Here is a 144,179-nt window from a genome sequence, read left to right as displayed (position 1 = left end):
ATCCGTTTGCAGTGCCCATGAACTCGACTGTGTCACGTAGTACCATTCAGGCTTTGTCATCTATTTTTTGCTTGGAAGGTTTGCCTGAAGTGTTGGATACAGACAACGGCCACAATTTACAGTTCAGGACTTCAAACAGTTTTGTACAGCCAATGGCACCACGCACCTTACTAATGCTCCGTTTTATCCTCAGTCGAACGGAAAGTTTAGCGATTTGTCCGTATGTTCAAGGAACAAATGAACAAACTACGTGCCTCCGCTCCTGTTGCTGCACCCCCCGCAGCGCGAGGCTCTTCCCACATTCCGCAAGTATCCCTTTGAGCTTAATGATTCTATTCTTTTCAGAGATTTCCGTCGCACCAGGCGCTGGGAGAGATGGGTTGCTGCGCCGCCATCAGAACCAGATTCGTGCTTGTCAGTTGCGAGATTCTTCCGCAGATTATCCCTTCAAGTCGTGGATTCCAGTACTGCCGTGGCATTGGGCAGTTGGCACCAGTAATAATTTATCCCCAGATTCGCATCCTATCAGGGTCTTACAGTAGACACAGCCGCTCCCGGGTCTGTCTTCGGCACCGCCTGTGGAACCTGTGGAGCTACACCCATCACCTTTGCCGCCGAAGCAGCTCGGCTGCTGAACCCAGTGCCGTCGGCGATCCCATCGTCATCATTGCCGTCTCCGTTATTCATCAGACCAGCTCAGGAAGAGGGTGGGCGCCTTTCTGGGGGTTTTCCGACTGATTTTCCTGTCGAAGTGCAGCGGGCTCAGCATTGGTCCCGTCTCCTCATCTGGCTTAGGTTGCAGCCCCCCCCCCCCCCCCCCCCGTTGTCGTAATATGTCTCCCTACACGACAACCAACAAAGCGTCATTTGAGGGGTGGGGGGTGGGGGTGAGTAATGTGCAGTCCTAAAGTATCGACAGCACACTGATCAGCACAGTGCGTGAAACAGCATCAAGAAGGCACTGACCCACATACCAAAGGAACAAAGGAACGAGTGGGCAACCTCACACATCCAGGAAGACAGAGTTCAGAGCTGTCGATGCTGTCTTAATCAGCCATCAATCGCTGGTCGGGCCCAGATCAGTCGCAGTCTTTCAGAGCATAAGTACCCAGTAACGAGAAGAAGATACATAGCCTGCGTTCTGTGAATAGTAACAATGGCTAAGTACTCGCAAGGACGAGACACAGGAAGCCACTTTGTAAAGAGAAGTTATGTTAATTTTCTTTTTAGAAATAAAGTGTCCTTCTAATCTTAAAGTGTTACATACAGGTCATTTTGGATTCCTGCATGGGCCATCGCATATTCTTTCCTTCCTTGTTCGCATATTCTCTCCTTCCTTGTTTGTGTCGGTGCTGACTCCCACAGTAGCTGACACAACAAGAGGCAACGTCCATAGAAGACACTGTCGCCGAGATTGTCATTACTGCCTTCATTAACAACTGGGTGGCATGCTTCGACTGTTCCAGTCACGTCACAATGGACAGCGACCGCCAGTTTGACTGTGCACTACTCACACAAGTCGCCGACTGCGTGGTGTGCAGTTATACAGAACACCACCCGGCATCTCACGGCATAGTCCAGTGACTCCACTGAACGCCGAAAGCCTCCCTAAATTGCCACAATGACGCCTGTACAAAAGCACTCCTGCTCGAACTACTCACCTGCGAGTAACACCAAACGGAGATATCGGCGCTTCACCTGCCTACCTTGTCTATGGACAATCCCTCATTCTCTATGGTGATTTTATGGCGGAGGTACCACCACTGCATGGCACATCGACCCCTCCACTGGTAGAACGTCAGCACACCATATGGCCTGCCTTCAAACGCACACACTGCGCAGCATGGCACTGGCAAAGCATTCATACATGCCATTCTACAGTGGTGTACACATCATGCTATGCACGGACATGGTACAGCTACCTCTTCAGCTGCCCTATTTGGGGCCACACCATGTGATCACCTGTGGCGAGAGAACGCCCAACATCAGGTGCAACAGCAAGCAGAAGAAGGCGTCAATCGACCGAGTCAAGCTGGCTTACATCTTGTCCGCTCCTTCCACCGTTCACTTCTTTGATCCAAAGACAGACTTATCAATGGATAACGCTTCCCCGACCTACGGTCAGACAGTGCCTGCATTCGTGAACGCCAGTGACGCACACATGCGACCAGCTGTCAAAGCACCACCACAGGCACCGCAGCTCCAACCCACCTTCTGCACCCAGCCAGCAGAGCTGCCCAGGACAAGCCCACCACAGGCATTTGGACCGCTTCCACAACAGCCACTTGTGAATTACGTCACGCGCTGTGGCCATATCAAATTCCTGTCCTGTGTCATAACAACAGCCCAGCCGTCACCTGCTGTAGACACCCTGTTTCTAGTGACTCGTGTCAACAACACAACGTCTCCAGTCGAGCTCTGGAAACCATCTCCCGCGTAACTGGCTGCTTGTCTGTCACGGCTCCTGGGTTGGACTCGCCTGTGCTGCGTCGGACATTGAGGCCGGATTAACTTCTGTGCTGGATTTCTGTGTCCTTTCCCGTTGAGCTCCGGACATTACTCTCCATGTTGCTGGGCTCATCTGTCACAGTTCCTGAAACAGCGTTCACGCAATGATATCGTACTCGCGCGAGTACAGAAACTTCAGATCTCCGCGCCTCTGCTGGGCCAAGGCATCAAACCCGAATTGAATCACATGCCGTGCTCCCACGACCGAGTATATCAGTGAACTTTGAACAGTGCTACATGTAAATGTTTCATTTGGCTACTTTTTATTATCAATGTTTTTTGGAGGCGACATCAGCTGCTGTCAATCGCCAGCTGTGTGCAGACATACCCACTGTGTACTCACTTGGACCCGCGCGCTGAAGTCACGTACCACCCCCTACTCACTGTTGACTGGCCTGCTGCCATCGCGCTCAAGCTGATGCCACAAAGAAGTGCGGCACACCCAAACATTCTGTCACACAAGCCAGCCACAGGCTGGACGCCTGCACTTTCTAACAGCTTATGGATCAGAGCTGCTCATTGTCGGCCCAACTTAGCTGCGTCAGTTATTCGTCGGCATGCATTCTCATCCATAGGCCAAATTCTGGAAAAAATGTGCACGTGACTCGTATATATAGGAATGGTAAAAGAACAGACGCCCAGAATTACAGACCAATGTCCTTTACATAAGTTTGCTGCATGATTCTAGAATATTTTCTACATATAATAAGTAGATATAATAAGTATCCTAGAGACCGAAAAGATTATGTACAGGAATCAGCAGGGTTTAGAAAGCATTGCTCGTGTGAAACTCAGCTTACCCTTTCCTCACATGATATACTGCGAACTACAGAGGAAGGTTCCCAGATATGTGAGTGCCTCGAAGACTTCTTAAGTAACAGAAAGCAGTACGTTGTCCTCGACGGCAAGTGTTCATCAGAGACAAGGGTATCGTCAGGAGTGCCCCAGTGAAGCGTTATAGGACGGCTGTTATTGTCTATGTACAGTCGTGGACAAAACGAGCGAGACCCCTCGCCTTTTCTCTATGCTGATCCGCACAGCTTTAAAGTCTGCTACACAGCATAACAGGCAAGGCGACGAAGTGCTACCATCATACTATGCACAGGCGTGAAATTGAAAAACTATCCGAAATTTGTCAGACTGTTTTCAATCATATGTAAGACTAAATTAATGATGATTAGCGTGTTAATCACAACACCTGAATATAAGATATAAATGAAAGAAGAAACGCTAATTAGTATGAACTGTACTAATAAAAAGGAATTTCAGCTTATGGAGATAACATAACTGTTTTAGTAAGACAAAGTACCCCAGATCGTTACGAATTAGCAAAATATTATGCGCATTCGGCCGCGAAATGGTCTGTGTCAATGTTCAGACCAGTCATACTGGATTACCGTTGCTGACCACCATGAAAGTGTGCAAATTTAGCAATGCGTGAAGATTCATAACGAAATTCAGTTAAAAATCATTCAGTGCCACGCTTAAGTCAATTCAATTATTGACAGAAGCGGAAAAAGTAGGCAGTAACAAGTACGAAATTCTACAAGAGTTTCATATCGACATCCACAGGGCGCCGGTACAGAATAAAGGTAGCAATAAAAAGTATTGGGAGCGCGAGAATTTCTTAAAATTCCTTTACTGATAGTCAATCTGCCTCCATCGAGATTAGAACCGAAAACAAACCAGACATCCCTTTCAGTAGCAAACACCTTTCACTACGCTAGCAGAAAACCCAGGCAAACAGCCCTCTATTATTACCCCAGACATGAATAAGCCGGCAATTTCGCAATGAAAATGGCGAGATGATCTGCAGTTTCTGTTGCACAGAGCTTTCTGGACTCAAAAACATGAATTGTCTACCTTTATGTCACCGCTTATGTGACAACCATTCTGGATGTTTATCGAAATAACAAAAAAAATGTTATTAGCGAGTAAATTTAGTAGGATAATTCTGCACCACCCCAGGAAATAAACGGCGACGTAGCTACCAAACGTATTCTACAATGCTTCGAATTCTCCATTAGACGTGCCACAGCAAGAAAACGTTCATTAGACGAAGTGTTCCTTAAGGTAGGTAGCAATGGGAATGCTTGCACATCTAAAACGCGGTGGCGTTAACAGTGGGTTCTGAATTACCACGTGCATAGGCAAATGGATTTTATTTGCATTCCTGTAAATGTGATTTGGATCGAAAGCGTAGCTACGATTAATATGCTGATATATCGACTGCAACTGGAACATTTCGAATAAAGAGTAGGGGAAATTATTATGCGGCTCTCATCTTCAGTAACAACTATTTTCGTTGTTAGCATTTTGCCACGTAAATAGGTAAAACTGGAACCCTACTAGTCTCACTTTCTTCACCGTCTATCTGTCTACCCAACCCTTAAAACCCGTTTACCTCGAGTACGGGTGGACATAATAAGCGGAAATGCATCGCACTACCTGCGGTATAGGATCCCTTGGTGTTGTAAAAAAGTGAGCTATGTCAACGCAATCTAAGGATACGGCCATTTATGTAAAGAAAATTTACGCTAAAGATCATAAAATGGCTCTAAGAAGTATGCCACCAAACTGCTTAGGTCATCAGTCCCCTAGACCTAGAACTACTTCAACCCACCTAACCTAACACACATCCATGCCCGGGGAAGGATTCGAAATGACGGCGCAAGCAGCCGCGCGGTATGCGACATGACGCCGTTGAACACACGGCTAACCTGCGCCGGCAAGCTGTGAATATCATCTGGTGCTGCTAAAAAGTTATTCGCTTCTGGTAAATGATTTTCTGCGCAGTTCATTTAAGAAAGAATAACTAAAATATATTTGATGTTAGGGAAGTGGGAGGACGCCTAATTCATTTCCCCTTGTCTTTATTCGTGATGCTAGATTAGCAATCTGAGCGTACGTACTATCATCCATAACCACACAATTCATAGGCCCATATATGCGAATACAACACATTGGCGTATACTTGAGGTTTTTCGTTTCCCACGAAATGGTGGCAGACGATGCTGTGGCGTCTTCGAAGCGCGAGTTTCGCCAGTGCTAGCTATCTCAGCACATCAGCTGAGCGAACTTGCATAGTATGTTGGTAGCACTTCGTCGCCTTGCCTGTTATGCTGTGTAGCAGACTTTAAAGCTGTGCGGATGAGCATAACGAAAAGGCGAGGGGTCTCGCCCGTTTTGTCCACGACTGTACATAAATGACCTGTGGGACAGAGTGAGTAGCAATCTGCGGTTGTTTGCTGATGATGCTGCGGTGGGCGTGATAGCGTCGAAGATGAGTGACTGTAGGAAGACACAAGATGACTTAGACAAAATTTCTGGTTGGTTTGATAATGGCAGTTAGCTCTAACTACAGAAAAATGAAAGTTAATGCGAATGCATTAGTAGTGTTCTGTCTGAAAATGTCACAACGTTTAAGTATCTGGGAGTAAAATTGCAAAGCGATATGAAATGGAACTAGCTTCTAACGAGTGTGGTAGGGAAAGCGAATGGTCGACTTGGTTTGTTGGGAGAATTTTTAGGGAAGCTTGGTTCATCTGTAAATAAGGCTGTATACAAGACGCCAGTGTCAGGTCCGATTGAAGGATGATATCGAAGTAATTCAGAGGCGCGCTGCTAGATTCGTTACAGATAGGTTCGAGAAACACTCACGTGTTACGGATATGCTTTGCGAACCCAAATGGGAAAGCCAGGAGGGAAGGCAACGTTCATTTCGAGTATTGAGAAAATTTAGAGAATCGATATTTGAAGTTGACTGCAAACGATCTTACTGCTGTCAACGTACAGTGTCACGAAGACAAGATACGAGAAATCAGAGCTCGTACCGAGGCATGTAGACGGTCGTTTTTCCCTCGCTCTGTCTGGGAGTGGAACAGTAAAGGAGACAACTAGTATTGGTACAAGGTACCCTCCGCCGTTTGGTGGCTTGAGTAGTATGTATCTCAAAGTAAATGCAGCCTATTACTCACAATATCTCTACTGGCAAACAAAGTAGTCCGCAAACCAAACAACTTAAGTATATAATAAATCTTCACAATTTGATCATTGCATGTGATACAAAAAAAATAACACATTAAAAATAGCACCGAAATACATAAGTATCTATAACTATTAAAGCTACCGCTTCTGCAACAGAAAACAACCTAATTATCAAGCAAAGCAGCGAAGAAGTGGCCTCTTGGTCCTTACAGCTCAACTCTAAGCGTTTAACTGCGTCGTGTACCGATCTGACTGTGTCTCAAAAGGCAAACCAAAGGTTTGTATCGTAGGTCAGAGTCGACGTGTATACTGCCTGTTCAATAGTTTCTATGTGTCATGTCGGTGAGTGGTCTGGGGTAGGCAGTAGTAAGTGCAAGCTGCCTGCCACACTTGCCAACTCAACACATAGTATTTAACATTATGCCTTGTAGGCAAAACTACACCATAAAGCACACTGACAATGAAAAGTCGCTCACACTGCCCTGTGCACTTCTATGTGATGATCGATTACCCAAAATAAAAAAATGGTATCAAACCTCTACCACTGGGGAATGTCCCTAATAATGTCATCTGTTTTACAAGGCAAAAACAGTCACAGCAAGATCACTGTTTAGAAATCCAGAAATAGACTGATGAAATTTTTATTATTATCAGGTTACCTCATCAGTTAGCTGCAAGGAAGTAAAGATGACACTAAAACCATTCATATTCAATTAAAATATTTAATTACTCAGTGAAATTACAAATTGTTGGATACGAGATCAACATTAATAGAAGGACAAGTACGCAAGAATTAATGACATCAGTTAGCAGTATGGGACTATTCAGTGCTACTGATTGTCTTTATTGTGTCGAAGGCATCTGAATTTCATATGGAAGACTGCTGCAGGATAACTCAAACGACTAGTCTCAGCGGTTCAGAAATCCTACTAAACTGGGGAAGATTGATTCACAATTCCTGTAGTGATATCTCTCTACGGTAAATAAGGAAACGAAGTTCGTTGGTGAATAGTTATGCAAATTGCGATCTGCGCAGAGCGTAAAGAAGCGCAAAGGCTAAATGTGACACTTCCTCAAAATAACCTCACCGTAACAACGCCAAGCTACAGTTGGCTGCCTCTTGATCTCTGTGTACGCTCAACACATCGCCCCGCAGGCGCGAACAGCAAAAGCTACGTGTTTCAATTCAAGGTGTGTCGAACACCAAGTACAGTATCGAAGAGAGGCTAATGCATACAGGCTGAAAATTATAGAACTACGTGAAGAAACAAACGTAAATTAGTTACAAACTACGGCGTGCACACACTTTATTCGTCACGTAAACGTCATTACAGGTATACGGATTTATGTTATGACATGTTCAATACGCCTGCCATCATTGGCGATGATGTGGCGCAGACGATTAGTGAAATTCTGCATGACCCGCTGAAGTGTCGGAGCATCGATGCTGTCGGTGACCTCCTGAATGGCTGTTTTCGGCACAACAATGGTTCTGGGGTTAATGCTGTACACCCCGTCTTTAATATAGCCCCACAAAAAGGAGTCGCATGTGTTCAGATCCGGAGAATATGGCGGCCAATCGAGGACCATGCCAGTGGTTTCTGGGTGCCCCAGAGTCAGAATGTGGTCCCCAAAGTGCTCCTCTAGGACGTCAAACACTCTCCTGCTTCGCTGGGGTCGAGCTCCATCTTCTATGAACCACATCTTGCCGAAATCAGGGTCACTTTGGATAATGGAGATGAAGTCATGTTACAAAACCTTCACGTACCGTTCGGTCGTCACATTGCCATCAAGGAATATCGCACCGATTACTTCGTGGCTTGACATTACACACTACACAGTCACCCGTTGAGGGTGAAGAGACATCTCGACTGCGAAATCGAATTCTCAGTCACCCAAATGCGCCAATTTTCCTTTTTGACAGACCCATTCAACACTAGAAGGACCGAGGGGCCAAATTGGCCCCTTTTCGATCTTTTCACTTGTTTTCTGAGCAAATCTTAAGTTCGACGGACTTGATATTTTGTGACTTTTCATCAGTCATATGAAATATTAACCACCGCGTGTCCTATTTTTATTAGGTTGTGAAATATGAAGCTTACCACGTAGAAGGACGGCGGGGCCAATTTGGCCCCTCCAACATTTCTCTATATTTAGAGGATATTTCTTTGCAATACTGCGTATGAAATCACGTCAACTGTTGTTCCTTTGTTGTTCAAATATACGACAGCAATATCATTCAATCCAGCGCTGATTGTTGGTTAGTTGACGCAAGGATTTCAGTTATTGTCTGTTGAGACGGTATCTGAGAGTCGTCCCTGCAGTCATGAGCTACGAATGCAAGAAGCGGCTAACAGACGCTGAAATACTAGCGGAACTGAGAAAAATAGAAGATGAAAGTTCAGGTGAAGAATTTGAGTTTTCCTACAGCGATCAGGACAATGAAGAAAGTGTAGTAGTTCCAGTGTGTGCACAAGTTCTCCAAAGGATAAGTGTGTTTGAATTTTTTAATCTTCCTGAAGAACGTCTTTATGGGCTATTGGTTATTTTGAATTTCCCACCATTTTTAACACGGCTAAAACATAATCATGTGAGCTTCTTGCATATTTCAGATTTCCTTGCCATTTTAACTTGGACCGCATGGACTGTGATCTTAGAGGAGATATGAGGGATGACTGCAGTGCCATCATAAACATCATACTAGCGATGCAAATCGGAACTATGTTCTTGTATTTTTAATGTCCCACAATTTTTAACTTAGGGCAGTGTGCACTGTGTTGCTGTGGGAGACCATGACCTGATCTTCACGCCAGATAATCGAGATGTGCGACTTGGTGGCTCTGCACAGCCAGTTCCCCAGCACTCACTCTGACACAACATGTGACCTTACATTGCTCACAGCCCAGTGGTGAACTGTGCGACCACAGAAGGGAGCTTTCCCTGGTGTGTATTTATTCAAATAAATACATAAACACTTCTATCCTAGCCCATCGATGTAGTAGTTGTTTAATCATAGTGCAAGTGTACTTAAATTTAGGATAAGTCAGATCCAGACTGAGGATGACAATTATTTAAACTGTTATATCAGAGGGGTGGGAGGAAATTTTTCAAACAAGTGAACTGTAATGTCATAGGAAAGTAGAAAAGTAATGTTTTTTTTTTAAATTTTGTGCCATTTTAAACTTAGGATAAATGATCTGAAAACCATGTAGGCTGCCCTAATACCGCCAGGTCCACCATCTTGTATTTAAGTGACCTGAAAACCATGTAGACTGTTCCAATATGCCTTGGTTGGCATCCTGAATCTCCATTTTGGATTCTGACTTAATGCACGCTGCCCTGGTATACACAAGCCGCAATCTTGGACTCTGGATCATGCAGATAGTCCCAGTATACGCAGGTCAACATCTCGCATTCTGATGTCGTAGATCCTATGCCGGAATTACCAGGTCAGCAGCTATCTTGAATTCAGACATCACAGAGCCTCTGGCAGTACCCCAGATCAGCCATCTTGAATTCTGACACCATAGAGCCTGTCCCTGAAGTTGACACCAACAAGACAATGAATCATCTTGGATTTTTTTTCATTTCCTACCAATTTATACCTAGGACAGCAGCCCTACTTCCAAAAGTAATGCTATGGGGGTGTGGTGGTGGGGAACCTGTAACACAATTGAGTTATTTTGAATTTCCTGTCGTTTTATAGATAGGTCAATTGGCATAACTCAAAGGGGGAGAAATTAGGTAACAATGCATAAACTCATCAATGATGTCATAGGGGACTGGCGAAATCTGGCAAAAATGGAAACTGTCCTAGGGTGCTCCTTGTTATACTACTGACTAGCCTGAACTGACCTGCTTTCACAGGCTCTTGCTGTCTCAGTTTCACCTAGCCATGCGAAATAAATTGACTGCGGTATAACACTACATTTCTCCATAACCCAAACTGATCTTTCCCAATTCAGGTTTCACTAGTGTCTCCATTATTCTGTAAGCAATTCATGTAAACATTTTACAGCCATGAGTTATTTTACTGATGGTTCGGTTTTATTCACACCTAAGAGCATTTGCAATCTTTGCTATTGGAATTATTACATTATTTCTAAAGTCTGCGGGTATTTCGCCTGTCTCATATATTTACACACCAGGTGGAATAATTCTTTTGTCATGGCTGGTTCTGCCAAGGATCTGAATAAATCAGAGGGAATGTCATCTACTCCAGGGAGTTTTTCCCACTTAGATTTTTGAATGCTCTTTCAAATTCTTCTCGTAGTATAACATCTCCTAGCTCATCTTCACCTAGTTCCTCTTATAATAATATTCCCCTCAAGTTTGCTCGTCTTATATTGACACTCTTTACATATACCTTCCGCGTTCCAGCTTACCCTTCTTTGCTTAGTACTGACTTGCTATCTGAACTGATATTCATACAGCTGCTTCTCCAACAATCTCTCTAATTTTCCTACAGGCGGTGCATATATTTCCTCTAGTTATTCATGCTTCTACAGCCTTGCATTTATTCCCTAGCCATTCCTGCTTAGCCATTTTGCACTTTCTGTCAGTCTCATTCTTTAGACGTTTGTATTCGCTTTTGCATGCTTCATTTGCTGCATTTTTATATTTTATCCTTTCTTCAGTTAAATTCAGATCTCCTGTGTTATCCAGGGATTTATATTAGGCTTCGTCTTTTTACCCAGGTGATCTTCTACTGCTTTCCTTATTTCAGTTCTCAAAGTTACCCGTTAGTCTTCTGTTATATTCCTTCCACGTATTTCAGTCCAACTTTCCCTAATGCTCCGTTTGAAACTCTCAACAACCTCTGTTTCCTTCAAGTTATCCAAACTCCATCCCCTTAAATTCTTATTTTTCTGCAATTTATCCAGTTTTAATCAGCAATTCATAACCAATAAATGTCATAGGGGACTGGCGAAATCTGGCAAAAATGCAAGCTGTCCTAGGGTGCTCCTTGTTATACTACTGGTTAGCCTGAACTGACCTGCTTTCACAGGCTCTTGCTCTCTCAGTTTCACCTAGCCATGCGAAATAAATTAACTGCGATATAACACTACATTTCTACATTATGATCAGAGTCCACTTCGGCCCCTGGAAAAGTCTTACAGCTTAAAATCTAGTTCCGAAATCTCTGTCTCATCATTATGTGATCAATCTGAGACCTTCCAGTGTCCTCCGGTCTCTTCAAAGTACGCAGTCCTCTCTCATTATTCTTAAACCTAGTGTCAGCGATGATTAAATTACGCTCTGTGGAAACTTCTACTACGTGGCTTCCTCTTTCATTCCTTTCCCAAGTCCAAGTTCTTCTACTATTTTTTCTCTTCCTTTTCCTACTATCGAATTACAGTAACCCATCATAACTAAATTTTCGTCTCCCATAACTATATGAGTAATTTCCTTTGCCTCGTCATACATCCTTTTAGCCTCTTCATCATCTGCGGAGCTAGTTGTTATATCGACTTGTACAACTGTAGTGGTTTTCGGCTTTTGTGTCTATCTTGGCTATGATAATCCGTTCACTATACTGTTTATAGTAGCTTATACACATTGTTGCTGCTTTATTCATTATGAGGTCTAGTCCTGCATTACTCCGACTTCAGTTTCTGTTGATAATACAGTACTGACATGATCAGAAATCCTGTTCTTCCTGCCACTTCGCTAATTCCCATTACATCAAATTTCAACCTAATCATTTCCTATTTTTAAATTATCTAATCTGCCTGCCCAATTAAGGGATCCAACATTCCACGCTCCAGTCCATAGAATGCAGCTTTCTTGTTTTTCATGACGACAACCTCCTAAATAGTACCCGCCAAGAGATCCGAATAGTGGATTATTTTACCTTCCGATTATTGTACCTAAGAGGGTTCCGTCATTAGTTAACATACACTATAGTATATGCCCTTAGGGAAAAAAGTAACGGCTGTAGTTTCGCCTTTCTTTCAGTTGTAGGCTGTAGCAGCACAACAAAGACATGTCGGCTGATGTTACAAAGCCAAATAAGTCAGTCATCCGGACTGTTGTCCCTTCAACTACTAAAAAGGATGCTTGACTCGCTTCGACCTTCCACACACTATGGCTTTACCAAGCAAATTCAACCCGTGTTACAAACGCCACTCTGTAGAGGATTTGAGTTATGGAAAATGAATTCATTAGTCCTCGGTTCCTCTTTCATTCGTTAGTCTTGTAATTTAACTGCAAGTGTTCGCATAATGGTTTTGTAATCTCGATAAGTTTATAGAAATGTTGTCAGTAGCACATCTACTGATTTCCGTAACTGTTGTTATAAACTGTATGAAGGAGAGAAAGATTATATGAAATGACAAGGTACTTGGTTACAGCTGTAGAATAGCGTTAATAGAATATTTCGTCTGTACTTGAAGCAACGTAGACATGTTAGAACTGAAATACACAGTACTCATGTTCCGCAAAATACAGTATTTACTTTATAGTTAATTGTGATCCGGCTTTCTGCTTTCTTGACCACCCTCAGGCTAAATAGACAGTCTACACCACATCAACGAGAGTTTATAGCTGTACAAAGGTTGTTTTTCCAGAGATGCATTACCTTTAACGGCTATAGATCTCACACACAAAAAAAAGCACAAACATAATGAAATATACAGAGGTGCTAAGAATAAATAAATGTTTCTCACAGATTAAAAGTATGTAAATGTACTGCAGCATGTCCTTCAAAACTGTATGATAAGACGTAGCAAGGAATTTATTAATGAGATGGCCGTACGTTGGGTGCCACAGTGGAGAGAATTGAAAATTCCCATCTCTGACATGAGCTAACATGCAGATTAATAAGGAGCTCACCCCACGCTGGGAGCCAATAATTAAGTGATATCATTAATGAAATGAAATCAAACAGCATAAGGTTCTGAGATTAAGGGATTGGTGCACGAATGTAACAGATTAATTAGAGGATTAAAACATGAAGTGGTTGTTTTTATTACAGTATCTTTTACAGATAAGAATTACAAATCTCAGTGCCGATTCGACTGGGCGTCGACACGACTTTGTTTATAAGAGGTAGGAGGGGGCAATGAATCATCTCATCATTCTTCGTAGTTATTTGTCGTGTGGTGACGACGGCAGCAAGCGTTGGAATAGTAGGCGCTTCGCCTCGGAGCTATGCAGCGCGATTCGGCTGCCCTCACATGTGTGCCATGGCTTTGCAAGGAGGCACAGGACTGATCACGTTGACAGGTCGCCGTGGGTTTCGTGGCCGAAGCAGTGTTACCGCGGTGTCGGAAGGCGGATGTTAAGCGAGGAAACTGCAACGCTCAGTAGAGTGTTTCATTCCCAAGAACTGGATTGAAAGGATCCGTCCATTTAACATCGAACAGGAAAAGAATAAGCCACAAAGCGACGATGAACATTAGGATTGGAGTAAGGATAGATCCAAAGTCAGCAGACCAAGTAGGCGATGGGTGGAAGAGCCTCCATATCCTCTTACTTTCGCCCTGTCTCACTGGGCGTCCCTTCACTTCTGATCATTCGCCTTAGTTCACATCTCTTAGTTTTCATCTTCTCTTGGCAGACTACATTTGCAATGCTACCCAATGATTGATCGTCGTTTCTTGCCTAATCCTCTCAGCGCAGGAAAGGAATTTTCTGCTTTGCGTGGGCTGGAGTGTGACTAGGGAATTAACTTTTTTCTCATGTGTTCAGCGTCGAGGCTGTTCCCAGTGTTGGTCCTACATTATTCCAATGTTTTTTTCCGCATTTCTTGTTGTTATTGTTGTGGTCTTCAGTCCTGAGACTGGTTTGATGCAGGTCTCCATGCTACTCTATCCTGTGCAAGCTTCTTCATCTCCCAGTACTTACTGCAACCTACATCCTTCTGAATCTGGTTAGTGTATTCATCTCTTGGTCTCCCTCTACGATTTTTACCCTCCACGCTGCCCTCCAATACTAAATTGGTGATCCCTTGATGCCTCAGAATATGTCCTACCAACCGATCCCTTCTTCTAGTCAAGTTGTGCCACAAACTCCTCTTATCCCCAATTCTATTCAATACCTCCTCATTAGTTATGTGAGCTACCCATCTAATCTTCAGCATTCTTCTGTAGCACCACATTTCGAAAGCTTCTATTCTGTTCTTGTCCAAACTATTTATCGTCCATGTTTCACTTCCATACATGGCTACACTCCATACAAATACTTTCTGAAACGATTTCCTGACACTGCAACCTATACTCGATGTTAACAAACTTCTCTTCTTCAGAAACGGTTTCCTTGTCATTGCCAGTCTACATTTTATATCCTCTCTACTTGACCATCATCAGTTATTTTGCTCCCCAAATAGCAAAATTCCTCTACTACTTTAAGAGTGTCATTTCCTAATCTAATTCCCTCAGCATCACCCGACTTAGTTCGACTACATTCCATTATCCTCGTTTTGCTTTTGTTGATATTCATCTTATATCCTCCTTTCAAGACAATGTCCATTCCGTTCAACTGCTCTTCCAAGTCCTTTGCTGTCTCTGACAGAATTACAATGTCATCGGCGAACCTCAACGTTTTTATTTCTTCTCCATGGACTTTAATACCTACTCCGAATTTTTCTTTTGTTTCTTTTACTACTTGCCCAATATACAGATTGAATAACATCGGGGAGAGGCTACAACCCTGTCTCACTCCCTTCCCAACCGCTGCTTCCCTTTATGTCCCTCGACTCTTATAACTGCCATCTGGTTTCTGGATAAGTTGTAAATAGCCTGTCGCTCCCTGTATTTTACCCGTGCCACCTTTAGAAGTTGAAATAGAGTATTCCAATCAAAATTGTCAAAAAGTCTCTAAGTCTACAAATGCTAAAAACGTAGGTTTGCCTTTCCTTAATCTTCCTTCTAAGACAAGTCGTAAGGTTAGTATTGCCTCACGTGTTCCAACATTTCTACGGAATCCAAACTCATCTTCCCCGAGGTCGGCTTCTACCAGTTTTTCCATTCGTCTGTAAAGAATTCGCGTTAGTATTTTGCAGCTGTGACTTGTTAAACTGATAGTTCCGTAATTTTCACATCTGTCAACACCTGCTTTCTTTGGAATTGGAATTATTATGTTCTTCTTGAAGTCTGAGGATATTTCGCCTGTCTCATACATCTTGCTCACCAGATAGTAGAGTTTTGTCAGGACTGGCTCTCCCAAGGCTGTCAGTAGTGATAATGGAATGTTGTCTACTCCCGGGGCCTAGTTTCAACTTAGGTCTTTCAGTGCTCTGTCAAACTCTTCAGGCAGTATCTTATCTCCCATTTCATCTTCATCTACATCCTCTTCCATTTCGATAATATTGTCCTCAAGTACATCGCCCTCTATATACTCTTTCCACCTTTCTGCTTTCCCCTCTTTTCTTAGAACTGGGTTTCCATCTGAGCTCTTGATATTCATATAAGTGGCTCTCTTTTCTGCAAAGGTCTCTTTAATTTTCCTGTAGGCAGTATCTATCTTGCCCCTAGTGAGATAAGCCTCTACATCCTTACATTTGTCCTCTAGCCATCCCTGCTTAGCCATTTTGCACTTCCTGTCGATGTCATTTTTGAGACGTTTGTATTCCTTTTTGCCTGCTTCATTTAGTGCATTTTTATATTTTCTCCTTTCATCAATTAAATTCAATATTTCTTCTGTTACCCAAGAATTTCTACTAGCCCTCGTCTTTTTACCTACTTGATGCTCTACTGCCTTCACTTCTTCATCCCTCAGAGCTACCCATTCTTCTTCTACTGTATTTCTTTCCCCCATTCCTGTCAATTGTTCCCTTATGCTCTCCATGAAACTCTGTACAACCTCTGGTTCTTTTCTCCAAAGGTCTCTTTAATTTTCCTGTAGGCAGTATCTATCTTGCCCCTAGTGAGACAAGCCTCTACATCCTTACATTTGTCCTCTAGCCATCCCTGCTTAGCCATTTTGCACTTCCTGTCGATATCATTTTTGAGACGTTTGTATTCCTTTTTGCCTGTTTCATTTACTGCATTTTTATATTTTCTCCTTTCATCAATTAAATTTAATATTTCTTCTGTTACCCAAGAATTTCTACTAGCCCTCGTCTTTTTACTTACACGATCCTCTACTGCCTTCACTTCTTCATCCCTCAGAGCTACCCATTCTTCTTCTACTGTATTTCTTTCCCCCATTCCTGTCAATTGTTCCCTTATGCTCTCCCTGAAACTCTGTACAACCTCTGGTTCTTTCAGTTTATCCAGGTCCCATCTCCTTAAATTCCCACCTTTTTGCAGTTTCTTCAGTTTTAACCTACAGTTTATAACCAATAGATTGTGGTCAGACTCCACATCTGCCCCTGGAAATGTCTAACAATTTAAAACCTGGTTCCTAAATCTCTGTGCTACCATTATATAATCTATCTGATACCTTCTAGTATCTCCAGGATTCTTCCATGCATACAACCTTCTTTTATGATTCTTGAACCAAGTGTTAGCTATGATTAAGTTATGCTCTGTGCAAAATTCTACCAGACGGCTTCCTCTTTCATGTCTTACCCCCAATCCATTTTCACCTACTATGTTTCCTTCTCTCCCTTTTCCTACTCTCGAATTCCAGTCGTAGTTGCTGTGAAACCGGCCATACTAACCAGGTCTCTCTGCGTGAGGCCTGGTTAGTGTTATGTTTGCGCTTCGTCTAAGAATCTGCTGGCGTTCGCGATTTATAACCAATATTCTTACGTCCGGCAAACATTTTTTTTTTAAAATCAGGCTGACTTCTTTCGCGTTTCCACAGTGTGACACGCCTCACTGTGCGAATTCTTGACGCTGTTGTTTCTACGCTCTAGCTTAGTGCCTGCAGGGATCCACGAATTTTCAGCATGTTTCCCATTTTCCATCAGGACATTCGTAATATGTGTCCGTTCTTCACGCGAGCCGAGGACATCCACCAGCCAACGTGGTTACAGAATGCGTCCATGGCCGCGGAATTTTTTTTTTTTTACTCATTTTGTTCGTAATAGTTCGCTGCATTTGGTCTGGGCGGACGTCACAAGACATCCGTTCAAATTGATCGTTGATTCATTGACTCAGTTTTTTTTATTACAGAGAGCACGCAGCCCTCTGTCCGAACACGCTAAGCTACCGTGCCGGCGCTGAATCAGGTCCGACTTTCCCCCTGTCCTTGGCTGCTGGCGCCCGGAATCGGCCACGGTGGCCATTGGCAGATACAACGCTACTTATAATCCGTCTTGATTGCAAAAAATGTTTATTCATATGAGCGGTTTCGGTTCATGTAGAACCATCTTCAGATCTGAAACGACAATGATACTACTTTACTATTTCACAAATGCAAACCTTTTTCATCCTATCCAATCAACAACATGCTTTCGTAAATCCAACATTAAAATAGGGTTCCGAGCATATAACACGCTAAAATTGAAGCTTCGGCATAAAATAGGTAATAGTAGGAATAAATTTCACGATTCAGGTGTATATAAGATCAAATTTGATGACTGCTGTAAACAATACATAGGGCAGACTGGTAGGGACTTTGAAACCAGATTCAGGGAGCACACCTACTCTCAAAACAAAGCAGCGTTTGAGGTGCATATGGCTGCCTTAAAGCACTTAGTCACGAACATTGAACAAAACTTAGACATCCTACATAGAGCTCATAAGGGACGGTTTCTTAACATTTTGGAAGAAGTTGAAATATAACCCACAAGAAGAAAGATCCGGATTTAATCTTCAACGAGCAAAGCGAGATCAATTATAATCCCTATTTTAGTATTTACCTTGACAACTACAGATTTTAACTAAGTAATGTTATTGAGATGATCACTGTTGCATATAGAAGTCCAGCCCGAAGAATGAGAGATGGTGGACGGTGAATAAGCTGGAAGATGCGTGCAGCGCTTAACGTCGTTGACGGGGCCTTCTTGCACGGTCCTCGTACCCACGGCGATGGACATCAGACGGCTGAACGGCTCGCGGCACAACACCGAAATAGCGGGAACCACGGAAGCAGACCATGGAAGAAAACGAGTCTACACCAGCCCCATGGATATAGCATTCCCCCTCTGTACAAGAATTATAATTTTATTGCGTATTTTAATTTTGACAAGTACAGATTTTTAACCTTGACAACTACAGATTTTAACTAAGTAATGTTAGAAGTAAAAGTAAATTAGAAAAATCTACTTAAATACAGTATGTGCATATGTAATGTAACAAATGTACCAGACGCCACCTGTCGGTAATAGTTTTATAATTAGTATAAATGACGTGCATTCTTCCAACCAATTTAAAGTGACGCAGCATGTGAAGGTTGCTGTGTGTGGACGGGTTACTCCTGTAGCCGAAATTGCAGGTACGTTCTGGTGCATTTGATGTTGATCGGATAGGATGAAAAAGGTTTGCATTTGTGAAATAGTAAAGTAGTAAAGTAGTATCATTGTCGTTCCAGATATGAAGATGGTTCTAGATGAACCGAACCCGGTCATATGAATAAACATTTTTGCAATCAAGACGGATTATAAGTAACATTGTATAACCAGTGATTGCGGTATCCCGTCAGGCATTACGTCTGTTTTTGCAAAGCCATTGGCAGAAGTATCACGGTGTATACCACACACTGTGTACAAGTGAGTGCTAGCAGAGACCACTATGATATATGGACAAATTAACTGGTGAATGTGATGCCCCTCAATATATACTTTCTTTAATGTTTCTTGGTGTTAATAACATGAGCTTATTCTCAGGAAATATCAGCTTTCACTCAGTTAATACTAGGCAGGAATCCGACCTGCGTTTGGATCACACCTCCCTGACTCTTTTGTAGAAAGGTGTGCAGTATTTCGCTGCATCCATTTACAGTTATCTACCACGAGACTTTAAGAAATCTTAGGAATAATCCATGCACATTTAGGTGTAAGCTACAGAATTCTCTCATGACTCACTTTTTTTATTTTGTTGGGGCGTTCCCCGCAACAAATTAAACCACATTTAGTGTTATATTGTTGGTGTTAATATATACGAGTACCAGGCAGCTTGTCGTCTGCATAGAATTCGTGCTAATTTTATTTATTTTCATTAGCTTTTATGATGTTAATTTCGTATATTACCTCGTTCCTCGAGCATATAGATTTGCTCCCCAATTTAGTCTTTCGGAAATGGACGTAAAAATAAAAATAAAAACAGGAAAAAAGGAGAGGGCGTCGGGGGTAGAGGAGAGGACGGAATCAATGGAATGTGCGTGGGGAACAGTTATACTATTTACTATGAGCATAAAACGTTATGGTGAGAAAGTGTTAACTGACTGCTGATAATTCAGCAAGGAAGAATAGTGGAATCGTATTTGATTGTTAAGCATTAAATTACGATTTTGTGACTGGTATTAATTGACAGCCAGAATTTCAAGTAATGTTTGTTTTCTACCTTTATTTGGTCTATGGAAAACATAAGATTGTCATTCTTTCAAAGCATGTTCAGCAAAGGTGTAATCTTTCTTTTTTATTCTCCAAATCCTTTCGCGTTCAGTCAGTTTAGTGGTTACACACCTCCCTGATTCACATTTGTATAATTTGCCATCCAGATTGCAGGAAATCCAATAAATTCCAGTCTATTCTAAAGGTTGAATCTTGGCTTTACTGTTGAACAGAATGTGGGCAACAGTATTCCCAGCATAGAAAGCTGTATTCCCAGGATTTTACTTTGCTGGCAAGTACCTGGCAACCAAATTATCATACATAGCATGCGATTCATCAGATTGCCTGTGAATCACGAGCGACTAGTGATGGATCACGGGCTTGCCCACACTCGGGCGGTCTGTGGACAGATGACAGGTCGCTGCAACCGTTGCTTGTGTGAGGCGCCCCAAAGGAACAACAAAGGGGGGGGGGGGGGGGGAGGGCGTTGTTTGGGGAAGGAGACAAAACAGCGTGGTCATCGGTCTCATCGGATTAGGGAAGGACGGGGAAGGAAGTCGGCCGTCCCTTTCAAAGGAACCATCCCGGCATTTGCCTGGTGCGATTAAGGAAACTCACGGAAAACCTAAATCAGGATGGCCGGACGTGGGATTGAACCGTCGTCCTCCCGAATGCGAGTCCAGTGTGCTAACCACTGCGCCACCTCGCTCGGTCGAACGAAGACAAAACACCATCTCAGAGAAATAGGTACGAAGAGTTATCCAATCTTCTTCGGACAATGAAATATAAGACACGCGTTAAACGAAAATTTATAACTGTAAACGAATTTTTCAATTATGAAAGTATATACCTCCATTCCGTCTGAACGTATAGTTTAAGTTTGGTTTAGTCTGTACGAAAGTCCATGAGAAAGCACCGTGATTAGTGTTGAAAAGAGCTGTTAATATCATTTGTAGTGACGAAACTAAGAGGAAAACATCTGTAGCAGAATGCGATGTGTATAATTGTGGATTGTAGTTACATTCTTTTTAATCTTGCATTGAGAATCACTACAGAAAGGTGCGTTTTATGTTGATCCACAAATCAAATAGATCACAAAGATTTCGAGGCGACAGACAGTTAAATTATCTGACTCACTACCATCTGCATTCGGATAAATTTAACCAGGGCGGAAGAGGGGGGAGGGGTCATGATATAGACCTAATTTTTGTATATAGGGCAAAAAATTAATATTTTCCGTTATGTTCTCCTCGTTATGTTCTCCTTTGTTTCTCAGTATTGTTTCAGTATCTGTACTTGACTTAGTACAGAGTGTATCAAAAAGAACTTTACAATTTTAAAAATTCCTATTAACTTATTCATATGATTTACATCATTCATATGATTTTCATCATAAAGGTAAATTAATCAAGTTTTGACTCACCTGGTACGCTAGAATGGTTGCGACGAAGATCGCTGCTTTTACCGGTACTGAGTATACTCGCTGTGTGTTTTACTTTGAAGAGTTGAAGACTGCGACAACTGTATAACGTAAGTTTCTTACAGATTATGGTAAATATCCTCCCAGTAGGCCTACTATTTATTGGTGGCGTAAGCGTTTTATTGAAAGTGGAGGTTCAGTAACAGATAACAAATCCTCAAACGACTTCGTGGAGCAAATGAGATAAAGATCTGTGAATATCATTTTCTCCTATTTGTTTCTATTGTGTATGTTTAGCACCTGGTCAGTGTTATGCACTCACACTCTCACTCACTCAATTTGCATCTTTGGGATGTGATGATCCCATGTCACACTCTCCATCTGTCTCCAGTTCTTGCTGTCTTGTACCACTATTTTCCATTCAAGATACCTATCACTTTGCAGTCTAAAGTCATCTCATCTTGCCATCTACATCGTGATTGTCCACAGGATCTTGAGCCTCCTACCTTCTTGTCATATATCTGACGGACTATTCTATCAGTGTCCAACCTGAAAACATGGTTTGGCCATTGCAAACGTCTTGATTTCGCGATGTTCACTACTGAAATTGGTCGGCTAGCTTAATTAGTTCTTCGTTGGATCTCCACACCCGTCTCTATATTGCTTGATCAAACGTTGGCCCATATACTTACTGTACACTTTATCTTCGTAGACTGAGAGTTAGTGGCCATCTTTCTTGCTCATGCTTCCATGTCTCCGTTCTATACAGCAGTACTGGTCAGATGATTGTGTTTCATCCCGGTTTTCGTGGTCAGGAAGCTGGAGGATAGAAGTGTTCGGATGGAAAAGTAAATTTTATTTACATTCCGTAGTCTAATTTGGTATCGACATGTCTTATGTTGCGGTCATTTTCATTTATACCAAGGTATTTAAAGTTGTGTGTGCTCCTGAAAATTCTGTAATCATGTCCCCCTTTGAGTGATGACGTATTCTGTTTTTTCTTCATTAATTTTTAAGTCAGTTTTCATGGAGGTTTCATACGAAGGGCTTCAGTTTCACCACCATTACTTCCTATTAAATCTACATCATCTACATAAGCGAGCATATTTAATTAGTTATTTGTGATGTTTCTATTAGTACTTTTTCCACGATAAGGTTGAAACTAAGTGGGGATGGCACAACTCCTTACTTCTGTCCAGTTCTGTTCTCAAAATAGTCCGAAAACGAGCTGCAGTATGTCACTCTGCTTACTGTCTCCTTCATACACATTTTGACCCGGGCTGACGAGCTTTTTAGGTAATAGATATTCTGCCATGATTTCCCCTACCATTTTACTGTGAACTCAATCGTAGATCTTCTGAAAGTTAACGAACAGTAATGGATAATCATATTGTGTTCCACACATTTTCATTGGTAGTCGACCTGTTTTTTTTTTTTTTTCGAAAAGCCTTCTAGTAGTCCCCAATTATTATCTCGCAATAAGGGGTGAATCTTAGCAATATTATAGTATGCTGTTGATAGTAGGAAAATTTCTCCGTAATTCCTGCACTTTCGTGTATCTCCTTTCTTATGTATAGGGACGGTGCTTTATTCCCTCCACTCATCCGTTTTTTCGATATAGACATTTTTTAGGATTAAGATGAAACAATTTCTCATGAAATTTATGACCACCACATGCCTGCAATTCCACTGATATTCTGACAGTCCAGCTGCTTGGTGGTTTTCGCAATTTTCTTTTTTTTTTCAAATTGCTGTTTCGTTTCGTATGTTGGGTCATTTACTAGAGGGTCACCTATTGGAATGCAAATTTTCCCCACTATGTTTTCCGTTTCAGGGTAGTTCAATAAGTAGTCAAAATATTCTTTCGAAGCCTGTTAAATGATAATGCATCGTACGTCATGGGTAGCGGATGGAAGGAAATCACGACTACAAATAAAATAAAACGCATTCTGATATCACGATTTCACCACGAGACAAGCACCATAGCAAGGGATTTAAGGAATTTAATAGATTTACGCGCTGCTGCACACCACTGAAACATACAAAATGGATCGAGTTCGTCTCACCATTTCAGCAAATCATTAATGACTTGTCATATACTTCGACAGGTTTTATACCAACTGATTTAATGTTTAAGAAACCAGAAATGAAAGAGTGGGAAAAACCTCTATCTAAAGTAACCAAGGAAGATGTGTAATTCGAAAAAAAAAATACGCCAAGCCTTGATTAATCTAGGAGGAAGGATGGAGTAGATAAAAAAATCTTATGACAAAAGATTAGGGTGCACTGTAAGTTCCATACAGGACCAGAAGTACTACTGCGAATGCACCCAAAGCCTACCAAACACGTAAAACTTAACCGCAAATGGCAACTCTTATACATTGGCCCATTTGTAATTACTCGAGTCCCTCATCCAGGATCTCATAGATAAGCTTATCCTGTAAATGAAAAGGACAAGAGTTTTTCTCCACACAATAATCTAAAGCAATATGTACACTAAATGGGTCTGACAAAAGGTTAAACCAACTCATGAAGTTATTGTGCTTAAAGATAGTGACAATATTTCACTATAAACTATGATAGACGTTCACTTTGTGTTAGGATAAGCTTCTCTCTTGTGTAAACAGAAATAAGGTAAGTCATTAGTTATTTAAGGCTGTGTTCACTGACTAAAGGATATTGTGAAACAAGTAATAAGCTGAATGTAATAGCCATGATGCCAATTCACTATTAAAATACACACACCCTTCAACCACAAATTGATAAATGTAGTGGGGAGAAATAAATGATGTAGCATAACAGTGAGAGGCAATGCACAAGCAGAGCAGAAATTTGCATCGCAACACAGTGACCTCAGTGTATGCACAAAGACATAATGAGTCCAACATATTGCTTGAGATGCTAGATGCTCAGCTGCCATTAGTATCTGTACATCAAGCTCAATATATCTGAAAGATTATGAATATAAATCGGTTACTAAAATAAATCCTGAGGTCTACACTACAAGAATAAAATTAATACAAGAAAAGAAAACTAAGATAAGGAAATATTTAAATGGAAAGAAAGAAAATGAACTAACTATGGGAAGATATCTACTCACTAGGTTACTATTTACAGTATACACACAAAAATCTACCTTATGGCTATATGCTACATAAAGTAAGCACTATAGTATAGGAAATCTGTACACAACATGAAAGAATGAATAATTCTGGGGATACGATCGCACTCTGAATAAGGTACAGGAGAGGGTACTGACACTGTGCCTCGTGTAGGAGGATATGTATTAATTTTATGTGCACTCATTGTATGAATATGGGAAGGGGAGTCAAAACAATGACATACTGTGGATATGTGAGCGCTTACAAAAGAGGATTGAATTCTGGGCATCAGAAAATAATGAACTAAAAACATTTGCATACTGAATGAGAATATATATGCTATAAGTGCGAATGGTACATTGGTTTGCCTCAGAGCAACTGCATACTCAGTTTATAGGTTAATATTAAGTTTTTTCTTTTTTTTACAGGGAACGATGCAACGACACGTCCCAGTAATGAGAAGAAAGAGAATTTAGGTACCTGGTACCAAAAGAAGTGGGCCACATCACAACACAAATAGTTATATATGTGTATCAACGTGGTAATTTCTATGTTATGTGTGAATATAAAGATGTTATAGTATATAAAATGCTGTGAAATGAAGGCAAAGGCCAGTAATACCAAAGGATTATATATTTTTTCAGTTATTGTGTTCTGTGTAAACAATGGATTGCAACAGAAGATGATAACTGCTTCTTTCCATACCTTATCATAACTCCCTGGAGATCCATAGACCACCTCTTGGTAGAATTGAGAGAGGTGTGACTAAGTATAATTATGCTTGCTCGTGTTGAAAATGTGAGAGTGAAGTTTTTTATTCCTTTCATCAGCAATCTGGAATAACAAACGCTTCAGTTAAATGAGATGATGGTAATAGTTCAATCTTATCATCAGGTTGCGTATATGTATATTGTTTTTTCAGTCCCTACATGTAACATGCTTTGCAAATTATTCATCTAAACAAAGATTACATCATCAGTTTAAAAATTAAAGGGAGTGCTAGCTTATCATAAAAGTTGTAAACATAAATTATTTATTAATGATGAGAATCAATATGAAATAAGTTTCATGGAACTTTATGGATTCTGAAGGTGAAAACGACTTCTTAAATGTTATTCAATTGTGCTTAAATATTATTATACATTATGTGACTAATTCACATATAAACTTGTATATAAATAAAATGTATTAGATCTCTTGTGTCACCAATATTAAAATGATATTTATGTGTAATTATAAGGAGCAAATTTACATCATGCTTTAATTTCTTTATGTAAGTCATGTAAAATTTTACACATTTTTACAAAGACATGTAAGGAAAACTGTACAAGAAAAGGATGTTTAACATATATGAAATGAAAAAAGACTTCACGAAAAGCTGTCCACATATCATGTTGAATGAGGAATGCACACACGTGTGAAGCATTGATCAAACTTGCATGTGCCCGCAACGATGAAAACGTTCTTTGTAGTGGCGCTGGACGCCGAACTTTACTATGCAGGAGGGATTAAAGCAAGTAATTTATGGACATACCTGGAACATGATGAGCTCTCGACATGATGCCAATGATACGGGATGGATGACATAGTCGATGTAAACATGTTTGGAACTTTATGGCTTCACCATATTGGCACTGAACTCTTTAACCAAACACACATCAACTCGAATTTACACTACTGGTCATTAAAATTGCTACACCAGGAGGATGACATGCTATGGACGTGAAATTTAACCGACAGGAAGGAGGTGCTGTGATATGCAAACGATTAGCTTTTCAGAGCACAGGTGGCGACTCCTAAAACGTTTTGCCATGAGGAAAGTTTCCAACCGATTTCTCATACACAAACAGCAGTTGACTGGAGTTGCCTGGTGAAATATTGTTGTGATGCCTCGTGTAAGGAGGAGAAATGCGTACCATCACATTTCCGACTTTGATAAAGGTCGGATTGTGGCCTATCGTGATTGCGGTTTATCGTATCGCGACATTTCTGCTCGCTTTGGTCGAGATCCAATTACTGTTAGCAGAATATGGTATCGGTGGGTTCAGGAGGGTAATACTGAACGCCGTGCTGGATCCCAACAGCCTCGTATCACTAGCAGTCGAGATGACAGGCTTCTTATCCGCATGGCTGTAACGGATCGTGCAGCCACGTCTCGATTCCTGAGTCAACAGATGGGGACGTTTGAAAGACGACAACCATCTGCACGAACAGCTCGACGATGTTTGCAGCAGCATGGACTATCAGCTCGGAGACGATGGCTGCGGTTACCCTTGACGCTGCATCACAGACAGGAGCGCCTGCGATGGTGTACTCAACGACGAACCTGGGTGCACGAATGGCAAAACATAATTTTTTCGGATGAATCCAGGTTCTGTTTACAGCATCATGATGGTCGCACCCGTGTTTGGCGACATCGCGGTGAACGCACATTGGAAGCGTGTATTCATCATCGCCATACTGGCATATCAACCTGCGTGATGGTATGGGGTGCCGTTGGTTACACGTCTCAGTCACCTATTGTTCGCGATGACTGCACTTTGAACAGTAGACGTTACATTTCAGATACGCTGCGACCCGTGGCTCTACCCTTCATTTAGTCCCTGCGAAACCCTACATTTCAGCAGGATAATGCACGACCGCATGTTGCAGGTCCTGTGCAGGGCTTTCTGGATACAGCAAATGTTCAACTGCTGCCCTGGCCAGCACATTCTCCATATCTCTCAACCAATTGAAAACGTCTGGTCAATGGTGGCCGAGCAACTGGCTCGTCACAATATGCCAGCCACTACTCTTGATGAACTGTGGTATCGTGTTGAAGCTGCATGGGCAGCTGTACCTGTACACGCCATCCAAGCTGTGTTTGACTCAATGCCCAGGCATATCAAGGCCGTTATTACGGCCAGAGGTGGTTGTTCTGGGTACTGATTTGACCAGTGGCGTAGCGTGAGGGGAGACTTTGTGGCTTAGTCTCCCCTGTATTCCTGCTTAAAAAAGATGTAATAGTAATTCATAATAAAAATATAAAGAACTTTCTACTAAGGGCACTAAATGTGCGAAGACATCTGTTTTGTATCCCGCGCCGCCGCACCCTGAGTATTGATGTATCTGCCTGCTTCAGACTCGACTGCTCTCAGTCTCCGCCTCCCTTCCTTACCTGGCTGTGTGTGCGCCTGAGCGTTCTCGGCTCCCCTCCACTTTCCCTCTTCCACGAAGGCCGGTGCGCTGCACTTGCTGGCAGGTATCGAGACTAGTCTCTGCCGCTTCTATGCTGGTTTTTAACACGGAAGTGAACAGTCGCGCGGTTTGTTTTCGTAGTCATTCTTGTGTGATTTTTGCGCAAATTTTCGTTGTGTCACCAACGTGAGTGATCCAGCAACTGAACAACTTACGGAATTTTTATTAAAAACGTCTTTTTCTACATTAACGTACGAAGAAAAGTACGAATTGAAGGACAAACGACCTACTACTACACTCTGTGTAGTTTTAAGTGAAGCCAAACAAAAACGCACTTTTCAGACAGCCTGGTACGAAAAGTTGCTTTGCTGACTGCGAATGCAGTTAATAACAGATTATATCGTTATATACGTTTTCTGTTCGGTGGTGAAAAGGAACGATGCAATGAGCGCGTTTGTACAATAACGAACTTTGACAGGAAAGCACAAGAAGCATCGGGTATCAAAACGTCACCTGCAGAACAAAGAATCATTTCAGTTATAGGACAAAAGTAGAACTAAGCGCACCCTTTCTGAAGCCGCTCGTCTGACAGCAATAAAATACAACACACAAGTTGCATCCAGCAGGTGAGTATTGGCTCGTCCTATTCAGGCAATTGCATTTCATTGTAAACAAGAACTAGCCTTTCGCGGCCATCGAGAAGACGAATCCTCCAGCAACAAAGGTAACTATCTGGAATTGTTGGATTTACTAGCCCAAGGAGATCAGTTAATCCGAGACCATCTGTCATTATCTTCACACATTAAAGGAACTTCTCCAGATATACAGAATGATGTAATAGAAATGATAACTCTGGTAGTTAATGAGAAAATAAAATCTGAAATTCAGAACTGCAATTTCATTTCGATTCAGGCTGATGAAACGTTAGACGTGTCGTGCAAGAGTCAAAAGAATATAATATTCAGGTACTGTATTGTAGACAAAATTAAGGAAAGATTCGTTGGATTTTACGATGTTTCTGGAGATACAACAGCTGAAAGTTTGTCAAACATTATTCATGCAGTATTGAAAGAATGGAGTGTGGAAGGAAAAGTGGTTAATCAAACATATGATGGCGCTTCAGTAATGGCGGGCAGAAAAAGAGGACTCCAGCAACTGATGGAAGCGGTTCTGTCCATATGCGCTGTTTATTCATTTTTACGCACACCAACTGAATTTGGTACTGTTACACGACTCCAAAATCATACGACAAGTACGGATGTTTGTAAGTGTTCTTACTGCCTTCCATTCGTTTTTCAGCAAATCATCAAAACGAACTGTATTGCTAACTGGGAAAGGATTTAAACTGCCACATGCAAGCAACACTAGCTAGGACAGTTTCAAAAACATCTAGTCATTTCTCAGGGCTATACAGTGTTTGTAATTATATATTTGATGATACAAACTCTCAGTGGGATCCAGAATCTTTGAGCTGTGCTGTGGGAATGAAACGACGGATGGATGACGTTTGTCTACTTGGCTTTGCTTCTACCGAAGGTGCTTTGATCATCTCTTTAATGTTCTTCAGTTAAAATCTGCCAGTATAACTGCTTGCCACGACGAAATAAGAACTGTTTTGAGAAACTTACGACAGTTAAGAACATGAATGCGTTAAATGCAGCTTGTGTTTGAATGGCAACTTATCATTCTGTGACAGTCAAAAGACATCTCTCAGGGCACTAACTTAGGAGATACTGGATTTGCAAATTGTTCATATGGAAAGAAGGTTTCAAGAATTTCCCCAAATTCAGTTTGTTGAACTTTTGAACGGAAACTGTTTCTCGAACTATCAAAAAGAATTCCCCAAGTTGAAACTGGTTCAATTATCAGAACAGTACCCTTTTTTCAAACAAGAACAACTTGAAAATGAACTGTGTAACATAAACGCTGATGAAAAAAAAAACTTATCTCCAAGAATCCTCTTAAAGTACATTGTCAACAGTGATTTGGACTCCGTTTATGAAGAAACAACGAAGTTTCCGCGTTTTGTTTTGACCCTATCCGCAACTACAGCAAGCAGTGAACGAAGCATGAGTGCTCTTAAACGAGTGAAGAATTATTTAAGGAATTCAATGTCCAACATCCGGCTGTCGTGTTTGAGCACGTTAGCAATGGAAAAGACACTACTTGGAGAGCTATCCAGTGATCAGATTTTTGTAGACCGAGTAACAGACTTATTCGTGGAAAAAAAAGACAGGCGCATTGCACTTGTGTACAAGAAAATATAAGAGCTTCTTCTCTTGCTGCTGGAATTCTACAAATTTGTCATCGTTTCTTGAACAAGTTAATTATTATTATTATTGTTATTATTATTATTATTATTTGGCGGTGGTAGTGGTAGTAGTAGCTGTTGTTGTTTTATTTGATGCATTTTGCTTCATTTGTTTAAATTATTGTTTATTGTACTATTTTGTCTCTCTTTAATAACTGCAGAGTTTCCCCAACCTTTACAACCACGCTACGCCACTGCTGATTTCTCAGGATCTATGCACCCAAATTGCGTGAAAATGTAATCACATGTCAGTTCTAGTACAATATATTTGTCCAATGAATACCCGTTTATCATCTACATTTCTTCTTGGTGTAGCAATTTTAATGCCCAGTAGTGTATATTATAGAACTACCCTCTGGACACTATAACAATGTGCAGTTTGTTGTCATCAGCAAAATTATTGGCCTGGGGCTGTACTGTTCTCCATAGTTGTATCGATGGTACCACAAGGCATGTGTACAACAAACACCACCTAACGCGTGAAGATGTGGCTGCGCATACTATGGATGGCAGTTAAACCTCAATAACAGAGGAAAAGACTCTAATTAAAACATGCCCTGTGTCAAGTCATGGTCTCTCAGAAACTGAAATCTTAACATTTTGTAAATTTCATGTAAACTGATTGTAATAAATCTGACACTTGCAGGAGAAAAAAAGGTATAAATTTGGCCACAAATAAAGGGATTTGATCCCTAGCCAGGTCAAAAAGCAGTGTAAGTGGTACTTTCATTTGAAATTTGATCATTAATGTTATTTACATTTATAAATGCACACTACTGTATAATATTGTCTTGCAAACATGGACAACGCCAGTATACAGTAGGGGAACAGTTGTGATAGATCTTATTTTAGTTTAGTCATTAACTGCATGTCATTTAGTCAGTACTGGAACTCTTTGTGGGGCAAAGATGCAATATAAACATGCCTGCACCAAAAAGAAATATGTACCAAAAGAAAGATGAACATGTATCTGTGGTGTCACCGCCAGACACCACACTTGCTAGGTGGTAGCCTTTAAATCGGCCGCGGTCCGTTAGTATACGTCGGACCCGCGTGTCGCCACTGTCAGTGATTGCAGACCGAGCGCCACCACACGGCAGGTCTAGAGAGACGTTCTAGCACTCGCCCCAGTTGTACAGCCGACTTTGCTAGCAATGCTACACTGACAAATACGCTCTCATTTGCCGAGACGATAGTTAGCATAGCCTTCAGCTACGTCATTTGCTACGACCTAGCAAGGCGCCATAGCATTTGATAAATAATATTGAAGCAATGTATCAAGCAGAGAGATGTTCTCCAATTGTGAATTAAAGTTAAGTATTCAAGCAACTACGTACTTTAATTACTAGACTCAACTCCTTTAACTGTTCCAGACCTCACGCCAGTTTGCGTGAGCTTAACGCGTGCCTTTCGGCTACCTCCGAGTGGCTTGGCTGTCTTGCCACGCCACTACAGTATCTGTATTCTAATCTTTCCTTAAGCCAATATCAAATTTTTCACTCTTCAATTATCTGTCTCTTTCCGCACATGATTCTGCATGATCGTATTGCGTGTATGTCAGACACGTTTCTAAATTGCTCATCCCAAAAATGATATCTGGATACATCATAACCTGCTGTCTCCGGATATAGGATATAACGGCGACATTATTTATTATACTGCGTTCTTTATCACAGAGATAGACAGAGCATCCTTTTCTTCGAGAAAGGAGATTTAATATATCAATCAATTTAGACTATTAAAGTGGTAAACATAGCAAGAGACTGAGGTGCGAGCGTAGAGGTGAGAATTGTTGCTGGTGAAAGTATCCGCCATCTACACACCTCAAAATAATCCACATTATTCATACCTCCTTACGGCGCTAGTACTTAAACGTCAGTATACCCTTGACATTAAAAGAAAGGTGGGGGTGGGTGGGTGGGGGGGGGGGGGGGGGGGAGGTCTGCTACATTAAATAACCTACCAAATCAAAACTATGAGCATTCTACAACAGGAGTAGCTTCCCGAAGTAATTAAAAAATCTTTTCCAAGTTTAAAAACACATTACAGTGTTGAAACAAGGGGTACCAAACTGGCATGGAATAACTGGCCGTTTAGGCTCTTACATTGAGGGAAACAGCAGTTACAATTACTTATGTTAGCGAATGGCTACCTTCACCGACCGCTTAGGCCTATATAATGGGCCGGCCGCGGTGGTCTCGCGGTTCTAGGCGCGCAGTCCGGAACCGCGCGACTGCTACGTTCGCAGGTTCGAATCCTGCATCGGGCATGGGTGTGTGTGATGTCCTTAGGTTAGTTAGGTTTAAGTAGTTCTAAGTTCTAGGCGACTTATGACCTAAGATGTTGAGTCCCATAGTGCTCAGAGCCATTTTTGAGCCTATATAATGAAGAAAACAAATTACAGGTAACAGTTAATAGATTACAATTACGTAACTTGGCGAGCAGTGACCTCCTTGGCAAAGGTGGTGCAGGTCAGTGTTGCATGTATTGTAGAAGCACAGCTGTGAAGACTCTACAGTCCAGGAGTCCCATAAGGTGGCATAAAATACTGCCTGTGATGCTGGAGCAGACTAAAGGTGCGTCTAAGATGGAGCCACCACTGCAAGCTCAACATTGCCAGAAAGAAGAGTCAGCATCATGATACACACTTGCTGTGGGTGTCACAAAACATGGTAGAATAGAAAAAATAATTCCAAATGTACTGCCTTGCATAGACTAAGAAACCTAAACACCCAGAAATTTGCAACTCAACTCGACTTGGCTCCTCTTCAATTGACAAAGGTACCAGTAACGAGACAAGGTGCGGGGGGGGGGGGGGGGGGGCATGAGACTTTTACATAGTTGAAACAATCGCGCTCACTTGTAATAGTGCAATCTAACCTTTCAGACAAGAAATGGGTTTTTCTCTAAGCCAGAATTCACTTTTGGCAAATAGGCAACAAGGGGGCTTAATTCTGCGGCCATGAATCAGTTATCATGTGCAGCTAGATTACCATGCAGCAAATTAATCCAGTCTGGAAAATTTGGGTGAGCTCTTTACTGAGAAAGCAACTGTACACCAATAACCTTCCCAATGCCAAAAGTCAGTCTGCTTCACCACAAATTCGAGCCATGTTACCCTTTGACCCAGAGAGAGGAGGACATCGCTGTGCAAGCACCACTGGTTCCAATTCACTACTCCACGCGGCAATGCCTCACTTCCCCAATCGTGACACAACCATCACACTCCATAGATATACAGTGCACTCTATATTGCGGCTGCAAGCTCATGCGGATGAGGCAGGCAGTTTGCAAAAGGAAACGGAGCCAATGTAGCTCAGTTACTATCTGCCAAACCAGGAGGTACATACAGTACCAGCATGTGCAAGATACAGTTGTACGTAACTAAATCAGAAGGTCAGGACTGTCTATGTGATGTACTTGAGCCGCAATGCTACAGTACCAAAGTTGTAGTAACAAACTGCTTCAAACAAGGTAAGTTCAGGAGAGCTGATCGTTTGGAGTGGAATAATTTTTAATGGAACATATTATAGTACACCTATCAGCTTATGTTATGAGGGAAACCAAATAGAACACTACGCAGCCACAGTTGTACTTTCCAGAGGAGCCACTAGCGATTCTTCCTGTGAGTAATCTGACCTAACTGAATGAAACACTGAATCCTAACCTAATCCTGTCCCTGAAACGACTTGTAGAAACGCAAGAAGGACGTGTCTCAGTGGAGAAAATGCTTTCACATGTTCAGCAATATCGGGAGGAGCAGCTGCACATGATCCCTCCGCCACACACCGTCAGGTGGCTTGCGGAGTATGGATGTACACTCCTGGAAATTGAAATAAGAACACCGTGAATTCATTGTCCCAGGAAGGGGAAACTTTATTGACACATTCCTGGGGTCAGCTACATCACATGATCACACTGACAGAACCACAGGCACATAGACACAGGCAACAGAGCATGCACAATGTCGGCACTAGTACAGTGTATATCCACCTTTCGCAGCAATGCAGGCTGCTATTCTCCCATGAAGACGATCGTAGAGATGCTGGATGTAGTCCTGTGGAACGGCTTGCCATGCCATTTCCACCTGGCGCCTCAGTTGGACCAGCGTTCGTGCTGGACGTGCAGACCGTGTGAGACGACGCTTCATCCAGTCCCAAACATGCTCAATGGGGGACAGATCCGGAGATCTTGCTGGCCAGGGTATTTGACTTACACCTTCTAGAGCACGTTGGGTGGCACGGGATACCTGCGGACGTGCAATGTCCTGTTGGAACAGCAAGTTCCCTTGCCGGTCTAGGAATGGTAGAACGATGGGTTCGATGACGGTTTGGATGTACCGTGCACTATTCAGTGTCCCCTCGACGATCACCAGTGGTGTACGGCCAGTGTAGGAGATCGCTCCCCACACCATGATGCCGGGTGTTGGCCCTGTGTGCCTCGGTCGTATGCAGTCCTGATTGTGGTGCTCACCTGCACGGCGCCAAACACGCATACGACCATCATTGGCACCAAGGCAGAAGCGACTCTCATCGCTGAAGACGACACGTCTCCATTCGTCCCTCCATTCACGCCTGTCGCGACACCACTGGAGGCGGGCTGCACGATGTTGGGGCGTGAGCGGAAGACGGCCTAACGGTGTGCGGGACCGTAGCCCAGCTTCATGGAGACGGTTGCGAATGGTCCTCGTCGATACCCCAGGAGCAACAGTGTCCCTAATTTGTTGGGAAGTGGCGGTGCGGTCCCCTACGGCACTGCGTAGGATCCTACGGTCTTGGCGTGCATCCGTGCGTCGCTGCGGTCCGGTCCCAGGTCGACGGGCACGTGCACCTTCCGCCGACCACTGGCGACAACATCGATGTACTGTGGAGACCTCACGCCCCACGTGTTGGGCAATTCGGCGGTACGTCCACCCGGCCTCCCGCATGCCCACTATACGCCCTCGCTCAAAGTCCGTCAACTGCACATACGGTTCACGTCCACGCTGTCGCGGCATGCTACCAGTGTTAAAGACTGCGATGGAGCTCCGTATGCCACGGCAAACTGGCTGACACTGACGGCGGCGGTGCACAAATGCTGCGCAGCTAGCGCCATTCGACGGCCAACACCGCGGTTCCTGGTGTGTCCGCTGTGCCGTGCGTGTGATCATTGCTTGTACAGCCCTCTCGCAGTGTCCGGAGCAAGTATGGTGGGTCTGACACACCGGTGTCAATGTGTTCTTTTTTCCATTTCCAGGAGTGTAGATGTAGATCAAGACCATAAACATCACACCCAGAAGCACCACCTTAATTTTTACTCTGTTTTGTGCAACCCTCATCTGCTTTAGGCAGACGGCCACACGACATTGCGATCCCCCAGTATATCTGATACGTTTGGACTAGTTAGTCACTTGTTCACGAGAATTAGTGGTGAGCACAAAAACTAGATACAGTAATAAGAGAGAGTTATTGTAAGCTGTAGTCAATTATGATTAGAAAGACAGGAATCCGTAAGGACGCGATAAGAGAATATTTATGCTAATCGTTTCTTAATGGTTAAAGCGTAACTAAGGTGTAAACGGAGATTATATGTAGTAGCGTAAGGACCAAAGGAACCAGTGGGCTGAGAACTGTAAGGGAAATTTGCCCTACTTTCGGAGTTTGTTGTTTGGTGTATGAGGAAGAACTGTAAATAATCTATGTCATAACTTCGTGGGGAAGTATTGTTTTGCAGACTGGTCACGGGTTTAGACCTGGGGCCCAGTTCTTCCCAATAAAGGGGGGAGGTATGTAACGCCTTCGCTAAATTTTGTGCGTTAGTAAACTGAAGCAGCGCCATGGCAGCCATGTGTGAGAGAAGAAGGCAAGCACAGAGGTGCCTGATACGTAATTGCTCAAGGGAGCCTGTTTGTACATTGTGAGGCGGCCAGGTGAAGTCGTGCAATCATGGTGACATTGCAGATGGGCTCTGCAATGATGGACCAGCCTTTAGTACATTTCCACACTGTTTAGGACACCAAGGTTTTGATCTGTACATGCCTGGAAGCAGTGAAATGGCACAACAAGTGTGCTACTAATCGCTATAAACACCCTCCGATTCTAGCACAGTTATGTGCAGTTTGGCAGCCCCTTTCACGACATCAGGTTCCCTTCAGTTTCCCACATGATATGGGCCGGTCAGTAACTGAAGCTAGCTCCACCAGACATGCTCGCAATTCTAAATCCACTACTGTTAGGTGACAATGGGGAGTCATTCCTCAGGCGCCATGGCAACACCGAATTTGCGCCTTGGGGGGCAGCAATTCACAGCCAAGGCGGTACCACTGCCATCCCTCCACACCACGACAGGTTCCTAACCCAGTGGTCATGACTTCTTACAGAGATTCAGAGGACATACAAATCACTGGCACTGCTCACAGCGCTGACTTAAGCACATGCAACTGAGTGAGGTAAACAGTACATGAAAATCAATCATCCATCACACCGCCATGGCTTTCTGACGTCATTGGCTTTCCCCGTGTACCATGAGCCAGTGGTAGACATATCCAGGGGCGTCACAACACTCAGCGTCTTAATTCAAGACGATTAAAGTATGTTGTATCTCGCAGCGGACTTTTCCTAGCCACCCTCGACCAACACTTCCGCCTCCACAATCCGACACTCCTCCATCTCTGCACTGTAGTGGCGACATTCAACCCTGGATCGATATAATAGTCTTTGCGCAATGGAAATTGGACATTCACGTTGCATCTGTAAGTCTGTCTTCGAGCCAATCTTGGGTTTTTTGTATCTGTGTCAAGTTCCTTATAATCGTCCTTTACTGACTCAAAAATGATTATGAATTCGTCATTGCTTTGTCTCTGCTTTGGTTAGCAAGTCAGTGTTGTCGTATCTGCACTATAAGTGGGGACAACCATCATTATGCTGGAGTTTCTACATCTACATCTACATGAATACTCTGCAATTCACATTTAAGTGCTTGGCAGAGGGTTCATCGAACCACAATCATACTATCTCTCTACCATTCCACTCCCGAACAGCGCGAGGGGAAAATCAACACCTAAACCTTTCTGTTCGAGCTCTGATATCTCTTATTTTATTTTGATGATCATTCCTACCTTTGTAGGTTGGGCTCAACAAAATATTTTCGCATTCGGAAGAGAAAGTTGGTGACTGAAATTTCGTAAATAGATCTCGCCGCGACGAAAAACGTCTTTGCTTTAATGACTTCCTCCCAACTCGCGTATCATATCTGCCACACTCTCTCCCCTATTAAGTGATAATGAAAAACGAGCTGCCCTTTTTTGCACCCTTTCGATGTCCTCCGTCAATCCCACCTGGTAAGGATCCCACACCGCGCAGCAATATTCTAACAGCGTACGAACGAGTGTAGTGTAAGCTGTCTCTTTAGTGAACTTGTTACATCTTCTAAGTGTCATGCCAATGAAACGCAACCTTTGGCTCTCCTTCCCCATAATATTATCTTTGTGGTCTTTCTAACTGAAGTTGTTCGTAATTTTAACATCCAAGTACTTAGTTGAATTGACAGCCTTAAGAATTGTACTATTTATCGAGTAATCGAATTCCAACGGATTTCTTTTGGAACTCACGTGGATTACCTCACACTTTTCGTTATTCAGCGTCAACTGCCACCTGCCACAGCATACAGCAATCTTTTCTAAATCGCTTTGCAACTGATACTGGTCTTCGGATGACCTTACTAGACGGTAAATTACATCATCATCTGCGAACAACCTAAGAGAACTGCCCAGATTGTCACCCACGTCATTTATATAGATCAGGAACAGCAGAGGTCCCAGGGCACTTCCCTGGGGAACACCTGATATCACTTCAGTTTTACTCGATGATTTGCCGTCTATTACTACGAACTGCGACCTTCCTGACAGGAAATCACGAATCCAGTCGCACAACTGAGACGATACCCCATAGGCCCGCAGCTTGATTAGAAGTCGCTTGTGAGGAACGGCGTCAAAAGCTTTCCGGAAATCTAGAAATACGGAATCAACTTGAGATCCCCTGTCGATAGCGGCCATTACTTTTTGCGAATAAAGAGCTATCTGCGTTGCTCAAGAACGATGTTTTCTGAAACCATGCTGATTACGTATCAATAGATCGTTCCCTTCGAGGTGATTCATAATGTTTGAATACAGTGTAAGCTACAACACCCTACTGCAAACCGACGTCAATGATATAGGTCTGTAGTTCGATGGATTACTCCTACTACCCTTCTTAAGCACTGGTGCGACCTGAGCAATTTTCCAATCCGTAGGTACAGATCTATCGGTGAGTGAGCGGTTGTATATGATTGCTAAGTAGGGAGCTATTGTATCAACGTAATCTGAAAGGAACCTAATCGGTATACAATCTGGACCTGAAGATTTGCCCGTATCAAGCGATTTGAGTTGCTTCGCAACCCCTAAGGTATCTACTTCTAAGAAACTCATGCTAGCAGCTGTTCGTGTTTCAAATTCTGGAATATTCCATTCGTCTTCCCAGGTGAAGGAATTTCGGAAAACTGCGTTCAATAACTCCGCTTTAGCGGCACAGTCGTCGGTAACAGTACCATCGGCACTGCGCTGCGAAGGTATTGACTGCGTCTTGCCGCTTGTGTACTTTACATACGACCAGAATTTCTTCGTATTTTCTACCAAATTTCGAGACAATGTTTCGTTGTGGAACCTATTAAAGGCATCTCGCATTAAAGTCCGTGCCAATTTTCGCGCGTCTGAAAATTTTAGCCAATCTTCGGGATTTCGCGTTCTTCTGAACTTCGCATGCTTTTTCCGCTGCCTCTGCAACAGCGTTCGGACCTGTTTTGTGTACTATGGGGGATCGGTTCCATCTCTTACCAATTTATGAGTAATGAATCTCTCAATTGCTGTTGCTACTATATATTTGAATTTGAGCCACATCTCGTCTACATTTGCATAGTCGGTTCGGAAGGAATGGAGATTGTCTCTTAGGAAGGCTTCTAGTAACACTTTATCCGATTTTTTAAATAAAATTATTTTGCGTTTGATTCTGGTGGATTCGGAAGAAACGGTATTGAGCCTAGCTACAACGACCTTGTGATCACTAATCCCTGTATCAGTCATGATGCTCTCTATTAGCTCTGGATTGTTTGTGGCTAAGAGGTCAAGTGTTGTTCACTATTAGTTCTAGACATGAGGAATTTATTGATATAGTGTATAGACAAATAATAAATGTAATTGATTTTTTTTTTTGGTAGCTAGTTGAGTGGTATGTGATACAGAGTCTTCATTGTTTTCACTGTTATTTGATAGGCGACTGAGACTATCCTTCGTTACCAAGTCGCTTTCTTCGAATACCATGTCTGATGTTTAGGTATTGTTTTCCTACGTCGCACATTTTCTCTAAAGGGGCTAATAACTTCAAATGGTTCAAATGGCTCTGAGCACTATGGGACTTAACATCTATGGTCATCAGTCCCCTAGAACTTAGAACTACTTAAACCTAACTAACCTAAGGACAGCACACAACACCCAGCCATCACGAGGCAGAGAAAATCCCTGACCCCGCCGGGAATCGAACCCGGGAACCCGGGCGTGGGAAGCGAGAACGCTACCGCACGACCACGAGATGCGGGCTCTAATAACTTCTTTTATTGTTCTGACAGTATTAAGAATTTCCTGGACACTGTTAAATTCACTGACAACTAAGTTTAGTCTATGTGATGCATAGTAGAAACGAACGGCTGAAAGACAACGTTCTCTTTTCCTAGACTGCACTCCATTTGCATGGCCTGTCATTGGTCAATATCCATCAAATCCCAAGTCAATCAACATATTCATATCAAGGTCCAAATTTTCAACAAATTTTAAAATAAATAAAAAATTCCCTCGGTGTACAATGTACTTAGCTGTTCTTCTGTTACTGTAAAGCCTAGTTTCTCCTCTACAAATTGTGCTCCAAATGGCAGTTGTTCTTTCCTACTAATGTGAGCCGCTTCATTAGCCAGTAACGGAAAGGCTGTTGACCTGTTTATCGCATCAACAATCTCGCTGTAACACAGAACAACATGTACTTATTAAATTGTTTAGAAATCAGAGTGAGGTATTGTCACATGCACTTAGTTTAAACAAAAGTAAATCTTGAATATTTCCTTCACTCGAAAACTGTCCTCTAAATACAACATATTAAAGTAGCAAGAACTGATTACAGTTTTTTCTATTGGTATTTACAAGCACTGTGATACCACTGCCTAACCGTTCAATCACGTTTTACTTTCTCACTTCTCAGAACTCACAAAAACTTTTGGTCTTATTTGTAGGTTAGAGATACTAACTGCTCTTTTCATGGCCACAAGCATATTCATGAAAGTGTTTGTAGGCACAGTGAGGCTTTATCACAAAATCACCAATTATTCCTCTTTTTAAAACGGGTTGAGAAGTGTGTAGAAATTACAGAGCACTCCCTTCGATCTGGGCAAATATACCAACCATGAGTGCTTTTATAGCCAAGTTTTTTGAAAAGGCCTTTTTATAGTGTTCTCTCATCAGTGTCCTTTATGAAATCACGGAGCCAATTTTGAGCACATAGGTTTGTTAGTAACGGAGTGGTTTATGCATTCGCCTATGTCAAAGCTTTTGTTAACTGTTACTGAATGTAGTTCATCCAACTTGTTGAAGTTGATGGGTTGACATCATTCCACTCAGTAGCGTCAGGAGTAGTGATATCAGCAGACTCAGTACTAATGGTGGAAGGACATTATGGCAATGACACGTCTCATGACTGACAATGGTTCTGCTCAACAGATAAGGTGAAATTAGAAGCTTGTGTTGTGAATAAACTGGAAGTTGTGGGATGCAGTTTTGAAGGTTTTGGACCTGCAATTTTAATGAGTCATGCAAGTTCCTTTCTGTGTAGCAGGAAAGCCTTTTTGTCCAAAGAACCTCCTGATATCCATTTCTGAAATAAATACAAAGAAACTTAACTTCGGAATATTTAAGAGACGTTTCCTTACGAACTGCCACTGTAAACTGGCTTAAGAATGTTGTTTCTTTTTTTAATTAGAAACAATAATACGCACTGTTTATAAAGGTGCATGCTCACCTAGAACAGTAAACATTAAGATCCGATGCAACAAGAAAGGAAAACCAAGGAACATTATAGTTTGACAATTATGTTTTTTGATGTTTGCAGTTTTCATCTATTTATTTGCACTTATTTCAAAGTTGTTTACACTGACTGACTACACTAAACAAAGTCCAGACCACATGTAGGAAACCATATACCTACATAGGAAACCTCTGTTTTGAGTTGTTAATAGTGAAGAGGACTGCAAGAAATTAGAGGAAAATGTGAAACAGCAAAGAGCTAACAACTCCGATCCTCTGAAAAAGCGCAGGGCCCTACTTGTTATACAGAGTGTTTGTTTTAACTTCAGATAACGGAATATTTTGAAAACGACGTATCATATGACAAAAATGTCTTGGTGGAAAGTTGATATTAATAAAGGGGACATCTGTCTGTGACGCAACTGGCCAACTCCTAACCACCCCTCCTTCGTGGGTGTGGTTAGCTTTGTAGTTTCAAATGAGAACCTCCATTTCACTGCACATTTGGATTCTACAGCAAAAAATACGCAACGTTTACCAAATCACGGTTTTCCATTTGTGGTCGATAGCACTATAATTGACAAATACAAGTGTGCCTGAAACTTCCTGGCAGATTAAAACTGTGTGCCCGACCGAGACTCGAACTCGGGACCTTTGCCTTTCGCGGGCAAGTGCTCTACCATTTGAGCTACCGAAGCACGACTCAAGCCTGGTACTCACAGCTTTACTTCTGCCAGTATCCGTCTCCCATCTTCCAAACTTTACAGAAGCTCTCCTGCGAACCTTGCAGAACTAGCACTCCTGAAAGAAAGGATACTGGGGAGACATGGCTTAGCCACAGCCTGGGGGATGTTTCCAGAATGAGATTTTCACTCTGCAGTGGAGTGTGCGCTGATATGAAACTTCCTGGCAGATTAAAACTGTGTGCTGGACCGAGACTCGAACTCGGGACCTTTGCCTTGGGGCAAGGTAGAGTACTTGCCCGCGAAAGGCAAAGGTCCCGAGTTCGAGTCTCGGTCCAGCACACAGTTTTAATCTGCCAGGAAGTTTCATATCAGCGCACACTCCGCTGCAGAGTGAAAATCTCATTCTGGAAACATCCCCCAGGCTGTGGTTAAGCCATGTCTCCCCAGTATCCTTTCTTTCAGGAGTGCTAGTTCTGCAAGGTTCGCAGGAGAGCTTCTGTAAAGTTTGGAAGGTGGGAGACGGATACTGGCAGAAGTAAAGCTGTGAGTACCGGGCGTGAGTCGTGCTTCGGTAGCTCAGATGGTAGAGCACTTGCCCGCGAAAGGCAAAGGTTCCGAGCTCGAGTCTCGGTCGGGCACACAGTTTTAATCTGCCAGGAAGTTTCATATCAGCGCACACTCCGCTGCAGAGTGAAAATCTCATTCCACAAGTGTACCTGTTTTTGCAATTAAGAACCAATACACTTGATTCCACATTTCGTTTATGGTGTAAATGTATACTTCTGTGTTCTAACGGTTGATATTTATGTCCGAAATAAACTTTAAGTATTGAAATTTGATTGAACAGGACAATATGGTTAGCTGTAGACACTATGTATAACCTGCTCAAGGAACAACAAAGTGATTTAATAGTTTTCTGTTCCCATTGGGATGCCTGATTTTGGTGAGTCCCCTTACCTCTCACCATTGGGGTGCTTGAGTTCGGGACATATCCACGGCAGGTGCGCCTGTCACTATCACTTCATGGACATTTACCTTATTACAATGGCTATGGTTTGCATTTCGCTAGTAACTACGTAGCATCCAGTGTGAGAGTTAGGACAGGTGGGTGGAAACATGCATCAAAATCATTCACCTTGATTGTAGTCTTCGAGGGAGGCCATTGAAATCAAGCGTTCTGATGATTTGGGGTCTCACCATATCAACCCCATAGACAACAGAAAACTATGTTACCGCACAAGTAGCTTATTTACCAGAAATATCATTGTCTAGCCATTTTATTTGTGCTGTACAATCACATTTGAAACACTGGAATAACGTTTGAATATCAGTACCTGCCGTTAGAACATATTTGTTTACATTTACATCCTAAACGAAATGTAAAATCAAATGCATTGGATATTAATTGCAAAAACAGGCACACTTGATATTTGTCGATTACATCGCCATCTACCATGAATGGGAAAAAAACCATGAATATTTTTCGATGCAGAATATGCAATAAAAATTAGGGGTTTCCCCTTTTGAAAATACGAAGTTGGCCTCACAGACGCTGGAGGGATTTTTAGGTGGTGGCCAGTTGTAGCACGGAAAGATGTCGCCTTTACTAATATTTACGTGGTAGGTTCTATAAGTTTCCAGCCTGACCCCGAATACGAGCACAAAGGTTAAAATTCCTTGGAGTTGAGCTAGCTACATCTGTCATTAGATGCATACACGAATTGCAGCCCGTTACTAGCCTCAGTCGAATGCTAATACTCGTTTGAGTAAGACATTACGTGCTGCAATGATGCAGTGGATAAAATCGAGTATCGTGCAGTGATAAGGTTTTTGACAAAAGAGGGGCTTGCACCAGCTGAAATCAACATCCACTCGGATGATGTTTATGTTGATGCTTTCCCTTCATACTTCACAGTGATGGAATGGTCTTACAGTTTCGTCTAGACAGGTATAACATTCCTCATCATCCACTTGTTGGTCGCCCTGTTGAGGTGGTAGCTGAGGACACCACTGCTACTGTTGAAAGTTAAGTTCCGAATGACAGGCGTTTGAAAGACAAGGAAACTGGAGCAAGGTTTGGGTTATTTAAAACAACATTTTTCTAGATAATGGATGATCATTTGCACACAGAAAAAGTCAGTGCAAGATGGGCGCACAGACTTCTCTCTGGAGTGCAGAAGGGGGAGTGTGTGACTTTTTGCACCAAGTTTTTGGAGCTCTGGTGTGGTAACCAGAAAAAATACTGGAATCCATTGTTACAAGGGATGAAACTAAGGTTCATTATTATGATTCTCTGTCCAAAGAGAGCCTCTTGAATGCATAAACCAGGTGTAGCTCCACCAAGAAAAGCGGAGGACACTCAGACCACAAAAAAGGGGTAATGGCAACAATCTTCTGGGATTCCAGAGGAACTCCCATAACAGATTTCAAAGAAAGGAAAGCCACTGTGAATGCAGAGTACTATGCTTTACTTCTGCCAAATTACACGGCTCCAACAAACTAAAGAGGCAAGGTAGGTTGTGACGTGGTGTTCGTCTTCTCCACAACAATGAGCCAGTGCACACAACATCGACTGAAGACTAGTGGCGGCGTTAGTCGTCGGTGACTGCTGACAGCCTCGCGCCTATGAGGGCCTCACAAACAAATTGTTGAAGCTGTTAAAATTTTAGCTACTTAGTTCTTTCCATACGAATGTAGTAGTATCTATCTAGGGTCATCTGGCTACATTATGACAGTTAAGCCCCATTACAAGATGCATCTAAGGTGTACACTCGACAGCAAAAAAAGTGGGCCACGCCTGAATTCCAACGTGTAGGCTGCACCTGAATGTATGCAAGCAACATAGCATATCTGTGTTGCACACCGTCGCAACCCTCCACTGTACAGTCATTGTAAGATACACAATGGGTACCGCTAGAGAGTACTAGAGAACACTGGTCTTAATGACAGTCCGTCCAGATGTAAAGTAACTCCATGATAGTGCAGAAGAAATCAGACAGTCCTTAACGTTTGTAAAATAAACTTAATTACAATAAGTGACATTTCAAACGTTATGGGACAACTAATTTTGTCACATAAATTGTTCAGTAATCCTTAGGCACAATTAAATATTTGAGACAGTATATGGATTTATAAGCTTGTATGTCAATTGGAAACAAGTTCTTTGCTGTCTAAAAGGTTTACCCAACACATGCTGAACGTCGTTCAGCATTCAACGGGGAGTGGTTCCGCATCAACTTTATGTAATACTAAGCAGTACAAAGAAAACGTGATTAATGGCGGCAAGCACTCTACGGAAATCCCAACATTAACAGCGAATCACAGTTAATATCATTGTTTACATTACTCATCAACAGTTACTTGTACACAAAATTGTACTTTAAATGAAAATTAAATTCTTGCTAATTAACCTCGAAAGACGTTGTATATTGTTGCATTGTCAAGGAACAAAGAATGCACATGTCTAAAATTGAAATGCCACCATGTAATGCTGGTGACAAGGATGCGAACCCAGCACTTAGTCGGATTCTTGAATAAGTACGTAAAATCAAAATGTAGATATCACAGTTTTTCACCAGTAGTGAAGTTGGAACCTTAAATGACGACTGAAGTTGTATTGCCTGACCGGGACTCGAACCCGTCGTTGTCTAACCAGGAACAGACGAGAAATGTCCAATGTTGTTCCACAATTAGCGAGATGTGCGCACGTTTAACTAAAAATAAGGTGACGAAAACGTCTATGTTGACTGAGAGTCGAACGCCGCACACATGGTTATGAAGACAGATTCTTATTCAGTAGTAGCTAGGCGTAGCATGTTTAGTTGCAAACCTTAAGGCCTTTCTCATCCCTAGTAACGTGTTGCCTAATATCTGCGATATCATGGTGTTAATTTACAAGTGGATTGACTGCTGTAAAGAGCAATGTTCTCTAGTAGTCGTGCATCATTGAGATGTAAATGAAGTGCCTCAGCAGAAAGTAATTTCCGTCGTACAGCACGTATTGTTTCAGAGACACTGAGTACATGTTATAAGTGCGCAAAACGTGTATTATACACTACGTATATACTATTATTTGGAGAAGCTGCCGCCAAACCTTTTACATTCCGCTTAGTTGTCGTGGTTGAATATACGTTTTCTTAAGGCTACATCTAATGCAGAGCGCTTACAAGAAAGAATAGTTTCCTGCGTCATGTTATTGCTAGCTAGGTGAAATATTTTGTGGTAGCTATGTTTAAAATGAATGTATTTTTGAACGTATTGTTCGTCAAATATTTGAATAAATCGTCAACTGTAGGTGTGCCTGCACATTTTATGGCATAATAGCTGTAACTGCGTTAGTTGGTACTACAGACTTGGGTAGATTAGGTGTAACTTTTGATCCTTCAAGGGGAGATCGTGGCCATGCGGCCCGGGTCTGTACTAGCCGCGGCTTGCGAGCTACGGGCCAGCCAGGCTGGCCCTGGCGGTGGCGTTGGTGGGCCAACAGCCCAGGACGAGCGAGCACTGCTGTGCGGCATGCCTCTGCCTTTGCCGCTCCGTTTGACGTAAATGTTTACCTCCTCTCCTGGCATCAGTATAAGAACGGCAAGCAGAAATACACATCAGGGGGTCTGGATGGGGGTTTGTCGGGGATGGCCAGCTCGTCCCACGCATCCCCCGATCGGACTACGACTGTGGTTGCCCGGGATACTGCCCGCATTGGGGCTGATCCCTCACCTGTGGTAGACTGGGAAGTCGTCTCACGGTGTGGCAGGGGGCGAAAGACATTCCGGAGGGCTGAATGGATGGCCTCTCCAGTTTGTTTGATGAACCGGTTTTAGGCTCTGTCTCAGGCTGATACTGATCTTCGGCCTGACATGGCTGCTTGTCCCATTCCAGAGGTTGCCCCTCAGTCTGCAAGATCCGGGCGGTCACAGAGGGTGGGACTACTGGTAGTTGGGAGCTCCAACGTCAGGTGCGTAATGGGGCCCCTTAGGGATATGGCAGCAAGAGAGGGGAAGAAAACCAATGTGCACTCCGTGTGCATACAGGGGGAAGTCATTCCAGATGTGGAAAGGGTCCTTCCGCATGGCATAAAGGGTACAGGGTGCACCCATCTGCAGGTGGTCGCTCATATTGGCACCAATGATGTGCGTCACTATGGATCGGAGGAAATCCTCTCTGGCTTCTGGCGGCTATCTGATTTGGTGAAGACTGCCAGTCTCGCTAGCGGGATGAAAACAGAGCTCACCATCTGCAGCATCATCGACAGGACTGACTGCGGACCTTTGGTACAGAGCCGAGTGGAGGGTCTGAATCAGAGGGTGAGACGGTTCTGCGACCGTGTGGGCTGCAGATTCCTCGACTTGCGCCATAGGGTGGTGGGGTTTCGGGTTCCGCTGGATAGGTCAGGAGTCCACTACACGCAACAAGCGGCTACATGGGTAGCAGGGGTTGTGTGGCGTGGGCTGGGCGGTTTTTTAGGTTAGATGACCTTGGGCAAGTACAGAAAGGGCAACAGCCTCAACGGGTGCGGAGCAAAGTCAGGACATGCGGGGACCAAGCAGCAAACGATATTGTAATTGTAAACTGTCGAAGCTATGTTGGTAAAGTACCGGAACTTCAAGCGATGATAGAAAGCACCGAAGCTGAAATCGTTATAGGTACAGAAAGCTGGCTGAAGCCAGAGATAAATTCTGCCGACATTTTTACAAAGGTACAGACAGTGTTTAGAAAGGATAGATTGCATGCAACCGGTGGTGGAGTGTTCGTCGCTGTTAGTAGTAGTTTATCCTGTAGTGAAGTAGAAGTGGATAGTTCCTGTGAATTATTATGGGTGGAGGTTACACTCAACAACCGAGCTAGGTTAATAATTGGCTCCTTTTACCGACCTCCCGACTCAGCAGCATTAGTGGCAGAACAACTGAGAGAAAATTTGGAATACATTTCACATAAATTTTCTCAGCATGTTATAGTCTTAGGTGGAGATTTCAATTTACTAGATATAGACTGGGACACTCAGATGTTTAGGACGGGTGGTAGGGACAGAGCATTGAGTGACATTATACTGAGTGCACTATCCGAAAATTACCTCGAGCAATTAAACAGAGAACCGACTTGTGGAGATAACATCTTGAACCTACTGATAACAAACAGACCCGAACTTTTCGACTCTGTATGTGCAGAACATGGAATCAGTGATCATAGGGCCGTTGCAGCATCCCTGAATATGGAAGTTAATAGGAATATAAAAAAAGGGAGGAAAGTTTATCTGTTTAGCAAGAGTAATAGAAGGCAGATTTCAGACTACCTAACAGATCAAAATGAAAATTTCTGTTCCGACACTGACAATGTTGAGTGTTTATGGAAAAAGTTCAAGGCAATCGTAAAATGCGTTTTAGACAGGTACGTGCCGAGTAAAACTGTGAGGGACGGACGGGAAAAACCCACCGTGGTACAACAACAAAGTTAGGAATCTACTGCGAAAGCAAAGAGAGCTTCACTCCAAGTTTAAACGCAGCCAAAACCTCTCAGACAAACAGAAGCTAAACGATGTCAGAGTTAGCGTAAGGAGGGCTATGTGTGAAGCGTTCAGTGAATTCGAAAGTAAAATTCTATGTACCGACTTGACAGAAAATCCTCGGAAGTTCTGGTCTTACGTTAAATCAGTAAGTGGCTCGAAACAGCATATCCAGACATTCCGGGATGATGATGGCATTGAAACAGAGGATGACACGCGTAAAGCTGAAATACTAAACACCTTTTTCCAAAGCTGTTTCACAGAGGAAGACCGCACTGCAGTTCCTTCTCTAAATCCTCGCACAAACGAAAAAATGGCTGACATCGAAATAAGTGTCCAAGGAATAGAAAAGCAACTGGAATCACTCAACAGAGGAAAGCCCACTGGACCTGACGGGATACCAATTCGATTCTACACTGAGTACGCGAAAGAACTTGACCCCCTTCTAACAGCCGTGTACCGCAAGTCTCTAGAGGAACGGAAGGTTCCAAATGATTGGAAAAGAGCACAGATAGTCCCAGTCTTCAAGAAGGGTAGTCGAGCAGATGAGCAAAACTATAGACCTATATCTCTGACGTCGATCTGTTGTAGAATTTTAGAACATGTTTTTTGCTCGAGTATCATGTCGTTTTTGGAAACCCAGAATCTACTATGTAGGAGTCAACATGGATTCCGGAAACAGCGATCTTGTGAAACCCAACTCGCTTTATTTGTTCATGAGACCCATAAAATATTAGATACAGGCTCCCAGGTAGATGCTATTTTTCTTGACTTCCGGAAGGCGTTCGATACAGTTCCGCACTGTAGCCTGATAAACAATGTAAGAGCCTACGGAATATCAGACCAGCTGTGTGGCTGGATTGAAGAGTTTTTAGCAAACAGAACACAGCATATTGTTATCAATGGAGAGACGTCTACAGACGTTAAAGTAACCTCTGGCGTGCCACAGGGGAGTGTTATGGGACCATTGCTTTTCACAATATACACTCCTGGAAATTGAAATAAGAACACCGTGAATTCATTGTCCCAGGAAGGGGAAACTTTATTGACACATTCCTGGGGTCAGATACATCACATGATCACACTGACAGAACCACAGGCACATAGACACAGGCAACAGAGCATGCACAATGTCGGCACTAGTACAGTGTATATCCACCTTTCGCAGCAATGCAGGCTGCTATTCTCCCATGAAGACGATCGTAGAGATGCTGGATGTAGTCCTGTGGAACGGCTTGCCATGCCATTTCCACCTGGCGCCTCAGTTGGACCAGCGTTCGTGCTGGACGTGCAGACCGCGTGAGACGACGCTTCATCCAGTCCCAAACATGCTCAATGGGGGACAGATCCGGAGATCTTGCTGGCCAGGGTAGTTGACTTACACATTCTAGAGCACGTTGGGTGGCACGGGATACATGCGGACGTGCATTGTCCTGTTGGAACAGCAAATTCCCTTGCCGGTCTAGGAATGGTAGAACGATGGGTTCAATGACGGTTTGGATGTACCGTGCACTATTCAGTGTCCCCTCGACACACCAGTGGTGTACGGCCAGTGTAGGAGATCGCTCCCCACACCATGATGCCGGGTGTTGGCCCTGTGTGCCTCGGTCGTATGCAGTCCTGATTGTGGCGCTCACCTGCACGGCGCCAAACACGCATACGACCATCATTGGCACCAAGGCAGAAGCGACTCTCATCGCTGAAGACGACACGTCTCCATTCGTCCCTCCATTCACGCCTGTCGCGACACCACTGGAGGCGGGCTGCACGATGTTGGGGCGTGAGCGGAAGACGGCCTAACGGTGTGCGGGACCGTAGCCCAGCTTCATGGAGACGGTTGCGAATGGTCCTCGCCGATACCCCAGGAGCAACAGTGTCCCTAATTTGCTGGGAAGTGGCGGTGCGGTCCCCTATGGCACTGCGTAGGATCCTACGGTCTTGGCGTGCATCCGTGCGTCGCTGCGGTCCGGTCCCAGGTCGACGGGCACGTGCACCTTCCGCCGACCACTGGCGACAACATCGATGTACTGTGGAGACCTCACGCCCCACGTGTTGAGCAATTCGGCGGTACGTCCACCCGGCCTCCCGCATGCCCACTATACGCCCTCGCTCAAAGTCCGTCAACTGCACATACGGTTCACGTCCACGCTGTCGCGGCAAGCTACCAGTGTTAAAGACTGCGATGGAGCTCCGTATGCCACGGCAAACTGGCTGACACTGACGGCGGCGGTGCACAAATGCTGCGCAGCTAGCGCCATTCGACGGCCAACACCGCGGTTCCTGGTGTGTCCGCTGTGCCGTGCGTGTGATCATTGCTTGTACAGCCCTCTCGCAGTGTCCGGAGCAAGTATGGTGGGTCTGACACACCGGTGTCAATGTGTTCTTTTTTCCATTTCCAGGAGTGTATATAAATGACCTAGTAGATGGTGTCGGAAGTTCCATGCGGCTTTTCGCGGATGATGCTGTAGTATACAGAGAAGTTGCAGCATTAGAAAATTGTAGCGAAATGCAGGAAGATCTGCAGCGCATAGGCACTTGGTGCAGGGGAGTGGCAACTGACCCTTAACATAGACAAATGTAATGTATTGCGAATACATAGAGAGAAGGATCCTTTATTGTATGATTATATGATAGCGGAACAAACACTGGTAGCAGTTACTTCTGTAAAATATCTGGGAATATGCGTGCGGAACGATTTGAAGTGGAATGATCATATAAAATTAATTGTTGGTAAGGCGGGTACCAGGTTGAGATTCATTGGGAGAGTCCTTAGAAAATGTAGTCCATCAACAAAGGAGGTGGCTTACAAAACACTCGTTCGACCTATGCTTGAGTATTGCTCATCAGTGTGGGATCCGTACCAGATCGGGTTGACGGAGGAGATAGAGAAGATCCAAAGAAGAGCGGCGCGTTTCGTCACAGGGTTATTTGGTAACCGTGATAGCGTTACGGAGATGTTTAACAAACTCAAGTGGCAGACTCTGCAAGAGAGGCGCTCTGCATCGCGGTGTAGCTTGCTCGCCAGGTTTCGAGAGGGCGCGTTTCTGGATGAGGTATCGAATATATTGCTTCCCCCTACTTATACCTCCCGAGCAGATCACGAATGTAAAATTAGAGAGATTAGAGCTTACACGGAGGCTTTCAGACAGTCGTTCTTCCCGCGAACCATACGCGACTGGAACAGGAAAGGGAGGTAATGACAGTGGCACGTAAAGTGCCCCCCGCCACACACCGTTGGGTGGCTTGCGGAGTATAAATGTAGATGTAGATGTAGAGGCTGTCTGCTGTAGTGGCTCACTGGGAGGGGTATATTCAAGATAGAGTCGTCGCTCTCATTGAAGAAGGAGGATGTTCCATCAGAGAAGCTGGCAGACGGTATGGCGTACCACATACCACTGCAACGCAACGAGATGGTGGAGGATCTGCCTTGAAAGAGGCACCACCATCAGGGCTCCTGGCTCAGGCAGGAAGAGAGTGACCTCACAGCAGGAAGACGGGGACCTAGTGTCTAGGAGAAGAGAAAGTCTCCTTCTGAACGCGAGGTAGTTGCGGCGGGAGATCAACTTCCCCGGCTCCAGTGACACGATTCGCCGAAGGCTGAGGGACGCTGGACTGTATGCACGACAATCCGCCGTGAAACAAGAGCTCAGCGAAGACAGCGTTTTATACCGGCTAAATTTTGCGGAGCTCTATCTGAGGGCGTCGTGGGACAACGTCATTTTCACTGATGAGAGGGTGTTTCCCACCATTAACGACGGTCCACGAATCGTTTACAGGCCGCAAGGGACTCGCCATCGATGCGACTATGTAACCACTACGAGAAGAAGTGGCCGGCTATGTTACCTGCTGGGGTTGGATTTCTGCGAGAGGGGCGGTAATTCTTCATAGGATAGAAGGAACTCTGGACAGCGTGCAGTATGCCCACATATTGGAAAGTGTGATGCTTCCGTAAGTGCGAATGCTGTACGCAGAAGGAGACGTCACATTGGAAGAGAACCATTCTCCCATTCACAAGTCTGCATTTGTTCAGCAGCGGCTCTCCACGATTGCCGTCAACGTCACGGACTGGCCGCTATGGGCGGTTGATATGAACCCCATGGGAAACATGTGGGCTGAGGTCGCCAGAACATTAATGGAGAACTGGCCACGAAACCAACCAACTACTGCGGACGCTCTTTGGGACTGCGTCCTGGAAGCCTGGGAGGAAGCTGCTTCTTCAGACTTTTACTTCTGACGGCCCATACATTCTATGCCAAGACGCATGATAGAAGTACAAAATAATGAAGGATTCTGGATAAAATATTAGAGTCCTTAAAATGTTTTGTTATGTCTTCTTTTTCGTTATTTTTCCTCATTGGGAGCTAGTGGAAGATCGCGTGGCAACAGAAAAGATACAATATGGATTAGTTTTCCTTTGAGTTCCCTTTTTAATTCAAGTGGGTTTCTTTTGAATATACAGTTTGTTAAATATTCTACTTTGATTTCATTTATATCTTGTCTAGATACTTACAAACTAATCAGCGTAGATGGACTCTGTCACAGTAGTTTTTGCTATTTCAAATACATCTCTCTCTTCCCCTCCATCCATGAATACACCCACCGTCCTCCACACAATACACGAACGATTTCATATTATGTTTACTCGTTGTTAATATCTCCTCTATTCTGTCTCCACTCTCTCTCTCTGACACTATCGCCGCAAGTGCCCTTCTATTTCATTCCCCCAAAACTTTATAAACAAATCCAGCAGTTTCCATTGACGCTACATTTTTTCTTTTAATTGCTGCTGTCTTTGCTCTCTATCATTCCTCTCAACACCTATGAAACCGTATTCTTTGCTCTCCCCTTCCCTATAACCCATTCTTCGTTCTGAAAACAGTCCTTCCTTATCTCTCGGTCGTAAGATAAAACGAACTGTGGCACACATCTAATTAAGCAATACTTTGCAAGCATTTCACCCTTATATTTTGCACTTCTGCACTTCTGTCCATTCCCAGATCCCGCCCTCCTTCCTGTTACCCGTCCTTTGACATCTGCATCTACATCTAAATGAATACTCTGCAATTCATAATTATGTGCTTGGCAGGGGGTTCTGTGGTCTGGTGGAGTAATCCTGTATTGATGTGTAAAATGTGTAGGTTCACATCTCACATCAGGCGTAGATTTTTAACACACACAAGTAACTCTCCTTCACCCCTAGTAACGCCAAGTGCAGAACGCCAGTAAGCTCCGTAGTTCAATATCCGCAGTAAAGATGACATCCCTTCGCTGCCGACTGGGGCAGAACGGCATTCGTTTGAGGTGTGACAGATGGAGAAACGCCGGAAGGCAGAGGCTCTGTCACCAGCAAGCCGTCGTAAACTAGAAAACGTATTTCATTTAATGAATCAATGGCCATGTACGTTCACAAGGCTCTTCCTTTATTTGAAACTGAGACGATGAAAATTGTGGTGCTGGACTGGGATTCGAATTCGATTACACTGTGTTCCCCAAGATTGCAAACTCTTCTAGGCCTCTTCGAAAGGCACCTATCTGGTTTCGAATCCTGATCAGCACAGAATAGTCACTACTAGTGAAAAATACTTGCATTTTCAACGTCTCTTCATGCGTTGTCAGCTGTAACGTGCTTGTTTCAACTCACAGCCACATGATGAGTTTTTTATCACAACGTTACAACATCAAACGTTTAATTACATCTTTTCAAGTTCAAACATTCCTCTCCATCCTGCTGGCGAAAACGGATTTGGTTGTGTTCGTTGTGATTACCAACGACGATATGTTGTGGATTCAACTTCTAGCCAGCAGAGTATTTTCCATCACATCACTGAAAGTACAAACATGCCAATTCTAGCTATTGTTCGAAAAGAATTTGGTAGTTAAAGTGTCTTCATAACCACGTGTGCATGGTTTGAATTCCATTCAGCACAGAACTTTTCGTCGCCTGATGTCTAGCTAAATATGCACACATCTCGCTACTGGTGAACCAACAATAGCTACTTATCGTCTGTTCCTGGCTAGAAAACGACGGCGCTAGATGCTGGGTTCGAATCCCAGTCAGGCAAAAACAGTTCTATTGTCATTTAAGGTTCCAACATCTCGCTATTGGTGAATACATTTGACATTTAACTTCTGATTTTACGTACTTCGTTAACAATCCGATTAGGTGCTGGGTTCGCATCCCTGTCACAAGCTTTACATGATGGCATTTCCATTTTAAACATGAGCATACCTCGTTCCTAGTGAATGACACCATATTACACGTCGTTGAGGGCAGTTCCCAGGAAGGTAACTGTTATGACAGATTCCCAGTTCATTTATTTTCAGGATCTGAATTGACAACTGATACTGGTGCAAACGTCTATACTTCACATCTCTTTATGCCTAGTGATCGGGTCTCAATAAGGCAAAAACAAAGCTTAGCTTAGTTAGCAATGGCTATAGGTGCTGGGTTTGAATCCAGGTCCAGAACGACGACGTTGGTCATGTCATTTAAAGTTCAATTTTGGTTCACGTAGCTGTTGATGTGTTACGAGAACAATGATGTTGCTGGTGATTCGCTGTTAATGTTAAGGTTTCCGTAGAGTGCTTGTTGCCATTAATCGCGTTTTTTTACTGGTTCGTCCAATATCCAGTTTCCAGAGACACTCGCTATTGAGCGACGTTCAGCACGTGGATGGAAAACCTTTTCGAGAGCGAAAAACTTTTTTCCAATTGCTGTACAGCTTTGTAACTCCATATATTGTCTCAAGTATTTAATTTTGACTAAGGATTACTGTACGATATATGTAAAATAATCCATTTTCTCAGAACTTTTGGAATGTCACTTTTTGTAGTTAAGGTTGTGTATGAGTGTTATGGGGAGTCTCATCGCTAAGAACGTGTTTTTTAATATATTTTGTATGACGATATTAGTAGACACTTAGACTGACTGCCACAAAGACCTTTGGTCTCTAGTAGTCTCTTGCGGTACCCATTGTGTGTAGTCAAACGACTGTACCCCTCGGGGTTTTGGTGTTTAGAGGACCTGCAACACAGTTAATTATGTTAGTTGTATTAGACAGCGACCCACTTTTTTTGCTGTCAAGTGTACACCTAAGTGGCAGCGTGGCAAGCGTACAAGTTTGGGACTTCAGACTGGTTCTGGCATGGCTACTACATTACACAACCCACGTGGGATATAACTGTCGCAAATCAGTGCATGCACAGTAGATGGCAGTAATGCATGGAACTCGAAGGAGACTGTTTTGTTGTAAAGTCGTTCATACAGACTAAAAAGTTTTGTAAAATAAATAATTAAATTATATATTTAGAGAGGACGCTGATCGCCATATTAAAGAACGATGCATGTTAAACGAAAAATACACTTACTTTTCTATATACCATATTCACAGCCCACTTGGTATGCACAACTTTTCCGAATTGACACTTCAATCCAACAACAAGCAAATGCAACAATGCTCTGTGGAAGAGACAATACAGGCAGGGGCATTATCTTGACCAGTAATGAGAGCTCTCTGAAGTCAATCCTACCAAGTGACACTTCACACTTTTTCAAGTTATCGAATTGGTACAAGTGAACAAGTCCCTTGTCTCTGAAGGCTGTACCAGTTTCAGCCATATATGCTAAAGCAACCACATCCTACAGTAAGTAAGTATACAAATACATTTCTTGGTGTATTTATTAGCCTGCTATCATACATCACAGAATAAAAAAAGAGTATTCTGCCAGTATGATAATCGAACAGCCTATTCGCTATATATTATGACATTGAGTACTTTAAGTACCCTTATGTACTTATCAATGTACTTAGCACAAAATGTTTTTTAGGTCATCATGTCTGGAGGGCCCTCAAGAGACAGAGGCATAGGGGGAAAATGGGAATCTTGTGCATCAAAAAGAAAAAGAAAATCTTATACCATTGTATCAACCAAGCTATGAGTTCAAGTATGATGAAATTTCTTAAGAAAACTTTAGGTGTAACTGTTCCAGAGGCCTCCAACGAAGCTCTCATCCAAGTGTCTTCAGTTTCTCAAACAGAACCAGCTTCAGGGTCGAATGAATCTCTTACCCTTTCTGATACAGCATCAGAGTTGGGTGAAACTGCTGTGATCCGAAATTGTGAGCTGAATAACGACTTCAAAAGTTATAATAAAGAACAAACCATTCATATCAGGCAGTCATTTATTGAATTAGATCCAAGAAAGTGGGTATTTCCAGTACCAGATTTGCAGTGTGGTGATCTAATTCAAAACCCAGAGAAATCTGATGAAAAAAATAAAAGACATTTTACTAAATTTCATTTTACTACACTTGCAGACACAGATAGTAAAAGAGGGATATTGTGACTGAAAAGATCTGAGTAGGATATTGCAAAGGCCTGAACAAAGTCAAGGATACATGGAATGTATGATTAGATGGATGGAATTCTCTAAAGAAATCAAATACGGAAAAACAATAGATAAGGAAAACGAGAGACTGATTAGGGAATCACAAAAGTATTGGTATAACTTGTCTCAAAGATTGATCGATATTACAAAATACTTAGCTTCGCCCGATCTGGCATTTAACCTGAACGATAGCGGAAATAATGGAAATTTTATAGACCTATTTAAATCGTTATCCTAATATGATCTAACACTAAAAGAGCACTTGCAACATATTAACGAAAAATAGCTTTGTCATCATTCTCTAAGCCACAACATACAAAATGAATTAATTATATTAATGTCCAAATCTGTTATCAATGAAGTAATAAACAGTGTCAAACAAGCAAAATATTATGCCTTCATGCTCGATTGTACCAGGGATTCTAGCTGTGTGGAACAACTGTCAAGGATATTAAGATTTTCTAATTCCTCAACTGTAGAAATAGAAGAACATTTCTTTGGGTTTATGCATTGCAGGAACAATGGGAGAGTATTTAACAAATGCCATTTTAAAGGAACTAGAAAAAATGGACTAGACATCCAAAACTGTAGAGGACACGGACATGATAATGGTGCCAATAGGGTTGGCATAAATAAAGGTCTTAGAACAAGAATACTCAATATTAATCCACGAGCTTTGCTGACATCGTTTGGATGCCATTGTTAGAATTTGCTTCTGATAGATACCACTAACACATCTACAATAGCTTAAACGTTTTTCGGCTTTGTCAATAAATGTTATGTGCTTTTTACAAAGCCAAGCAAGAGTTGGGATCTTATAAAAACTAAACTGAAATGGACATTGAAATCTCTGTCTGAAACAGAATAGGAGCTGTAAAAGCGATATTTTTGCAATTTGATGATGTCATCGAAAGTGTGATTGAGCCGAAAAATAGAACTGATGACTCCAAAACTCTAAGCAACTGTGAAGCAATCTTGAAGGAAATGTTAACTTTCGAGTTTATTGTTGCAATATACGTGTGGTATGAGATTTTACTATGTGTCGACAATATAAGCAAATTATCGGTTCAAGTGAACTTGTAAGTCGCTATTGATACTTTACATTCATTTCTTGACTGGATTCGAGTACTACTTAACACAGGATTTGAAACAAGCATTACAGAGGCTTCATTATTTGTAGAAAAAGTAATTCCGAAATTGGGTCTCAGTTTTTAAAAATAGCACAAAGAAAACGAATGTTTGGTTATGAACAAATTGAAGAACCTATACAATCTGCTGAAAAGCATTACAGAGTTAGCATTTTTAACATAATAATGGACGTTATATAGTCAACACTGATTGTCGATTCAAAGTGCTCAACGAATATTTTGAATGGTTTGGTTTTACTTACGATATGAATTATTTGAAATCATTGTCCAAGGACGACTTTCACAAATATTGTAATGAATTAGGTACAACACTACGAGAAGGCGAAAATAGCGACATACAGCCTTTCGAACTTTATGAGGAACTCCAACTTTTGAAACCCAACCTACAGGACTTAACCAAAGAAACAAAACAACTCCTTAGTATATATTAGAAAATAATTTGGAAGAATAATGCTTGGAGTTGTCGCCAGTTCAGCTTCTGCTGAGAGAATTTTCTCAAAGTTTCAACTGATTAAGACATAATTAAGAAACGTGATGTGCCAAAAAAGACTACCTGCGTTGTTGGTACTATCAACTGAAGTCGACATGGGGTTGGTGATAACTATGATGTAAGCTTAAAAAAATTCAGTGAGGCAAAAAGCCAGGAATTTCGTTTATTTTGGTTTGTGTTTGTTTAATGTAATTTTTATCATTGTAATGATACTTGTATATTATAATAATAAAGTTTGTGTATAATTATTGTTAGTGTAGAATTTAGCTTATTTACTCTAACATTTTCTTTCTGACTGAGAAGTGAAAGTGGTCTCGCAAAGCTGATTCGTCGCTGACATTCAATTTTCGCCTAGCGCTGTCACTGGAGAAGGCTGCAGTAAAGGAAAGTAGCTTCCAGGAGATTGACCACCCAACCTATAGTCCAGATCTAGCCCCATGTGAGCATTATCTCTTCTCCAAACTGAAGAAAGATCTTCAAGAAGGAAATTCGGTTATAACAGTGAAGTGAAAGCTGTTGTAATGGGACATTTGACAGATAAAGAGTCAGATTACATTTTGAAAGGCATAGAACTGTTATTTCACAGATGTGAAAAGTATATTGAAATAAAAAGTGATTTACGTCGGAAATTAGCATCATTGTTTTATTTTTACGACTTTAAAACGTTGTCAGGCCAGAAACTTTTCGAACCTACCTTGTTCTTTTCATGTAGAACACTTTTTTCGTGTGATGCGTCATTTTCGAGATATTCAGTTGCTTCAACAAACGACAGACATCAATAATGAAGACCTTTTAGATAAGATTTATGTATTGAATCTAGCAACACATGTCACAAAAAGTGAATTCAGTGGTGAGGCTAAGCTATGATTTAAAATGGTCCATAAATACAAGCCCTCAGTACATTGTGTATTAGAGATATTTCCCAGAGTTTTGAGCATATTGCTGGATGGTGCTAACCTCTGTGTTAGGTCATGACACTGAATGTTATACAGTGCCCAAATGCTTTAAATGTTACAGTCTAGGACACCCTACTAAATTATGTATAAGTAACAAGGTTTGTGTTCACCATGGCAAAGCAGGACACCTAAACAACGACTGTCCCAAGAAATGCGAGAAACCTGTGTGTATTCCATGCTCATACAGGATCAAGCCTTGTTGTGGAGTAGGTACAGTATGTCTAATGTATATGCTTTTATTTCAACGAGAAATTCAGAGGACCGACTATGGCCATGGCTAATAAAACTATTCCCTTCTCGTTTATAACATCGTGTGATGCATGATTTTCGTATACAAGCATCAGCATGTTGCAAGAAAGACGAAGGCACAAACCCACATGTACTATAGCTAGGAACTGGTGCTGTGCTATAAAGTGGCACAGACAGTTAGGGTCACATGGACCAATGGACCATTCTTTGATAGCCTTCAGCAGAAGAAACACTTTTAGCCTAAGAACAGATATAATTAAACTCATATATATATATATATATATATATATATATATATATATATATATATATATATATAGTATTGATAGAGTTAGAGGCTCTCCAGCAGGAGACTGTATATGAGAAGGATCAATACGTGATACTAGATGTACAAGTGATAGAAAGAACACAATAGCACTTTCCTTTCAGCCTACAAATATATCATTGGGTACCACTAATAGTGAGTGTGCTGTACGTATGGTAAATTTCATATATGGAGAAATGGTGTGTTCTGTATCTAATACTGTAACTGGGGGCACAACGTTCCCACTACAGGCTAAAAGTGCACTAACACCTAGTATTAAGCAGGCAATATGTGGTAATGAGCTTAACATATACAGGTTTATCCATTAACACAAACATTGGGCTGCATGTGGTCCTTCCTACATAAACATAGTAAATGCGAAAATGCAAAACATGGCGACATTATTACTAAATGCATCCAAACAGACCCAGCCTGTTGTTACTCTATTCTTAGCTGCCGAAAAACAAACACTGGTAGCCATCCATTGGAGAATGAAAAATGTGTAAACAGCAGCATGTCTGTTGAAAACCACCAATCCACATCCAAACAAATTCTCTGTAAGCCACCGTGCAGTGGCTAGCGGAGGGTACCCTGTACTACTACTGGTTTTTTACTTTCCTGTTCCATTCACAAATGGAGCGAGGGAAAACGACTATCTACATGCCTCTGTATCAGCCCTAATTTCTCCTATATTATCTTTCTGCTTCTTACAAGAAATGTATATTGGTGGCAGTAAAATCGTTTGCAGTCAGCTTCAAATGCTGGTTCTATACATTTTCTCAATAGTGTTCTTCAAGAATTCCCATTTAGTTCCCGAAACATGTGGTACGGTGTGTTGACTTCCATGCTGGTTGCAATTCGACGTGTGCTCCTCCATTCAGCAAAAGTCATAACACAGCAGTTACACCAACTCAAGTGGGAGACACTCGAGGACCCACCCTGTAATCATAATCTCGTCTCATGTGATTGTCGCCCCTTTGATGGATTAAAAAAGGCGTAGAAGGGTCGACGATTGCTGTTGGACAAGGCTGTGCAGCAGGTAATTAACGACTTCTTCATGCAGCAGGACAGGGCGCTTTACAAAGTGGTGCATCTGTGGGATGATTGCCTCAATGTTCACAGCGGTTTTGCCTGATTGACATAGCGATTCTGAACTTTATGGCCTTCAAATGAAAGTTTTTGATTGCTCCTTATAAATCAGTAACATACCCTACATCAGAAGCTACAGACATAATAATACTTCATGCGCACAATCTACTGACCAAAATAAAAGAGTTGAGCAATCTGCTTCTACAGGTTTTTGACAGGGGAGAGGAACCTTGGATTTACACAGAATATATGTGAACTTTGTGAATGAGTGTACTTTGATCCATCCCTAGAGGCACCGAAGTGCTGTGTATATGCCGGATACGTCTGGTACTGGGTGTTTCAAAATGAATGTAGGGGTTTTAAGGCTTTGTAGCATTTACTACACTCAACTTACGGTTATAAATAATATATCAAATGAAAGAGCAACTCACACAGTTTTTCCTACAAGTGTTCAGTGTGAGCATCATTTGTCACATGCTGCACATCGACTCGATTGGCAAGTTCTTCCCAAACCTTGATCAGTGTGTCTGGAGTAATTGGCGCAACAACTGCTTCAACTCTGTTTCTTAAATTGGGTAGCTCAGCTGGTAGTGGGAGCACCAATGGTCCTTTATAAAACCCCAAAAGTAAAAATAGCATGGTGTCAGATCGTGTGAACGTTGAGATCATGTAAAACAAACTGTCATCTGGCTCCTTATGGCCAGTGCAGCAGATAGGTACAGTGTCGTTTAAGTTGTGCCAGTGAGATGGCACATCATCGTGCTCCAAAATAAAGTTCTGTGGTTAAATTTCTTTCAGTTGAGAAAAGACCCATATTATAGCACATCAAGATAAGAAACACCTGTTACAGTTGCTTCTCTGAAAAAGAAAGGTCCATAAACTTTCCATCTGGATATGGGACAAAAAACGTTCCATTTAGGGGATCTCGTTGCAACAGTACCACCTAGTGTGAATTTGATGACCCTGAGAAGCGTACATTAAGTGTGTTCACATTTCCACTTAGGTGAAATGTCGATTCATCAGTGAAGACGACACAATACAGAAAATCTTCATCATCATGCAGCAACATTTTGTTTGTAAAGTTGGTACATAAACTTTTTAGCCTATGGGCTCTAGAACTTGTGACTGCTGCAAACCATAAGGATGTAGCTGTACATATCTTCTTATAAGTCTCCACACAGAATTCACGAATAGCCTTCCAAACTGATTTCTTGGGGCTATGGGTGAAAAAATCTCCCTCTCATTCAACATGCTATTCTTGGTTGTCGTGTACTCTTCCCTTTGCACACAGACACACAAACAAAACTGCTTGGGTTGCTCTTTGATGTATTATTTATACTTGTAAATTGAATGTAGTAAATGTTACAAACCCTAAAACCCCCAATACTCATTTTGAAACACTTGGTGCGTTAAGTCTACTACATTTTAATGCTCGGAGGAGCTCACTGCTAATATATAAAATGGACAACATCTTTGAAGAAAAGGGAGTGCATGTAGCATGCTTTCAGGAGCTCTATTCTGTAAATTGAAGAATACCTGCTTCCCTAAAAAGACCATGGACATAGCAGGTGATAATAGGCCAATGTCAGCTATGTTTTACTTAATATTTACTGTATTGTAGCCATGAAAGCTTAGCTGTGCGATAAACACATGGTCACTCTTGAACAAAAATTCAGTACCTACTTACCTGGTTGATTCTCTCAAGTAATTATATGCAATATTCACGTAGTATTAAATGACACATTAATCAAATAAAGTCAGTTGTACACTACAGCTGGAATGAATTTCTTATCGTACAGCTGATGCAAATGCAAAGTTAAGTCTGCGTGCACAGTAGTGTATCCGAAGAGACAGGAATACCGTTGTGAAAGGCAATACACTAGACAAACCAAATAGCGCTGAACGAAGCGCGACAGTCCCCTACATGCATGCATAGGGTGAGCAGGAGTGACCACTAACATAGATATAACAATTGCTAGCAGTTCAGCAGCAGCAAGAGTTACAGGGTGCAAGGTGCTTCAATACTTAACTTGATTTGATGTATGGGGGCAACCATATAGGTTCATTATAGAGAAAGTTTGTGGTCCAACGGTTATGTTCACAATCAGAAGAGCAGGTGTTAATGTGACACATGGATGGGAGGACTCAGCATAGTACCTGGTTGGCTCGTTTTTACCTTATATGTCGCTAACATCGATAATGACGAACGTTCAGGGAAGTCTTTGAGCTGGATTACAACGACCAAACTGTGGTAACGCCTTTTGAACAGGGGGCTGTAGCAATTGCGATAATGAACTTAAAGAATAATGAGGTTCCAGGTCCAGATGTAATATACCCTGAAGTCATAAGGAAGATATGATAACTTAGAGTGCCAAGCTTAACATCTCTCTTTAATGAAGCTTTAGTACAGGGAAGGAGTCCCTCACACTGAAAAGTGTCAGAAGCTTAATACTCAACAGGGGTACAGATAAGGTTCCAACTACTCACAAGAGCTACAAACGGATATATCTGATGAAAAGTCTGGCTGAGGTCCAGGAGCACCTGTTGTGTGATCTATTGTAGGCCAATGGGGAGCACCTGTGGCTGAGCCAGTGCCAATACAGTTTCCAGAAAGGCAGATCCATTGGTGACTCTATCAACAGAGCCCTTGAAACTGTCAATGGCTCCAGAATTAAGTACACATAGCAATCATGATTGACATTGCCATCACATTCAACAGTCACTTGTGGCCTGCATAGTTTAACTATCTCAGGGATCTTTGGGTTCCAAGGGATCTGTGCAACAGGTAGTGTTGAGGGGTGCATAGGAAAACAATAAGTTATTAAAAAGAAACTAAAGACTGTCCGCAAGACTCCATAAGTGGTCCTGTCTTTTGGGACTTCACTACTGAACCTCTTATTTTCTCCTCACCAAAGATAAAACTGTCAGTGGGATAGTGGGGTACACAATGTCCTGGTGATGGTATCTGCAGACTCTCAGGTGAAGCTCGAGGAAAAGGAATGTGGAGCACTCGAACAGATGCAGAGGTGATGTTCAGATAATAAAGTAGCCCTAGAAATTCACAACAGAACGTATACATTGCTCCATGACCAATTACCTAAGACTAGAAATCGTACAGTTTAGATTAGCGACCTCTCTACATCGCACAGCGAGATCTTTAGGTATTTGGGATGGCAATTGGGTGAAGGAGGAATTTTATGAGAAATATTAAGCAATCCACCGAAAACACACTGGAAATTACGCACAAGTTTGTGCAAGCTGGAGCCATGAGCCATAAGCTGCTGTTGCATTCCATAGGTGTGTACTACAATACCATCTTCAATGCTATAGTTGGCTTTGCAGCCTGTGATTCAAGAACTGTAGATTCATCTTTAGACGAGCACAGAGGAGCGTACTCCTCAGGCTTGTTGCTGCTTTTGGGATAACATCTACTGAGTATATTCCAGTGATACTGGGGATCTGCCCCATCAGTATTCAGGTACAATACAGAGTAGCATACTACTTGTTAAGTTGAGACAGACTTAACTTAGCGCAAATGATTGCAGGGGAAAATATCAATAACAAAATACAGCTCCCAGTTGTGGGAACAGATGACAGGAATGACCACCGGTATGTATGCATACAAATGTTGAAGTCAGACTATGTATGTGCCTAGATGAACCAACTAAGGGAATGGTGCACAGAAACACTGGTCAGGGTCCTTATCCTACCCATATACACAAAATAGGGACAAGGGCAATGGATCTTGGTGACCATGGAGAAATAGGGATGTCTGAACATGTAGTGCTTCACTGTAGTTTGCACTAACTTTGGGCAGGGTAGGTCAAAATACCGAAGGATGGAACTTACTTCAGCAACACTGCAGTATGAGTTTTACAATGGGGAGCATAGGGATATTAATGATGAAGAATGGGCTAATATACCTGGTAACCAAGAGGGTAAATGCAAATGAAGTTTGAAGTATAACAGTACAAGAAGAACAACTGCAACAGGACAACCTCAAGAAGGAGCTCAACAGTGGAACAGTGCTGAGGAAAGCTCTTCAAACTTTCTAAGTTCGGAAGGAAACGATGATGAGTGGGAATGGAATGATGACGTGTATGAATTGGAATGGAATGATGACATGTACATTAATGATGCTATGTGTTCATTTATAGGATTTTATAAATTGCATAAAAATTAACAGTGTAATGGGTTCATTTCCAGTGCACAGTTGAGAGAAAAAAAAGGAAAAACAGGAAATTAGTTATAGGAACCCAAAGGTAATGCAAAGGCTCGAGTGCAGTGGCATCACATAAGACCATTTGGTAGTAGTTTAATATATGCATTAACTTAGATGTAGTGTAATTATCTCTTGAGCAATTCTAAGGTTGCTGTTCACTGTTGTAACTGATTAGGGATAGAGGGTCATGTGGTGTTGAGTTTTTTTTCCTTTTTATTTCATTTTCTCTTCACTTTTCCTGCTTTCTTTATTTTCTACGTTTTTATCTTAAAACAGTTGAAGATGTTAGTTGTAGACATTAATACTACATATTTAACGTTAATCTGAAATTTACAGAATATAAGGCCCACTTTAGACTCACAAGACAGTGGAGTCAGATGTACAGCGATAAATAAATATATAAATAAACTTATTTGCTACTGAAAATATGTACATAGAAACACATCGATCAATATTCGTGAGGGAACACGTAGATCCTCTTTACCTGACCACTGTGGTGTTTTGTTCTGTCTAGGAAATAACATCAGAAACAACTGTAGTTTTCTTTAATAGGGCTGACCTTTTCAGTCAGGAAAAGTTATTTGATAAAAATTGCTTTAGTAATTTATGTTCTTTTCGATATACTGAGTTGCGATCAGCATTTTTTAGTTAGTATAAAACATAAATAGTTCTTTGCTTTCTGATATCTGGCCCCTCTTATAGTAGCACACCCAGTGTAAAAAATGTCCATGTCGCCATGGAAAAATTGCATGGTGTCGCAAAAACAAAGCAAAATAATAAAAATAAAGACTAAGAGCCGCGAAAGCAGTAAATTCATTACCATAACCCATAACATGACTGAGCGTGGCGAATATATGTTAATTCCCGATGATAGTAGATGCCAACACCGTGCTCCCAGTTTTTAGTGGCACAACATGAGAGACGCAACTTTTGCCACGCCACAAAAAGTTTAGCTTCGTTCCACTTCCTTGTGACACTTTCCTAGGACCACTGCTCCCTGGTGGCAATATTCCGAAACACGAGCATTCCGTCGCATTTATCGTGCAGTAACTGCTGCTTTACTTCATCTTCCATTCAACTTCGGCTTCTAAAACTACAACAACAGCACTCTACCTTTGATTTTCCGCAGCAGTGTGTGTGTGTGTGTATGTGTGTGTGTAAACCTTTTACATATCTCACGAAGGAATAAATAAACAAACTTCATATATGTAACCAAAAAACCAAGTCGTATCAACTTCGTAATTTGTCACCCCAAGCATTGTATAAATTGTGGATTATATGCACGATATATCTCCAGAGTGTGATGTAGCAGCTGTTAAACTAAGACTTAATTATCCAAAATTCCTGTATCAATGAATACAGTAAGATTCTTGGAAAAATGGCGTGTCTGCAGATGATATTTACATGGCAGCTGTTGGTTATTTTGCCACTGCAGACAACATTTTCATGTCTGAGTGTTATTACTTTTATAAATGTATTTATTTCCCTTGATTTATCCCTGTGCGATATTTATTTTCGGATCGGACATTTGGGTTTCGTATTCCTTGTATTTAAGCCCATAACCTGCACCATAACATTCATACCCGCCCATATAATTTCAGTTGACGCCATACTGAAAGCTGTGCAACTACACAGAATCTATGGCGCACTGTGTGAACAGTAGCTCACTATGCCACCACAGCAGGCCATTGACTATGGCGCCACATTATATGCGTGTCTGAACCCGGTTTTACATTTAAACCTTTCTTCCGGAGAAATATTATCACTGACGTCCATCCCCCCCCCCCCCCCCCCCACTTCCGGTGAGGGTCTGTGTGAAAGACACGATTTGAAATGCATTGGAATGTTTTGACTGTCTATTCTGTCCCATTTTGTTCCTCTGACATCGTGTTTACATGGGGCTCCCAAAACCGAATTTAGTAAACCCATTCCCCAATGCCTCTTCTCGGTGGTCAGGTAAACATTTCAAAGTCGATTTTGGAAATCCGCTTCTGGTTTTCGCTCCTATGTAAACGCGACTGGTTTTGAAACTTGATTGGACTGACTGGTTTAATAAATTTTCTGCTTATATGGACGGAATGCCGTTTCGCACACTTTAGGATAAGAAGAAATATTAGACTGGAGCTGTTTACTCCTCGTCTAATTGAAAATAAATATCGATTGCGATGACTAAATCACAAACTGTGACTGCTGTTTTTCGGGCTCCATATTTAGCTGGAATAGGAAATCCGCTTCAGGCCTTCACATGTATTAAACGCAACAGCGAAAACCGGGTTCCGAAATTTTGTTTTCGTCTTTCGGAAGATGTGTCACATGTAAACGTAGTGACTGACATCGCACTTTTGCCACTGTAACACAACAAACCGTATCAAAAATGACGCCTTCAGGAGAGATGTTTATAATGTTGTGTATCGCTGGACTTCATATTTTTGTAATGCGCCAGTATAAACACCTAAACTATTTAAAATCACGATTGCTCGTTAGAAGATTCCGAGGCAGATTTATACAGTTTAAAATTTGTAGCTATATTTGAGCCACAGAAACATTAAGGTGGTTTTCGACTTAAGCCTACACGACGGGGAGTGTTAATGTCAAATGTTGGTACACCGTGCAGCAATGCAAGCAAAAGGCACTGATTGAGTTGTAAACAAAAACAAACCGAATGACAGTTGTTGCGTGATGTAGGAAATTGCGGCAATGAATCTCAATTGCTTTCATTGCGTGCTGGTTTCTGAGAATACCCCAGTCTCTGTTTAATAACTTGGCGCTTGTTGGATACTTCATCATTAGCATTACTGAACACAGAGGCCGTATTTGAATGATACAGTGAAGAACACACCATTGGTAGCCTTTTTATTTTGCCATGGCATTGTCAAACCTCACATTACTTAGTCAGATTGCTGGCTATGTAATCGCTTTAATACTGTCAGTGTGTATGACTGTGCCGTTGAGCATGCACCAGGATGAATTTAGGTACATATTGCATTTGTCTTTTCCTGTTGGAATACCCATGTAAAAGGAAATATACTATTTTTTTGTTTTTGATTTGTTTAGAGGGCATTGCCTGTTGTTTTCCACTGGGATTTGGCAAGAGGACGACGGACAGTTCAGTGTAGATTGGGCCTCGCAGGCATATTGTAATTACGGCATTTTCGTTGGTGTGACGCTGTTTGTGACTTCAGCTATTCAGATTTATCGGCTGTCGATGTTCATGTACAAGGGAATCGACAGGTAAGCTGTACGAAATTTAACGTTTATTTTACTGCCAATATACACGTGAAACTCACACTTGTACCACTTGAGTAAGAGGTAAAGAACACTAAGAACTTGATCATCACAGTTGATCAAATAATGATGAAGTAGCTCGACACAAAATGAAGAAATAGGGAAAATAGTTCATTAATTTTCATAGATGCCAATGTCATTGTGCAGAAACTGCTCATTTTATTTGCGGAAGGAAATTACAATTGCCCGTTGTAGGGCACCCTAGATTAGATTATATTCGATTCAATTTTCCTTCCATAGACTCAAAAACGAGATAATTCTTGTGGGCGTGGAACAAGTCAGAAAGTATAACATAAAAAACATAAAACATTTGAATATAACAACACTACCCTGATCACTTGCCAGGAGATTGTCAAAATAGGTGAATACACTACAGTTATCTGAAGCTGCTAATATTTACAGAATTAATACAGTGCCGGAATGAAACATAGTTATGCTCTTTTAATAAATTTATCATTCATAAAATAATGATTGTTGTAACCAAGTGCTGTCAGAACTGAAATCTACGACATTTTTATTAAGCTGGTTTAACAGTCCGTGTTAAGACATTCATCAGTAGAGTAGGGGGAGCTGGCTATCAAAAAGTTGGTAAAACTACAAAAGCTCCCAGGGAAATCTTAAGATGGTGAACCAGTTAAATTGTGAATCAATGTTTCATATGATTTTTTAATATTAAAACATGTGGCTGGGGAGGTGGATGAGTGAAGATAATTACCTGTTTTTACTGTCAAAAGTAATTACACATTTGCTGTTAATCGTACGTGCATAGGTGCTGCCAACATCTGCACCTGAGTGGCCCATTGTAAACTTTCAAACTCTGTTTAAACTGTGCATTATCTAAAACCAAGTTTTTAATGATTGCTGCCAATTTATTGAAAATGTGTGTTCTTGAATATTGGTCCCCTCTTTGGGCCAAGGTAAGTGACTTTAGGTCCTCATGTAGATTGTTCTCATTCCTAGTATCAATACTATATATTGAGTTATTGGTTGGAAATGAGATATATAACTTGCAACAAATTTCGTTGAAGAACAAATTTACTGAGGAGCAGTGGTGAGAATACCAAGTTCCTTGAACAGGTTTCTAAATGGTATTTGTGAATTTACGCAACAAATGATTCCTATTACAAGCTGTTGCACACTAAAAACGTTTGCTCGGTTTAATGAGTTACGCCGTAATATGATGCCCTTTCCAAATGAGTTTATTAGCATGTTGTAATCCCAGAAATTTATTACTGTCAACCTCTTCAATCTGCATATAGTGGATCTTTACAAAGTTTAATGATAGTAAATTAGATTCAAACCATCCCTTAACAACAGTGAAAATTTGATGAGCAACCATTTCTAAATCTGTACTTGACTTGTTACTTATTGCAATGTTTGTACCATCTGTGAACAAATCAAACTTAGCATGTGGAAATGTAACATTCAAGAGGTCACCAATGCACTGAAGAAAAAAGCAATAGACTCAAGGTGGAACCTTGAGGAACACCACATGTAATTAATTCACAATCAGAAGTGTGACTGCTTACTGTTAGGTAAGACTCAAACCATTTTGCAGCACTGCCGGTGACACCATAACATTCTAATTTACTTAAGAGAATGCTGTGATTCACACAGTCAGAGGCTTTTGACAGGTCACAGAAAATGCTAGCAGCCTCTAATTTGTTATCTAATGAATTAAATATGTTCTCACTGTACATATAAATAGTTTTCTCTATATTGGAAGCCTTAGGGAAACCAAACTGTGACTTGGACAATATATTATATGCAGTCACATGCTTAAGGAGTCACTTGAACACAACCTTTTCAAATATTTTTGAAAAAGCCAGCAAAAGTGAAATTGGTCGATAGTTTGATGGTATCTCGTTATCCCCCATCCTGTAAAAATGCTCGACTTCAGCATATTTTAGACAGGCTGGAAATGTTCTGCTGATAAGAGATTGATTACACAAATAACTTAAGATAGAACTCAACTCACATAAGCATTCTTTGATTAATTTTATTGACATGTTATCATAACCACTAGAATACTTAATAGATTTTAAGGATTTTATGATGGATTCTGCTTCTCTGGGAGACGTGAGTGTCACTTCCATTTTACTGACGTTATTTGTAAAGACTGGTCTCAACTCCATTGCCCTGTTTACTGAACCTGATATCCCCAATCTGTCAGTAACAGAAACAAAGTACTTGGGTAAGAGGTTTGCAACACTACATGCACTTGTTATCAGTGCCTCATTTATTTTTAGAGCTATCTATTGCTCTTTGCTTTTGGCCACACCTGTCCCTGTCTTCACTAAATTCAATAAAATTTTTATTTTGTTGCCTGATGTAATTATCATTTTCTCATAATAAAGTTGCTTAGATTTCTGGATTACTTGCTTCGGTATTTTCTGAAACAGTTTCAGAAAATCAAGAATAATCTTCTTCTGAAAGAGTCTGATGTGAAAATAGTCTCAAATAACTACACAATTTGATCAGCAAAGAATAGGCGCATAGAGATGTTTTCAAAGCACCTGACAAATGTACATTATTTAGATGGGGCATTAATGAAACTATAAAATATATATAAATCAAATTGTGGTGCTCTTGGTCATGTAAATTACATTTTGTACATATGCCAGCAAAGTAATCTTGCTTCCAGGTTTGGCTATATGTATGATAGCCAACACAGTATATAGAGAAGTATGTAGAAAACATTTTCCAGCACAAATTCATAGTAAGGTCTGATAATTACTATAGAATTTAAAAATATGATGATATATGAAGATCAGTAGAGTCTACAGATACAGATACCAGACCTGTGAGATAGATTTATTTATTTATATACTTGTTCCATAGATCTGTACATGTGAGCAAGTCACTCAGATGTGGAACGTGTCAATATACATAATAAAATACATAGAATAAAGACATTGTTATAGTATTAATAACAGTGCACAGAAGTCATACTTATTAGCTTAAAAACTAGTCAACATAAATGTAAAGATAGCAGTTTCATATTTAGGGCATTATTGCATTTATTTTAACCTTGAACAGTAATCAAAACTTCCCACTTTGGGTTTAAAAGTGACCCAAAAATGGAAATGAGAAAAATAGGAATTTTTACATTAGGGCATTATTACATTAGTTTAACAGTAAACAGTGTCAAAAAATTTAAAAACATCTTTCCAATCTGGGTTTTACTTATTTCTCTGAAAGAATTCCTCTAGTGAATAAAGTGAGGTCTCAAGTAAATAATTTTTCAAGCTACGTTTAAATACTGATGTACTACTCCTTATACTTTTGATGCTGTTGGGTAGGGAATTGAAAATTTTCGTTCCAGCGTACTTTACCCCTTTCTGAATAAGTGTCAAGTTCTTTAACTCACAGTGGAAATCCTCTTTTCTTCTGGTGTTATGTTCATGATGTAGGCAATTCCTTTCATACAGAGTGGGGTTATTTATTATGAAGCACATCAGTGAATATGTGTACTGAGATGTTGCTGTCAGTATTTCAAGTCGTTTAAAAAGATTTCGACATGAGGTTCGTGGGGGTACACCACAAATGATTCTTATTGCTCTTTTTTGTGCTGTGAGGGTTTTCTTTGTGGCAGGTGTATTGCCCCAGAAGATGATGCCATAACACATGACTGAATGAAAATAGCCAAAGTAAGCTGACTTTGAGATGGTAATGTCATTGAAGCGTGACAAAATTGGTAAAGCAAATGTTGCCGACGTCAGCCGTTTTAGTGCTTGTAGAACGTGATGTTCCCAGTTCAGCCTACTGTCCACATATACGCCTAGGAAGTACACTTGCTTTATCATCTGATCATTCTGTGTGATAACTATTTCTTTTGGGTTTTTGTGGGTTGTCTGGAACTGGATAAAATTGGTTTTTTTCAGGTTTATTGAAAGGGAGTTAATACTAAACCAACCCAGAACTTCTTTAAGGATATCATTGACCTCGGATTCTAAGTCAGTAGTTGACACATTATCCACCACAATGCTCGTATCATCAGCGAACATTGTAAATTTACACTGCTTATTGATGGATAAAGGCAGGTCATTAACATATATGAGGAACAGCAAGGGCCCAAGCACTGATCCCTGTGGCACTCCATGCTGCACAATTCCCCACTCAGTCCACTATATATTGTGATACACTATCTGAAACATCTAGAATAATCTTCTGCTTCCTATTTTCGAGGTATGATTTTAACCACTTCCCTACAGGTCCTGTAATTCCATAATGACAGGCCTTCTTGAAGAGTATCTGGTGATCTACACAGTCGAACACCTTTGATAGGTCGCGTAAGACACCAATTGGCAGCCTCTTGCTGTTTATAGACTCTAGAACATCATTTGTGAATGAGAAAATTGCGTTATCTATTGAAACTCCCTTTTGAAAACCAAACTGCTGACTGTTAATGATGTTCAGGGCACCAAGCTGTGCCACAATCCTGTTGTACAGAGCTTTTTCCAGGACTTTTGAAAATGTTGTTAATAGAGAGATAGGGCGATAGTTTGACACATTTGTAGCATCCCCTGCTTTGTACAGGGGCCTGACAACAGAGTATTTCATTCTGTCTGGAAACACTCCTTGTTGCATGGATGTGTTGCAGATGTGAGACAAAACTTCGGCCACTTCACTACATAAAGCCTTCAACAGCTTGCTTGAAATATCGTCGATACCAGCAGAATGTTTATTTTTCAAAGACTGTATGATTTTTTTTATTTCATTGGCAGTAATGGGAAGCACACTTATTTGACTGAAAGGTTCTGGAAAATTATTTTTCATTATACAGGCAGCTTTATCTACAGAACCATGGCAACCTATCTGTGTTGGGACAGTTAAAAAATGTTGTTTAAAGATTTCAGCAATTTCCTCACTATTAGTTATCTCTGAGTTGTCAACAATTAAAACAATATTTTTGTCTTTGGTGTAGTTTACAGTCCCTGTTTCTCTCTTTATCACATTCCAGATTGTTTTAATTTTATTTTCAGAATTAGTAATTTCAGATGCTATACACATACTTTTAGAGTTTTTGATTACTTTGGCAAGAATTTTACAGTAGAGTTTATAATGTTTTAGCTGAGCAGGGTTGTTAGAATTCTTTGATGCTATGTAGAGTTGTCTTTTTCTCTGACAGGAAGCTATGATGCCCTTAGTGAGCCATGGTTTTTTTGCAGACCTAGCAGGTTGGACTCTGTATGACTTCTTTGGAAATACACTTTCAAAGGTACCTGCTATCTCATTTGTGAATAAATTGTATTTTGAATTAGCAGTTTCTGCTAGATAAACAGGTGTCCAGTCAGTATGCTGAAGACATGATCTGAACGTTTGAATAGCTTCCTCACTTATTTTCCTTACTGTTTTCCATCTAAGTGAGGTGTCACTCAGAGGAATTCCCAAGTTGTTGAAAGTAACTCGTTGTCCGTCATGGTCAGACAGACCATTTATAACCATTTCAATATTAATATGGTTGACTTTACTCTGATCAACAAAAACGTCATGAATGAGAGTAATGGAAGAGGTTGTGGTTCTGGTGGGCGAGCTAACCACGGTAACAAGGTTGTACGTGCCCATGAGATTTTCAAACTCCACCTTGCAGGGAGAATTAACCAAGAAATCTATGTTAAAATCCCCAACAACTACCATGCCCATATTTTTTCTACTTAAGTACAACAAAAGAGTATCTAATTGTTTAACAAACACTTTAAAATTATCAGATGGTGCCCTGTAAACTGCCACAACTGTTAATCTGGAGACAGTGTCTGGCACCTCTATAGCACATACTTCAAAATGTAGCTCAAATCAGAATCTTTGTACATCTATTGCCGTGAACAAGACGTTGTTTTTTACATATACAACTACTCCTCCTTTGTCCATATAGTTCCTGCGAAGATGATGGTATTATGGCACATGAATGATATTACGTCATGTAATGTCATGTGTGCACAATAAAAGAGAGAACAGTACATTGGCAGTCTTTCTTTTGCATCTAAATTACTTTTTGGTGTATAGGTTGTGGTGACAGTGTGATTTGTAGGGCAGCCTGAGGTCTAGTTCAGACTGAAATGTCACGTTTTGGTTCAGAGTTGACAGAGCAGTATCAGAGGATTCAGTTAACCTAAATTTTATCTGCCATTGCTGAGATACAGATTCAGACCACTACATACCAACAAATACCATCATCCCTAGTTTCTTCAGCAAGACTATGTGATAAATTATTCAAATGCCTTGGATAAATTGAGGAAAACTTCAGATACTGTTTTTTTTTTTTATCCAAAGGCTGCTCAATCAATCCAGTTAAACCTTCAATTGTTGTCTTTTGATTTCCCTTTTTGGTGTCCATGTTGTGGTGGAGTTATTACATTGTTTTCTAAGACCCAATTAGCCTGTTGAGGATGATCATTTCTAATAGGGTCATTCCATGTCAGTTCAACCAGGGGCTCCAGCTCATAGTCTCAAATTTGACTGAAATTCAGTACACTAATTCTACCATGTATGGAACACTCATGTACAAAGTATTAGTTTCCCCTGCCAATTAGTTCCAGAATTATGACTTGTGAAAGATGGTGGTGTGACCCAGAAATTGCGACCCGCTTCTGGCAATCTATCTTCAGACCCAACTTCAGGTCTTAATAACTTTGAAACTATTCCACACAGTCCAGTGAAACTTTTACAACCCAGTAACATCCATTTAGAGAACACACTCTATGAATCAAAACACCAACAACTTATTTCTGAGGGAAAATAAAAAATTCCAAAATGTGATTAAAAAAATGTAATACGTTAAAAGGTACATATTGTAGGTGCCCTCTATGTCAAATTTAATTCACTCAAAAAGGGTATAAATTTTTTTTGTGGTAAACTTAATGTGGCCTAAACACACACAAAACTCATCATGCCCATATCAGTCACAGAAACCGAGTTACATGCACAAAAAAATACAAAAATTTGAAAAATTACCTGGAAAATATCGGTTTTCGAAGTGTGGTAGCACAAAAGGGACAAGCGGTATCCAAGCCAAATTTCACACACTGCATAAGTAGACCATAATGATACATATCACAAAATTTCAGCATGTTATTGCAAGACATTTGTGTGCAATTGAAGTTGACAGATGTATTCGGTGATGTGGCCATTGTTCCACAACAGTTTTGTAAAACCATATCGTAAACTGTTCTGCCTCTTCTTATCCTCTCCCACAACTGTTTAATCACTAAGTAACAACATATAGACAAATTAACACAAGCTATAATTAATGTTTACTGCACCTTAACTGCTAAAAACCAGTTGATTGTGCTTCGAACAGAAGTTCTCCCACACTTTAGCTACTGTACTCTGTACATTGAGTGGCAAATTGTACTGTCTTCCTGATACTGTGGTAGGAACTGGAACTGTCATAAGAATATACTCAAAAGGCATCCAACACCTGTCTGCCAAACGTGGCCAATGAAATGATCTTGCTGGTCCTGCTGGTGCCATGAAGTTCACAAATACATCACCTTCTGCTTCACAGTACTCTGCAACACATCCTAAGTACCATTTGTCATCATAAACAGCAATAACGTAGCAACCTGGTTCTATGTTGCTACTTTTGCTTCTGAATCCTGAGTCAGACACACTGTGAAGACACACGTTGTGCATGAACCTATAGTTATAACTGAACAGTCTGCTCATCTGCTCATTGTTAGAGTCTGCTGGAGAGAAGGGATGATGGCTCCTTGCGCCTGCAATAGTTTTAATGTGTTCTAGTCTGCTTTTTAGCAACTCTTCGACTTATTTCACCTCATCTTTCAAAACATAGAATGATTGTATGCCAGCGATATTTTTCTGTAACCAGGTAAATAATTGAAGAGGTGTTAGAATGTGACCTTCTGTAGGGTGCTGCAAACTATCTTGTGATGCCATGCGCTTAATGGTAACACCAATACCATAACATACATTTTTACCATGACTTGTTGCGAAAAAATTCCAATCTGCGTGAATCTGAAAATCATGGTAATGATGCATACATTTTTGATATTTTTACAATTTTTGTACTGACTAGCTGCCCCATCACTGAAATATTTTGCAAAATGTAGGAGAGGCAGCTTGTTTTTTCACATATGCCATGACAGTGCGAATGTAGACATGAACTGCAGTGGCATCGTGAATTAAACAGTCTCTAAAAATGCAGAGGTTCATGACAGACACATCACCCAATTCACCTGTATAGTAAATCGCAAATGGCTGCAGAGTTGCTTGACTGTTGTCCCATCGATATCCTTGGATGGCATCTTGAACTATAAATGCATAATTTTCAGAAAAGCCTAATATTAATATAATTTCATCTTGTTTCAAATTATCCTTACAAAACTGGAGATGAGCTGACTGTGCTGTTGCTGTGAAGCTGTGTGTGGTCAGTTTGTCTGTTTTTGACAGCAGATTTCAACAAAATCTTCTACTGTACCTTGCTTTGTTTCAAGACTTGTGCGATCCATGTGTGTCCATTGCTTATAAGAAACAAGTTCATCGTCATGCATAAGGAGTTCACCATACAGTTTGTTATTCATGTGTTCTGTAAGATTTGCTTTACCAGGACACTTTTCACACCTGTGTATCATGCAATGGTAGGAACTGATGTCACACACTAGCAGCTTCATTGCACCTTTGTAATCCAGACCAGAATCAAAATATCCACGGATGAACTGCCGGTCTACAGTGTCCAACGGGCCCATTGGACACTGTAGACCGGCAGTTCACCCGTGGATATTTTAATTATCAAATATGCCGGGAGAAAATTTTGATGGGTCTCACATACACAAACATTGTGTGTGCCCCTTGCACTTACAGGCACAACACATTTTGGCTGAAGATTGAAAAAAGGTGATAAACCTACTTCGGTATTAGAATACTTTTCCTTGAATTCTACATATAGTTCTGATATGATGAATAGCAACAGTCTTTTTTGCATCTGTACACGTACATTTCCCATTTTCACCGTTACATAGTCTTTTTTTTTTTTTTTTTTTTTTTTTTGGGCATTATTCGGCTGTAGTCATTATTTTCATAAAACTCCAACACTAGCACCTTTATTTCTGAACTCAATTGCTCACTCTGAACCTGCTGAAGTTGTGGAAGCACTCTTTGGGTTCCTTTTATTTTCCTAGCTTGCTTTACCATATATGTAGAAACATTGAATTCCTTTGCAGTAGTCAATAGACCAGCTGGAAGGTGCGAGGGTAAGAATAGCTACCTTTTTTCTGGCATGTGGATATGGAACATTTTTCTTTCAAATCATGCACAATTTTGTCCAAATCAGAGCATTTCTGGCATGATTTCTGTTCCTTTGGAGCTGATAGTTCTTCCTCTTCCACCATTAGTGTGGCAGCTAATTTGTGTTTTAATTCCATTTGGGCTTCTTGTGGTTTTCTTCTGCCATAGCTGGGCCTGTCTCTTTTCCCAACTTTGTGTGTCTTCATGGGAGACAAACCAAGAGCAGTCACTGAAGTATTTAATTGCTCGTCCACTGTGGTTGTAGGTGGCTGATACTCTTAGTCACTGTCATGTAAATTATCAGAATATTCTTCATTTTTTAGCAGTGTAACACACCTGGAACATAGCTTTTGCCCTAGTTTCATGTTAAGTCCCATGCACTGATTCACTTTCAATACTGATTTTATATCAAGTTCTTTGAGGCTGCACTTCACTGTCTTCTTATGAATCCAAAATGGATCAAAATAACTTCTGTGTAGGAAAGAAGACTTATCCAGAAAAACTTTCATATGATGATAACAAACACTAAAGTTTCCTGGAACTGTACTTCTTTTGCCCATAGGGTGTATCCTGGATCTCCATAGCAACAAATCTTGGTCCGATTCATCCAGATAATACAGTACGAAGCGAATGCCACATTTTGTTCCATATGTTGTTTTATGACATTCAGATGCTTGTGTTCTACCAATACTGCAAGTTGTTTGAACAAAAGCACCACTAGTACACTCTTCTGCCTCCATACTGACTTTCCACAACAATACTGACCAGTCTGAACTAGAATCTTAAAAACATGAGTAACCTGTAATTTTTGCTTGTTTCCTTTGTTGTTCCTGCCTAACAATGACTCATTCTGTTCCTGAAAACTGCCATTGTTTAACTTTCTGTTGTGTAATGGTTCCCAACAATTGCTGCAGCTTTATCTGAAACAAGCTGTCTGCATAATCACTATCACTTGCTAAATCGTGTTAAAAGAAGTGTAACCAAATACATCTCTGTCAACTTTTATTGTACACAAATACCTTGCAAGAACAAGTTGAAATTTTGCCACATATTATATTATGGTCTACTTATGCAGTGTTTGAAATTTGGCTTGGATATCACTTCTTCCTTTTGAGCTACCACACTTAGAAAATCGGTGTTTTTCAGGTAATTTTTCAAATTTTTGTATTTTCGTGTGCATGTAACTCAGTTTTTGTGACTGATATGGGCATGATGAGTTTTGTGTGTGTTTAGGCCACATTAAGCTTACCACAAAAAATTTATACCCTTTTTGAGTGAATTAAATTTGGCATACAGGGCACCTACCATATGTACCTTTTAACGTATTACATTTTTTTAATCACATTTTGGAATTTTTTATTTTCCCTCAGAAATAAGTTGTTGGTGTTTTGATTCATAGAGTGTGTTCTCTAAATGGATGTTACTGGGTTGTAAAAATTTCACTGGACTGTGTGGAATAGTTTCAAAGTTATTAAGACCTGAAGTTGGGTCTGAAGATATATTGCCAGATGTGGGTTGCAATTTCAAGGTCACGCCACCTTTTTTCACAAGCCATAATTCTGGAACTAATTGACAGGGGAACTTAAAATTTTGTACATGAGTGTTCCAGACTTGGTAGCATTGGTGTGCCAAATTTCAGCCAAATCTGAGACTATCAGCTGGAACATTTTCTCAAATTGCTTGAATTGACGTGGAATGACCCAATATTTTCCAAAAACCTGATAGTAGATATTGGTCTATAATTATTAGTGTAGTTATTATTTTCTTTTTTGCACACAGACATTACATTGATTAATTGAAGCTGATACGGAAAAACAGTCTCTCAGAATAACATTGTCCAATAACGTCACCTGCTTGATTAGATAGTTTGTCATTACATCATGGCCAGCAGACTTACTTCCTTTCAGCTCTTTTACAACCTATATATGCTCCTCTTCTGTTACTTGTTTCGATGGGATTGATAGTCTTGGGTTTTCTGTTACTCTGATGTGGTGACAGGTTATTCTTGTCATGTTTTAGTTTTCTACTGGAAGTTACTTTTCAGGATGTTGGGAATATTTATCTGTGATCTATTACTTGTTTTTATATATTTGATTGTATTAACTGTACCTGCACTTTATATTAAAGCGTGTCTCTTCTCAATAAAATGCCAAGTGACATGGCACGGTGGTTAGCACACTGGACTTGCATTCAAATACTAACAAAGAGATAGAGGGGCTGGCCAGTACTTACCTCAGCTCAGTACAGCCGATAGATACACATAAAACAAAACTGAAAATTTACATTCCTAGCTTTCGGAACTTTGTTCCTTCATCAGGGAGGAGAGAGGGGAAAAAAGGGAAGAAGGGAAAGTGGATTCAGTTACTCACAACCCAGGTTATGAAGCAACAGGGAAAGGTAAACAGGGAGGGTAGCAAGGATGGAGGCATGGTTGTCAGAGGGAAGCCAAAGATATTCTACTGTAAGTACTGTGCCAGCTTCAAACCAAAGAGGATGCATACAGAAGTAAAGAGGTATATAGTATAAAGATAAACACAACTATGTAGGATGAAAAGATGCGTGAATGGCTAAAGAGGAGAAGACTGAAGAGTGAATGGGAGTGAAGTTGTTTAACGTAGGTTCAGTCCAGGGGGATGGCGGGATGAAAGGATGTGTTGGAGTGCAAGTTCCCATCTCCGCAGTTCAGAGGGACTGGTGTTGGGTGGGAGAAGCCAAATGGCACATACGGTGTAGCAAGTTCCTAGGTCCCTAGAATTATGCTGGAGGGCATGCTCCGCTACTGGGTATTGGGCATCTCCTAGGCGGACAGTTCGTCTGTGTCCGTTCATGCGCTCAGCCAGTTTGGTTATTGTCATGCCGATGTAAAAGGCTGTGCAGTGCAGGCATGTCAGTTGATAAATGACATGTGTAGTTTCACACGTAGCCCTGCCTTGAATTGTGTATGTTTTACCAGTAGCGGGGCTGGAGTAGGTGGTTGTGGGGGGATCCATGGGGCAGGTTTTGCAGCGGGGTCGGTTACAGGGGTAGGAACCACTGGGTAGAGAAGGTAGTCTGGGAATATTGTAGGGTTTAACAAGGATGTTACGGAGGTTAGGGGGGCGACGAAAGGCAACTCTGGGTGGTGTGGGGAGAATTTTGTCAAGGGATGATCTCATTTCAGGGGTTGACTTGAGAAAGTCATATCCCTGGCGGAGTAATTTGTTGATGTTTTCGAGGCCAGGATAATATTGGGTGACAAGGGGGATGCTTCTGTGTGGTCTGGGGGTAGGAACATTGTTGTTGGACGGGGAGGAATGTATTGCTCGGGAAATCTGTTTGTGGACAAGGTCTGCAGGATAGTTGCGGGAGAGGAAAGCACTGGTCAGGTTATTGGTGTAGTTGTTGAGGGATTCGTCACTGGAGCAGATACGTTTGCCACGAATACCTAGGCTGTAGGGAAGGGAGCGTTTGATGTGGAAAGGATGGCAGCTATCAAAGTGAAGGTACTGTTGTTTGTTAGTGGGTTTGATATGGACAGAGGTGTGGATGTGACCTTCAACAAGATGAAGGTCAACATCCAGGAAGGTGGCTTGGGTTTTGGAGAAGGACCAGGTGAAATTCAGATTCGAAAAGGAGTTGAGGTTATGGAGGAAATTAAGGAGTGTTTCTTCACCATGAGTCCAGACCACAAAGATGTCATCTATAAATCTATACCAGGCCAGGGGAAGCAGCTGTTGGGTCTTCAGGAAAGCCGCCTCCATGCGGCCCATGAAGAGGTTGGCATAGGAGGGAGCCATCCTGGTTCCCATGGCCGTTCCCCTGATTTGTTTGTAGGTCTGGCCTTCAAAAGTGAAGTAATTATGGGTGAGGATGAAGTTGGTAAGTGTGATAAGGAACGAGGTTTTTGGAAGATCTTCGGGTGGGCGTTGGGAGAGGTAGTGCTCAAGGGCAGAGAGACCATGGGTATGTGGGATGTTTGTGTAAAGGGATGTAGCATCTATGGTGACAAGAAAGGTTTCAGGTGGGAGAGGAGTGGGAATGGATTTGAGGCGTTCTAGGAAGTGGTTTGTGTCTTTGACGTAGGATGGGAGTCTGCGGGTGATAGGTTGTAGGTGCTGGTCTACCAGAGCTGAGATACGTTCGGTTGGGGATTTGAAGCCTGCTACAACGGGACGGCCAGGATGGTTCTCTTTGTGGATTTTGGGTAATAGGTAGAAGGTAGGGGTACGTGGCTCAGGTGGAGTGAGTAAGTCTATGGAAGCCATTGTGAGGCCTTGTGAGGGACCTTGGATTTTTAGGATTTTTTGCAGCTCAGTCTGGATGGAGGGAATGGGATCCTGGGTAACAGCTTTGTAGGTTGAGGTGTCAGAGTTGACGCAGTCCTTCTGCCACATACTCCACACAGTCAAGTACGACAGTTGTGGAGCCTTTATCCGCCGGGAGGATGACAATAGAGCGGTCTATTTTCAGCTCCTTAATGGCACGGGATTCAGCTGGGGTGATGTTGGGGGTTGTCGGAATGTTCTTCAAGAAGGACTGGGAGGCTACACTGGATGTGAGGAATTCCTGAAATGTCTGCAAGGGATGGTTTTGGGGGAGGGGAGGAGGATCCCTTTGAGAAGGCAGTCGGAACTGTTCTAGACAGGGTTCAACACTGGGTCTAGTACTTGGGGGCTGTGTTTGGGTAGTGAAGTGATATTTCCAGTTGAGGTTCCGGGTGAATGAGAGGAGATCTTTAACCAGGGCAGTGTGGTTGAATTTAGGTGTGGGGCTAGAGGTTAAGCCTTTTGATAGAACAGATGTCTCTGGAGGAGAGAGGGATCTGGATGAGAGGTTTAGGACTGAATTGGGACTGGTGATATGTGGCATTTGACTGTGGTTATAGTTGAGATTTGGTCTGTGTGGGGTATGTGCTGGGATGGGGAGATTGAGTAGGGTGGCTAGGCTAGGTTTGTTGGCTATGAGGGGGGGTTTGTTGAAGGTTCTGTTGTGGTTGGTGTGTGTGAGGGCTAGGGAGAGGGACCCCACTTCTTAGGTGTTGCACTAGCACTGTGGATAGTTTTTTCAGGTGGTGTGTGGCATGGAACTCAAGTTTGCAGCTGGCTTCTAGGATGATGTTCCTCAGTGTGTTCTCCAAGCAAGGGTTTGAGAGGTGGAGGACTTTGAAGAGAGATAGGAGCTGTTGGGAGTGGTGGTTACATGAAGTAGTGTAGAGATTCAGGACAAGTTGGGTAAGGGATAAGGATTGAAGGTTCTGGAAGTCCAAGAGAGACTGGTGGAAGGAGGAATTGCACCCGGAGATGGGAACTTTTAAGGTAAGCCCTTTAGGGGTAATTCCAAAGGTTAAGCAGGACTGGAGGAAAAGTAAGTGGGATTGCAGTTTGGCTACGGTGAATGCATGTTTCCGGAATGAATGTAAATAATGTGGTATAGGATTAGGGTACATAGTGGGTAACTGGTGGGTAGGGAAATTAAATAACTAAAGTTGAAATAGTAATCATAAGAAGGCGTAAAACACGAAGGGAAGGACGAGAAGGAAAGAAATTGTGTTGGTAATGTTCAATACCAAAGGAAGACCACTAAATAAGAAAAATACGGAAAAAGTTGAGCAGACCAAGCAAGTATGTCCAGATCAGGGGAAAAGGAACACACGTAGCTCAAAAACAGAGATAGCGAGTGGCGAAAAAAGATCGCGCGTGCCGCAAAAGCGATCGCGCGTGCCGCAAAAGCGATCGCGCGTGCCGCAAAAGCGATCGCGCGTGCCGCAAAAGCGATCGCGCGTGCCGCAAAAGCGATCGCGCGTGCCGCAAAAAAGATCGCGGGTGGGGCAGAAATGTCCCAAAAAAATTTTCTTGTGGCAGAGAAAGATAGCCAATGGCACAAAAATATCGCCAGCAACAAGAAATCGACGGAAATGGATGATACTGGTAGGTGTGGAAGAGATTGTTGGCAGTGATTGTTGGCTGGGAAACAGCGAATAACGAACGTTAAAACTATGGAATGTTGAATAAATAAATCAATAAATAAAAAAGATCAATAAATAAAAAAGAGAAGAGGACTATAAACGGAACAAGATAATAGGAGGAAGAAGAAACTAGCACAGTTGGTGACGAAACTGCGGAGATGGGAACTTGCACTCCAACACATCCTTTCATCCCGCCATCCCCCTGGACTGAACCTACGTTAAACAACCTCACTCCCATTCACTCTTCAGTCTTCTCCTCTTTCCCTTTCCTCTTTAGCCATTCACGCATCTTTTCATCCTACATGGTTGTGTTTATCTTTATACTATATACCTCTTTACTTCTGTATGCATCCTCTTTGGTTTGAAGCTGGCACAGTACTTACAGTAGAATATCTTTGGCTTCCCTCTGACAACCATGCCTCCATCCTTGCTACCCTCCCTGTTTACCTTTCCCTGTTGCTTCATAACCTGGGTTGTGAGTAACTGAATCCACTTTCCCTTCTTCCCTTTTTTCCCCTCTCTCCTCCCTGATGAAGGAACAAAGTTCCGAAAGCTAGGAATGTAAATTTTCAGTTTTGTTTTATGTGTATCTATCGGCTGTACTGAGCTGAGGTAAGTACTGGCCAGCCCCTCTATCTCTTTGTTAGTATTTGTTTCACATCTTATATGAGATTTTCCATTAATCATTTGGACTTGCATTCAGTTTGACGAGGGTCAAACCACGCCCTGCCATTTAGATATAGATTTTCTGTGATTTCCCTAAATCTTTAAAGGCAAATGTCGGGATGGTTCTTTTGAAAAGGCATGGCCAATTTCCTCCCCCAGTCCAAGCTTGCGCTCCGTCTGTAATGACCTCATTGCGAAATTGGATGTTGACCATGAATCTTCCTTTTTTTCAATTAAAAACAAAATGCCAAAGACCTTAACTTGCAAAAATTCTGTCCACAATTATGGAACAAGGAATAGAAATATAATAGAGACTTCAGAATATACAAGATTAAGTCAGTCCCATGATATTTTCAAATATACTAGCAGACAGCTTTGTAGTAAACTACCCCTGGCAGTGAGAGTCCAACCATACAATTCCTTTGAAAGGTATGCAGAGAACCTACTAATCGACCACTGTGTTCATGACGTAGAAGAATTCTATAATAGTGTGAGATCCTAAACCAAACATTTAATTTAAATGTAAAATATAAAGTAACATCTTGTTATCACCAATGGTTGTGGAATAAATATGAACAAATATTTGCTCTCAGTCCTACTTAGATCTCGGGCTGTTTCCATGTTATACATTGACTTTGATACCCGTCACACATTAGCTTAACACAAATACAAGCAAACTTGCATAGTTTTGTAAAGAAAAGAAAAAGTTGCAAAAAAAATGAACAAAGTTAGTAGAGAAAAGGATAGCTATAATATGTGCATTACTACAGAGATTAAGCAGTGAAAGTGAAGTGAATCTGAAGGGAGTCAAGTAAAAAAGCATAATTATTCTGACCAAGAAAAGTGGGGAAAACAGTATGTACAGGGTGACAGTTATTGAACTATATGAAATAAAATAAAATAAATCATAACTTCAGAATGGTTTGCGTTGGGATGTTCAAACTGCACGGTTGGCTGCAGGGCATGATGGGAATTAGTATGCACTGTATGGTTTGGTTTAGTGACTTTCATTTGGGTGTGTCGACCGGTAAGCAAAATTGGCTCATTTGGGGGCTGAGAATCAGCATTTTGCAATCGAGATGTCTCTTCTCCCTCAGCAAGTGGCAGTGTGGTGTGCAGTGTCCAGTCATGGAATAATTTGTGAGATATTCCTTGATGGCATGGTGAATACCAAAAGGTACATGAAGGTTTTGCAAGACGATTTCATCCCCATTATCCAAAGTGAACCTGATTTCGACAAGATGTGGTTCATGCAAGAAGGAGCTCAACCCCATCAAAGCAGGAGAGTGTTTGATGTCCTGGAGGAGCACTTTGGGGACCGCATTCTGGCTCTGGGGTACCCAGGGCCACTGGCATGGGCGTTGATTGGCTGCCATATTCTCCAATCTGAACATATGAAACTCCTTTTTGTGAGGCTATATTAAAGAAAAGGTGTACAGCAATAAATCCAAAAACATTGCTGAGCTGAAAATAGCCATTCAGGAAGTCCTCAACAGCATTGATGTTCCAACACTTCAGCAAGACACACAGAATTTCACTGTTCGTCTGCGCCACATCACCACCAATGATGGCAGGCATATCAAATGTGTTATAACCTAAATCCAAATATGTAGCAATGTTTACATGTTGAATAAAGTGTGTGCATGCCATAGTTTGTGATTAATTTAGTTTTTTTTTTCATATAGTTTGATAATTGTCACCCTGTATAGTTATTAAGGTATAAAGGAAGAGTATGATATGGGAGAAAATAGTGCAAGGAATTGCCATATTTAAATCTTAAGTTGAGTCAGGTATCTGTTTGACAGCTAGTTCTCTTTAGTATGATTCAGGAGACCTGATAAATGAGAATAAAAGTTGACATATTTGGCAGCTTTAATAGGAAGGTTGTGCAAGTGCTGTGTTGTTTCCATAATTGTGAAATGATGTGGCCACTTCTTGGTAATGGCCTGTAAGGGTGAAACAGACTAATTGTGCCATTATAGAAATAAATTTTATTTATTTGATAACTCTTACAGCCCCAGTGGAACCATAACTTTAATTTCCAACAAGTTTATAGTGGTTGGGCTATTGAAATCACTACAGTTGAAACTTCATGGAATTTGCATCTATAGAAACCATATTTTTTTTACAAACCACAAAAAAATGCTTTATCATTTATTGGGTCTAATTGTTTGCTTCAAAAGTGAAACTGATTACAATGAAGTTTCCCTATGGCACATGTGTTTTGATTTCATTCCAGTGATCAAATACATGTAATAGCTATATATGTCATTTTTATCACTCTGTGTACTATTTACATTTATGAACTTTATGGAACAGAAATCAGTTTATTTAACTTTTTTTTGTTCTCATTATCACTTATGATATTTGTATCACTAACTTACCTCAGCTTAATGAAATTACAATGAAATCCAGACCTTTAGCTGCGTACGGGCATTGATAAATGTTAATGAGGACAGTTGAAAATGTGTGCTTCGACCGGGACTCGAACCCGGGATCTCCTGCTTGCATGGCAGACACTCTTATCAGACTGAGCCACCAGGGACACAGAAGATAGTGTGACTGTAGGGACTTATCTCTACCATGCTTCCCGTGAGACCCACACTTCAAACTTATTGTCCACACACTACATTTGTAGTGCCCCTGCCCACTAATTCATTATTCGTGGCAGTCAATCTACCAATTCCCATAGGAGTTGAGCCAATGTGAGTGCATTTGTACTGAAGAAGATCATTGGCTGCTAAGCTTTATCTGTAGGAAGATGGTATCTATTCTTTCGGATGTGTCCGAATGAATATAGTAGGCAGGCACTACAAATGTAGTGTGTGGACAGTAAGTTGGAAATGTGGGTCTCACGGGGAACATGCCAGAGATAAGTTCCTGCAGTCGCACAATCCTCTGTGTCCTCAGTGGTTCAGTTGGATAGAGCATCTGCCAGGTAAGCAGGAGATCCCGGGTTCGAGGCCTGGTTGGGGCACACATTTTCAACTGTCCCCGTTGATATTTATTAACACCTTTAAGTAGCTAAAGGTCTGGATTTCATTGTAATTTCATTCTTCAAGAGCTGCAAGATCACCAATGGTATCTGTTCTTTCAGACATGTCGGAACAAACAGGTGCCATCTTCATATACCTCATCGTATGTTGTGGAAACTGTGCCATTTTTACACTTGGACAATAGTTTTGACAGTTGTGTGTCCCACACTCTATTTCTACAAAGACAAAACCTGTGACTTCTTGTTTATTTGTGTGTGTGTGTGTGTGTGTGTGTGTGTGTGTGTGTGTGTGTGTGTGTGGGCATGCGCACGCGCGCTTCCAGTAACTGTTAGTTTTAAAAATTAATGTTGTGTTTGTCTGTCTCTTTACAGTTCATTTGTATCAGCATTTGTGGATGTTGTTACAAGTACAATATTGTGTATTATGACAATCATAGCTGCACTGATGATAACTCTGGGCTTTCTAGTATGGTGTGATGAAATGACAAAAAGATTTCCATCGTAAGTAGTAACCAAGTTGACTGATTAAATTTCCATCATAAGTAGTAACCAAGTTGACTGATTTACCGACCTTTTTCTCTTTTTATTTCTGAAAAAATAAATTTTGTTTGTATTTTGTGATACTATCTTACTTAGTACCTTGCTTTTCCAGCTCTTACCACAGGAAACCTCCCAAAAATGTTATTTCACTATGAAATGTCACTTTGGCCAAGGTAGACTGTCTAGTAGTCCCCACTCTATTGTACCGGTCTGATCACCAAAGCTAGTCAGGAAGGAATTATTGTAGTGTCTGCAATAAATAATTTTTGTGGTTATAGATAAAATTACAGTATTGTTTGTTTTTAAATAAACACGCACAGTAATTTTGAAATCTAGAGATACAGAAATGTATGAGTCTTATTTTATTTTTTACCAGATCACTTTGTCATGGTTTATTGAGTGGAACACTTGATAAACCGATGTTTCCTGGTAGTGAAGTCTGTTTGTATTGTTTTGGTAGTTGTATTTTATATCAGTATTGGTTGTCAGTGACCCTTTGGTTGAAAAATACCGTCACATGACCCTTCATTTCACTCCATAAAGGCCGGTTCATTCCCCTGAGTTTTCATTGTGTGTCCAGCAAAGAAAATTTATAGCTTTTGCATTTTTTTCCTTAGATTTCACAGTACATATTATTGTCTTTATGTCATTACCTTTTATGAGATGACTCAACTGTCAATATTGAATATTGAGTAGCTACCGGTAATTTAACTTGTACAGTGTACCAGATAGGGGAAGTAGAGAAAATCTTCATCAAGGGAGGATTATTAAAAGTAGTATGAAATCAACAGTACTCATTCTGGCACAAGACTATATTTTTCCAATGTGATCAGTTTCATATACTAGAAATACTCAAAACTGTCAACATCTAATTTTAACCATAACCCTGCAGGTAATCCTGCAATGGCCAACAACTCAACAAAAGTAACTGTCTTAAAATTTCCTTTGTGCGCTACCCACCAAAGAGATTGTCCACTTGCTAAGTCATTGCTAACTACTACCAAAAATAATGCCTTCAGGAAACAAGAGTAACATTCACTTGCTTCCCAGTGGACATTCTATGTGCCTTTTATATTGTCACAGTTAACTTTTCCAGGAACCAAATTACACAGGTTGACAGGTACCTTCTACGCTATTACCCCTAGGAAGTGAGATGGGACAGTTACTGCATACAGTGTATGTAAATGATCCAGTAGAAAGCATAAGAAGCTCCTTAAGACTTTTCACAGATGATGCAGTTGTCTATAAGAAAGTAGCGATGCCAGCAGATAGTATCAATGTGCAGAATGACGTGCAGAGGGTTGATGAATGATGCAGGCTCTGGCAGTTGACCCTAAACGTAAACAAATATAACGTGTTGTACGCACATAGGAAAGAAATCCACTATTACACAAATACACATTTATGACAAATTGCTGGAAACAGTATCTACCATAAAGTATCTAGGAGTAACTATCCAAAGTGATCTTAAGTGGAATGACCACATAAATGTGTGACTTACTATGTAGCTATATGATGTATGTAAAATGATATCAGTTGCATGGAAAATGCTTGAAGATGGATCAACAAATCAAATCAAATGAAAAGCAGATAGTGGGAAAAGCAGGTAGCAGACTGAAGTGCATGGGAAGAATATTAAGGTAATGTAACTCATCCATGAAGGAAGTGGTACACAAGGTGCTTGTTCAACCAATTATTGAGTGTAGTATATCTGTCTGGGATCCTTACTAAGTAGGACTGACAAGATGCGCAGAAAATACAATGAAGAGCGGGATGTTTTGTCGCAGGATCATTAGTCGGTGCGAGAGCGTTACAGAGATACTTGACAAACTCCAGTGGCAGATGCTATAAGAAAGGGGTTGTGCATCATGGACAGGTTTCCTATTGAAATTTTGAGAGAGCACCTTTCAGGAAGAGCTGACAGTTTATGACTTCCTCACACATACATCTCGCAAAAGACCATGATTAGAAACTTCAGGAAATTAGAGCTAATAAAGAGGCTTACCGACAGTCATTCTTCTCACATGCCATTTGCGAGTGGAACGGGGAAGGAGGGATCAGTTAGTGTTACCACACACCGTTAGGTGGCCTGTGGTGTATTATGTAGATGTTACCCATTACACCCTGTTCTGTAAATTAATCTGAAATTTATATAAAATATCCTATTTTTCAAAGATATTAACAAATTTATACACTTTATGGATTAGTTTTTTTTTTTTTCTTTCAAGTGACATGTGGAGCAGATAGAACAGGAATAATGGAGCATTTTGTTTTTGAGTCTGCATTTACTCTCATTAAGTTGAAATATTGACAAGACAGACACTCATCCCATTGTCAGAGGAAAACATGAATGGCTGTTCAATAATTTTGACTTTTGCAAAGAACTGGAAAATTAAGTGCATGAAGGCTCTTAATAATGTAGGATTTTTCAACTCATCCTTGTATGAGGGTAGTTTAGAAAGCCACTTATATTTGTTCATTAAGACACTGATACATGTACTGACTTTTTATTGTTTCATATTAGAGTTACTTCAATAAGACTGAGTGAAATACTGAGTTTATAAAGACATTACTCACATCTGAAGGGAGTGGGGTTCAAACTCCCATCCAGTTGTCCTGATTCAATTTTTCCATGGTTTCCCTAAATTGAGTAAGCCAAATGTCAGAATAGCTGCTTCAAAAAAGGTACATAGCCAGTATCCTACCCCATCCTTGCTCTATTTGAGCTTATGCAGCATCTGTAATGGGCTTGTCCTCAACAGGACATTAAATATTAGTCTTTCTTCCCTTGCAGGCTTATATGCTATAAGGCGTAATTTCTCACTGCATTAATACATTTATTGTTGCAGTGGGTGAGCTTCTGAATACCTTCTTCATAGAATCCACCACCAAAACGCTTAAAAACAATAAGACGGTGTGTAAAAGTCAGATGTCTTTAAGGAAAACCATGACAATAGCTTTTCTTTCATTTTATGTATGTTGGACTCGATGGTTGAGTGCCAGACTAAGAACCAAAAGCCTTGGGTTCAATCTGTAGTCAGTCCAAAAAAAATTTGTCATCTGCCGGTAGCGTTCTTTTCTCTTCTGATGATTAGCACTATGGTTCAGGGTCCACATGAAACTGTAGATCTCTTTATAACAGGCTTAGCTGATCAGTTCAAAGACTGATGGAGTCCACAGACATACCACCTGTAGTGGGACCATGACTACAAAAGCACTAAATTGTTCAAACTAACATTTTGATTGAGAAAATATTAATTATTTTTTGGAGATAGTAATCACTGGGAACCAAATCAGGGTTGTATATAAGATCATCAAACATTTCACCTATTGGTAAATATGCTGTTCCTCCTATTAGTGGAATGCGGAGCAAAAGAGTAGTGGTTCATTAATCATTGGCAATTCAGACATATTGTGCATAATGGTACCCCACTGCCACAAGGGATTGAAAGGAACACTAGATGCATTCAGTGTGTACGCCTGAAGGCCTCATTCCACATATTGAAGAGGGTATTCAGACAGCCATTGAAGGAACGGGGTGCAGCCAACTACAGTTTGTGGTGCACGTTGGAAAAAACAATGCCTGTCTCTGGGCTCCTAGGTAATGCTAATATCATTCCACTAATGTCTGGCAGGAAAGGTTGAGAAGGTTAGCCTCGCTTGTAGAATTTCAGTGAAGTATAACACTCTAAATTTGATCGAAGTGAGATTTTGGGGAAAATTTAAGTGTACGTATACCAAAAGACAGACAGTGAGAAATTGAGGTGGTATGTTCCTAGCAATAGAAGAGAAACTCAAATTCACCAAAATAGAAATTGAAACAACATGCAAATTGTGACTTTCCAGGCTTTATCGACGGATCTGTTGCAAATACTATTCTCGGGTTTGTTGCCGGATCTTATTGCGTAATATTTCGTCACAGCAACTGCATGACATGTTCAGGTGGTGGTAGTTGCTGCTGTCACTAATGCAAGACCTGACTGATGATAATAACGCAGTGGCATTGAAATTTATTAGACCAGGAGCAGACAATATGCATGTGTGGGAAGATGCTCGCAGTTGGAGAACAGTGGCGCTTCTAGTGCCCCCTGTTGGGAGCCACAGAAAGGCCATCTACATGTGCACTGTAGGCAGTGACTGAGCTGCCAGACATTCATGTGCTTAAAAGGTGAATTAAATTTAAGCGGTATGTTGCATTGAATCATGAATAAGAAATTCATGTTTTCTCTGTTTTGATTTAATGGCAGCCAGTTCTGAATTCCAGGCACTGCTTAATTGAAAACGTGCATCCCTATTGATAAGATAGCTTGCCTCACAGATATATATATGGCCTATTTAACAACACAGTCCCAGAAAGATGATGCTGAAGATAAAATTTCAGTCTTTATGTAAAACATGCAATGACCCTTTTCCAGACAGTGCTCCACCACCACTGATTTATCAGGTTGCCCCAGGCTTTTGTGATGATTGCATTCGACACAATGTTCTTGCATGATTCAACGTGTCTGCCTTAAATAAGATTTTCCACATTGGCATGGGATCTTGTACATGCCACATTTCCTAAGGCCAAGGTCATCTTTGACCGAGCACAATAAATTCCTCAATTTTGTTGGTGGCTGAAAAACACATTTGATCTTATGCCTTCTGAACATTCTTTCTATTCTTGAAGACATGTCACCAAAACAGGACAAGAATGCCAATGCAGTAGGTGCCTCTGCATCTTCATTTACATTCGTGCTTTGAATTTGCATAGAACATAATGCATGGTGTATCTATCTATTGGAATAGCCGTTCTGTTTGAATACTGTTCTTAGGTGTTGTAGTTCACCAGGTAGAATTTCGGGATCTGAGACCACATGTGCTCTATGCACCAAGGAGCATAAGACACTAATGCATTGTGCAGGGTGATGACAACTTGTGACCTGCAAATATACCTCCATGTGAGCTGATTTGTGATGTACTATGCCCCAGTGTACCATTGGCTTTTCTTATCATCATGACATCCAGAAATGGTAAAATGCCATCTTTTTCCACTTCCATTGTGAACTTTATATTTGGATGGAGCAAGTTCAGATGACAGAGAAATGCAGGTGATGTATCTATTCAAAGGTGCTACACCACAAATGTGTCATCTCCATACCACCAGAAGCAGGAAGGTTTGAGACTTGCCTACTGTAGTGCTTTTTCCTCAAAGTCTTCCATAAAATAGTTGGCCACCACAGGGGATAGAGGACTTCCCATGGTGACACTGTCCACTTGTTCAAAATGCTAGTCTTCTAATAAGAAATAAGTTACCATAAGCACATGTTTCAACACTGCCGCAATGTCTTTCTCAAACTGGCTGCTGATAAGCTCTAATGAGTCCTGCAGGGGTACTTTTGTAAATAAAGATACAAAGTCAAAGCTAACCAAAAGATCTGACAGTTGTAACTTTAGTGTCTTCAGGCATCTTATGAAGTCCTCTGAACTGCGGATATGGTGGTCACACTTACCTCTGAGAGATCACGAGAGTGTAGTAAGGTGTTTGGCCAGAAAATAGGTAGAAGCTCAAATGCTGCTTACTATTGGACAAAGAGGAGACCCATCCTTATGTATCTGTGGTAGACCCTAGAGTCTTGGGGGAACTTCAGCCTTTTGGTGTAGGCTCTTCATGATTTCAGAAGCAATAGAACTTTTGTGACGGCGTTCGTAGCGGCAAACAATTCGCTGTAGAAACGGCTTACGAAGTCACCGCCACACTTTTAATAGCGGGCCGACCGGTCCGCTGGAACAGTGAACAGAAAGATGAAAACCCAAACACTCTGATTAGATAAAAGTTGGTACTTACCTTTATTAACGAAGATACAGAAACACAGTAGTGAACTCCGTGTCTACAGAAATCTGTCTAGTTCGAGTCGGAGCGGCTAGGTCAACGTCGGCTGACGACAAACAAGAACTCTGCTGCGATGAACACACAACTGACTAGCAAGTACACAATTCGGTGGTGAGTATGCAACTGAGCGGCGAATACAGAACTGTCCTAGTGCTCGCGACTCCAGCGCTTAAGAAACCAGAAGCCAGCGGTGGCGCGCGCAGACTTGCGGCGATTTCCTGTCTCGCGGGCGCTGCTTATGCGGACGATGTCCGGACTTTGATGCTGCCAACCTTTTGGCAGCAGGCTCGGATGGCATTACTGGCTAGGATATAACACTCCTCCCCCCCAAATCGCCGCACCGTCGTTGAATAATGACGTGGCGAGCGTCGACGGCGGGGGAGGGGTCTGGCCGCAGGCGTAGCAGAAGAGACCGGGGCGGAGACTTGTCGGTGGCAGTCCCCGGTCCGCACCCCAGCATTGGCTGCGCGGGGTCTCGGGAAACACCGACTGAAAACCGAGGTCAGGGTGCACGCCGGTGACCACGGGCGCAGCTTCTGGTACTTGACGCGATGGGGCGTCGGGACCCACGAAGAGAGGCAGCGTCTCCTGACGCTGCGTCGACGGCTGCTGAGTGGGCGCCGGACAAGGCGCTGCGTTGTCAGACTCCTTGGGGGTGCCCAAGGAAAGCGGCTGCAGGACAGGCTGCACAGCCACCGCTTGGGAAGGCGGCCCGGCTGAGGGGTCAATGTCCATCAGCTCCGAAGGCGGTGGCGACTGAAGAGGGACCGCAGGCGCCGGAGCGACCACCTGGGGCGCTCCCGGATGAAGCTGCGCGGGAGGCATTAACGGGACGGGCTGTCGGCGTGGTAGCGGCGACGGCTGCTGCTGCTGCTGCTGCTGCCCTGGGGGCGGCAGCGAAGTTGGAAGGCGCGGCTGGAACCCGCCGCGGACCAAATCTGTGGACAAAGAACGAGCGGCAGAATCCGGGCGGCCAGCGCGGCGCGACTGGTTCTGATGCCTCCTGTGCACCCCAGTAGCACCTTGAACAGTATAAAAACCGCGACCCTGGACACTTATCACGGTACCACGTTCCCAACGACGGCGACCGTGATAAACTCTGAAAAAAACGGCGTCGTTGCGCTGAAAACGCGTGCGATGCTCAGAAGCGGCGGGTCGATCCGGGGGGTGCAACAACCGTAGTAGGGTGCGATGATGACGGCCGTGGAGAAGCTCCGCAGGCGAAGGGCCGTCGCGTGGCGTGGTCCGGTACGACGACAGGAACGTGATGAGGGCCTGCTGACGAGAGTGCGTAGCACGAAGGCGGTCCATATGATCCTTGAATGTGCGTACAAAACGTTCCGCTGCACCATTCGATTGAGGGTGGAACGGCGGAGTAAGAACATGGCGAATGCCATAACATGGCGAATGCCATTGGCAGAACAAAAACTTTCAAATTCAGCAGAGGTAAATTGTGGACCATTGTCAGACTAAAACTTCTGGAAGACCCTCAATACAAAAAATTGAAGTCAATGCCTGTATAGTTTGTGCAGACGTTGTAGACTGCATGGGCACAACAAACGGAAAATTACTAAATGCATCTATCACGATGAGCCAACGAGAATTCCAATATGGACCAGCGAAATCAATATGTACTCGCTGCCAGGGACTGGCAGGGCGTGCCCACTCAAAATAGCGTTGAGGCGGAGCAGCTTGGTGTTCGGCACATGTCGAACAATCTGTAGACATCTGCGTAATCTGCTTATCAATGCCGATCCATGTACAATGACGGCGGGCAAGCTGCTTGGTGCGGACCACTCCCCAATGACCTTGATGCAACAAGTCGAGGACCTTGGATTGGAGCACTTGGGGAACCACTACACGAAGCTGGTCATTCTCGGTGCGTAACAGCAAAACTCCGTGCGAAACAGACAACAGATGACCTTGCAGATAATAGCGACGAACCACAGGATCCGATATGTCCTTTGCCTTGGACGGCCAACCACGTTGAACAAAACGTAATAGTAAACTCAGATGAGGATCTGTAGCTGTCTCACGTGCCACCTGACGATAATCAATCGGAAAATCCCGGAGGGATTGATGCTCATCGGCGTCAATCTGATGGCAAGAGTCGTCAGAGGAATCGAAGACATCATCCGCAGCAATTGGCAATCTAGAAAGCGCGTCAGCGTTTGCATGCTGAGCTGTAGGGCGATACAGTATCTCATACTGGTATTGTGATAACAAAAGAGCCCAACGTTGTAGTCTCTGAGCTGTCCGCTGAGGAACTGGTTTAGACGGATGAAACAGTGACGTCAGGGGCTTGTGATCTGTTACTAAATAGAATGGTCTACCATAGAGGTAGTGATGGAATTTTGTGACACCGAACACAATAGCCAACGCTTCCTTGTCCAATTGGTTATAATTACACTGAGCTTTGTTTAGCAATTTAGATGCGAACGCAATAGGACGTTCGGTGTTACCGACTCGGTGAGACAACACAGCACCGAGGCCGAAAGAAGAGGCATCACAACCTAACACCAGAGGCTTGTTAGGGTCGTAATGGACCAGACAACGATCATTCAATGAAGCCTCTTTAAGCTGCTGAAAGGCTGATTGGCAATCAGCTGACCACACAAACGGAACATTCTTACGGCGGAGACGATGCAACGGTGCAGCAATCTGTGATGCATTAGGTATAAACCTAATATAATATGTCAATTTGCCAAGAACTGCTTGCAATTCCTGCAGATTGCGAGGGGCGGGCAAATCACGAATAGCTGCTAAATGTGACTGGGAGGGATGAATGCCTTGAGCATTAATAACATGTCCCAGATACTCCAACTCCGTAAGGAAAAATGAACATTTATCAATGTTGCAACGTAGGCCTGCCTGAGACAACACTGTAAACAAACACTCCAAATTACGGAAATGTTCAGCAGGCGTCCGACCGGACACAACAATATCGTCTAAATAGTTGCAACACGATGGCACATTATCCAGAAGTTGTGACAAAAAACGCTGAAAAACAGCTGGAGCTGACGCACAACCAAAAGGCAAACGCAGAAAACGGAACAACCCCAACGACGTGTTTATGACAAAATACTGTTGTGATTGCTCGTCGAGGGGCAATTGCAAATATGCTTCACGGAAATCAATTTTGGAAAAGAAACGAGCTTCCCCTAACTTATCCATCAGCTCGTCCGGTCTAGGCAAAGGAAAAGAATCAATGACAGTCTGAGGATTAACTGTCGACTTAAAATCAGTACACAAACGCAACTTGCCAGACGGTTTCTTTATAATAACTAAGGGAGAAGCCCACTGGCTCGCTGAAACGGGTTGAATAACACCGTTGTTTTGCCAACGACGAAGGTCATCTGCTACAGGTGCCCGGAGGGCGTGAGGCACTGGACGAGCACGAAAAAATCGAGGCTGAGCATTATCTTTTAACGTAATATGAGCGGCAAAGTTCGCAGCACAACCTAGTTCGTCTTTAAATATGTAACTGTATCGTTTACACAAATCGGTTATGCTGTCTTGCGGAACAACAACAGAATTAATTTGCAACACATTGGCTTGGATAGACAGGCCAAACAAGTCAAAACAGTCTAATCCGAAAATGTTTACACTGTCTGTAGCGCGGAGCACTGTGAATGAAACTGTTTTTGTATTGCCACGGAATGTGGCTGGCACGCTACATACACCTAACACAGGAATTTGTTCTCCACTATAAGTAGCCAAAGAATGTTTTGCCGCTGAAAGTTTAGGGTGGCCGATAGCCGCATACGTAGCACTATTTATGAGAGTCACAGACGCACCAGTGTCTAATTGAAAATTGAAGGTCTTATCCTGGATGCGTAGCTTCACAAATAGTTTATTACACTGTCTCTGGATCGGTGCAGTGGAGGCGGAAGACACAAAATCAGCGCGTTTAGCGCGTGTTCGCTGCTTACGACAACTCGTGGGTTGGGCGGATGGAACAACAACTCCCGCTTCACTTGCAGTCTGTACATTACTTTTTACAGCGTTTGAATTACGCTTGGGTCGCATAGCAGAGGGCTGGGTGGGTGGCTTATTGCGAACAAGTTTATGACCCACACGAACCGTGGAAGAGTCTTTAAACGCGACCTTCTGGGCGGGCTGGCTTTGAAGAACATGAATATCCATGGGCTGGGCAGCACTAGAATTGTTCTTGCGTTTATGCAAACAAACAGTCTGGATGTGTCCTTTCCTTTGACAAAAGTGACAAATCGCATTTCTTAACGGGCAACGTTCACGAGGATGAGCAAGAACACACTTAGGGCAAGACTTAACTCTATCATTTTGCACACGCGGCTGACGAATGTGTTTAACATGACGCGGCCGGCTAGTGTTTACAGTCTGACTCTGCCGGTGGGGCCGCGGGCGTGACATAACTTGCTTAGCACAGGCAATTTGAGAAATACATGGCTGATCTAACTCACACTCAGCATAGTCAAAAGTATCTTGGGCTTCAATGATGTTCATCACAGTCTCTAATGACGGGTCAGGCAACTTTAAGATAGCAGCACGAATACGAGAATCTGCAATGTTTTGAGTAATAGCGTCTCGTAACATGACATGACTGTAGGAAGCTCCACACACACAATTAAATCGGCACTGATGGGTGAGGCCCCGTAAATCTGTTAACCACTGTTTATTAGATTGATGTGGCAGTTTCTTCAATCTGAAGAACTTGAATCTGGCTGCTGCCACATGAACTCGCGACTTGAAATACTCAGCAAGCTTGTTAACAACAACGTCATAGTCTAAAGCTTCTGGCTTGGATTCCGGGAACAACTTACAAAGAAGTCGATAGACTTCCACGCCTGCAGTGGAAATTAAATAAAGCTGCCGCTCAGTACCTGTGATTTTGTAGACTGTCATGTGCGCCTGCAACTGCGCGAAATATTCTCGCCATTCTTCTCTTGATGCATCAAAAGCACGGAAAGGTGGTGCTGCCTGTGCCTGTTCCTTTTGTGTTGGAGGATTAGCCGCTTGTTTGGCGATTGCTTTCACCAGACTTTGTATTTGCTGACTCTGTAACAAGATCAACTGTTGTAATTCGGCAGACATAGTGAACACAAATTAAACCAGCCCCCAAAATTTTATCGCTATAATTAGTATAACCAGAAACAAGTTGAACCAGCCCTGCACACGAGTTCGGAAGCCCTCGTCGCCAGTTTTGTGGCGGCGTTCGTAGCGACAAACAATTCGCTGTAGAAACGGCTTACGAAGTCACCGCCACACTTTTAATAGCGGGCCGACCGGTCCGCTGGAACAGTGAACAGAAAGATGAAAACCCAAACACTCTGATTAAATAAAAGTCGGTACTTATCTTTATTAACGAAGATACAGAAACACAGTAGTGAACTCCGTGTCTACAGAAATCTGTCTAGTTCGAGTCGGAGCGGCTAGGTCAACGTCGGCTGACGACAAACAACTACTCTGCTGCGATGAACACACAACTGACTAGGAAGTACACAATTCGGTGGCGAGTATACAACTGAGCGGCGAATACAGAACTGTCCTAGCGCTCGCGACTCCAGCACTTAAGAAACCAGAAGCCAGCGGTGGCGCGCGCAGACTTGCGGCGATTTACTGTCTCGGGGGTGCTGCTTATGCGGACGGCGTCTGGACTTTGATGCTGCCAACCTTTTGGCAGCGGGCTCGGGTGGCATTACTGGCTAGGATATAACAGAACTCTTCTTAAGAAGGTCTAATGTTTTTCCCTATATCTTGCCAGTTGGATCCTCTCTTAGCTTGTGATAAGAAGGATATTCAATGAGCAGCACCTCCATCTTGCTGTTGTATTCAGCTCGTGAGAAGGGGACAGTGGTATTCCCCTTGTAAGCAGGTACCATGACGAGGTCTTCGTCTGCTCTCAGGTCTCACAGAGCCTTCCTTTCTGCTGAGCTGATGTTAAACTTTCTTGTTGGGGCTTATGTTAAAATTCGGCAGGTGTCCCTCCTAATCTCTTCTGCAACATCACAGGGAAGCTTCAAAATTGCCTGTTCAATGCAGCTATGACATCTAGGATTGGGATAGTGGTGTCCACAAGATCCCATGTCTTTGTGGAAAATTGTGTATTGGACAGACATGCTGAACTTGCAAGGGTGTTGTGTTGAACACCACTACCATACAGGCCTGGGGCAACATGATAAATCAGCGGTAGCAGAGCTTTGTCTAGACATGGGACTTCGTGTGTTCTACACAATGACCAAAATTTTGTCCCTGGCGTCATGTTTCTGGAACTGTTGTTATGGAGGCCATACATATCCACACAGTAGACAACCTTATCAACAGGGATGCAGGTTTTCAACTAAACACTGCCTGGAATCCAACAATGGCTTGCATTAAATCAAAACTGAAAAAAGAACTTCTGGTTCATGACTCAGCACAATGCACTGCTTAGATTTTATTCTGCTTTTAACAACACGAGTGTCCGACAGCACAATCATTGTCCACAGTGTACACGCGAAACATCTTTCTGTGGCTCCCAGCAGGGTGCATTAGGAGTGGTACTTTTCTCCAACTGCAAACGTCTTCCTGTGCAAGCATATTGCCTGCTCCTGGCATGATAAATTTTGATGCCGCCACGTGATTATCATCAGTCACGTCTTGCTGCAGTGACAGCAGCAACTGCCACCACCTGTAGATGTCGAGCAGCTTCATCAATGAAATATTGTGGAACTCACACAATACTATCTGGTGGAAAATCCAAGAAGTATATTTGCAGTGTGCAAAATAGTTTGGGCAAGGTTTAGCGTCAAGAGTGGGCATAAACTTATAACTGATTCTTTCTCTCAACCACCAAAATCATCCCCAGGTGTAACTAAAAGCTTTAAAGGAAATCTCAGTTTGCTAGTACATATGTTCACTAATTGTACTATCATCATTACAGCTGACTTTAATCATCACACAGTCAACTGGAACAGTTAGCTTTGTAAGTGATGTAACAATACATTCTACAAAATAATACTAAATGCCTTCTCTAAAAACTGCCCCCCCCCCCCCCTCGCCCTCAGTGATCACAGGCCCAGTAGACCGTGTGCTGCATCAAAGATCTGCTTCCACCACCTTCTATCTCTCGTAGTCTCTCTCCACCCTGTGGAAATTCATAATGTTGAGATGTCCTTCTCTGTGTCATCTTTCCACCTTGTACAAGGTCTGCTCAATGGTCTTGTTGCCTGGAGAGTTCCTTCAGATGCTTTCTTGGTGTTTCTGTTGTTTTCCATTCTAGACACATGTCCAGCCCATTACAGTCTCCTACTTTTTAATTTATGGATGATAGTGGGTTGCTTCATTAACTGGTGAATTTCATTGTTCTTCTGAATTCTCCTTATGCCATTCTCCAACATGGATCCCCAGATTTTTCTCATTACTTTTCTTTCGAAAACATTGAGTTTTTCTCTTTCATTCTGTGTAAGCATCCAGCTTTCTGAACTGTACAGTACTATGGGGCAGATGATAGGGTTGTATATCTTCATCTTTGTGATGATTGACACATTTTTACTATTCAATGGGTTGCTTAGTGAGTACAGACATCTTGACCCTGAGGCTATTCTTTCGTTTGTATCCATTGTTATGATATTTTTACTGTTGAAACGTGATCCATGGTATTTAAACTGAAAAACTTTTCTGGATCTAGAATATTAGTCAATTTCAAAGTAATGATTTGGGTTTATGACTCGACCTATTTCCATATATTCTGTTTTCTCGTGGTTAATCAAAAGCCCCATTTTGCTCGCACTGTGCCTGAGAAATCTGCACATGTCTTTCAGTTCCACTCAGCAACACTGTTGTGGATTGGCAAGAGAGCCAACCCACTATGAGAGGAAGCCGAAAGGCACGCGTTTTAGCTCACGCAGGCTGGCGTGAGGTCTGGAACAGGTCAAGGAAATTATACTAGCAAAAAACGTACGTAGCTGCTGGAATACTTAACTTTAATCCATAATTGGTGAACATCGCTCTTGACGGTACATGTTTTATAGCATCAATAGTAACTGGTAATGGCGCCTTGCTAGGTCATAGCAAATGACGTAGCTGAAGGCTATGCTAACTATCGTCTCGGCAAATGAGAGCGTAATTTGTCAGTGAACCATTGCTAGCAAAGTCGGCTGTACAACTGGGGCGAGTGCTAGGAAGTCTCTCTAGACCTGCCGTGTGGCGGCGCTCGGTCTGCAATCACTGATAGTGGCGACACGCGGGTCCGACGTATACTAACGGACCGCGCCCGATTTAAAGGCTACCACCTAGCAAGTGTGGTGTCTGGCAGTGACACCAAAAATGCTATATCATCTGCATAAGCCAGGAGTTTTACTTCACTGTGTTCGAACTGGAGACCATTGTATAGGTGTACATTACTCTCCTGGACCACTTTCTCAAATGCAAGGTTAAAGAGGACACATGAAAGAGCATTTCCTTGTCGTAAGCCTGGTTTAATTGGAAAGGTGGGTGATATGGATCCCCTGAACATCACTATTGCCTGGGAGCCATCCATGCACAGATGTATCATCCTAATGATTTTTACTGGGTATACTAAACTTTCGTAACATGTTGTAGAGGCTACTTCTGTGGGTGCTGTCATAGGCTCGCTGGAAGTCAATGAAGAGACAGTGGATGTTTTTGTTAAATTCCCAGTATTTCTCAAAGATCTGTCATATAGTAAACAAATTATCAGTTGTGGAATGGTTTGTTCGAAACCCAGCCTGATAATCTTGAATAATGTTTTCTGCGTAATGTTTAAATTTTTCCAGAATAATCACTGACAGGATTTTGTATGTTATATTCAGCAAACTGATTCCTCCATAATTTCCACATTCCACTCTGTTTTCTTTCTTGTGCATGGGACAGATTATTTCAATTTTCCACTCTTCAAGCAATGTTTCACTTTTCCAGATCATTGTGAAAAGGTTATAAATTTCTTTGTATAGTGTGCTTCTGCCCTGTTAACATCTCTGCTGCTATCTGGTCCTCGCCTGCTGCCTTGTTGTTTTTCAGCTTTTGAATGGTGTGGATCACTTCCTGTTCTGTGGTTCCACATTCGTCATTATGAATGCTGTCACTCTCAGACATTGCGTAACTGAAGGTTATGTGCAGATCAGTGCAATTTAACATTTCTGAGAAAACCCAGGATAGATATTTGAAAGCCCACTTATAATGGATATGTAGTATAACCCCACTTTTACATTCAGAAGTTAATGTTTTTCTGCCATTTCCAACTAGTATAACCCCACTTTTACATTCAGAAGTTAATGTTTTTCTGCCCTTTCCAACTATTTCACTACTGTCAAATTTTGCTATGTTCCCAATATTAATTCACACCTGTTTGTATGTTAACATATTTATAATTTTGGTATGATTTGCACTTTATGATACAACATTCACAGAGAAAAAATTAATGTACTTAACATAAAATGATGCTGACAACGGCCTTCAAGTATTGTTTACAAATTTTACATGCTTAATTTTCTTGAACCCTGGATGTTCTGATCTGTAGATCTGAAACAATAAAAATTGGAACAATTTGTGGCACTTGGGTAAAATATTCTGGAGGTAAAATAGTCCCCCATTCGGATCTCCAGGTGGGGACTACTCAAGAGGACTTCGTTGTCAGGAGAAAGAAAACTGGCATTCTACGGATCGGAGTGTGGAGTGTCAGATCCCTTAATCAGACAGGTAGGTTAGAAAATTTAAAAATGTATAAATAGTTTGGTCAAGAAGAAAATAGAAGCTTTTGAAATGTGGTGCTACAGAAGAATGCTGAAGATTAGGTGGGTAGATCGCATAACTAATGAGAAGGTATTGAATAGAATTGGGGAGAAGAGGAGTTTGTGGCACAATTAACTAGAAGAAGGGATCGGTTGGTAGGACATGTTCTAAGGCATCAAGAGATCACCAATTTATTATTGGAGGGCAGTGTGGAGGGTAAAAATCGTAGAGGTATACCAAGAGATGAATACACTAAACAAATTCAGACGGATGTACGTTGCAGTAGATACTGGGAAATGAAGAAGCTTGCACAGGATAGAGTAGCATGGAGAGCTGCATCAAACCAGTCTCTGGACGACTGAAGACAACAACAACAACAGTACTTTTTCTCTTGCCACTGCTAAGTTCCTCTCAGCTTGGTGACTGATGACAGTAACTGTTTCGATAGAAGTTACAAGAAGGTGTGACTTAAGATGAACATTCACTTCTTTCTTGTCACTACCAACTCTAACTTTCAGTACTAGAGGAGGAGATTAGTGTTTAATGTCCCGTCGACAACGAGGTCATTAGAGATGGAGCACAAGCTCTGATTAGGAAAGGATGGGGAAGGAAATCAGCCGTTCCCTTTCAAAGGAACCATCCCGGCATTTGTGCTTTAAACGATTTAGGGAAATCACGGAAAACCTGAATCAGGATGGTTGGAGATGGATTTGAACTTTCATCCTCCCGAATGAGAGTCCAGTGTGTTAACCACTGCACCATGTCACTCAGTAACTTTCAGTCCTGTATGCTACATAAAAAGTAGTATGATGACATTATTGTAGCCACGTTATTTCAGTATTAACTTCGTACTGTGACTATGATCTTGTTTAGAGGACATCTACCTCCCAGTATTTGTAAGCAATATTATAATTTTGTTTATGGTTCGCATATGCACTGAACAGTGTCACCTGATAGCCAAAGTTGACTATGTTGGCTGTGCTGACAAATTTGTTGTTACAGACCGAGATGAGTCAATTTCAATTGACACAGTTACTCCCATCAACCACAGTGCCAAGAGTTAATTATGTGTAACGTGTAGCTTTGTTCAGAGTGTTGTGTAAGTAATCAACATTGCAGCTGTTTCTTTCAAGTAGAAGTTTAGTGTTTGCTGTTGCAGTTTTAAGGTGGAAAATATTACAAAAGAGGTAGAAAAACCCTTTTTATGGACGAGAAAGTAAAAATTCTTGAAAGAGTTGGAAGTTTGTTATGGAACATGCATTGCATTAATGCAGAGTTTTGGGGTACCTATGTCTTTGCTGAACACCATTGTTTAAAACAAAGGCTTTATTTTGGAAAGTGCAAGTAACAGAGGGCTAAAATCAAAATAGATTAAATATGCCAGTTACACTAAATATGCAGAGCTGGAAGAAATTAGGAAGAGCTGGTTTCAGATAGCATGTGCTTTATATGTCCCCCTGAACAATATGATACGGGATGAAAAGGTGCTGAAGGCAGCCAGTATTCTTGGAATCGAAGACTCTTCACATCTAATCGGTGGATCGATGGGTATAAGAAATGATATATGTAATGTGGTGTTTAAAACTGTATGTGGTGAAGGAAACATTGTAAACATAAAAACAGTTACTGAGTGGCTGCGGCAGATTACAAGAACTTATAAAGTATACAGGGTGTTACAAAGTGGTACGGCCAAACTTTCAGGAAACATTCCTCACACACAAATGAAGAAAAGATGTTAGGTGGACATGTGTCCGGAAACGCTTAATTTCCATGTTAGAGCTCATTTTAGTTTCGTCCACCTATGCTCAATGGAGCACGTTATCATGATTTCATATGGGATACTCTACCTGTACTGCTAGAACATGTGCCTTTACAAGAACGACACAACATGTGGTTCATGCGCGATGGAGCTCCTGCACATTTCAGTCGAAGTGTTCGTACGCCTCTCAACAGATTCGGTGACCGATGGATTGGTAGAGGCGGACCAATTCCATGGCCTCCATGCTCTCCTGACCTCAACCCTCTTGACTTTCATTTATGGGGGCATTTGAAAGCTCTTGTCTACGCAACCCCGGTACCAAATGTAGAGTCTCTTCGTGCTCGTATTGTGGACGGCTGTGATACAATACGCCATTCTCCAGGGCTGCATCAGCGCATCAGGGATTCCATGCGATGGAGGGTGGGTGCATGTATCCTCGCTAACGGAGGACATTTTGAACACTTCCTGTAACAAAGTGTTTGAAGTCACGCTGGTACGTTCTGTTGCTGTGTGTTTCCATTCCATGATTAATGTGATTTGAAGAGAAGTAATAAAATGAGCTCTAACATGGAAAGTAAGCATTTCCGGACACATGTCCACATAACATATTTTCTTTCTTTGTGTGTGAGGAATGTTTTCTGAAAGTTTGGCCCTACCTTTTTGTAACACCCTGTATAAACTAAAGACTGTCTTCAGTATATGTAAAACTGGTATTTCTTTCAGTACCATTCCAAACAAAACACTCACAATGAAAGGCAAAAATTGCCATGGTGGGAAACCTAGTAAAGTTTGCCTTACAGTAATGCTAGTTACAAATACTGTTGGCTCTGAAAAATGAAACCATATGTGATAGGCAAATAAAAAACATATTGTTTTAAAATTGTAAAAAACATTGCAAATAAATGACATTGCCAATAACAAAGCATGGTTGACATCATAATTACTTTTCCGTAATTGCAAAGTACTGATGCAAGAATGGGAACTTGTAATAGGAAAATTCTCCTTTTTGTAGTAAGTTGCCCTGTACATCAAAACATATAAATTTACGCAATGTCCTGCCACCAAACTGCAGAAAAAGATTGCAGTCCTAGGATGTGGGAGTTGTCCATGCCTTCAAAATCTCTTATAGGAAAGACATTGAAGCTATTGTTAAGAATGTGGTAAATTTCACGGAAGCTGGAAAAGATCTAGCCTCGTTCAGTGTGTCATTGTTAGATGTATTGGGTTATATTGCCAAGACAGAGAGAGAGGTTGAAGAGTCTACTGTTTCCAACTGCTTTTATAAAATGGGATTTATTCAAGCACATGAAGGATATTCAACTTGTTTCATTGTGGGGAAAAGCTGCAGTCGGAGAATCCAGTACAAGATTTTCTATACGCTAATGAGAATGTTGTCACTACTGACAGGGTATATTTTGAATAAATGATTGACTTGCATATACAGACAAATGACTACAGCACAGGACACACTGAGTGAGGTTGCACTGCGGTTAGCTCACTGGACTCACATTTGGGAGGACAGTGGTTCAAACCCACATCCAGCCATCCTGATTCAGGTTTTCCATGATTTCCCTAAATAGCTTCAGGCAAACGCCGGGATGGTTCCTTTGAAAGGGCACGGCCACCTTCCTTCCCCATCCTTCCCTAATAGAATGGGACAGATGACCTCGCTGTTTGGTCCCCTCCCATCCAACCAACCAAACCAACCAACCACTGGACGTGATAGTAATGACGATAGTGAGGTTCTTTCTGTTGCAGATGTAAATGCAACAGTGAAAACAATAATAATGAAACAATATTTCTGCTGGAGATGTTAAAGCTTTCCATTGTGTTTATGAACTGGAAAACCACATTGAAAAAATTAACGAAGATGTAAATTATCCACAATTCTGGATTTTTGTTAAAAATTAGATCCTACCATACGTGTTCGTTCATTGTCACATTTATGTAAGACCAATTTGAAGTTCATATAATAAATGAAATTGCTTGTTAATGTTTTATTAAGTGCTTGCCTCTTAAGGGCTAGCGTGTGATCCCCTGAGACCAGAATGAAATTTTCACCCAGCAGTAGAATGTGCATTTGTACAATACTTCCTGACAGATTAAAACTTTGTGCCACACTTAGACTCAAACTTCTGGAAGGTAGGAGGTGAGCTACTGGTGGAAGTAAAGTTGAGAGGAAAGCTCATGAATCATGCTTTGGTAATTCATGTGGTTGGAGCACTTACCTGTGAAAAGCAAAGGTCCCAGATTTGAGTCTCAGTACAGCACACTGTATTCATCTGCCAGTAAGTTTCACTCCCTGAAGTCCCGCCTATGATGGCAGATTGATCTGTAGTGTAGCCTGAGATCTAAGTGAGGTTTGTAGAGTAGATGTATGTGAGGATGCTCCTGGTTAAATAATTGAGATCACAATATATCAGAGAAGGTGCGTAAACTATAGTAGCTTCGAACAGATTCACTCTAAGATTCTGCAGCAAGGCCATAGTGCTGGCCAAAGAATTTCCTCATGCTGCAACTTGCAATCCCTGCTGAGTTACCACAGAGCCTTGTCCTGGGAGTGCAGAGCACACAGGGGGTGGACGGTTCTGCTGTATACCTCATTTTTGTGCAGGTACGTGTGACCAGGCTTGCCGTGGCTGGTTATTAATCTATTAATGTAGTGGCATGGTTGGACCATTTCTCTCTGTGTTGAGTAGGTGGTGTTTGCATGGTTGATACCAGTCAAAAAAGATGGTATTGTACAAGGTGAGGTCGTCCAAAACAGTAGTGGAGGTCAGGGTTAGTGAGTGGTGGAGGCTGAAGTGAAGGAGAGGACAGTGCCAAAGCAACAAAAGTAGCAGCTGTGACTGTGAGAATCCCATCTCCTGAAAATGTGGAAGTGATCTAATCTGGATGGCAGGACATCAGTTCATTCCCCTCCATGACACAAGAGATGTTTTAAGTGTGTGCTGCCAGTGCTCTAACAGTCCATTACTTTATGGATGGTAAGCTGTTGTTCAAAGTGCTGAACATTGCATAAGTGACATACCCCAGTAAAAAGTGCTGACTTGAACTGTCTGCCTGGATCTGTCATTATTGTAGCAGGGCAGTCAAAATGGAAAATCTGTAGAATGACAAATGTCTTTGCAATGGTCTTGACACTGATGTCCAGAATTGGTGTAGTTTCAACCCAACATGTTACTGTGTCAGTTGATGAAAGAATACATTGATAACCCTGTGAATTTGGGAGGGGTCCAAGATGACATGCTGAAAAGTCTGTTACAAGTAGAATAACAGTCGTGTTGTTGTTGTGCACACCATCCTGCTTTGGAGTGTTGACATGCAGTATATGCTTGCATTTACGATATACAGCCTTCCTTGATATTTGGCCATACAAAGCAGTCTGTGACAAACTTTGTTGTAGGTCAGATCCCAGGGTGTGATAGCCCTGTTGCCAAAAATGGCTCACCTCATAGTCAGTGATACTAGTAAACAAAGGTGGTTTTGTGAGACGTCACATAGTACTAGCGTTGAAGAGCCAGGAACATTGTGTCATTCAGCTGTGGAGTTATTGTGCAAGAGTCTGTGTTATTGTGTCTCTTGAAGCTGCACTGTTGCAAGTTTGTCAAAATCAGTACCGTATTTTATGGACTGTAAGACAATGTTTTCTTTGAAAAATTACTTCCAAATTTCAAGTGCGTCTTATACTGAAATTAATGTAAAAATGTCCAGCGCTCAATTTAAACTTCCCGCCAGTCTTAAAAATCATGATACATTTGACACTGCAGGAAACCTATCTGTATATGGCAACACTGGATACAACTGAGCAACAGTGCACCAATGCAACAAACATCAGTTATGGGAATTCAAAAGCTTGCTAACAATGCCTCCCTCCCACTCTGCCAACAAAAACCTAGAGCACTGTCTAGTCTTGGATGCGTCATTGCGGACTATGGTGCCAGTGAACTTGGATTGACAGAGATTTGTGTTATCAGTGACTGTATAATATTTTTGTTAATAGCTAGTTTCGTAATGGAAAAAATAAAAGGTATTCACATGATGTGGGCTATAGATTGAAAGTAATAATATGCGCAGAACAACATGGAAGCAGAGCAGCTGAGCAGCATTTCAGTCCTCCACCAACATAAAAAACTATTTGTGATTGGTGGGCTAGTAAAGAAGAACTGAAAAAAAAAGAGGAAGACTAAATGCACAAATAGAGCACTGAATGTGAAACTCCAAAACTAGATGATGACGAATTGAAATGGATTCAAAGACATCACCCAAATGGTATTGAAATTAATACAAAAATAATTTAAATACATGCTTGGAAGCAAGTGCTACAGTGGAATCTGACGGGATTTAAGGGTAGGATTGGTTGGTGCTACAGGTCTATGAAGCGTCATGGACTTAGCAGACAAACCAAGACCAAAATATCTCAGAAAATTCCACAAGAATTTGAAGAGAAAATATTATATTTCCATCGCTTTATTATTCAGCATCGAAATACAACTAGTGTGGAACTAAGCCAAATAGTGAATATGGATGAAACTCCTCTGACATTAGTGTGTGGAGTACAACAACAGTTGCCATGAAAGGTGCTAAAACTGTAACTATAAAAACATGTGGACATGAAAAAATACACCATGGTGTTGCCCTTTCATGTTGTACTGATGGTAATAAACTCAATCCAATGACAATTTTCAAGTGCAAAACAATGCCAAAACTTCAGAGCATATCTGCTCAAGCTAGAGAGGGTTCTTGATTCACTTTATTGCAAGTACGAGAAATTAGTTATATGTGGTAATTTCGGTATAAATTTTGTATATGATAATGCAAGAAAAAGGATGTTGGAAGATCTCCTAAATTCATATGAGCTGATGCAGATTGTTTCTTTTTTTCCAATCAAGTTGCAAGGGAACAGTATCACAGCCACAGACAGAATTTATATTCATTCTTCATTACTAGATGGGCATTCTGTTAGTAAAAGGGTGAATGGCCTTTCAGACAATGATTTACAAATTTTAACATGAAAAGGTTTTTGTACTCAAACAAATGTTATATATAATTAATCTTGTTAAGGAACAAGAGTGGCAGGATGTTTATAGTCTGATAACATAGATGACAAATATAATGCTTTCCTTAACACATCTCTTATGCTCTTTGAAAGCTGCTTTCCATTAGATCATTCTAAACAGGATACTAGTAGCAAAAGGCAGCCTGGCTGACTAGAGGGATAATGATATCATGTAGAACAAAGCGGGAATTATTTCAAAATTTTAGAAGTTGTCACAATCAAGCTACAGAAGCCCATAACAAAACATATTGTAAGGTGCTTAAAAATGTTATTAGGAAGGCAAAGGGTATGTGGTACACAAGTAGAACAGCTAATTTTACAGGATAAAATTAAAACCATATGGTCAGTCGTGAGGGAAATGTCTGGCCAGCAGTACAAAGTTCGTAGGAAACACATTTCTGTTGCTGATAAGTCAAATATATATACAGTATTTAACTATTAATTTCTGAGCATTGCTGGCGAATTAAATAAAAACTTAGTTTCAACAGGGAATCGTATAACTCTCTTGGAAAATGCCTTTCTGAGATTGATTTCCAAAATAATCCTTTGTGATACTGACAGTGGGGAGGAATCAGTTTTTACATTTTCTAACACACAATTCAGTAAAACCTGACATTTTAATTTCACAGAATGGATATGTGATTAATGAAAGTGAACAGTTCAAATTTCTGGGTGTTCAGATGGATAGTGAACTGTCGTAGAAAGCCCAAGTTCAAGAACTTGCTCAGAGACTTAATGCTGCCATTTTTATTATTGGAATGGTATCTGAAGTAAGTGATAGTTCAACATGAGAAGTAATCTGCTTTGCATATTTTCATTCGGTTAAGGAGTATGGTTTTATATTTTGGGGTAACTCTTCCCATTCTCAAAGGATATTTTTGGTTCAGAAACAGGCGGTTCGGGCAATAAGTGGTGTAAGTTCGTGAACCTCTTGTCGACCCCTGTTCATTAGTCTGGGTATTCTGACATTGGCCTCACAAAATATATATATGTTCTTTACTGTCATTTCTTCTTAACAATATCGGCTTATTCCCAAGAATTAACAGCTTTCACTTGGGTAATACTAGGTGGAAATCCAATCTGCATTTGGATCACACTTCCTTGACTCCTGTGCAGAAAGGTGTGCAGTGTAATGCTGCATGCATTTTCAGTAGTTTACCACAAGAATTCAAAGATCTTACTAGTAATTCACTTGCTTTCAAATCGAAATTGAAGAGTTTCTTCATAGGTCACTCCTCTTCTGTCGAGGAGTTCCTTGAAAAATTAAACTGATTCCTGTGTTACATTGTTGATTGGTTTTACATAATCTTAAAGCTTGCCTTTTTTTGGGTGCATAAATATTTGATTTTATCTGTTATTACTTTTATGTTGTAATTTCACGGACTGACATTTTCTATGACCTTGGAGATTTCCTCCTCAATTTGGTTCAGTGGAACTAGAAGTGTAAAATAAAATAAATAAATAGTATGGGAGAGAAGGAAAGATGCTTTATTGAAGGAGAAATCTCTTCTTATGCTAGATCAGTTTAATAGTCACTTGAAAAATTCTGTGAAAGAGAAATAGAGGGATGGAAATACAGAGCTCGCTGTCATTCTGCGAAGACTTATTTCATAATTGCAACCTCATGATGTCACAATAAATAAACCATTTAAGGTGTATCTGAGAGAGGAATGGAAAAATAGATGATGGATGAAATCCAGCATGAATTCACACCGAGGGCAACTATCAGATGGCCTACAATCAACAAGTGTGTCAGTAGATAAAACAGTCATATCGTTAAATCTTTCAAGAAGTGCGGCATAAGTAATGTTCTCAGTGGCAGCGAAAGCCATCTTTTGTATGAAGAGGACAATGATGATGCGAAGAGGAGGAAGAAAAAAGTTCAGGGGGATGATTTGTATGGATTTTCAAGGTCATTTTGTGAACTAAGATTTTTTTTATTTTGGCTTTGCAGTCTAATAATAAAAATGATAAAAATTTCATTTCTTAAAAAATTGCTTAAAAACTAAGGTGCATCTTGTACTCCATAAAATACAGTGACTACTGAGAGAGTATTGATTTGTGAAAGCAAATCAGCCACGACATTGCCCCTACCAGGAAAATGTTGGAAGTCTGTTGTAACTTTCACGATGTAGTCAAATGGTGGAAGTGTCATGGGCAGCAGTCTTTCTGCTGAATTGCTGATAAAATCTGCTTGGGAACTATGGTCCATATAGATTGTTAAAGATCTGCCCTTGCTGTATTGCTTTGTACACTGCGAATAGTTTCCTGTCATGGACTGACCACTTTCAATGGGAATACTTTAACTCTTCAGAAAAGAAGCACAGTTGCTATTGGATGCTTACTACTGACTGTAGGGGAGAATCATCTGCATTAGAGATGATCATCAGATGGGCAGTGGGGAGTGGGTCTGCCAGAGTTGCAGCCTGAGAAAGACAGTCTCTAATTTTTTTCAAATGCTTGTTCCATCTGTGGGGTCCAGTTAATATTTTTTTCCTGAGGTGTACTTACCATCTAATGCATCTGTAAGAGGTGCCTGGATGGCAGCTACATTAGGCAGGTGCCTACAATAAAAATTTATCATTCCAAGAAAATGGTGTAATTCAGAAAGGTCTGTGGCTGTGATTGCAGTAGGTGACAAATGAGTGTGATACATCATAGTGTAGGCCGTATGCTGCCACTGCAAACCAAATAGCCAAAGAATCTAACTTGAGGCTGTTTCGGTAGACAGTTATCATTGTTGATGCTGATGCCAAGTTTGTGTAAATTATTGAAAACTAGTTTGAGATGCTCATCATGTTCCTCTTGGGAAGTAGAGAAGACCAAATTATCATTCAAGTAAGCATAGCAGAAGGGAAATTTGAAAAGGACATTGTCTATGAATCTTTGCTAAGTCTTTTCTGTATTTTTAAGTCCATAAAGCGTGTAAAGGAATTTATAAATTCTGAAAGTGGTGGTGATAGACTTCTTCGGAATGTCCTGTGGGTTCATAAGTATCTACTGATATGCTTTCTTGCAACACCATACACTGAACACTGAGGTGCCTGCCAAATAATCCGCAGTCTTGGATATTTGGGATGGGATAACTATCCGGTATCGTGCAAGAATTAAGAGTCCAGTAGTCGCCACACAGTCTATAGATGCTGTCCTCCTTTGGTACGACCCTGATGAGTGAGCCCCAAGGACTATTGGACTGTCTGACAATATCAGCTTGCAGTAACTCCTATATAACCTACTTAGACACACTAAATTTATCCGGAGCTAATGTTGGTGCCTTGAGTCAGGCTGGCAAGCCTGGCATGGTATTTATTTTATGAACTGTTTAGTTACTAATAACACACTGTCTGAAGTGCACACATGAATCTGGCAGGTTGGCGGAAATGCACACAAGAAGTGCACAGGTACCAGAAGAAGAAAGCACTGGACTGACCTTTGTTGGTGCTTGTTAAGCTGTTGAAGTCTGTACTGATGGTGTGTGGGAGACTGCTGCTCACTGCTCAATGTCTGCTACCTCATTTGTGATGGTATAGTCAGAAAGACGATGCTGCTCCTGACTGAGTTGTTTCACCTATGTTTGTGTGGTGGTGAGCTTGGCTGTAGATGCATAAATTTTGTTAGTATAGTGTGGCTTTTTTCATGTAGGCGAAGCGTGTCCTTCTGTATGTCAAAGTATCACTGAGTAATGTGTTGCAAGTACCTGTTGATACTGTTTGTGTGTGTCCACAAGCTGGTGTCCACAGCATTAGTTGCATGAGGGATTGTGGGTTGCTGCTGATTCCAGTCACAGAATGTTCTGGCTTTGCTGTAGAAGAGTTCTATGTGCCATATCAGGAGAGAGATGAAAATGTCTTTTAAAAGTCAGCCCCCAATACTGGTTCATTGATGCCAACATGAAAAATTGCTTGGAGAATGTATCTGCTAACCTGAAGTCTAAGATTTGAGACATGTTCCATATACTGCAGTGTATGAATTGTTTGCTGCACAGATCTTAAATGCCAATAGTTTTTTTCCATTAATGGTAATTCATATGGAATTACACTCACCTCAGACTCATTGTCAACAAGAAAATACTGGTTGCAGGTTTGATCCAGGATGTAGAGTCAACTGCAGGTGGACGGTGTGCAATGAGATTGACTCACATGTCAAGGTAGTAGGTGACTTGAATTGGTGCAATGATCTGGAGTGTTTATACCGTGTTGGTGCTCCCGAGGTGCTCTATAGTTGTGTGCTTTATTACTGAAATGGCCATGAAACCAACAGAGGCATTGTCACATCGTCTTGTCGGCGAGTGGTGTGTTGGTGTTAGCCAGCCGTGTATTTCCTCTGGCTGGTTGGAGGTCACTGCCAATGCAGGTGCATGTGACATCATCCTTAACACTGTTTGTGCGCACTGGAATCTTTTGGCTTTCTGCTGTTGTGCATCGTGACATGGTTCCTGACTGAAGCAGGGCTTGTCTTGTTGTTCAGTGAATTAACGCACTGTCACTGTTGTAACACAAATAAGATTCTGTCTGCTAAAATCAATTTCTCTGATGGCTCATTCTCACGTGAAATAATTGCTAACTGTAACTGGGGAGGTAGCTGTATGATCCACAGTGTCCATATGGTGTGTGAACTGGCTTGATTATTGCATCAGTCAGTGTTCAGGTGTTCAGAGACATCTCCAGAGTTGTGAAGGCACCTTGGTCTCCAAATGTTCATTGTAAATAACCTGATGCAACTGTTGTTCCAGAATTTGTGTTAGACGCTGGATGAGCACTGTTGTCATGATTCTTATATGTAGGTAGCCGGGGGTGACGAAATAACACCACTAATGAGGCTGGTTTGTTCACCAAGGTGGCACAGTATTGTGACAAACATGGAGCTGTCATCAGAAATGCTGTGATTGTGGAGAATGCGCTCGAAAATAGCTAACCACATAGCTGGTTGTTTCAGCCAGAAAAGTGGCAGAAAAGTTTGATAGTCAAAATTCTGACATGCTTATAGTGCCACAGCTGGACAGAGAGCAACAGCGGATGAGCTTTCATGTGAAAACCAGGATGCAGAGGGAAATCCTGTGAAAGTGTTTGTGTGTGGCCCAAATGAGTGGACTCCACTTTGCAGTGTGAAAGAATTTGGCAGAACTGTACACATTGTGGTAGGCGTGACACCATTGAGAGATGTTGTTCCGTGTCTGTCGGAGACAGTTTGTTGAAATGCATCTTGCTGGTATGTGAATGAGTTGCATTCATCACCAGAGGCAGGCAGAAGATCAGTAGTTGATGCTCATCATTTGGATTCATGTGGGTACTTATTGACACCAACTACACTGCTGAACAAAATGTCATTTTCAGCTTTAACCAAAGACACGAGTTGTCGCTGCTGATGCAAAGCACTGAACACAATACCATATGACTCACTGTTGTTGTTGTGGTCTTTAGTCCTATCACTATCCTGTATTAACTTGTCTCTTGACACTAAGGTTGTAAGATGTCTCCATTGTTGTTACAAACAAGATGAGTCGAACATAGAATAATTCGTAGCTGATAAAGTTGTTTGATGTGGGGTCACCAATGTAGAACAGACATAAGTACCGGTGCTCCAGGTTAAGGGGTGTTGGAATGCCCTATTCCAACGATGTTAAATTTAGTGACTTGGCTTCCCTGTATTTCAGGAACCACTGTAGCCACTGACATGAAACTTTTACAGGACATTTAACTGTATGTTCTGAGTCTACTGAACTACAATAATTGCATTTCAGCCACTGCTTTCTGAAATACATTTCTTTAATTACACGATTAAAATTTGTGTACTTTTTTATGTTATCTTAAATAATTTTAATTATATATAACAGTATGTTGTTCTTTTAGTTCAGTAGACTCAGGACATGTATGTTGAAGAGGTTTCTGAGGTTTAGGGAAAAATGCAACAGAAGATGTAAATTTTCAGGAACGGTCTCTTAAAGTTTCAGAAGACTGTAACTCACTTAATATATGCTTAATTTTTTATTTTTAGTCACTCAGAAGCACCCTGCACCATACTCTATATCATCCTCTTGATCTTTTTCCAAGTCTTTCCTTCTTTCTGGACTCCTTAGTGGCCAATTGTGCTGCATACTCCACTTTATCAATGCGAACCTTGTCCATCTGTTCAAGTTCTGATGCAGTTTGCTTCAGGATTAGTTCCCATATGCTGTAGCACTTTCACCCTACCAATGTTGCCGTCATTAAAAGCAATAACAGCATCATTGACCCCCCACTTTAGTGTCTTCATTCCAACAAAAACATTGGTAAGCGAGTCCATATAAGATTATTGGGATTTTGAGTCTGGCCATGCAGACACGTCTTCAGTAGTTCAGTGTTTGCCAGGTCTCTGTAAATAGGTTTTATGATAACCATGATTGCTGCTGGGATGGAATGTTTATGGCCTGTATGAACTGTTTCAGTACTGGGCATTGCGGTAATTGCACCATGAAACAGGTCCAGGAGGGCAAAGGTGGTGTACTGGTGTTTCATCACTTGACAGTCTATGGAAGAAGGTAGCCCATATTGCCTGCTTCATTTTCAACAAATCCTCAGTATTATTTCTAATAGCCATCTCATAATTCTGCTGTAGTTCATCAATCATTTTGTCTGTCAGCCTGCGTCTTATGGTTTTACCATCAGAAAGTTTCTTGTCTCTCAAACTTTGTTTCAGCTTCCTCAACCTGATGCCCATCCTCTTCTGGACATGACCACCACATTCCAGTTTTGTGGTGATCTTCTCACCATAAGGCTGAGCAGCTACTACACTGTTATATGCTCGATCACCTAAGAACTTAGTGTAACACACTCCTTTTTCGTTTAGAGATCGACTAAAAATTTCAATAGCTGCAGAGGCCTCCATACCACCACTTGTTCCTCCATAATTTCTGTCACAGGTATGCCCTTCTTCATTGTCTGATTTACACTTACAATGATATTTGTTTAAAATCTGGAAATGTATTACCTTTCAGCATCCACACTGGTCACTGTAGCAACAGAATTCTTAGAACTGTAGCCACGCTTCTGCCAACTGACATCGAAAGCTACTGGTATGTTGGTCGTACCATCATTTATTTCAACAGCTTCATTTGCAGCACCCTTCATTGACTCACACGCAACAGATTCCACAGCAGCTCCAATAAATCCTGCATACGTGTCGATTTTACAAGGTGGGCATGGCATATTCATCACGGCACACATTGTTTATGTTGCAGTGTGTCCTTTGCCAATAGCTCTCAATCCATAAAACCGCATAACATTTACTTCAAAATAATTATCCTTACACTAATCAGAATTCCAAAATGAATGAGTATATTTACAACTGGCACAATTAATGACAAGTTTCCTGGCTAATCCATTTGATACCTCACTGTCTTCATGTGAACTAACTGGCCCTCCACATATTTTACAACACACACATTCACCTAACACCCTTGTTAGGATGTGTAACTCTATCAGAATATAACGTAACCTACCATTTACATCACTTTCGTTTTGAGAAAACTGTGTATCACAACATTTTATTTTAATCTTCGATGCACTAATGGGTGTTTCTCTAGATACTGATGAGTTTCCCTGTATTTCAATGTCTGTAACTTCACACACCACATGTTGAACACAGTGTTTCCTTTTATTTGAAAATCTGTTACCATGAAACCCCAAGTTTCTTAAAAAACACTTCGTTTTGGCATCATACTTTACTTTTTGAGAGATTTACCAATCTATTCATCACTTTTCCTCGGAAAAATGTTAGCATTTTGACATACAATGTGTGTTTATACTATGAAATGATACAATACTGTTTTTGACAGTGCTACCAATACAAACACGTAATTTAACCTTCATAACACAGCAATCCAAGCCATCTATATAAAAAATTACCAATTTTATTAGATCTTGAAGTAGTGCACGTAAAAATTTTAACATTTTCAACCAGTGTAGATTATATTGGAAAAATAAAAAACTTCCCATGTGAGTTTGAGTGATATATATATCATTTTATTCAGAAAATTACAAATTTTATAATGAGATAAAAATCTGAAAATGAGGGGAAAAAAATTTCCCGTTCTAACTCCCTTAAGTAATGGAGGTCAGAAAACCATGAATTTGGACTTGATTATTAGGCATAAATGAATCGGAGAACATACTTACATCATACGTACATCACAATAGCTCAAACGCGCTTAGTGAATGTCTTGCAGTGTAGCAGTAGCACTGGCCAAAGAGCTGCAGCATGTGATTTTGCTAGGCTGCCACAGGTTTGAAGATGGCAATTTGGTTGCGAGTGAGTGAATCCAACAAATGTGAATGTGAAATAAAAGTTGTCATGGCAAATGGAGCTTGCTTTCCAATATAAATTATAAAAAGGCTATATAAATTTCGGATGCTGTGTTCAGCCATTGATGTCACTTTTCCCAACACTTTAGCAGGATGAATTGCACTAAAATGATGCATATTGGAGAGATTCTTAACACGGTGTAACACATAATTTTTTTTTTAAAACCACGCAGGTATGAATATCAAATGCCAAATACAGCACCTTAGCTTTTAAGACACTTACAGGAACGTGGCAGCTTCTTGGTAGCTACTATTTTTCTCTCTCTACAGAATCCATCATTTTTAGTGCAGTTTGTTATGTTAAAGTGTCGGGAAACGTCATGTTGGCAGCTAAACATAGTACCAAATTAAGAAAAACTTCATTACTTAATGAACAAGTAATTTCCCACCTTTTACATTTTCCCCTTAAAAATTATACCACTTCTCATAAGTCCCTTGAAAGTTTAAATGAAGTTTCATTGTCTATTGATTCTAATGGCAACATTTAGACCTAACCTCTTTGAGCATGTCCTCACTGAAACTGATATCAGTGACCATGAAGCAATTACTACAATGAATACCACAGTACCAATGGCATTTAAAACAGGTAGGGAGATTTATATGTTCAGCAAATGGGATAAAAATGTTGTAGTGTCTTATCTCAAAGAGGATTTGGGAACATTAACTCTGGACAGGTGCAGGTAGAAGAACTGTGGTTCAACGTTAAAAGAATAATTGACTGTGCACTGGATAGATAAGCACCTAGTAGAATAGTTCATAATGGGTGTAAAACAAAACACGAGTATGTAGACAGACAGCTGCAGAATTAAATGCACTTCACTGTTACCAGGGCAGCGTCTAATGCCTTCAGTGACTACTGTAGCAGAATCTTATCAAAAGAAAGATCTCTTGCAAACTCCAAAGAAATTTTGTTCGTATATAAAGGCTGTTAGTGGTCTCATAGTTAGGAACCTAGACATTCGCAGATAAGACAAAGACTGAAATTGAGGGTAACAAATTAAAGGCAAGAATAATTAACTTCATTTTCAGATGTACAAGGGAAAATGCAGGAGCATTGCCCAGTTTAAGTCTCACACCTGTATTAAAACAAGTGATATAGATGTTAGTGTCAGTGTTGTTAAGAAGCAGCTGCCCAATGTAATCTCTATCAGATTCTTAACAGATCCACTGTAGAATCTTTTGAAAACAGTGATCTCCCCCATGTCATACAACGTAGATTCCGAAAACAGTGATTGTGGAAACACAGCTCATGCTTTTCTCACATCTTTCCTGAAAGTCATGGATGTAGTATATTCATATAAAGCAAACACACTGATAAGCGTGCACTATTTGGTGTATGAAACCATCATTAATTTGTCATTCCAAACACACTTAGTGTGATGAGTCTAAAAAATGATTAAAAAAACATGTGGCAAATCAGTTCTTTGGTTAATGTGTACTATGTTCAATAAGTAAACAGTCACTGAAACTCCATGTTTAACATGCAGGACATTATCTCTGAGTGATTTATATGAAATTAGTAGCATGAAAGAAGTATGTCAGAAGTTGGCATGGCAGTCAAAGCTAGTTATAACAATGTAAAAATTGCAAGATTGTGATTAATCAATAAAGTTAATATGTATTAGTTGACATGTACCGTTGACGTATATGAGGGCCGTTTGGTCCAATCAGACACAAAATTAAAACCACAGTGAAAATCCAGTAGAGCTTTGCGCAGATGTCTTGCACAGTATCTCTTGTGTGCCCATCGATTGCGTTATGTCACACATACCAGTTCTGAGAGCACAGTGAGCATTTAAACATGTCTACAAGAATAGTGTCTCCCACCAAGTGTGAAGTGCATGCTGCCATTCGATTTCTTCATGTTGAAGGCCGCAGAGTAGTTGACATTCATCGACAAATGAGTCACGTGCATGGTGAAACTTCCATTAGTGACAGCAAAGTGTGGCAATGGTGCAGGAACTTTGAAGCAAAACGTACAGATGTTCATGATGCAGACAGTCAGGGAAGGAAGCAAATATCAGCTGATAATTTTGTTCAGTGACTGAGTTGGGTTATTTGAGAAAATCATAGGTTCACAGTGTCTGTGTTCAGTGATTCATTTCCTGAAATTTCAATGTCAGCTCTTTATAACATTGTGAGTGAGAGACTTCAGTACTGCAAACTCCATGTGAGATGGGTTCCCAATATGCTACCTGACCATCACAAAACAAAGCAAGTGGGTGTCACCTTATTGTTTCTCCAGCACTTCCATGATGAAGAGAAGATATTTTGAACAAATGCGTCATAGGAGCAAGACATGGGTCCATTTCAAAAATGAAGAAACTGGACTCGCATTCGGGAGGACGACGGTTCAATCCCGTCTCCAGCCATCCTGATTTAGGTTTTCCGTGATTTCCCTAAATCGTTTCAGGCAAATGCTGGGATGGTTCCTTTGAAAGGGCACGGCCGATTTCCTTCCCAATCCTTCCCTAACCCGAGCTTGCGCTCCGTCTCTAATGACCTCGTTGTCGACGGGACGTTAAACACTAACCACCACCACCAAAAATGAAGAAAAATAAGAGCAATCCAAACAGTAGATGTCTTCTCACTGCCCAAGCAAACCAAAGAAGTGCAAGCAAAGCTCCATGAGAAAGTGTATGGTTACCACGTTCTGGGACCAAAAAGGAGTTTTGTTGGTGGAATTCATGGAATGTGGCATGACCATCACTAAGCTTCATTCAGCATGACTCTTTAACACCTATGAAGGATAATATGCAACAAGCAAATAGTAACATTATCATCAATCATAGTCCTCCCTCATGACAAGGCTTGAGTGCACACTGCAGCTGCAACAAAGGCACTCAGCAGTGTTTTTGAAGGGAGGTGTTGGGTTAGCAAGATAGACATCATTTTGACACTGATAATGAGCTACAGACCAACATAGAGAATTGGCAAAAAGCGCATGCACCTGCTGTCTATGGCAAGGGAATTGGAAAATTTGTACTATGCTATGACAAATGTCTAACTCGAAGCAGTGACTGTGTAGAGAAGTAGCCAAGAGGTATATCTAAATGTTGCAGATAAAACATTTTTCATTTTCACTGTGGTTTCCATTTTGTTGCCAATTGGGCCTCGAAGAAAACAAGAAGAAAAAATAGCCCTTTCAGAAACAGAATGACTAGTGTATCTCAGTTAAAATAGCACTAATAATCTTCGTTTTAGAGAATCAACTGTAACAAAATACTGATGTGCCTGAATGAAAGTAAAAAATGTGTAAGCTAGCGGGTAAAGTACTGCTGGCATAGCATCTAGCTGTGAATTTTTCTTGCAGATGTGCTCGTTGTTCAAAATACTGATGGCCAGTACCTTGATAAATAAATTTTCAAGGAATGAATTGAAACTGACAAAGTATGGTAATGCTGTGGTTTTAAATGTAAAAACTACATTTGAAAATTTATGGAGCAGAAAGACTGGCCTGTACACTTTTCAGTGATTGCAGACTCGTATCACTTGAAAGTGTTAAGGTTACACTAAATTACATGTGTGTGTTTCATCTTAATCGTTTAGTGGTCATTGTGATTACATTTGTGTGAATCTTTTAGAGAGGCTACAAAAATAAAAGACTATAGATTTATTTTAATACTGAGATGTAAGTCACAATCTGATACACCTAAGGAATTTTGAAATTCGTATGCTTAAGGATACAGGGTACTTATAAAAGGTGGAAAAATCGAAAGTTTTTTATGACTTTATTAAAGTCTATTGTCTTTCCTGATTACATTGATGTATAGATTATAAGGCTTCAAATGAAAAATGACCTATATATACCAAATTTTAAAGTTACGGTCATGTATGGCGCCATTCCCCCTTCATTTCTGTTACAGAAAGCAGTATTATTTTGAAAAGAACTGTGCACTTTCTGTTTCCAGCGATTACGCATATGATACATTGTATATGTTGCTAACAGTGTAGGTTTCTAGTGTCTGTAAATGATTACCTTTGCTAGTATTTACTTTTGTTTCGCTTAAGATGTTTGTTCACATGTTACTGAATGTTTGTTGCTCAGGTGCTACATATATTTGTGGAAGTACTTATCCTTTAGTGTGCAATAAATACGAACTATGCCATGCATCAAGAAATTCAATAAAAGGAAATTCCGTGGAAACCAACTCACAAACAAAGCAAGCCACACTGCTGAAAGTAACCTATGTATCAGCTCTCCAGCTCTCCCACATGGCACCCCTCCTGGTGATTCAAATTTTTGTGTTAACAATGACACTGTTTGTAGTGGTTTTGTTATTGTTGATGTGGGCATCTTATCTCCTTTGATAAAGGAAGTGGCGAATTGTAGATAGTGTGATGGTGTAGGCTGTCTGGAAATAACTGAACAACAAAGCAGCAGGAATGGTTTAGCATCAGAATTAGTTGTTCTGTGTAGATCCTGGCCATTAGACAAACTGCACCTCTGAATGATGTTACAGCAATGAGAAAAGCTGTATGGGCCACCTACTTTCATAAGTTGTCCATAGATGACCACTCTGTTCATGGACTTTGCCCTAAAGGAGCAGATTATTGGTGTGGTTACCAAAAAGCAAAACAAAGAGGTCAAATATACCATCATAAGCATTCTCTTCCTGAGCCTGTGAAGAATGAAATGAAACTAATTTTTAGAGACCTGAGTGACCCTGTTTTGCTTAGTAAATGTCTTCATGGGAGCTGTCTTCTTGTAGGCACTCAGAATACAACTGAAAGTTTCAACCATTGCATATGTGAAAGATTACCCAAGAATGTTTTTGTAGGGCTAAATACATTAGAAGTTGGTGTACTAGATGCAGTGATATGTTTCAGTGGTTGAGTGATAGGAAGGTTGGAAGTCCTGAGAAATTTAGGCATAAAATGAGGCTCTAATATGGAAGATCAATTGCTTGCGTGTGACAGACAGTGGGTGCATGAAGCTGAAAGATTTGCTCTCGAGGTTACCAAAGAAGCAAGAAATGCTGAAAGGAATGCGAAGACGAAGAAATGCTTCAGGATGAAGACTGTGCTTCAGGAATATTCTGAAGCACAGTTTAATTGGACTCATATCTTCATTCACATTTTCCCACAAGTTGTATTTTTCAGAATTCAGGTACAAATATTTCCTAAAGTTTATAAAGCATTGCTCTAATTTTTTTTCTGTAACTTGCAGTAGTGCATACTTATGTAGTAGACCTAAGCTTTATTGCAGAAGCAACTAAATTATAGGAAAAATAACATTGTTATTAGGAAAAAAATTGTAAAAATTAAAATGTAAGGTGTGATATTTTTTTAATCCTTGTAATATACGTAATAAGTGGAATTAATTAGGTCTAGTACCTCAGCCGTCATGTCGTGCACATCTGGTAAAAAATTGGTCTCCTTCAAACGTATAACATTGGATTAAATGGTACCTCAGTTTCATGCACCAATCTGCATTGGTGATTTTTGACTTATGCGCTGCTCCATACGCATTCTTCATTCTCCAACAGATGTCTATCAGTGTTTCACCTTTGTCTGCCAAGAAAAGAATAACAGCACATTGGTCCTGTTTGGATGCATTTGGTAATAAAGTCACCATAGTTTACATTTTCACATTTACCACATGCACATTGGAAAGATGCGAGTGTCACACTAATCCCTTGCCTACATGCCTGTGTTTGTATACCAGCATTGGAATCACATTATGTTGCATATACGCTGCAGCTGTACCCTCAAATGAAAAATTTCCATTGCCTCTTATATCACAAATGAGAGTCAATGACTGACATTTTCTGGAGACAAACATTGAATTTCGCAGTAGGTCATCTTTGACTTGAGCGTCTTGGCATCTCAGGGAATAAGTAATAACAAATCCCCCCTTAAATACCAGTCACAGACTCGTTATGACTATATCTTGGGAGTTTTCACCCAGAATAGTAAAATAATTAGTGATGGCTGCAGATTTTGTTATTGGTGGTAACATTGCTTTTTTATGGAAAGTGTGATTAAAAGAAATATAAAATTTGCTTATAAATGTCATATTGCCTTTCTAAAAATTGTATGTAGGGATTAGCAGTAAAATAAGCAAAAGTGGTCAGAAAAATTGCAGTCTACATGTGCTGTTGGTAACCTCACCAAGAGGAAAATTTTCTGTGTGATCTGTCCACTCATGTTTACTGCTTTCATATCTTACTAATTTTTTTTTTTTCAGTTTTATAAGCCTGAAACATATATTTCTGTTTGCAGGTGTGAGGTTGCTGCTGGAAAAGCAATTGACAAAAAAGACCACATTGATACAACAGGTTTTCACATTGAGATGGGGACAGCACAGTTTGGAGCATGGGCGTCATGGGCCTGCTGGGTGGGGCTCGCTGTTTTAGCACTTCTAAAAATGTGTCGTTACCACCAGATTGAAAATATGAGAGTTAGTATGTTCCGTGAACGTCAAAGACTGGTGAATGAAAATGCTGCTACTCTTGATCGGACAGATGACAATGGATCAAAGCCTTCCACATTATCTAGGGCATAATATTTGTGATGTAAAGCAGTTTTAAAGTGTGTTTATTAAGAATACTTTACTGCAACAAATTTGTTAAAAGATGTTCATAAGTAATGTTTAACACAAAAATTGACACAAGTAGGCAGAGTAAAATCAAAGACCTGGAGTATTTAACAACTTGCACAGCAATGTCAGTTATAAACTCGTGTCAACTAGTTAGCCCCAAAACTTGGGCATAACCCCTAGTATGTTTAAAGAGAATAAAAACATAAGAGGAATGAACATATCATTGAGTAAAAGTGCAGTTGGAACAGTTTCAATTTAGAATTAGGAACACTCCAGACACAGTTATAAAAATGACACAGTTATAAAACTATCACTGGTTATTTGTTACATAATTCATGTCATGCTATCCATGCTGAACTGAATTGTTTGTTGGAGTACAGAAAAGAATAAAGTTTGTTTTAATGAGGCAAAAGTAACTGTGTGTGACATAGATAATTTTCAGTGTTAAGCTATTTTAATAGGCTAACTAATTTGGTATCCTACAAAGTGTTTGTTCAATTTCAGTTTTTGTAATAAACGTCTGAAAATCTGTTATCATTTTTTACCTGCATTTGTAAGATTTCAGTTTGTACATTGCATTGTATTTAAAATTATTGGTGTGTTTACTGAAACTGATGGGCAAATAGTTTTTGAACAGGAAATGATGCGTTAAAACATTGATGCTTATCTTTACATATTAAACCTTTCAGACCTGATTTTTTTTTTTTTTGTTTTTTTTTTTTTTGTTTTTTTTTTGGGGGGGGGGGAGACTTTTATTTTAATACTCTAATGCTCTTAGGTGCTTTTTTATGATTTTACAAGCAATATTTACAAAAATATATTCACTTATTTTCAAAATATACTCTGTTCACAATTGTGTACACTAGGTCTCGGTCAACAAATATCTTACTTTTATTTACGTAACCTTGCAGCATTGTTTTGCACACCAGCAGCCATTTGCAATACAGCTTTTCACATCCCAGGCTGATGTATAGGCTTGGGAATGGTCTACAGGCCATGCGGACATCCTGTGTAGGAAGCACACGCTGTGTGGAATGGGAACTTTGTCATTATAGGTCCAATGACCTGTTGTGTTACAGAATTCCTCACAAAATCATCCAGGACTTTTGAGTTCTGCCAGTTCATAAAGGGTTAAAAGTGTCCATGACTGTTGAATGAGCTATTATATTATTCTCATTCACTGCAAAAGTCCATGGTTCATAACTTCCTGAATTGCACTGGATTTGTATGTAAATCTTTTACTTTTTGTAATAAAAGTCCAACACTCATGATTTTTTTCCCCGCATTTAAGCATAAAACTCTATGCCAAACAAATACCTCCGTCATTAAGCCAAGACAGAGCATAAAGCTGACCAAATATAATTCTTAACTAAGCATATAGTTGTAGCCATGATCATTTGTATAACTTTTTAACAATGAGAGGATGTTTACTCCTTTCTTAAGATATAACTACAGTTTTATAACCCAAATGATTTCTCATGGTTACACTGTAGTTTTGCTTGACTGTGTTGAGAGAAAGAACTGTATTAAAGAAGTCAAGTAGTTATTAGACAGAAGCAGCGAGTGGTAGCCTTTCCAATGCAAATAGAGCTGAAGTTACTAATTAGAATTTTCTGAATTAATGTGCTATAGGAGACTATAGTAAAGGTTGAAACTGGTGTCGATGAAAATATTAAGATTAATTAAATGGTAATTTCTGTGGAATGAAAAATTATCAGTGTAGATTAAAAAAGTGTGTGTGCGGAAGGCGTAGGTAGAACATTAACTGTTAGGAAGCAATAAACTAACGAGGGAACTGCCCAATCCAATATGTCAAAACCTGTCCTGAATTTGTAATACAGGAAAAAACACAATGTCAAAATTTTAGCTGCTAAGACACACTGCAAGTAATTTTAAAAAATGTTTAAATTTGCCAAATTCCTAATTCCCCAGGGGCCAGGGAAAGGTACATCTCTGCTGTAGCTATAGTATACAGTGCATGTGCAACACAGCAAGTACACATCTGTGATTGATGGCACATCAGTAAGCAGATAATACGGCACAACCCAATTGTAATTTGTAAAGCGAATTTCATTTTTCGTTGGTAGTTTCCCTGACAGTTATTTGCTCAAATTTGCAAATCATTTAAAATCCATTATAATTATCAGTTGCCTTTGTCATATCTGTAAGTGTTGACAATGGAGATAAAATTGAATTAATTTTCCTTGTAATTTCTTGGCATATGTTTGCTAGTAGCCTCTGTCTTTGTGTTGGTTCCAGAGTTTCACAGTGATGTGGTTTACAATTAATGTTTTCAACCCTCCTCTTCTTCTTCTTCTTCTTCTTCTTCTTCTTCTTCTTCTTCAGTAGTGCTATAGCCCTTGGTGAGCCTTGGCTTCTTCAACAATCTTCTTCCACACTTCTCAGTTATTTGCTGCTCTTTTCCACCCCAGGACTCCCATACTGGTGAGATCCACTATTATGTCATCAATCCATCTTTTTCTAGGTCTCCCTTTTCACCTAACTGAATTGATCACACCTTTCATCATTGTGTTTGGAATTATATCCCCTGCCATTCTCTCCACATGTCCTAGCCATTGTATTCGCTGTGATTTCACAAATTTTACTATGTCCATACCTTGTATTAACTCTTTTAATTTGGCAATGTAGTGTATTCTCCAGCCTTCTTCCTCCCTTATTGGCCCATGGATTTTGTGTATTATTTACTGCTCAAAGGTTCTTAGTGCATTTTTATCATGTTCTGCCAACGTCCATACCCGTGTGTGATAACTGGCCAGACTAGGGAGTTATGTATTAGCAGTTTTGTTTTTCTTGTAACAAGGCTATTTCTGAAAAGTTGCATATTTCCTAAGTAAGCTCTGTTTCCTGCTTGTATTCTTTCCCTTATATACTTTCCAATAGTGTTATCACTTGTTATCAGGGCTCCCAAGTAGTTAATGAGGGATACTCCTTTGAAGCATTTCCCATTGCTGTTTAGGTCTTTAGTGGTTCTTCTGGCCTCAGATTGTTATATTACCATACATTTTGTTTTGTTTTCATTTACTATGAGGCCAATTTTTAAGGCTTCTGTTTCCATTGCCTGGTATGTTTCTTGGAGTGTGTTGATATTTCTTCCTATTATAGCAAATGCCATCAGTGTATGCACATATCTGGTTAGTTTTCATAAATATGGTGCCTCTTTTGTTGATTTTATTTAATACTCTATGCAGGGTTATATTGAATTGGACAGTGGAGAGACTACCACCTTGCTTCACAAGTTTATTAAAGTCAAAGCTTTCACTTGTTCTGCTAAGGACCTTTACTTTCGCTCTTCTCTCTGTCATTGTCATTCTGATTAGTCTTATTAGTTTAGCACATATACCAACTTCTTCCAGTACTCTGCATAGTTCTTGCTGGTTTGTGCTGTCAAAGGCTTGTTTGAAATCAATGAATAGGAAATGCAGATCTATCTCATATTCATAGAACTTTTCCATCATTTGTCTTATCACAAATATTTGATCAGTTGTTCCTCTGCCTGTTCGAAAGTCACACTGATATTACCCTAATATGCCTTCTGTGCACTTCTGTGTACTTCTGTAGCCTTTTGTTTAATATACTTGTGAAGATCTTATAAGTTATGCTTAGGAGTGTCGCATCTCTATAGTTTTCACATGCTGTTCTGTCCCGTTTCTTATAAATGGGGATTATTATTCAGTTTTCCAATCATCTGGCATAGTTTCTGTTTCCCATATATCTGATATTAATGGGTGCAGTTCATTTGTTATGGCCTTACTACCAGTTTTTATTAATTCAGGGATTATGCTGTCTTCCCTAGGGGCTTGATTCTTTTCTGACTTGCGCACAGCCTGGGAGACCTGTTGTAGTGTTGGCTTTCTTGCCTCATTGGCATCATTGTCTACTTCCAGCTCCACTCTTCCCTCCTATGCAGCTGTCTCTTCATCTTCTAGGCTGGTGCTTAGTGTATCTTTGAAACATTCTGCCCATCTTCCCACTATCCATTCTTCCTCCCTTATCATTTTTCCATCTTTACTGAAACAGGCCATTAGTTTTGGCTGGAATCTATTATTCATTTTGTTTACAGCATGACAGAACTTTCTTATTTCATTCTGTTCCTTTAACTTTTCTAATTCTTGAAATTTCTTCTTAGTCCACTCTCTTTTCTTTCTTTTACACAGTCTGTTAGCTCTTCTCCTTAAATCTCTATATTGTTCCACATTATTTCTGGTTTCTCTCTGTAGCACTTTTGTTCTTGCCCTCTTCTTTTCCTCTATTGCTGACCTGCAGTCTTCACCAAACCAGTCCTGGGTTCCTCTGTTCCTTCATATGCCTTCTATTTCTTCTGCAGCATCTTTAACAACTTTTTCAATCTTGTTCCACTTTTTGTCTACTCCTACTACGGTTTCGTCACTGCTCAACTTTCTGCTTAGTGTTACTTGGTATTTTTTTTTTTTACTTCATTAGGGATTTTCAGTTTGTCAGTATTCGATTTCATCCTCTTTCCTATTCTGTTACCATTTGTTAGTGACAGTTTCTATCTCATGACTGATTTTCTGACAAAGTAGTTTGAGACACAGTTTGGTCCTCTGCAGCTCTGTACATCCATAATTGATGTGGAGTGGTGTACAATCACTAAAATATGGTCAATCTGATTGATTACTCCATTGAGTGTAGTCGTCAAAGTACCCATATGGATCTTTTTATGTGAGAAGCAGATACTTTTAGTAATCGTATTATTTCATGCTGTGAATTGGCATAGTAAGTCTCCATTCTCGTTGTTTTCTTCATGTCATAAATATTTTCCAGAAACTCCATGTGGATGTTCATTCCTCCTTATTTTTGCACTAAAATCTCCTGTTACTAGCATCGGGTCATATTTAGGTACTGCACAGCATACTTTTTCCAAGTCTTCGTGGAACTGTTCTTTAATTATATCCTCGTTTTCTTTTGTTGATGCATGTGCATTCACTACTGATAAGTTTCAACCTTCCAAAGCTAAAATATAAACATGGTATGGAATTGAAATCACCCACTTTTACTCTAGACCTACATATGTGTTATTTATTAGTTAATTTCTTAGACATTCATTCTTATGATTTTGACACTTCATTAGAAATTGTGGTAACATTAAAGAAACAGGAAATAACTTGGACAGTTCTGTGAATTGTGGTTAGAATGATGATTGTTGTGCTAATTAAAGCCCTTAAAAAACCTTCCAAAACAAAAGAAAATGTTTGTAGTAATAGCTTTCAGTGACAAACGATGCAGAGTTTTTGTTAAATGAGGGAGGGAAAGAACACTTAAATTTAAGCGGTGTGCAAAGCTGGTTTCATGTTGTAAAATCTGAATACAAATTGAATAAATGGAAGAAAGATTTACGCGAAGTACTAAATATGCATCAAAATGAAACTCACAAAAGTGAGAAAGAGAAACTACTCAAAAGATTTAGAACTGCTCATGAGTCAGTGCACAGTTACCAAGGAAGATCTATGAGATGGGCACTCTGAATTGCAAGTGATGTGAACATTACTGATTTCAGGCTTGTTTGATCTTGTTAAACAGACTTGGTAAAGTGTATGGAAGAGGAAGTCGCAAAATTATGAAGTTTACCTCAGGTATACGCATAGAGATGTCATTAATAGGTAATATCTTAGAGAAATTCATAGCTGATGTGAAGATGGAGCTCCTTATTATTCCCTAAAAGCTGCATATATAGACAGTCAGTCAGGTTTCGTACAAACTGCACTTTGTCATTTTGAGCAAAGACAAGACAGTCACTTCAGCAGTCAATGAAACACATACACAACAAAGCCAGTGATAAGTATCAGTAAATTAATGTTTCTGCAACTTTATCTCTGTCTTCCAGAACATCAATGCAAATTAGGACCAAGAATGGCGAAGAGTTCTCGGGCTTCCAGCCGGGTGGCGGTGTCTTCAAACGGTGACGTTTTGACGAGTGACATACTCATCATCTTCTGGCGAAGTGCCGAGACTTTGCGGATGCCGGTCCCTTTATACCTGCGATGTGCCCCCCACCACCTGGCCGCGGGAGGCTGGGTCCAGAGGAGCCGGCGGGCAAGGTGGAGGGGGAAGCAGGTGCGCCGTTCGTGTCTCCATCAGAGCATTCTGATTGCGTCTCGTGAGCTGGACGGTTCTTGTTGCGTTCCTGGCGTATTGCGGCTAATGCTGGATTCCAGGCCGCGCTCAGTTGATAGCCTTCGTCCCTGTTCACAAGGTTCTCGTGGACCCGTATTTCTATTGATTCTTTAATGACGCTATCCCAATAGCTCCCGGCTCGGCATAGCACCCTGGTGTTTTCGAAGTCAAAGGTGTGGTTTTCTTTGATGCTATGTTCAGCTATAGCAGATTTCTCTATCTGTCCAAGTCGAACATGCCTGATGTGTTCCTCGCACCTTTTAGAGATGCAGCGCTGCGTTTGACCAATTTACTGCACACCACATTCGCAGGCAATGTTGTATATACCAGGTGTGTTTAGTTTGAGTGTGTCTTTAACTGAGCCCAGCAGCTCTTTCGTCTTCGGCGGTGGTCGGAAGACGGTATTTATGTTAGATTTTCATAATAGCCTCCCGATTTTGACTGATGTGGACCCCAAATGTGGAAGAAAGGCGAGTCCATTGTTAACTTCCTCTTCCTCTTCCTCTTCCTGAACTTTGTCAGCCTGTCTCCTCTTGAAGGCCCTGCCAATCTGTGTTTCACTGTACCCGTCTTTCCGAAATACCTCTCTTAGGTGGTGTAATTCGTCTGAGAGGCTTTCTTTGTCACAAATGACGTGCGCCCTATGCACCAAGGTGGTCAGTACTGACTGGCGTTGCGCCGGATGGTGGCAGCTGGTTGCATGGAGGTACAGGTCTGTGTGTGTCTTTTTTCTATAAACTGAATGGTCCAGCGTGCCATCCGCTTTCTTCCTGATCAGTATGTCCAGGAATGGAATACAGCCATTCTCTTCTACTTCCATCGTGAAGGTTATATTCTCATGCATGCCGTTTAGGTGGTCCATAAACTCCTCCAGTGGCTGCCTGCCATGCTGCCAAATCACGAAAGTGTCGTCCACATAGCGGAAGAAGTGCCTGGGTTTACGGTGAGCAGTTTGTAGTGCCACCTCCTCAAAGTGTTCCATATAAAGATTCGCGATCCCTGGAGCAAGGGGAGATCCCATGGCCACTCCATCCACTTGTTCATAATGCTCTCCATTGCACTTGAAGTAGGTGGTCGTAAGTGCATATTCAAAGAGCTTCACTGTTTCAGGCTCGAAGTGCCGATTAGGGAGCGCCAAGGCGTCCTGTAGCGGTACTTTCGTGAACAAGGAGGTGACGTCGAAGCTCACGAGTAGGTCATCACTCTGTATTCGGATGTCCTTCAGTATTCTAACGAAATCCGCGGAGTTTTTCACGTGATGACTGCAGTGTCCCACCAGTGGTTTCAATAGTGTCGCCAGGTATTTGGCCAGTCCATAACTGTGCGAGTTGATAGTGTCCAGAATCGGCCGTAGAGGCACCCCATCTTTGTGAATCTTGGGCAACCCATACAGGCGCGGTGTCGTTGGCGCTCTGGGATACAGCCATTTCTGCACTGCCTCTGGTAGATCTGAGTCCTTCAGTAGCGCCACGGTTTTCCTGGTCATCGTCGATGTAGGGTCCTTGTTGAGCTTCCTGTAGGCTGGGTCTTGCAGCAGAGAGCAGATTTTCTGTTGGTAGTCGACTGTGCGAATCAGCACCGTCGCATTTCCCTTGTCTGCTGGGAGGACCATGATGTCAGCATCATCCCTCAGTGCGCGGATAGCCTCTCGCTCCTGCGCAATAAGGTTAGCTTTAGGGAGTCATGACTTGTCGATGATCCTGCAGGTCTCCCTTCGGATCTGCTCAGCTTCCTCCTTGGGTAGGCCCCGGATTGCTTCCTCTACGCTGCTGATGATGTCCCGTTTCGGTATGGTCCTTGGTACAGGTGCAAAGTTCAACCCTTTCGTGAGGACAGAAGTTGTGGCTGCATCTAGCACCTTATCTGTCAAATTTACAATAGCTCTGGTGCTATTTGTCACCTTCTGGGTCGACTGAGCTCCAGAGAGTCTGCCGAATTTGTTGATCTGTTTTGCGGCAACATGTCGTTTCTGCACCTCACTGTCGGCGTGAGAGCTGCAGTCAACCAACTCCCAAGTGTGTGCCGGTAATGCTTCTGCCATTTTCAGGTGACATGCGATCAGGATGCGTGCATTCTTGTCCAGTTCTTGCCGTGTGTAGTGAATGCGTTTCCTGACAATGGCCATCCCTGCTCGCCGTAAAATACATTCGGTTTTCTTCGTTTTCACAGGATGTCTTAATTCCGCAAATCGTGGCAAGATGTTCTTGTCTTGGCAACGTTGGAGGAAAGCCAATGAGCTGAGCAATTTGGCTTTCCTGTTGCGTTCTTTCTGCAGTAGCTTGAAGCTACAGAGCATCTCCTCCCCGTAGAGGTGTCGTAAATGTGAATGTATGCTTTCCCGGCGTATACAGCTGGCGAAGAGTTCTCGGGCTTCCAGCCCGGTGGCGGTGTCTTCAAACGGCGACGTTTCGACGAGTGACATACTCATCATCTTCTGGCGAAGTGCCGAGACTGCTGCAGAAAGAACGCAACAGGAAAGCCAAATTGCTCAGCTCACTGGCTTTCCTCCAACGTTGCCGAGACAAGAACATCTTGCCACGATTTGCGGAATTAAGACATCCTGTGAAAACGAAGAAAACCGAACGTATTTTACGGTGAGCAGGGATGGCCATTGTCAGGGAACGCATTCACTACACACGGCAAGAACTGGACAAGAATGCACGCATCCTGATCGCATGTCACCTGAAAATGGCAGAAGCATTACCGGCACACACTTGGGAGTTGGTTGACTGCAGCTCTCACGCCGACAGTGAGGTGCAGAAACGACATGTTGCCGCAAAACAGATCAACAAATTCGGCAGACTCTCTGGAGCTCAGTCGACCCAGAAGGTGACAAATAGCACCAGAGCTATTGTAAATTTGACAGATAAGGTGCTAGATGCAGCCACAACTTCTGTCCTCACGAAAGGGTTGAACTTTGCACCTGTACCAAGGACCATACCGAAACGGGACATCATCAGCAGCGTAGAGGAAGCAATCCGGGGCCTACCCAAGGAGGAAGCTGAGCAGATCCGAAGGGAGACCTGCAGGATCATCGACAAGTCACGACTCCCTAAAGCTAACATTATTGCGCAGGAGCGAGAGGCTATCCGCGCACTGAGGGATGATGCTGACATCATGGTCCTCCCAGCAGACAAGGGAAATGCGACGGTGCTGATTCGCACAGTCGACCACCAACAGAAAATCTGCTCTCTGCTGCAAGACCCAGCCTACAGGAAGCTCAACAAGGACCCTACATCGACGATGACCAGGAAAACCGTGGCGCTACTGAAGGACTCAGATCTACCAGAGGCAGTGCAGAAACGGCTGTATCCCAGAGCGCCAACGACACCGCGCCTGTATGGGTTGCCCAAGATTCACAAAGATGGGGTGCCTCTACGGCCGATTCTGGACACTATCAACTCGCACAGTTATGGACTGGCCAAATACCTGGCGACACTATTGAAACCACTGGTGGGACACTGCAGTCATCACGTGAAAAACTCCGCGGATTTCGTTAGAATACTGAAGGACATCCGAATATAGAGTGATGACCTACTCGTGAGCTTCGACGTCACCTCCTTGTTCACGAAAGTACCGCTACAGGACGCCTTGGCGCTCCCTAATCGGCACTTCGAGCCTGAAACAGTGAAGCTCTTTGAATATGCACTTACGACCACCTACTTCAAGTGCAATGGAGAGCATTATGAACAAGTGGATGGAGTGGCCATGGGATCTCCCCTTGCTCCAGGGATCGTGAATCTTTATATGGAACACTTTGAGGAGGTGGCACTACAAACTGCTCACCGTAAACCCAGGCACTTCTTCCGCTATGTGGACGACACTTTCGTGATTTGGCAGCATGGCAGGCAGCCACTGGAGGAGTTTATGGACCACCTAAACGGCATGCATGAGAATATAACCTTCACGATGGAAGTAGAAGAGAATGGCTGTATTCCATTCCTGGACATACTGATCAGGAAGAAAGCGGATGGCACGCTGGACCATTCAGTGTATAGAAAAAAGACACACACAGACCTGTACCTCCATGCAACCAGCTGCCACCATCCGGCGCAACGCCAGTCAGTACTGACCACCTTGGTGCATAGGGCGCACGTCATTTGTGACAAAGAAAGCCTCTCAGACGAATTACACCACCTAAGAGAGGTATTTCGGAAAGACGGGTACAGTGAAACACAGATTGGCAGGGCCTTCAAGAGGAGACAGGCTGACAAAGTTCAGGAAGAGGAAGAGGAAGAGGAAGTTAACAATGGACTCGCCTTTCTTCCACATTTGGGGTCCACATCAGTCAAAATCGGGAGGCTATTATGAAAATCTAACATAAATACCGTCTTCCGACCACCGCCGAAGACGAAAGAGCTGCTGGGCTCAGTTAAAGACACACTCAAACTAAACACACCTGGTATATACAACATTGCCTGCGAATGTGGTGTGCAGTAAATTGGTCAAACGCAGCGCTGCATCTCTAAAAGGTGCGAGGAACACATCAGGCATGTTCGACTTGGACAGATAGAGAAATCTGCTATAGCTGAACATAGCATCAAAGAAAACCACACCTTTGACTTCGAAAACACCAGGGTGCTATGCCGAGCCGGGAGCTATTGGGATAGCGTCATTAAAGAATCAATAGAAATACGGGTCCACGAGAACCTTGTGAACAGGGACGAAGGCTATCAACTGAGCGCGGCCTGGAATCCAGCATTAGCCGCAATACGCCAGGAACGCAACAAGAACCGTCCAGCTCACGAGACGCAATCAGAATGCTCTGATGGAGACACGAACGGCGCACCTGCTTCCCCCTCCACCTTGCCCGCCGGCTCCTCTGGACCCAGCCTCCCGCGGCCAGGTGGTGGGGGGCACATCGCAGGTATAAAGGGACCGGCATCCGCAAAGTCTCGGCACTTCGCCAGAAGATGATGAGTATGTCACTCGTCAAAACGTCACCGTTTGAAGACACTGCCACCCGGCTGGAAGCCCGAGAACTCTTCGCCAGCTGTGTACGCCGGGAAAGCATACATTCACATTTAGGACCAAGAATGTTTAAAAACCACTGTTTACTCACAAGAGACTTGTAATCAATGTAGCAAAATCTGGAAAAATGGGAGAGAATAATTTTCAGTGTTACATCCTAAATGTCGTCTCACCATTCGCAGAGAATAATTCACTGCTTCTGCTGGAATCTTGACCTGGACATAATTCTTCCGTCTTTAGGATGATGCCAATGAAACTGTTAATATAATTCGGATTACATCTGGAACTAATAGTGTGATTCAGCCTCTGTTCAACAAAATTTTTCAACAGTGTAAAGCATTTTTCAGGAAATTGTCAGACAATATAATTTCCAGTATCTCTATGTCATTTCAGGTTTATCAGTGGAACAGAATTATTAAACTCCAGTCATTTCTGCATTGTCGGTTTGCATCACCACATTTCACGAATTTCATCAAATATGCTTGGTACGCAGCACAATTTACAGAACAACATCCATGACCATTTCTTACTCCATAAAATAGAACTAATAGTTACTGCAAAGTGCTTAAATGTATTGATTTTTTTCTTTTATCACATGTGTGTGGTGTAAGGAAAATGTTTGTTTTTGTCATCCAATAGACACTTCACATTTTTGTGACAACTACAGGAAATAAACATGGAACTGTTCCTTTTTAGTGAAATATACATTATTCAAAATTTATCATAAGAACTACGCTATAGGAATTGTTATAAAATATTTAATGTCAATAAATTAATGTTCCAATTGATGGAAGTTGTCTGTAATGTAAAATCATACTCTGCCTTGATTTTTTTTCTCTGATAGTCACTTACGTAACAATTACTTCTGCAACATTTTAGCTGTTGGTATGAATTGCAATTTATTCCAAAAAGTAATGAAATGAGACTTTCTTTGAATGGTTTAAGTGCTTAAGGGTCTGTACTTTGGACATTGTGCATCCTCTTGTCATGGCTGCAACTACTTATTTGCTGATTTGAGTGCCAGGCAGGAAGGACTGTACAGACTGTGATTCTTTGAGCATCAAAAATGAGTAACTTTAACATTTTTTTAAATTACTACAGTGTGCCTTAACAGTTAAAATTTTATGAAACTTCCTGGAAGATTAAAACTGTGTGCCCGACCGAGACTCGAACTCGGGACCTTTGCCTTTCGCGGGCAAGTGCTCTACCAGCTGAGCTACCGAAGCACGACTCACGCCCGGTACTGCATTTTATACCGTGATGCACGGGCAGAAGCATAAGTTGATGGGGATCTGCCTTGTGTTTTAGCTAACGATGAGACGTGTGTGTCTAGGGTTTTTAAATTTTGTGATGTGTCTGGACTCTGGCCTAAACGTTTAGGCTGGAGGTTTTAGTGTGTTGCAGAGTGGCTGACTCCTCCCTTTTTTCCTTGCGGTCAGCCAGCCACTTCCATTTGCTACGTTGTTTTAGCTCCCTCTACCATTTTCTTCCTGTGTTGTCCATGTTTTACTGCTGATGCCCTGCTTCATCCCATGCTTCGGTGTGGGTGAGCACATATTTTTCAATGATTGTTCCCCGTGTTTTATGTTCCGTTTTATGTCAATGTTCTGAGGTTTTTTTCTTGACACCCGTCTCACTATGATACTGAACGGGCGCTGAAGACCTTGCAGTCGTGCGCCCACAAACCCCTCTACTACTACTACTACTTCAAGTCTAACATAATAATTACAGCTGCAAGTCACTGCAAGGTGTGAATATTATAGAATCATTGATTTAATAAGTTATGGTTGCTAAACACTACCACAAATTATTTACAGAAGAGTGGAAAGATTGGTAGAAACCAGATTCAGGGAAGATCTATTTGGGCTCCAAGTAAATATAACAACTTGCAATACAGTAATGCCCCTATGCTTTAACTTAGATGGTAAGTTAAAGAAAGGCAAATCTGTGTCTATAGCATTTGCAGATTTAGAGAACACTTTTGACAATCTTGACTGGAATACACCTGACAAGGAGAGGATGCCTGCTCGCCATCGCTGAATCTGTCCAAATTCATGGTACATGTAGGGTGTAGTGAGACATGAGAGTGCCCCAAGTGCGAATTTCAGATGACCAAGCATTTAGAAAATAAAAGGAATTTTGATACAGATCTATCACCATGTGCACCTTATCAGTTGTCCCTGTGACTAGATGTTTAGGAAGCGGTGTTTGGCTCAGCAGTAAGAGAATGGATTTGTATTGAAAGGGTCACGGGTTCAACTCCACCCTGGCAAATATTTTTGTGCCCCTTGGCAAATTTATGATGAACTGTTCCAAGATGAAGTCAGATTGCCATTGTGCAGTATCAAAGTAATTCCACGCCCCCCAAATGTATGCCACTAGTGCATGCCTGGGATGTATATTTTATTGTCAGGTAAAAAACCCAATAAAAATGTCAAAACTGCACTTCATCGAGAAAGAAGAAGAAGAAATAGTAAATCACTTCCCGAGATGCTTGCATCAAACTACATTTCATTATACATCACCATCTATCCTCACACGTATTCAGTAACATGCTGCATTACTTGTGGTTTGCTGCTGGACTGTGTGAAGAAAGAAGCTGTTTTCAGAATGTCAATCAAGTTTGTTTTTTTATGGAGACAATAAAAAAATCATGTCACTGCAAAAAGGCAGCATTTGCGCAAGATTTTGTCGAAAATGTTTGCAGTCCCGCATTTCATCCTTTGCCTATACTTTTTGTGCCTATATAAATTAATAAAATAACCTATATGATGTTGCGGTTAATAGTAATGGCATTAGTATGCGCATTGCCAAAGAGGACAAAAACATTTGCCACCGGGCAGCATTGAAGCTGTGACCCTTTCAGTGCGAATCCGATCTCTTACTGCTGAGCCCAACTCTGCCTCCTAAACACATTGTCACAGGGACAATTGATAAGGTGCATATTGTGATAGATCCGTATCAAAATTCCTTTTGTTTCCTAAACGCTTGGCCACCTGGAGTTTCCACTTGGGCACTTTCATGGCTCACCACACCCTACATGTACCATAAATTTGGACAAATTTGGTGATAACGAGTACGTGTCCTCTCCGTATGAAACATAAAATACACGCAGCTGGAAGATTATCTGCAACGTGTGCATAAAACAGACTGCAGTTATAAGAGTGAGAGGAGGTGAAAGGGTAGTTGTAGTTGATAGGGAGAGATACAGGGATATAGTCTTTCCCCAATGATATTCAATCTGCACACTGAGAAGCAGTGAAGGAAGCTGAAGAGAAATTTGGAAGTGGAATTTAGGGTTATGGAGGAAAAATGAAAACTTTGAGATATGCTGAACATTATAATTCTGGCAGAGCTGACAAAGAACCTGTAAGAATTTTTGTGTGTGTCTTGAAAAAGAGAAATTAAGATGAACATCAACCAAAGTAAAACAATGTTAATGGAATGTAGTCAAATAAAATCAGCCGATGCTGCGATAGTTCGATAAAGAAATGAGAACTAAAAGTACTAAATTAATTTTGATATTTGGGCAGCAAAGTAACTGACAGTGGCCAAAGTAGGAATAATACATGGTGTCCCAGAAGTCTTTCCCTGATTACAAACATGCATAACGTATGACACACACACACACACACACACACACAACGTTTATCTTGAAGTGCATATATTGTGTTAAAGTTTTGTGTACATTTTGTTTGAGGTGGACTCCTTTCATTGCCCAAAGAACATCCAGGCAATATTGCAATTCCACCCATCTATTGGTCAACATTTAGTGAGACATAGATATTACACCACCAGTAATACTGCGACACCATTCACTGCTGTTTGGTAAACCTGGTCCCTGACATGCCAAAAGGAAGAAATCCAATGATGTTATATCAGTGATTGCAGAGGCCAGTTGCTGAGAACCATGATGCCCAATCCGTCTTCCCGAAAATTTTGTATCCAAATAGGGACAGACATCTAACTTCCAATGGGGTGGTGCACCATCTTGTTAAAAAATTAAGTCCAGAACATTCTGAATCTGTAGCACAACAAATAACTGCAACATAGGTATTGGCTGTGATGTTTCACTGAAGAAGAAAGGTCCTATGATTTTGCTGTACATAAGACCTCACTGCACATTCAGCTTAGGGCTGTTTCTGATGGTCTCAAAAACAGTGTGTGAATCTTTGGATCCCCAGATCGTAGGACTGTGTTGGTTGACAGTGCTGCTCAAATGAAATGTAGCCTCACCTGAGAAAAGGACACATTCCACATAGCCATCATCTACCTCAATCTCAGCCAGCATGGCAACAGCTAAGTCATAATGAGCCTGTAATCCATGTTTTGGATGGACTGCACAGTCTGAACTTGGTGTGCATGGAAAAGAAGTTGTTTGTGTAGGATGTGGCACACTAATGTCTTCAGAATCTGCAGCTCACGTGAATCTCTACGGACTGACTTCTCAGAAATTCTCACAAAGGCAACTGTCACTATGTGAACTGCCTGTGCTCTAGATCCAGGCTTGTCTCTTTTAGGGTTCCACCACTAGCGTGTCTGAAGATGGGAGTTGTCCTTACAATACATACTCCACTCCTATAATTATCCTGGCCTCAGCCTGCTGTAATATACTGTCCCCACACCCTCCAACCAATAGTTTCAATCCCTCTGTCCTATCATCTGCTCCCCATTCTCATTCACACTCTTTGTTTGCTGCCCTGCCCTCTGCCAGTGCACCCATCTGCTTTTCCACACTTCCCTGCCCCACAACCTGTTGGTGTTCTAGTCCCTGCATCCTCCACTAGACAGCATTCCACTGTCACCCCACTCAAACACTATTAGCTCTTCCCCACCCCCTCCAGGTCACTCCTTCCATCCGTTGCGATAGTTGCATTCTGGCCGAGCCACCAGAGTTGGCTGTCATATGTGCGTGAAGTGTACTTGCTTGTGTGTACAAATGGTGTGTGTTTCTCCTTTGCTGATTAAGCTTGTGGCCAAAAGTTTTGTGTAAGTGTCTTTTAATTGTGCCTGTCTGCAACTTAACATGCCTTCTTTACGGTAAGTAGCAGTCTATCTTTTCCTACCTGGAATTTCCATTGTTTAGTATTTTCATTGTGCCTATGTGCAACTCAGCATATCATCATTAGAGCGAATAGTAGTCTATCCTTTTCCTTATATTGCTATTATTCCAACCTATATTTTACATTGGTTGAGTGATTCCAAAGATTGTTATGGCTGAGTACCTTACTCTGTTCTGTACCACATAAAGACAGAGTGATGGATAATGCAGGTTATTTCTCCAAGTGTTATAGTGATGTATGTTACTATTTTCCTCTAATTGTATTCATTGTTAACAAACTTCACAAGCAGTAAACGTATTGAGGCCGTTGTCAGCAAGCACAACTGTTTGTTGAGCTGTCTGGAAAAGGTACAAAACTAGCCATTACATATTGCCTTTATTACAATCTTCTGGAGGATACACATGTTCTTCTTCAATGAAGAGTTGCCTCAAAATGCTGTCATAAGGTAGTAATGAATGAAAGTAGGAAATGTGAACTACTTTACATTTTCATCACCAAAGTATACTAGTAGTCATAATGCAAAAGTTACAGAGCTTAAGCGTTTAAGATTATATATAAAATCTGATTTCTAATTCAAATACTTAGCAGTATAAACATTTAGAATATTTTGTTTCATTTACTGATTAGTACTATTGCATTATTTCTACTAATGTGACCAGATGGTGTGCAGTATAGAACTGCATGTAGTGTTTTTGGTCCAAATTGCAGTGACAATCCAGAGGAGTTGTTACCAATTTTCTAGAAATTTTTATTTACATTTTCAAGTGCTGAGATTTCTCCATTAGGCTGGATCAGGTGCAGTTTGAGGTTTCCCTAATGGGGTGCTGTAAACTGTTTACACATTATATCTCCTTTCTTTTTCATAAACAACTACTAGATAACAACAAAAGCTAACTCCAAATAAAATCTAAACAGACCATCCTGAAAGACACATTTTACAGATTTTTTAATGCAGCTTACGTTAGCTTTGCTACATGTGCAATATTTTTAGTATTTTCGATTTTGAACTTGAGATTTTTAATATTTTTCATTGGTGTATACAAGTTTGGACAACAAAACAGTTATATTCTGTGACATCATGGGTCATGTCCTGTGATTGTCTGACAGGAGCAAATCGAGCAGCCTCCATGGTGATTTAAGTACTTGTGACGCTAGCATGCAATATTTGTTGATCTTCATACAGATACTTGCATACATGCAATGTAAATGATGCACCACATTGAACATTTTTTTTTCTTTTTTTTTTGTTGTGCTTAAGTGTTGGGAAATGTGACAGTGGTTAAACATGGTATGATGCTCTGCCCCATTGAAAACTTGTATACCCTTTCCTGGATTTGCACTGTTTTAATTCTTGATAAATGTATGGATCAGGTTTGACTCCAAATTCCTTCACTTTCACCCGAAGCTCACATTCCGAATTTTTACCTAATATGTTGCACACTGAATTCACTTTGTTTTGCTTTCAGACTTTTGGTAGTATGCTACGTACCCAGCCCACTGAAATTTTGCACGTGATGGGTGCATTTCAAGTTCGGAGCATAACTTTTAACAAATGAAGATTGAGAGATGCAAGGCATTAAGTGGACCACAGATGATCAATAATATTGCACGATATTTCCTCAAGCGTAGTAATATTGAATATGTAGGTGTGAGATTGAGAAACTCTGCAATAATATTGAGAATATCAAAAACTTTTGAAATATTTTGCACTGCCCGGAAATAGTGAGCCATCTGTGGGCAGTACTGGGCAATCTGTCTCATTTGCTCTAGTCTTTGGTGTGCAAATTTATATATACATATACATATGTAATAGAGGGAAACATTCCATGTGGGAAAAAATATATCTAAAAACAAAGATTCTGTAACTTACCAAACGAAAGCATTGGTACGTTGATAGAGACAATAACAAACACAAACACACACACACAAATTTCAAGCTTTCACAACCCACGGTTGCTTCATGAGGAAAGAAGGAAGGAGAGGGAAAGACGAAAGGATGTGAGTCTTTCCGCTCCTGGGATTGGAATGACTCCTTACCCTCTCCCTTAAAACCCACATCCTTTTGTCTTTCCCTCTCCTTCCCTCTTTCCTGATGAAGCAACCGTTGGTTGCGAAAGCTTGGATTTTTGTGTGTGTGTTTGTGTTTGTTATTGTCTCTATCAATGTACCAATGCTTTGGTTTGGTAAGTTACAGAATCTTTGTTTTTAGATATACAGGGTGTTACAAAATGGTACGGCCAAACTTTCAGGAAACGTTCCTCACACACAAATAAAGAAAAGATGTTATGTGGACATGTGTCCGGAAACGCCTAATTTCCATGTTAGAGCTCATTTTTGTTTCGTTCTTTCACCTACGCTCAATGGAGCACGTTATCATGATTTCATATGGGATACTCTACCTGTACTGCTAGAACATGTGCCTTTACAAAAACGACACAACATGTGGTTCATGCACAATGGAGCTCCTGCACATTTCAGTCGAGGTGTTCGTACGCTTCTCAACAACAGATTCGGTGACTGATGGATTGGTAGAGGCGGACCAATTCAATGGCCTCCACGCTCTCCTGACCTCAACCCTCTTGACTTTCATTTATGGGGGCATTTGAAAGCTCTTGTCTACGCAACCTCGGTACCAAATGTAGAGACTCTTCATGCTCGTATTGTGGACAGCTGTGATACAATACGCCATTCTCCAGGGCTGCATCAGCGCATCAGGGATTCCATGCAACGGAGGGTAGATGCATGTATCCTCGGTAACGGAGGACATTTTGAACATTTCCTGTAACAAAGTGTTTGAAGTTACGCTGGTACATTCTGTTGCTGTGTGTTTCCATTCCATGATTAATCTGATTTGAAGAGAAGTAATAAAATGAGCTCTAACATGCAAAGCAAGCGTTTCCGGACACATGTCCACATAACATATTTTCTTTCTTTGTGTGTGAGGAATGTTTCCTGAAAGTTTGGCCATACCTTTTTGTAACACCCTGTATATACATATACATACATAAATAGCAATAACAGTAATAAGGGGTACAT

At 41.4% G+C, this 144,179-nt stretch overlaps 1 protein-coding gene across 2 annotated transcripts; it reads left to right on the top strand.

The window, feature by feature from the left end:
* The first annotated feature begins 67,608 nt into the window (after positions 1–67,608).
* LOC126481695 (transmembrane protein 179) lies at positions 67,609–125,490 on the top strand. 2 transcript variants are annotated; one of them, XM_050105643.1, is made up of 4 exons: positions 67,609–67,969; positions 68,051–68,227; positions 87,505–87,633; positions 124,638–125,490. In XM_050105643.1, exons 1-4 carry the CDS (start codon positions 67,860–67,862, stop codon positions 124,918–124,920), a joined length of 699 nt encoding a protein of 232 aa, XP_049961600.1. In that variant the 5' UTR covers positions 67,609–67,859; the 3' UTR covers positions 124,921–125,490. The 2 variants fall into 2 exon arrangements, with proteins under 2 accessions (XP_049961600.1, XP_049961601.1); XM_050105644.1 differs by lacking the exon at positions 87,505–87,633.
* Positions 125,491–144,179: the final 18,689 nt, after the last annotated feature.

Source organism: Schistocerca serialis, chromosome 5 (genome assembly GCF_023864345.2).
Source record: "Schistocerca serialis cubense isolate TAMUIC-IGC-003099 chromosome 5, iqSchSeri2.2, whole genome shotgun sequence".
Lineage (NCBI taxonomy): Eukaryota > Metazoa > Arthropoda > Insecta > Orthoptera > Acrididae > Schistocerca > Schistocerca serialis.
Note: the sequence above shows the minus strand (reverse complement) of the source record. Positions and strands in the feature narration are given on the sequence as shown.

Bases quoted from the DNA above. Each gene is read 5' to 3' on its own strand.
- LOC126481695 (XM_050105643.1), top strand. From the start codon at position 67,860: ATGGCATTGTCAAACCTCACATTACTTAGTCAGATTGCTGGCTATGTA. The intron at 67,970-68,050 runs GTACATATTGCA...TGATTTGTTTAG, and splicing joins ATGCACCAGGATGAATTTAG to AGGGCATTGCCTGTTGTTTT. The intron at 87,634-124,637 runs GTAAGTAGTAAC...TTCTGTTTGCAG, and splicing joins ATGACAAAAAGATTTCCATC to GTGTGAGGTTGCTGCTGGAA.